We start from the raw sequence: 133,112 nt of genomic DNA, 5'->3' as shown, positions 1-133,112 counted from the left end.
TGTGAACACCCTCAAAAAACTACTTCACTCAACTGCCAACTGAGATGAAACTGGCACACAGGTTACACCATAAAAGATCTGATTAACTGCGCCCCCATTCAGCAGGAAGCAGTTTGGACAGAATAAACTGCGCCCATGTTCCCAAATATTGTTTATAAATGTTCTTTTACATTTAAAGGGGGATATGATATAGATATGAATAATTTGCATTGGTATGGATTTTAAGGTCAATTTTATATGTATATGTATTTCTGATCTTGATTAAGGTATTGTGATTTGTAGTTATTTTAAAAATGTAATGTATAATTAGGAAATATAGGTTGTTAATGGATAATCATCAATAATAGTAAAGCTTGTAGTCGTGTTATTTAGATTTTCTAGATATATAGAGATATATTTCATTAAATAGGCATTCTTCATATCTTTCAAAGACTACAGAATATGGTATTTTAAATGTTTTAATAACTTAAGGCTTTTCATGACAATGAGACACATCTGCTCCTGGCAGCACCAGCTACTTCAAGAGGAAGATAGGCATCGAAGAGGCTCCTTATGGAGTTGGATAGCCATTTGGGCAAGAAATTGCTCTTGTCTGGGCTGTTGCATAAACTGGACACAGAGAACCCTCAGAGAGAGGACTGCTGAACTTGACTAAAGGTGAGATGATCCTTCGCGGTCCCTGATTCATAAAAGAGTCTACAAGACATTTCGCAGGACACAGCAGATAGTGACCGAACTGCCTTTGAAATTTCCTCCTTCATGGAAATGTCTGCTGGAAACTATGGGCCTGTAGGCTGAAGATGGATGCCCCAACGGTACAAAAAAACTTTGGGTGACTGTCCAGGCCGTGAGATGTCTCTGTCATTTCTACAGTTTTGGATGTTGCTTACTTCTTGTTTACTTAGGTAATATTGTAGCCTTCTAGAGGCTTTGATGGAGTTGAAGAATGGAATAGATAGTTATAGTTCTCTATTGTTATTATAAAAGATAAAATAGAAATAGATATAAATATTGTAACTGTAATTCTTGCTTCATAACTGTTTTGCTATATGTAATTTTACTATGTTAAAATAAAAGCCTTCTTTTTTGTTTAAACAGAAAAAGGGGAAATGATGGAGGAGGGTCATATGTCTATGTGTGACTTTCATTGGTTGATAAAGAAACTGCCTTGGTCCTTTGATAGGACAGCAGCTTAGATAGGCAGAGTAGACAGAAGAGAATGCTGGGAGAAAAAAGCAGATTCAGGCAATCTCCATGATTCTCTGACTCGAGACAGATGTAGACTAGAATCCTTCACAATAAGCCACCACCTCGTGGAGCTACAGAGACTAAAAAAAATGGGTTAATCAATATGTGAGAATTGGCCAGTAAGAGGCTACAACTAATGGGCCAAGCAGTGTTTAAAAGAATACAATTTGTGTGTTGTTATTTCAAGTATAAAGCTAGCCATGTGGGAGCAGGGAGGGAACGCAGCTCCTACTACAGCTGGGAATGGAAAAGTTAGTTCCATTGCTGTATCAACGGAAGCCAAAGCACAGAGGGCCATGACTGGGGACAGCTCCCGTCCAGGCCCACCTGGACCTACACACGAGCATTCTGCAGTCCCCTCAGTCCCCTTAGTCACGCTGACTCTCAAGACCCGTGCCACCATTCTGGCCCACAATGCCTTGGCGATGGCTCTAGGGAGCTATGGTGGCATGAGGACAGAAGGAATAGATTTGTGGAGCTTTCTCTAGGCCATTGGCATCTCAAGTCTGATCAAGGGTACAGGGAGGGCAGGCAGCCTCTGAATGAGGCTCAGTCAGTGCATATCCAATGAGGACAGACATGAAAAGTTTCCAATTGGAAGCCAAAGAGCCTGAGAAGCAGGATGGCAGAGAAACACGAGCCTAGGATGACTGTGAGCCTATCTAGCTTCAGGTCGGGTCATCAGGGGAGACAATGCAGTGAAGCGGCTCAGTCTTCTGAAACTGGGAAAACTCCCTCAATTGTGGAAAGACATGGATCTCCAGATGCAAGCTGGCACCTGCAGCCTCGGGCTGGGTTGCCCACTGTGTGCCCATGGCATCAACATACCCCAAACAACGCAGAGAAGGAGATGAGAGCTGTGTGTTCGCTCCTGGCACCCAGCCAAATTCTCGAAAAGAGAAAAACTCAGCCAATATGAAAGGGAAAGATAGGGTGCTGTCAGTCCAGAGACATTCAGCCCTCTAGACTCAAGGTACATCAACAGGTGCCCAAGGCATGAGCTGTGCAGGGGTGTGCATGATATGCAAGCTGGTAGGAGGAGATGTCCCTGGATACAGGTCATGTGCCCCAGCTTCTCTGATGGGTGTCTTCGTGGGTCAGAACACCGAGCAGTCCAGTGTGGTGGCCCACACCTAGGATCTCCATAGAGCTGAGATTGATCAATTATCGATTGGAAGCATGTTGCAGGCCTCAGAATTTCATAAAAAGCATCATGTCAATAGTAAAGGCCTAAAGAAAGAATTTCCCATTACATGGCAACAAGCTAAGGACATTATAAAGAGATATCCTACTTGTTCTTTCTATAATCAAACACCGTTGCCTGCAGGGAGTAGCCCAAAGGGTACTAAGAGAAATGGAATCTGGCAGATGGATGTGTTCCACTTTATGGAATTTGGTAAATTAAAATATGTACACCACACCATAGACACATATTCAGGTTTTCAATGGGCTACTGCCCTGAGCTCGGAAAAGGCTGACTCAGTAATCACACATATATTGGAAGTTATGGCCATCATGGGTATACCAGCACAAATAAAGACAGATAATGGTCCAGCATATGTATCTAAGAAAATGAAAGTCTTTTTTGATTATTATAATATAAAACACATTACAGGTATACCAAATAATCCTACAGGTTTAGGCAGTTATAGAAAGATCAAATCGTACTATAAAGGATATGCTGAACAAACAGAAAAAGACTGAAAATACCCTCAGAAATAGATTACATAATGCTTTATTAACCTTGAATTTTCTTAACGCTAACGAGAAAGGAATGACAGCAGCAGAAAGACATTGGATAATGGAAAAGTCTGCTGAACTAAATCAACCGATTTATTTCAAAGATGTGCTGACCTCTCAATGGAAGCCAGGAGATGTGCTACATTGGAGAAGGGGTTTTGCTCTTGTTTCCACAGGAGAAGAAAAATTGTGGATACTATCAAAATTAATAAAGTTTCGATTTGAAGAGGAGAAACCTCTTGGAAAGGAGAAATAACAACTCGTCCACAATGATGATATTTATACAGGTGGTAAGAAAAGCATATAGAATGGGGGCAGGGTTCTCTTCTTATCTCTGCAGGAAAACACTCATCTTCAGAAAATTCAAGGGACTCTGGATGTTTGAATACTGACAGATGGAAACTATTTACAACTCAATAAGAATCAGCAAGAAAATCAAACAGGTCTCATAAGTAAAATTATTCTCCTCTTATCTTTAAATATGTATTAATGTGCATTTATTTACAAATATATACAGCTGGTTTTGAAGTTGGACTCTGGCTCAGTCCCTCTCCAATTCCAAGCCTGTTGGTAAGAGAAAAACCCAGAGTTTCTGGAGTTTCTGTCTCATATAAAGAGCCATGATATGGGACAGAAAGAAATATGAGTTTAGAAAACATCTTTGTTTTTCTTCATATCTATCATACTTTTCATTGAATATATCTATCATGCCTTTCATTGAATATATATGTATATATATATGTCTATATGATTAATGTTTAAGTTTTTCACAATGAACAATGAGTTTTTCCTGAAGTGACATTTGAATTTTCCAGGAAGAAGATGGGGCTCCATAACAACAACTCCACCTGGTTGATATGACGTTATGATACTGATAGCGCTACTACAAGACCCGTTTTGGGTACCAGCTGCACAAGACAATCCTGATTGGTGCACATCTTATACAACATTCTGGCCAGACCTGCACAAAATACTCAGAGACTATTTACAGTTTTAAAAGACATTGATCTTAAAATTTAACCATCATTTTACTTTCACAGAATCCCCCAGAAAGAATGTCGCCCCCATGACAGCTGGAAGTAATTCTAGAGGACAATGTCCCCTCTCCCAGTAAAGTTTGCCCTTGGGTTTAGGGACATCATTTAGGGGTTGATTATAATTAGTATACGTTTGAGGGTTGGGAGGTTGGGTGAGGAATTTTATAAGCTCAGGGATCTTTTGAAAAAAAAAAAGAAGAGGGATAATTGAATGATGGGATAATAGATTTATAATTATGAGTTACTCTTTTTAGACAAATATATTGGTATAAATTCTTGTATATTGATACAAAGTTAAATTATATTGACTATTGTATGCATGCATGTTTCTACCTCTGTTTAAAACATTTTTTATTTATTGACATATATTGTATTGCTATATATTGTATATATTTACCATATTGCAGTGTAAATTTCTACCTCTGATTAAGATACTTATATATTGTTTGTGTATTGATATATATTTACCATATAGTGATGTGGGAGTGATTTCTTTCTAATCTGTTGCTTTCATTGGTTAATTAATAAAGAAACTGCCTAGACTAATTTGATAGGCCAACCCTTATGTGGGTGGAGTAAACAGAACAGAATGCTGGGAGAAAGAAGCCCAGTCAGTGAGTCACCATGATTCTCCTACCCGACACAGCAGCAGGTTAAGATCTTCCCTGGTAAGCCACCTCATGGGCTACACAGATTATTAGAAATGGGCTACACAGATCAATATGTAAGCGCTAGCCAATAAGAGGCTGGGACTAATGGGCCAGGCAGTGTTTAAAAGAATACAGTTTCCGTGTAATTATTTCGGGTAAAGCTAGCTGTGCGGGCACCAGGTGCCAGGAATGTAGCCCTCCACTCCTATTACAACAATATTGCAATGTATATTTGTACACTGTTTATATTTGGAGGTCATTAACCTCATTTGTTACACAGTTGTTTATTGCCTTAGTCTTTAAGTTAGATAGATATTGAGAATTATATAGATCAATAGTCATCTAAGTTTGTCATTTATAATTAGACTAATCAGGTTCTTTAGATACATAGAGATTATACTCAGTATAGATAGATAATCTTCAACCTCTTAAAAGAGAAGTAGAAATTGGAGTCCAGGGCACAGGAGAAAGCTTTCATCCAGAACAGAGACACAGGAGCCACTACCAGAAAGACTAAAAGAAGAACAAAAGATAGAAGGGCTTGAAGCAAGCGAGGAAGCAAGCATAGAAACAGGCATGCATGCATGTCAGCAAGCAAGCATGGATGCAAGAAAGGAAAGAAACGAGCACAGGACCCTGCAAGCTAGTAGCTGATGGGATGTGCATGCGTAGGTCATCTGAGTTAAGAGTCCCCAGAGTGGGAGAGTCCTGTAGGTCTTTGGGTCCATCCTGTCAACAAACTCAAGCATAGAAGCAGGCATGCATGCATGTCAGCAAGCAAGCAAGCAAGCAAGCATGCAAGCAGTCTAGCAAGGAAGGAAACGGGCACAGGACCCTACAAGCTAGTAGCTGATGGGACGTGCATGCGTAGGTCATCTGAGTTAGAGTCCCCAGAGTTGGTGAATACTGTAGGACTCTGGGTCCATCGGGTCAACAACGTCCTCACCAGCAATGCCGAGTTCTATGGTGAGACTCAGTCTGTCGGGAAAATCCAAAAGACCTGTGTACTTACTATATGAATTAAATAAATGTCATGAGCTTCACTCAGAACTCTGGGGAAGGGAGAAGAATCGCTGTGGGCTGGTGTAAAGACCGCTCAGTGCTCAGTCCGTGGGAGAGAGAGCTTTCTCTCCTCAAGCATGGGGAGCAGGGCATAGAGGTCAGCAGCCTTATAGGATGTTAGCATGGTTCCATGCTTGCAAGCAACACAGGACTGTGGGAGGATGACTCTGAAGGACCAGAATGCCAAGTTGCTGTCCAGCATTGATTTTCTGTTTGCCAGTGTAGTAGAACTAGGCTCTAAGGGCCCTGCCGGAAAGTCACAGAGCCAGACACCCAACATCTTCTTGGTTCTCCTCCGGAACCGCAAGCAGCAGCCGCCCCCAGCACAACAGCCAATGAGGGGCGCCGCAAAACACACACAATACCCAACCGCACAAACACACACAACTGTACTCTCATAAAAGCAGGAAGCAACCTGGAGAATGGCTCAGACTGGCAAATCCAACACTCAGGAATCAGAAGCAGGAAGGTCCCTGGCTCCAGGCAAGGCAGGGCTATGCGGTGAGAGCCCTTCTGCATCCTCTCAAAGACACCCCAAAACGCTAAGTAGGATCTGTGGCTCCGCAGCTGCTTCTCAGTATTTGCAGCACTAACCATGGAGCAGCCTGACCTAAAATATCTCTAGGTGCTTGTTCCCTGGGAGAGGGTTTGTCTCCCTAGACGGCACTGGCCTAAAGGTCACCATCATAGAGCCCTGCCTCCCCTGAATATTAGATGCAGCCTAGCTGCCTGGGTGTCAGTCACGCTTAGATCCAAGAGGCTAGCCCCCATGATGAGCTGGTGAGCTGAAAGGCAGTTCTCTCTGGTTCAAATGTGGCTCTCGGCCTTGCGCATGCGCACTGGCGCCTGGGAAAAAATGGGTCCCTAGCACCTAGCTGAGAGAGTTGTAACTCCAGCCTGCTGCAACTGCTGGCTCAGGCTTCTCACCAAGGCGCTGCTGGGCTCCTGGTGACTCCAGAGGACCCCAGAGTGACTGTCTTTCCTGTCAACCGGCCGGGAAAAACCCTGGAGGGTCCCGCGAAGTTTCAGGAATACTTTGTTACCGTTCTTTTTACTCCAATCGGATGTGGTTGTCGTTAGTGACAAGGGGTCCCGCTCGAAAGTCAGGTCTGTCCTTTATCTCCTAGATCTGTCTCAGGCTGGCCTGGAACTGACACGGATCTATCCACAAGTCTCTGGGTCCCCGGTTTGAGGATATTCCATTGCATGATCAGAAGGCTCCACACAGCTCAGGATGCTCCTGGCATAGGCTAGGACACTTAAGAGCAGACACTGTCCACAATGTGCTCTTCCTACAGGCACAGCGAAAGAGCCTGAGAAGCACCATAGCGGCGAAACCTGAGCCTATAATGACTGTGAGCCCATCTAGCTTCTGATCAGGTAATCAGGAGAGACAATGCAGAGAAATGGCTCAGTCTTCTGGAATTGTGAAAACTTCGTGACCTATGGAAAGACGTGGCTCTCCAGACGCAAGCTGGCACCTGCAACCTCATGCTGGGGCTCCCAGTGTGTGCCCAAGACACCAACTAACCCCGAACACCGCAGACAAGGAGATGAGAGCTATGTGTCCCTCCCCAGCATCCAGCCGTCTTCTCGAATAGTGGAAAGCTCATCCATGTCATGAAAGGGAAAGACAGGGTACTGTGAGTCCACAGACATTCAGGTCTCTTTGAAGCAAGGTACATCAACAGGTGCCCAAGGCACGAGTTGTGTTAGAGGTGTGCAGGATATAGAAGCTGGCATGGGGAGATGTCCCTGGATACAAGTCGTGTGCCCCAGCATCTCTGATGAACAGCTGGCATGGGTGTCTTCATAGGTCAGAACACCGAGCAGTCCAGTGTGGTGGCCCACACCTAGAATCTCCATAGAGGTGTACTTGGAGTCCAGGGCACAGGAAAGAGCTTTCATCCAGAATGAAAGAGCTTAAGACCTACCAGAGCAACAGGAGACACCAGCCAGAAAGACTAAAAGAAGGTAGAAAGATAGAAGGACTTGAAGCAAGCAAGGAAGCAAGCATGCAAGCAGGCATGCAAGCAAGTGTGCAGTCTAGCAAGCAAGGATGCAAGCAAGGAAGCAAGCAAGAAAGGAAGCGAGCAAGCTGGTAGCTGATGGGACGTGCATGCCTAGGTCATTTGACCATGGGTCCTCAGAGTTGGCGAGTTTTGTAGGACTTTGGGCCCATTCGGGTCAACAAACTCCTCACCAGAAATGCCGAGTTCTATAATGAGACTAAGTCCATGGGGAAAGGCCAAAGGACCTGTGCACTCACTGTATGAATTAAATGTCGTGAGCTTCGCTCAGAACTCTGGGGAAGGGAGAAGAATTGGTGTGGGCTGGTGTAGAGACCACTCAGGACTCAGTCTGTGGGTGAGAGCTTTCTCTCCTCGAGCATGGGGAGCAGGGCATAGAGCTCAGCATCTGTGTAGGATGTTTGCATGGTTCCATGCTTACAAGAAACCCAGGACTGTGGGAGGTTGAGACTGAAGGACCAGACCGCCAAGCTGCTGTCCAGCATTGATTGCTCTTTTGCCAGTGTAGTAGAGCGAGGCTCTAAGGGCCCTATCTGAAAGTCATAGAGCAGGACACCCAACATCTTTTTGGGTCTCCTCTTGGTACGTGAGAGGCATCTGCCTCCAGCTCATCAGCCAACGGGAGGCACCGCAAAGACACACACACACACACACACACACACACACACGCATGCACACAGGCACACACAGAACTGTAAGCTCATTAAAGCAGGAAGCGCTAGGGAGAATGGCTCAGGCTTGCAAATCCAACACTCCGGAGTCAGAAGCAGGAATTCCCTGGCTCCAGGCTAGGCAAGGCTACAAGGTAAGAACCCTTCTGTGTCCTCTCAAAGACACCCCAAAGCGCTATGTAGGATCTGTAGCTCCCCATCGGCCTCTCAGTATTTCCAGCACTCACCATGGAGGGGCCTACCTGAGTTGCCTCTAGGTGCTTGTTCCGTTGGAGAGGGTCTGTTTCTCTAGGCGGGACCGGCCTAAAGATCACTCAGCACCACAGAGCCCTGCCTACCCTGAAACTTAGATGCAGCCTAGCTGCCCAGGTCTCTGTCCTGCTTTGAGCAAAGGCGCGAGGCCCCATGCTGTGCTGGAAGGCTGTTTTCTCTTATCCAAACGTGGCTTGGGCCGTGCGCATGCGCATGGCGCCTGGGAAAAATGGGTCCCTAGCACCTAGCTGAGAGGGGTGTAACTCCAGCCTGCTGCAACTGCTGGCTCAGGCTTCTCACTAAAGCGCTGCCGGCCTCCTGGTGACTCCAGAGGACCCTAAGGTTACGTTTTTTGGTGTCTACCGGCTGGGAAGGACCCGGGATGATCCCCCGGAGGTTCGGGAAAACTTTCTCACTGGTCTTTTTACTCCAATCGGATGTCGTTGTCGTTTGTGACAAGGGGTCCTGCTGTATAGCCAGGTCTGTTCTTGACCTCCTAGACCTGTCTCAGGCTGGCCTGGAACTCACAGGGATCCACGAGCCTCTGGGTCCCTAGGCCAGCGGACATTCCCTTGCACGATCAGAAGGCTAGGACATTCTAGAGCAGACACTGTCCACAAAGTGCCCTTCCTACAAGCACAGCACCCCTTTCTTCAGGCTGTACTCATTAGGAAAACAATTGTTCGGAATGACCCTACCACCAGACCCTTGCCAGGCGCTTGGAATGGATAAGATAGTTCCACTGATGTATCAGCGGAGGCCAAGAGCACAGAGTGCCATGATTGGGGACTGCTCCCTTCCAGGCAAGCCTGGACTGACAGGCGAGCATTCTACGGTCCTCTCGGTGCCCTCAGTCATGCTGGCTCTCGAGGTCCGTGCCACCATCCTGGCCCACAGAGCCTTGGCAATAGCTCTAGGGAGCTATGGTCGCACAAGGGAGGAAGGAATAGATTTGTGGAGCTCTCTCTAGGCCATTGGCATCTCGCATCTGATGGAGGATCCAGAGAGGGCAGGCAGCCTCTGAATGAGGCTCAGCCAGTGCATATTGCTCGAGGAGAGACATGAAAAGTTTTCAATTGGAAGCCAAAGAGCCTGAGAAGCACATTGGCGGAGAAACCTCAGCCTCGGATGACTGTGAGCCTATCAAGCTTCCGGTAGGTTCATCAGGGGAGACAATGCTGTGATGCAGTGGAATCTTCTGCAACTGGGAAAACTCCCTCATCTATGGAAAGACATGGATCTCCAGACGCAAGCTGGTACCTCTGGTATCGAGCTGGAGTGCCCAGTGTGTCCCAAAGTTACCAACCCACCTCAAACACCCCAGAGAAGGAGATTCGGTCGAGTGTTCACTCCCCGCCACCCAGAAGTCTTCTCGAAAAGAGGAAAGCTCAGCCATGAAATGAAGGGGAAAGACAGGGTGCTGTGAGTCCACAAACATTCAGCTCTCTTTGAAGCAAGGTACATCAACAGGCGCCAAAGGCATGAGCTGTGGTCACGGGTGCATGATATGCAAGCTGGCAGGAGATGTCCCTGATTACAAGTCGTGTGCCCCAGCTTCTTTGAAGGACGGCTGGCATTGTTGTCTTCATGTGTCAGAACACCGAGCAGTCAAGTGTGGTGGCCCACACCTAGAATCTCTATAGTGGCAGACTTGGAGTCCAGGGCACAAAATAAAGCTTTCATCGATAATGAAAGAAAAAGCTTAAGACCAGCCGGGGCAACAGAAGACACCGGTCAGAAAGACTAAAAGAAGACAGAACGGTGGAAGGACTTGAAGCAAGTAAGGAAGCAAGCATGCAAGCAGGCATGCATGCAAGCAAGCAAGCAAGCTGTCTAGCAAGCAAGGAAGAAAGCAAGGAAGGAAACGAGCAAAGGACCCAGCAAGCTGGTAGCTGATGGTACATGTGAGCCTAGGTCATTTGACCATTGGGTCCTCAATGTCGGCAAGTCCTGTAGGATTTTGGGCCCATACGGGTCAACAAACTCCTCACCGGCAAGCCATGGCGAAAAGCCAAAGGACCTGTGTGCTCTTACTATATGAATTAAATGTCATGAGCTTCGCTCAGAACTCTTGGTAAGGGAGAAGAATCGCTGTGGGCTGGTGTAGAGACCACTCAGTGCTCAGTCTGTGGGAGAGAGAGCTTTCTGTCCTTGAGCACGGGGAGCAGGGCAAAGAGCTCAGCATCTGTGTAGGATGTTAGCATGGTTCCATGCTTGCAAGTAACCCAGGACTGTGGGAGGATGAGACTGAAGGACCAGACCACCAAGCTGCTGTCCAGCATTGATTGCCTTTTTGCCAGTGTAGTAGAGCGAGGCACCAAGGGCCCTATCTGAATGTCATAGAGCAGGACACCCAACATCTTTTTGGGTCTCCTCTGGGTAGGCGAGTGGCATCCGTCCTCAGCACAACAGCCAATGGGAGGCACCGCAAAGACACATACACACACACACAACTGTAAGCTCATAAAAGCAGGAAGCACCAGGGAGAATGGCTCAGGCTTGCAAATCTAACACTCAGGAGTCAGAAGCAGGAAGGTCGCTGGCTCCAGGCTAGGCAGGGCTATAAGGTGCAAGGTGAGAACCCTTCTGAGTCCTCCCAAAAACACCCCAAAGCGCTATGTAGGATCTGTGGCTCCCCATCCGCCTCTCAGTATTTCTAGCATTGACCATGGAGCGGCCTGACTTGAAGTGCCTCTAGGTGCTGGTTCTCTGTCTCCCTAGGCGACACCGGCCTAAAGGTCACTCACCACCATAGAGCCCTGCCTCCCCTTAAACTTAGATGCAGCCTAGTTGCCCGGGTCTACTTCCTGCTTAGATCCAGGGCGCGAGGCCCCACGCTGATCTTGAAGGCGGTTCTCTCTGGTTCAAACATGGCTTTCGGCCATGCGCATGCGCACTGGCACCTGGGAAAAAATGGGTCCCTAGCACCTAGCTGAGAGAGTTGTAACTCCAGCCTGCTTTAACTGCTGGCTCAGGCTTCTCACCAAGGCGCTGCCGGCCTCCTGGTGACTCCAGAGGACTCCAGGTTAACTTTTTTTTTTTTTTTTTTTTTTTTTTTTTTTTTTTTTTTTTTTTTTTTTTTTTTTTTTTTTTGTGTGTGTGTGTGTCGACCCGCCGGGAAGAATCCGGGATGGTTCCCAGGAGGTTCGGGAAGACTTTGTCACTGGTCTTTTTACTCCAGTCGGATGTGGTTGTCGTTTGTGACAGGGGATCCCGCTCAAAAGCCAGGGCTGTCCTTGACCTCCTAGTTATGTCTCAGGCTGGCCTGGAACTGACACGGATCCACGAGCCTCTGGGTCACCAGGCCAGGGGACATCCCCTGGCACGATCAGAAGGCTCCACACAGCTCAGGATGCTCCTGGCACAGGTTAGGACATTCGAGAGCAGACACTGTCCACAATGTGCTCTTCCTACAGGCACAGCACCCGTGTCCTCAGGCTGGACTCCTTAGGAAAACAATTGTCCCGAATGACCCTACCACCAGACCGGGCCAGGCGCTGGAAATGAATAACTTAGTTCCATTGCTGTCTCAGTGGAGGCCAAAGCACAGAGGGCCATGACTGGGCACAGCTCCCGTCCAGGCCCTCCTGGACCTACAGGTGAGCATTCTGCGGTCTCCTAGCTCCTCAGTCATGCTGGCTGTTGAGACCCGAGTCACCATCTTGGCCCACAGTGCCTTTCCTATGGAGCTATGGTCAGTCGAGGGTGGAAGGAATAGTTTTGTGGAGCTTTCTCTAGGCCATTGGCATCTCAAGTCTGATCGAGGGTCCAGGGAGGGCAGGCAATTATGAATGAGGCTGAGACACCGCAAATCACAGGAGGATAGAAGTCAAACGTTTGCAATTGGAAGCCAAAGAGTTTGAGAAGCAGGATGGCGGCGAAATCTGAGCCTGGGATTTCTGTGAGCCCGTCTAGCTTCAGGTCCGGGTATCAGTAGAGACATGGTGGTGAAGGGTCGGAATCTTCTGTAACTGGGAGAACTCCCTCATCTATGGAAAGCCATGGGTGGTCAGATGCAAGCTTGGTCCTCAGGTCTCAGCCTGGATTGCCCATTGTGAGCCCAGGTTTCTGGCCTTCCTTGACCACCCCGAGAATAAACTGAGAGCCGTGTGTTCCCTGCTCAGTACCCAGATCTCTTCTGGAATGAAAGAGATCTCTTCTTGTCTGTTAAGGATATCCTTCATATGCAAAGGAAAGTACAGGGAGATGTGAACTCAGGGTCTTTTCTGTTCTCTTTGATACATGGTATTTCAGCCTTTTCTGATGACATATGTGAGTGTGCATGTTTTGCAAAGAGGTAATAATTGTTTTCTATACATATTTTCGTGTTCCACAATTTCTTTGCGGAATGACTTGGCGTGGTTTGTATATGGTCAGAACACTGAGCACCTCTTGTGGTGGCCTATACCTGTAACTTTCTCAGTCCAGGTACAGTTGCTGCTCGGGACATAGGGTAAACATTGATCCCGAATGACAGAGAGAGTTCCAGACTGACCTGTGCCTCTGGAGACACTGTTCTGAAACGCTAAAAGAGACAGAGGAGGAGAAGGATTTCAAACCAGCAAGCAAGCTAAAAAGCAAGCTAGGAAGGAAGGAAGCAATCAAAGCAAGCAAGCAAGCAGGCAGGCGAGCGAACAAGGGAGCACGGGAAGAACCCAGTTAGCTTGCAGCAGATAGTAGGTGCACGCTTATCTCATTTGACTCCTGGCCCCTCAGATGCGGCAAGACGTGTATGACTTTGGGTCCAGCCTGGTCAACAAACTCCTCACAGGCAATGGCGAGTTATATGGTGAGACTAAGTCCGTGGGAAAAAGCCAAAGGACCTATGTGTCTTTTGTGTGTATTCAAAGTCATGAACTTAGATCAGCAACCTGTTAAGGGAGAAGAACCAGTGTGAGCCGGCTCAGTCAGTAGGTGAGAGAGCTTTCTGTACACGCATGGATAGCAGAGGAGAGACCTCCTCATCCGTGTTTTATTTGTGTGATTACAAGCTTGTAAGTAACCCAGCAGTTTTGGAGGCTGAGAATGGAGGGCTAGAGGGGAAAGTGTCCCGCACTGCCCCTACAGCACTGAATGAGAATGAAGATCTAAGTGTCCGGGTAGAAAGTCCTATAGTGGGACTCCCAACACCTTTTTCTGCCCCCCAGATAAATGAGCAGCAGCGTCCCACAGCAAGGAACCCCTCCCGTATGCCCACACCAACACATACACTGCAGTCCCTATCATTTATGTTTGCTGGGCCATATTTTCCTTCCGTCAACAAGGGACAGTAGTTTCTTTATGTTTAATGTTAGCCATTTATCCTCGAAAGCTATCTAACGCCTTCAAAAAAAAATCCAAAAAAAAATCTTTTCAGAACCCATGTCTTCTTCCTCTTCATCTATGTTTTCTCAATACTCCATATGCATGAACCTAAATTTAAGATGCATTTTAATACCCTTTTTCTTTACTCAAATTAGAAGTTTTGTTGTATCCCTGTTATACTTAAAAATCTTCTTCCTTGTTCTAAGGAGACTTTATGCAACATGTAGTACACGTGGTAGTAATTACCTTTTTCCATGAAGTTTTCATAATTTTCAAATCAAATTTGCTAATTATTCAATTTGTGATTAACGTCGTAGAGGTCATTAGTTTTGTTTTGGGAGTAATTTGTTGCCATTGTGATCTCACTGTATTTCAAAGACAGCCATTTCTTCCAGAGAGACTCTAAGTCTTTAAAAAAATGTATTTATGTCATTTTGTTTGGGCCTTTTTAAAGGCTGCATGCTGCATGAGACTATGTCTCCTTGGCAACCAAAATAGGTGTCAGTTACCATGAAAATGAATGACAGCGGACTATGGGCATCCATGTGCATTCTGGTATTATAAAACAATTTTCCTCAGGACCAGTCAAACATTTTAACTGCTTTGCCATCTTGGCCTGTCCTGAAATTATGTTTTGCATTTACTTATGAATCTAGCTTTCAAACATGATATTATTGCTCACCCACAATCTCATGAATGCATGTGTGTGATGTGGGGTGTGTTGTTGTAGGTGTCTTCCGTTATTACCCCCGTCCCCAAGTGTGTATCAATTCTGTGTACTTCAACCCGGTCTTTCTGGCATGGAAAATACCCTGAGTTAGTGGGTAGTTCTTGACACAGCAGGTTATACCTTATTCCTACCATGGTTCCCAAATATCCCATGGAGGAGCATGAACCCAATGGGACATTTTGATGGAGGTGAGCCACGTTGCTAGAAGTGAATGTATTCGAGGGCACCTTGAAATACAAATACTCTCTGCTACCTATCATAAGATCTCCAAGATGCTCCTGATTGACAAGACTGAGACGTAACTGTTGTTACATAAACGTAACTGTTGTTACATAAAATCTTTGGATTTTCTGATTATGTGTGTCTATTGTTGATCAGTCTGCTAACTACTTCTTTCGTATCTGACCCAGACCTTGGCCCAATTTCACATTTAGCAAGTCTTCTTGAGTTCCAATGTGTGTTTGCATATTTGTACGTGTGTATATGTATATATGTATGTATGTATGTAAGTAACTACAGGTCTAGAGGATCTGGTGCCATCTTCTGGTTTCAACTTGTATTATATACATGTGGCACACATACATGCACCAAGTCACACACACATACATATAAAGACAAATATTGCAAGAGGAGAAAGAATTTTTTAAAGGTCCCAGTAAATTAATCAAAATAACGTAAAATGTTTCACATCTGTAACAGCTGTCAGCTGCTACAATAAACACGTTTGGGGGCTCGTAATAGTTTCAGTTAAAACAGCTAGGTATTTTAAAAGTTCATCACCATTCAGTGGCACTGGCTGGGTGGCCTAGGAAATGTGATCTTCCTGGAGGAAGTATGTCACTGGGGTGGACTTTGAGAGATAAGGGCTCCCCTCCAGTTCACTTTCTCCTTTCTGCTTGTGGTTTTAGATGTGGGCTCCCAGCGTGTTCTTCCTGCTCCCCACCAAGACAGACTCCTATCCCTCCTGAGCCGTAAGCCTAAACCTTTCCTTCTATAAGTTGCCTTGAGTATGGTGCTTGTTTTGTCTTGGGTAAGAAATACAAAGGTCAGCGCTGGCTCCAGGTATTCCTGCTACACAGGGTAGATTCCTCTTCAGCTCTGCCTCCAGTCCCCCAAGCCCCATTGGCTCAGTAGACATAAGGCATTCTTGAGCCTGACTCTGGCCATTTGAATGGAGGTCCCTATAAGGTGAGAGAAGTAGCTGTTAGGGCACAATGACACTATTTCAGAGAGTATTTCCTCAAAATCCTGCTGAACTTGGCTCAGCACGTCCTTATGCAAGGTCACGGAAGCCTTCCCATCGTCCCTAAAAGAGCCCAGGTGTCAGCTGATTTCCGTCCCTTCAAACCTCAGGTCTAACTGCTGCCTGGTGGCAGAGCAATGTCCTGAGCTTTCACAGCCGAGCATTGCACCCATGCAGTACATACACAGATGTAGGTTCCTTTTAAGGCCTCTCCAGAGGAGCATTAAGGTACTTTCTGTTCCTCAGATGTCAAGGATGGCTTGTATTGTTTGACTTCTGGATACACCTTAGTGGATAGATCCACTCTCCTGCGGGTGGAGGCTTTATTTTTTCTGAGGTTTTATTTTTATCCTGAATTTGGGGTATTTGTCTGTGAGTTTATGTGTGTGAGTGATGGTGCCTGCAGAAGCTACCGTCTTCGGAACCCCCTGGAGCTGGAGTTACAGGCGGTTGTGAGCAGTCTGATGTATGCTAGGAAGTCAAGTCAGACCTTCTGCCAGAGCAGCGTGTGCAAGTTCTTAACTGCAAAGCCCCCTCTCCAGATCCGGTGTGGGGTTTCTTGAGTGGCTTTTTTTTTGGGTACATTATTTCCCTTCCCCTCCCCAGCTGTCCTGCCTCCCCTCTTCTACCCCATCCTGGGCTGTGTCCTTTGTGGTCCCCAGTGTCGTTCCTTATTACCACCGTCATCCACTCTCCCTTTCCTGCTTCATGATGTCCCCATCTGTCCCCTTTAGTCCCCCTCCATTTCCCTGTGGCTCCAGGCAGTACTCCGGTGCAGCCCAGGTGGGGCTCAGACTTGAAGTTACAATCCTCCTTGCCTCTGCCTCAGGAGAACTAGGATTCCAGGCACAGCTTCAGACTTCTCTTAGTGTTTCCTTTCCCGCCCACCGAACCTCAGTCTCCTCACCTCCACTGCTTTTTCCCCTCAGCCCTGTCAGCCTTTCCCTCCTGCAGTGAGCAGCAGCTTGTTTCTCAATCAGTTCTGGGCCTGGGGAGATGGCTCTGTGGGTTAAGAACACCAGCTGTTCTTCCAGAGGTCTGAGTTCCCTTCTCAGCACTCATGTCAGGCAACTTAAAACTTATGTAACTCCAGCTCTGTGGGATCTGATGCCCTCTTCTGGCCTCCATGGGCACTGCTCAAATGAGGTGCACAGAAATCCACGCAGGCAAACACCCGTCACATATTTTTGAAAACATCAGTTATGATAACATCACAATTCTAGAAAGTCATTATTAAGGAAATTGTATCTGGCCATGGTGATGCATACTTTAATCCTAGCACTGGTGGATCTCTGTGTGTTTGAGGCCAACCTGGACTGCACTGTGTGTTTTAGGCCAGCCAGGGCTACGTAAAGGAACTCTTTACCTCATATGAATTCTTAGAAATTGCTATGGTTCAAATATGGTCTTTCCATGAGCATATGCAGGAGTTTAACACTCAAAGTTTTATGTAAAAGGAATTAAGAAGATAAAAAAGAAATCGCACTGTGGATGGAAATGCAGGCCTTTGGGAAGTGGTTAAGGTCATTGATGGGGCTTAATGACCAAATCCCGAAGACTTATCCAAGGCTAAGGAAAGACCAGACAGACAGACAGACAGACATGCATTACAAAGTGATGGAGCCTAGATGAGTCCTCAACAGAGCCTGCGCTATGTTGTTTCATACCGAACTTCCAGAACTCTAAGCCAGTATAAACCTCTGTTCCTTAAAATGGATCCTTCCACATGTATTTTGTCACAGTAGCAACCCCAAACTAACTCATAACCCTGCACATAGTTATGCAGGAGTCGGTGTTTGGGAAACTGGTAACTTTAGCAAGCTGGCCATCCAAAGAATTTGCCTGAAGTTCATCAGCCCATGGGGAGAACCCTGAAGAAATTGGAGGGTCTGCAGGATCTTATCTATAACTGACTCCTCTACATGGAGGGTTTTAATATTTAGTTATATCTAGTTTTTACTTAGGGCAAAAGCCTGGTCTCCCCTGGACTCTGTGCAAGTCACCCACCCCCAGTTCTTCCCAAATGGGCTGCGGCTGAGTCATCTCTGCACCACAACCCAGGGCTTTTGTAATTCCAAGATGGATCCATCTAGACAAGAGCAGAACTGAGAGAGCAGAGAGGAAGTGCAGCCAGAGTCGCACAGTGGACCCCATGCTTCTCAACATCTCTGTGCTTCTGCTTGCCGGGGAATGAACACAGAGGGAATCCAGTATGCTCTGAGATAGTGGAGGTGAGGCACAAAGCCTGGCTGTTGGCATATACTTGGCAGTGGTGGTGGCCGTGGGAGGTTTGCCCAGAAGTAAAAAAATGTTGGTGTCATCTATTATCTGTCTCTATCTTGGTTGAGATGGTCACTTGCTGGACCTGGCCCTTGCTAATTCAGCTAAATGAGGTGGCCACTGAGTGTCAAGGACCCCCAGTCTGTATCCCTAGCACTAGGATTGCAGAGGCATGCTGCCACATCTGGTCTTTTTTTTTTTTTTTTTTTTAAAAAAAAGATTGGTTTTCTTTTTACATGTGCATGAGCGTTTTGTCTGCATATTTGTATTTGCACTTTGTGTGCATCTGGTGCCCACAGATACCAGAAGAGGGCACTCGATACCCAGGAACTGGTATGAGCTGTCATGTGGGTGCTAGAAGCCAAGCCTGGATCCTCTCCAAGAGCAGCCAGGTTCTTAACTACTGAGCTATCTCTCCAGCCCCAACTTTACATTTTAGATTTATAGTGTGTGTGTGTGTGTGTTTGCCTTCATGGAGACATGTGTACAACATGTGTGCTTTGAGTTCCCTGGAACTAGAGTTAGAGATGCCTGTGAATCACTGCGTAGGAGGTAGGAATTGAACCTGGGTCCTCTGGATGATTAGTTAGTGCTCTTAACCACTAAGCTATCATTCCAGCCCCAATGTTTTATGTTTTTTTTTTGTTGTTGTTGTTTGAGACAGGGTTTCTTTTTAGCTTTGGAGCCTGTCCTGGAACTAGCTCTTGTAGACCAGACTGGCCTTGAACTCACAGAGATCTGCCTGCCTCTGCCTCCGAGTGCTGGGATTAAAGATGTGCGCCACCACCGCCTGGCTCTTTTGTTTTTAAGGTTCATGTGAAAGCCTCTTGCATAGAAGTCATCACATAAGTATGGGAAACCCTGAGCCCCATATCAAAGGCACCTTGTTTTTTAGGTGACAACTTGCATTTATTGATCCCTTCTTGTCCTTGCAAGACTCCAAGGTAAAGCTCTTTTCTCTGCACAGCCATATCTCTGCACCTGCTGTCTGTGCTGTTCACCTCATGAGTGAGGGCACTCGGCCACTTCAGAGAGACCCTTCTAAGTGTCCTTCCATCCCAAGGCACCTTGGGGAGGCGCTCACTCGCAGGCTTCTCTGAGCTTCTGGAAATGGAGCAGCAGCAGTAAAGTCCCCAAGATCCCCGGAGCCCGAGCATGAGGAGTATTCCAGGATGCAAGGCAAGGTGAGAGGGGAACAGTCTTGAAAATAGAAGTCATTTGGCAGGACATTTGCAAAACGAGCAGAAACCAGACAGAAGTCCTCCGTCAGGCTTTCATTTCCACTGTTCCCTCGGCCTGTGGGACTCAGAAAAGTAGGCACAGAGCAGTCATGTCATACTACTCTTCCAACTGTTCTGTTTAAAAGAAGCAAAAGTGTCTCGCTTGGACAGACCATGCAAACAGGGACACAAAAGACCAGCTTTTACAGGGGTTCCTACTTAAAACACACACTGAGGTTTAACATTACATTTTACAATATAAATCACAGCCAGACTGGTGCATAAATAAAACTGGATGCTCCTATGACTTCAAAAGATTCACTTAGCATGTGTGACTAGAAATCGTACGGTCTCAGATAGAAAGCACACTGTCCCTTCCGAGGGTCACCCTCTGTGGACACAGACGTGTCCCATTTTAGCTGCTTGGGAAACTGTCACCTCTTTGGGGGAACACCATGAGTACTTGACAGGATGCGTTTTTTTTTTTTTCCTTTTGGAGAAAACTGGTGACAAAGAGCTGGGGGCCACACAGCGTTCTCATCCTAAGGTTCTCACAGTGTCAACCCATTTCAAGAAGCCTGTTTCTCAGTTTATCACTCCGCAGGCAGGACCTGCTCATGTTTTCTGTCACATCTGGGGCTTTGCGTGAGAGCCCCCTAGTGGAGCTCCCAAGAAACAAGGCTCTCCTGCCTTTCTTTTGCTTTGCTTTTAAGATGCAATCATTCAAAAACCACTTCTCCCTCCTCCTGATTTTCGAGGGCAGTTTTTGACACTGTGTGTTGTTGTTGCTGTTTTTGCTACTGTTTTAAGAGCCAAAAGGAATCAGGAGTTGGGAACGACAGACTTGCAAGCTGTCTAATTTCCTAGCAACTCTGAGACACAGGTAAGGCAGGTTCCAGGGTGGGGCAGATAGCTCTGGAGAAAGCTACAGGAGAGGCTCAGAAGGACTGTGTTCTGAGAAGTGGTGTTGTCATGGAATAGCTGCCATGCCTCTCCAGGTGACTCCTGGGAGGGGACAGCATCTGTGTGTATGTCTCTGCAGTCACATAGCTCTTGCGTGGGAAGTCTCAGAGTCCAGGCTAACCTTCCAGAAGAACTCTAGCCACACATTCCTGCTTTGGTTACTAAGGAACTCAAGGTCAGAGAGCCAGACTTCCCATGAGCACCTGAGACTTCCACAGTTCCTGAGGATCAGGCATACTCTGCCAGGTTTCTTCTTTCAAATACTCTGCTTTCTACCCAAAGTACAATCTTTCTGCCAACCACCGCCATCTGCTCTTCTTCTGATGGTCCCTGGGAACACCTCCGTACTGCTCAGCCCAGGATCTCAGATTCTATTCCCCAACGCCCAGGGGCCTAGTGACGCCCATGCTTTCTTCCTCTGGTTCCTTCTTGGACATCAGACGCTGTCCATCCACTACGTGGCATCCTCTTGCTGAGCCCTTAGGGGCGAATGTGCAGAATTTTCTTGAATGTCTTCTTGAAGTTCTCGTTGCACAGGGGGTAGATGAGGGGGTTCAGCGTGGAGTTGATGTAGCCCAGCCAGATGGTGAACATGTGCACGGGTTCACTGCAGCAGCTTGTGCAAAAGGCAATGACCATGAAGAAGATGAAGTAGGGAATCCAGCAAAGGATGAAGGCCGCCATGATAAAACCCAACTGCTTGGCTGCCTTCCGTTCTCGGTTCAAGTGCAGCCCAGACACATACTGTCTGGAATGTGAGCGGAGTCTCTTCCAGGTGATCTTGATGTAATCTAGGCCGCTGTTAGATCCACTTCTCAGTTTGTCTCTGCCCGGCCCTGGCTCTGTGCTGGGGTCAGAGTCCGTGGTCCGTGAGAAGGACTGTCGATCCACCAAGGTCTGGTCCTCTGATGTCTCACTAATCCGCCGGCAAGCATTCAGGTTCTGCTCATCCATTTTGAGCTGGCTCAGGGCCTGGTCGTTGGTCTCTGAGCCCCTGCCACCCCCTTCAGCCATAGCCTGTGTGATGTCAAGATGAAAACAGTGGCGCGTGACTGCTTCTCTATCCTCCTCTTGACTGAAGACAGTCGCAGAGTTCATCTTCTTGGGGTCTTCGGATGTCGATTTCTGATCCAGGCCTCCACTAGGGTCTCTTGATGGCCTTTTCAGGACCCCCCAGGGAGACTCTTTCCCAGGTTTCTTGGTACCCTCCTTGATATCCTCTGACTTCGACTTGATCTCTAGGAAGGAAGGGAGGGAGCCATTGGTGAGCTGGCGGTGCTGGCAGTGTTGCCGCACGGCCTTGTAGATCCTTACGTAGAACCACAGCATGAGCAAAGTGGGGAGGTAGAAGTTGATGATGGCGGTCATGACCTTGAACCAAGTGACATTGTAGAAGTCTGTCTCACACTTGTCTTCCCGAAGCACTGAGGGTGAGGGTGTGAAGTGATGCCAGCCAAGAATGGGTATAACCCACAGGAAGGAGAGAAACCAGGCCCCCAGGATGGTGGCTGATGCGCGGGTCTTGGTGCGATACCTCAGGTACCGGAGGGGTTGCTGGACGGAGCGGTATCGATCAATACAAAGGATGAAGACACTGAAGATGGATGCTGTGCTGGCCACATAATCCATGGAGAGCCAAAAGAGGCAAAGGGGGCGGCCCAGGGACCACCTGGCCATGATGAGATAAAGGATGTTCATGGGCATGACGACTGCACCTACGATCAGGTCTGCTACCGACAGGCTGACAATGTACAGGTTGCCCACGGTGTGCAGCTTACGCTCACTGTGCACAGCATAGAGCACCAGCAGGTTGAGACCCACTGTGACCAGGGAGATGCTACTTAGAACCACCACCAGGGGCAGCAACTGAGGGCTGGCCATGGCGGTCCTGTTCCCCTCACACATCTTGTCTTCGAAGGTTGAGGTATTGAGAAGGCTCATTGGCGCAAGGGCAGCCTTCAACGATGGCGTCCACCCTAGGAGAAAAGATACGACATGAGATCAAGGTCAGCGGTCAGCCAAGAGCATCATGCTGGTCAGACTGAGAGCTGCTGGGGGTAGTGGGCATCCATCCCACCATGAGGACCCATGTGGTCACTCATGCATTCCTTCTGGCCTCATTCCATCAGTGGGTAGTTGTTGGATTCCTGGCATCATTCTGAATATCAGCGCATAAACTGGACAAGACCCTCTGATCTTGTGGATCATACATACCAGAGTTTAACCAGAACAGGGCAATCAGTACCTTGTGCAAGTCTTATTTTGACCTGAGCTTTGTCTTGTTCACCTGTGTCCTCTTTGCTGGTTGCTTGTCCTGAGACAAAACTGTGGCTAGAGCTGGGCAGTGGTAGCACACACCTTTAATGTCAGCACTTGGGAGGCAGAGGCAGTTGGACCTCTGTGAGTTCAAGACCAGCCTGGTCTACAGAGCTAGTTCCAGCATAGCTAGGGCTGTTACAAAGAGAAACCCTGTCTCATAAAAACAAAAACAAAAACAAAACAACAACAAAGCCCTGTGGCTAGAAAGAGGCAGTGGGGCTCACAAAGCATTCTCTTTCTGTGACAGATGCCAAACTATGAAAACCACCCTTTCCCTCTACCCTCTTCCCAGAAGGAAGTGAAGACGGGGTGTTTGGAGTAGTTCGGAGGTGGTCAGGAAAGTGTTAAGAAAACCTTGGAGGCTCAAGGCTTTTGGGTTCAGTTGTTATTCAGCTGCTGAAGGGACTCTGGAATCTTGGTGAACACTAAGTCCTAGTCACTAAATTCTTTCTTTTCTTAGGTCACTGACCAGGGAGAACTGACCTGGAGCTATGAGCTTTCCTGACTGGGACCCTGGGGGGATAAAGGAGGTACAGAGACATGGACTGAATATAGCATAGCCCCAAGAAGGAAGGTCCTTGCACTGTGGACATAGCTCAGGGATAGAGGGGTCATTAGCGACATCAAGGCTCTGGCTTCCGGTTCAGCACCACGAACAAGATGTTATTTATTGATTGATTGATTGATTGATTGATTGATGTCTGTTTGCATTTTGGAAGCCAGCTCTTGGTACAACATGAATGGCATGGAACTTACAGTGTAGACCAAGCTGGCCTTGAACTTGCAGTAATCCCCCTGCTTCTGCCTCCCCAAAGCTGAACTGCAGGTATGGGCCTCCATATCTGGCTTCAAAATATTAATTTGCTTGTTACTTTATAAATTACAATAAGCAAATTAATATAAATGTTCATTTGCTTACTACATACAGTTCGATGCAATTTTTTTTTTTTTTTAAAAAAAAACGGTCTTATGTAGCCTAGGCCGGCCTCAAGTCATTAGGTGGCTGAAGATGACACTGAACCCCTGACCCTTCTGCCTCCATCCCTTGAGGCTGAGATTACACACGTGTACCATGTCTGGCTGGTGCACGCTCTATTCCCCATCTCCCTTTCTCCTTCATATTTGTGGGATGTCTTTTGTGCAAAGAACAAAAGCTGCTTAACGTGCAGGGAAGCCTCACTTTCATCCTTAGCATCAAAACCAAGTAAAAACGAACCCCACAAACCAATAAATGAATATGATAGTATCAACTGTCAACTTGACAGACTCTAGACCAGTGGTTCTCAAACTGTGGGTCACGACCCCTTTGGGACGGAGCATCAGATGGCCTGCATATCAGATATTTACATTATGATTCATAACAGTAACAAAATTACAGTTATGAAATAGCAATGAAAATAACTTTATGGTTGGGGTCATGACAACATGAGGAACTTCATGAAAGGGTTGCAGCATTAGGAAGGTTGAGAACCACTGCTCTAGAAATACCTGAGAGACAGGCCTCCGAGCACACCTGAGAAAGACTATCTTCATTAGATTAATGGATGTAGGAAAGCCTAGCTCAGCAGGGGGTGGCACCTAGGGGACCCTGGGCTGTGTAAAATGGAGATAGCCATCTGAACACACATTCATTCATTGTTCTTGACTTCTTGGCTGCAGCTACAATGGGTTCAGCTGCTTCAAGCTCCCCCCCTGCTGTGATCCACGGGGGGGGGGGGCATGAGCTGAAAGCAAGAACTGTGAGCTAAAATAAACTCTGTCTTAAATTGCTCTTGTTGGGGTATTTACATCACAGAAACAGAAACAGAAACTAAAAAGACAAATAACTGTATGTTAGATGAATGAATGAATGAATGAATGAATGAGTGGCAGAAGGGTCTGACTCAGTGGCAGTACACCCACCTGGCATGCACAAGGCCCTGAGTTCCATTCCCCACACCACTGAAGCTAAGTAAGTAGGACTAGGGAGGTAGCTCAGTGGTTATGTGTGTCTGCTGCTCTTCCAGAGGACCTGAGTTCTGTTCCCAACAAGTACATTGGGTCACAACCACCTGGAACTCTAGCTCAAAGGGATCTACTCACGCCTCCCGGCCTCAGAGGACATCACACTCATGTGCACATACCACCCTCCATATATAATTTTAAAAGTAAAACCCTTAAAAGTTAATAAACAAAACGGATATGCAAGAGACAGCATGCTGTGAAGCATTTTAGCTCGGAGAGCTTTTTCATTCAGCCAGTACTTGCTGCTGCTGCCCATCCTTTACACCCTCCTGCTGATCCAACCCAAGAGGAGGAAGGCTGCTTTGCCCTGCAAAGGTGCAGGCCTGTGAATAGAAGCTGCGATTTTGGTGGGGAACCTATTGGAAGGAGGGAGCTGTTGGAGGAGGGCTCTTGGTGGGGCTGCTGGGGAGAGCTGCTGGGGAAGGCCTGCGGGGTGGAGCTGTGGGAACACATTTGCTTTTGTATCTGAATTTGCACAGAAACCCCAGTGCTCAGCTCACACAGGGAGGTCTGAGGAATGCCTGCAGTTCCCTGGAAGTAGAAAAGCCTTGGGGAACTCTGGGAGCAGGCTGGAAGCCCAGAAAAAACTGGCCACACAGGGAACACAGCAAACAGCACCGGTCTGAAAAGGCAATTCCAAAAAGGGAGGGGGAGCCTCGGGGACAGGCTTGATGGATGCTGGAGGCTTCTCAGGAAAAAGATGCCGCAGGGACCCACGGGTTCTGGGCCAGGGGCCTATGGTCACACAGAGAGGGCTGCAGAGGGCCCATAAGAGGAATTTTCTCCACTCCAAGTCCCGCTCAGGACCACCTACTTTATTGATAATCCTAATAAAATGAAAGAAAACAAAAAATAAAATGTTTTTCAATACCAGGGATCAAACATAAAGCTTCTCCCTCCCCAGGCAAGTGCCCTAGCACCAAGCCTCACAGCCCTAAATAAAAATGTCCAAATGACCAAGAATCTGATGACAAGGGATGCAGAACATCCTGACATCTGGGGATCATTCTGAGCACAGGCCTCTGGGCAGCTGCAGGGTCACAGGGTTACCATGGCTGGGAGGTATGTGTGCTTTATCCAGCCCTTACTAGCCTTGAAATAGCACATCAGTGTTCTTCTCCCTTCTTATGGATCTGCAGTTTGAACAGCAGATTCATAAGCAGCTTCTAAGAGAGGGCCAGATGCTTGTGGCCAGAAGGGAAGACATGCCAACAACAGATAGACCGCACCCAGCCTTCCAGCCCACAAAGATGACAGAGAAGGTGGGGGGCATGACCCTATCCAGCCTTTCATCTTACAAGGGACTGCCAAGAGGGTGGAGGACACACAGAGCAGAGACCCCCATCTGGCCTCATATCCACAGGGGACTAACAACGTGTAGGGGACATGGGCTTCCATCTGACCTCATGGACCACAGGGAACTAAAGAGAAAGTGGGACACACAGAGACAGGGGCCCAGGGCTCAGGGCTTATAGGGAACTGCAGAGAGGGGACATGGAGACCTTCAGCCTTATACACCGCCCTTCCCCAGCTCCCAGACTGAGCAGCCTAGAGCTCTGACAAGGCATCCTTATATCAAAAGCAGAAAAATGGCGACCCTCCTCCCCACCTCCCCTTCCTCCCTCCCTTCCTCTACTGCTAGGAGGTGGGGGAGGCACTGAGTCAGTGAGTTTGTCATGGGCTGTGCAGGATGAGGCACGGAGGGTTCAGTAAAAGGCAGCAGTGGGTCCTTCTTCCCCAATGGGCTCAGGGAGAGGGTGACATTCTTCTGGGTGACAGTGGTGGATACAGACCAAAGCCATCAGCAGGTGCATCCTCTGTAGTGATTGCAAGCACTACAATATAATCAAGTTTAAGTACCAGGAAGCAAGGCCAGGGTCAATGTTCCTTCCACATGCTGGACCACACATCAATTATATTGACCCGAGCGGCCCAAGCTCAAAGAGGCCAAGCAACTCATTTAAAGCCACAGAGCTAGAGTGTTTGCTGAGATTGCAAGTCTAAGTCTGCTCCCTTTGGGTCTCTCACCTGAGTACCACTGGCACTAGGGGGAGGGGTCACTCTATGGTGGGGGCTTCTCTGTGTCTGGTCTGTGCAAACAACCCCAGGTTCTGTGCAAGAAACACCAGTAGCAGACACCTCCCAATGTGACAATGACATGTCTGATGTCAGATGTTCCGTGGGGGACAAAGAAAATGTGACCAGAGCAGTGGCACATTTGTCTAGCCCAGGACACAACATGCATCTCGCAGTGAGACTTGCTTGTGGGTTTAAAAAGTATGTGTGTTTGTGTGTGTGTGTGCTCACGTGCAGGTGTGCGCGCAGGTACTCTCAGAAACTAGAGGACGCCCAATCTAAGAGCGCTCATGACAACACAGGAAACTCTTACGACAAAACGAAATCTTCACGATGTTGTATGCATAGGCTAGTGCCGATTCTACTCACGGAAAGGCTGGGGAGAGGGAGGACCTCTGTGCATGCACAGCTTTCTCTGGGCTGTGGAAAGCGTTATCTTTAACAGTTCCCAAGGTGTCAAGGATGAGATTTGTCTTAATAATGGGAAAAATAAAAACTCAGTAACAACATCTGTTGTTAAAAACACAATAAAATAAATTTCATTAAAAATTAATAAAGCAATGTTTTTACATGTTTTTCTCTACCAGAAATGAGAATTCAGGATTCCATTTCGGCACACTCTGAACAGCTCCCCATCCCAGCCTGCCCCCTTCATTTGCATGGGTGACACTTCTAATTGAGTAAGTCAAAGCATTAATTTCTCAGCTCCCATCCCAAGTGAAAAGCACTGCGAGCAAGGGTGAGCCAGACAGCAGAGTGTTGTCAAGTCTGGGAGGGCTTCATTTCCACAAAGCCCCAAGCTTGACGCTGCCACTTTCTGAGCACACAGAGCAGATGCCAGCAGCAGAAAACCACTTGGGCTCTGCTGCAGGACTTAGCCTCGGGGGAAGAAGTAGTTGGCTAGTGACCTTGAGTTTGGACAGAGACCCTCACAGATATCCTGAGGGTGCAGGTCTACATGCTGGTGTCTGGGCTTAGAGAAACGGCTCAGTGGCTAACAGTGTGTACAGCTCCCAAAGACCTTGGTTCAGTTTCTAGCACCCACAAGGCAGCTCAAACCATCTATAACTCCAGTTCCAGAGGATTCGACACCCTCTTCTGCCTCTGACAGCACTAGGCACACACATGGCGCACATGAAAGCTAAACAGTTATACACATAAAATTAAAATAAGTGGGGCTGGAGAGATGGCTTAAGGGTTAAGGGCACTGGCTGCTCTTCCAGAGGTCCTGAGTTCAAATCCCAGCAACCACATGGCGGCTCACAACATCTGTAATGAGATTTGGTGCCCTCTTCTGGTATGCAGGCACACATGCCGGCAGAATGCTGTATGCATATCAAATAAATCTTTTTCTTCTTCTTCTTTTTTTTTTTTTTAAAGAAGTCTTATCTTTAAAAAAGTTAAAATAAATAAATCTTAAAAGGAAACATAGCAATTCTTAGATATGGCACTAAAGGCTCAAGCCTGAAAGGAGAAATTGGTTCAGCAGACTTAAGAGTCCAGCAGAGAGCCCAGCACAGTGTGGAATGTAATCCAACACCCATAAGGCACCATGAGTTCGAGGTTAGTCCAAGCTACATAGTGAGAGCCAGGCGATCCCTGGAAACAGAAGGAGATCCTGTCTCAAACAGTCATGGGAAACTTTGTGTTCCAAAAGAAAGTGTAAGGCTGCAGAATGGGAGAGGATACTTTAGTCTGTATTTGCTCTGTATGAGATGTATCTGGAAAAGCCCACAATGCTGTGCCTGTGGTCATGTAGAAATGTATAAACGAGCAAGTGGTAGATCTGACCACTTTGGGAAAACATCCTCTACCACACTTACACGAGTGAAACAGCCTGACAAAATAAGCCTTTCTCAGACACAACAGCACCAGGAAGGAACACGTGATCACGAAGGGAACTCTTCCCGCACAACCATGAGAAGGCGAGAAATGACCTCATTTCAAAACCAGAAAAGGATCTGAACAGACATTTCACCAAAAAGACCTTAAAGATAAGAAGTGCCTTTTACAATCACACAAAAACGTTTGCAATATTGTGAGTCGCCGGGGGAAACGCAAAGCGAAACCACAGTGCCACACTACTTCATGTCTATAGTGCCGATTAGTAATTAAGAACAAGGTAAGCGCTGCACGTAGACAGGCTAGCCGCGAGGGCTGCACGCTGCACGGAGACACGCTAGCCGCGAGGGCTGCACGGAGACACGCTAGCCGCGAGGGCTGCCGGGAAAATAGGAAGAGGCAACTCAGGTTCCTGAGATGGCTAAATATGGTCGCCTTCAGAGCTGAAGTCACATGCCTAGACATTATTCCCACCCCAGAACCAAGACCATGTGCACAGGAAACAAGCAGGCAAGTGCTCACCATATTACCCCACAAGGGTCCAGAGAAATCCAAGACCACCAGCTGGTGACTGTATCCTAATGACACAGTCTATTGTTAAAAAGGTCACTGAATATCTATCAGTGAGAGAGAACAAAGCGGATAGGCCGAGCATGGTGGCGCGTGCCTTTAATCCCAACACTTGGATGGCAAAAGCAGACAGATCTGTTTGTGAGTTTAAGAACAGTCTGATCTACACAGAGTTCAAGAGATCTTGTCTCAAAAAAGAAACAAAAAACACAACAACAACAGCAAAAATCCCAGCACTCGGGAGGCAGAGGTAGGTGGATCTCTGTGAGTTCAAGGCCAGCCTGGTCTACAAGAGCTAGTTCTAGAACAGGCTCCAGAGCTACAGAGAAACTCTGTCTCGAAAAATCAAAATAAAACAAATGAACAACAACAAGAAGACACAGTGAAACCCAAAGGTGGTGATTATCCAGAACCAGTCAAACAGAGAGAAAGAAACAGACAAAGAGGCAACAGAGGATAGAAAGAGAGAGAGAGATCATGAGCACTCTGAGTGGTTCAGGAACAGGCGGGATCTTTGGGGAATGACGGGATGTGCTGTACCGACTGTTAATGAGGAACTGTACATTTAGTAATTACATTTTTATTTTTAGATTAATTTTAATTTTATGTGCACAACTGTTTTGCCTGCATGTATATATGTGCAGTGTGTATATGCCTGGTGCCTGGAAAGGTCAGAAGAGCACATCAGACCCCACAGAAGTGGATTTAAGGATGCCATGTGGGGGCTGGGTCTTCTGCAAGAGCAGCCAGCACTCACTCTTAACCACTGAGTCATCTATTCTCGTATTTAAATTGTACACCTCACTTTGTGAATGAGTGAATTTTAAGGTACATTTAATACACTATAAAATAAAGTTGAAAAAAATTTTTAAATTCCTCTGAAGTAGGAGGATTACAAGTTCAAGGACAACTAAGGCTATATAATAATGCCCTATCTTAAAAATTAAAACCAAACCCAGAGAAATATATTAACATGTCAGTGCTTAAGAAAAAGGGTGCAGGGCTAGGTGCAGGGGCATGCACCTGAAACCACAATCCTCAGGAGGCACAGGCTGCCTGGGCCTCTGGATCTGTGCATCTGTTAAAATCATCTTCTATCAGTGTGGGAAACAGGATGGATTCCAAGATTCTTAGGGCCATAAATTTATTTATCTACTCAAAAAAATTTAAATTTGCATCTCATGTGTGTGAGTGCCTATAAGTATATGTACCGTATGTGTGCCTGGCCTGGGAAGGTCAGAAGGGGCTATCAGATCCCCGGAGCTACAGATGGCTATGAGCCACCATATGGGTGGCTGGATCCTCTGGGTAAAAGGATGAACCCAAAACTGGGAGAATGAATGTCAGCTGGCATCCACACCCATGCTGGCTCCCACTTCTGCATGCTCTTGGTTCTGAGCCAAACCTGGTGGCGTTGAGGACCCCAAGTGTGGGTGACAACCTGTTGGGCCCATGTTATTTGACTAAGGGAGACAGACATGAAGGAATGAGGACCTGGATCCTCTGAAAGAGCAAGACAGTGCTCTTAACTGCTGCGCCATCTCTCCGTGTCATTTTAAACAACAGCAAGCTCGTTCATTAACAGAATGGCAGCTTCAGCCAGGACCAAGCCTTTTTCATGGGTAGTGGTTAGCTCACATGAGCACATGCCTGGCACATGTGAGGCTCTCAAACAGATTAAGCCCCTGTACATACACATACATGTGCATGCACAACCCCTCATTAATCTCAGCTTCCTGGTAAGGGGACACAAGGAGATGTCACAGCTAACCTCTGAGTTACTCATCAGAACTTCCCCAGTCTTCCCATGTCACAGTGGTACCCGGGTTTAGGAGATGGCAATTGTCTGACTGTCTGGCCCACCCCCACAGTGACAGCTGAAGGCAGGGAAGGGAGCTGAGGGATAGACGGCCCCCAAAAGGAATGCATGGAAAGCTTGATTCAGCTATTTCTTCCCTCTGGTTTTGGGGATCAGTAATGGAAAGGCATATCAATCCACCATATGCTGGGAAAGGTCCCATTCTCTCACCCTCATTCTGCTAACGGTTCTCTCCTAAGTCAAAGATGTAGAAACTGAGGCTGATAGAGCTTGACACCAACATGAAGAGACCCAAGGTGGGGAGACACTGAACTTGGGTGTGACGCAGTGACAGAGTGCTTGCCAAGTATCGGGGGCCTTGGGTTAAAGCCTTAGGCTTCATCAACCCAAAAGTCCAGCAGCCATGAGTAAGTGTCACTTGAAGGGCCACACCATAGCACATCCATCTTCTCAGACCTCTGGCAACCTCTGCTCCCCTCACTCCTAGACTTCCTTTTCAGGGGAAGAGAGAGAGAAGGAAATACGTGCTTTAAATAAAAACATCAGGGAACGGAAAATATGAGCATCTGTTGCTAAGGTTAGATAGGACCAGTGAATGCTACACCCGACCCAGCATGTGACTGTCATTTCAGGAAGCAAGGAATGAGTTTTTTTTTTTTCTCAAATCCCTAAAGATTCCGCTTTGAGAAAGATGCTTCCAAAAACTAAAGTCCACACAGGATGTTCTCTGCTTCGAAAGGAAAAATAAAACAAAACAAAAAACATACAAAATCCAGACTTATAAGCTGCAGTAAGCAAAAGAGAAAAAAGGTGTGAGGGGCTGGTGCTCATGGAAATGCCTGGAACTAGGCACTTCCCTATGGCTGTCTCCCTCAGCCAAGTAACCTCGAGCCCTCGGGCTGCCACCCTGCTCCCACACTTGGGGTCCTCAGAGCCACCAGGCTCAGAAGTGGGAACCAGCATGGCTGTGGATGCCAGCTGATGTTCATCCACACAGTTCTGTGTTCCTCCATCTGTCCATTCATTCTGCTCCACCCACTCATTCATTCACAACACCTGTGCTGAGGGACAACGGTTCTACCCTGTAAAGATTTGTTTCTTGTACTTGTTTAATAAAATGCTGATTGGCCAGTAGCCAGGCAGGAGTATAGGTGGGGTGACCAGGCAGGAAGTAGAAGCGGGGTATTGAGAACAGGAGAATCAGGAAGAGGAAAGATTCAGTCTGCAGTCATCACCCAGACACAGAAGAAGCAAGATGAGAATGCCTCACTGATAAAGGTACTGAGCCACGTGGCTAACATAGACAAGAATTATGGGCTAACTTAAGATGTAAGAAAGAGTTAAGAAGGAACCTGAGCTAACAGGCCATCTAGTTTATGATTAATGTAGACTTCTGTGTATTTCCTTGGGACTGAACAGCTGCGGGACTGGGCAGAAGAGAAACCAAAGTCAACAAACCTTTAGTGGAGCGAATTTTCCTCATGAGTAGGTAGAACAACATTTAAAAAGCAAACCCAGCTCCTGCAAGAGGCAGCTTTTACCAGTAGCTCTCTCCCCTGCCTTCCCGGACTGCATCTCAGTGCTCTGAACCTTCTACTTCATGATGATGGGTGGACATGGTTTTCCCCAGTCTTTACTAAGCATAACTGGAACCCTTTGGACACACGTGCAATGTTCATTTTAAAATGTACATTTTAGCTATAGTTCCAGTTACCTGGAGGGATGAGACAGGGGGATCATTTGAGTCTAGTAATGTGAGACCAGCTTGGTAACATCATGAGACTCCATTTCAAAAGTAAATGAGCAATCCCCGGAAACCACTCTAGATTTTAGTCATAATTCTATGTATGAATATGTAGGGTATGTGCACTGAACTGTAGCTGCTAGATGAGGCCTGAAGGGGCCACTAGATTCTCTGAAGCTGGAGTTACATGTGGCTTGTGAGTTGCCTGACATAGGTGCTGGGAACTGAACTTGGGTTCTTTGCAAGAACACTGTATCTCATCAGAAAACACCAGAGAAGAGAGTGGTGGGTAGTGGAGCTCAGAGGGTGACAGAAAGTAGTGACAGAGTGAAGGAAACCGGCATGTCCTCAGATAAAGAACTTCAGTAAGATTTTCATGCTGGAAACAACCACATCATGGTGAAAGCAAACAGACAAATGCAAGCTGCAAAGGGATGCAGACCCCCAGAGCCCACAGATCAGGAGGCTCAGGCTCAGTACAGCAAATAGTTACCCAGGGAGGTGTAGATTTACAGTTCACAGGAAGAAGCCTTACACATATGGATAAGAATGCTGTAGGGCTGGAGAAACGGCTCGGTGGCTAAGAGTGCACACTGCTTTTCCAGAGGTTGGGAATTTGGTCCCCAGCAACTAGGTCAGGCTGTTCACAATCGCCTGTGACTTCACCTCCAGGGGATCTGATGCCCTCCCTCTTCTGGCTTCAGCAGGCACTGCACTCATGCAAATATAACTGCATGTGCATGTGCGCGCGCACACACACATACAAGTACACATAATTACAAATAAAAATTAAGTAAAAGATTATATTAACATGTATGTGGAAATGCAAAAGAACTAGAATAATGAAAACATCTAAAAATTACACTATTTACTGTATATGGGGGGTATGAGCGTGTCACAGCATGTGTGTGGATGCAGATGGTCACTTTTCACATCAGTTGTCTTTACCCACTGAGCCATCTCACTGGCCCTGTTTGATTTCGAGACAGGGTCTCATGTACTCATGGAGCTTAAGCTGGCCTTGAACTCACTATGTAGCTGAGGCTGACCTTAAATTCTCCACCCTCCACCTGCCAAATCCTGGGATTATAGGAGTGTGTGCTACCACACCTAATTTGAATGAAACACTCTGAAAATAATGAAACAAGGGAAACTTGCTCACCCATTTCTGAGATGCCACACGGGCAGAACACCCACAACTCTGGCACAAGTGGGGGAGCCACGAACAACAGAGTAGAGCAGAGACCAGCAAGCAGTTCCCAGACATGAAGAGGAGTTGAGACACTTCAAGGAAGAGCAGCGAGGCTTCTAGCTAATGGTACTGAAGCATTCCTGAGCTCTCAGGCAGAAGAGCATTGACCTAAACCATGCCTCACACTGGTTTACACACAAAACTGTAAAATATGAAACTATAAATCTTTTACAACTCTCCAAGTTCCAGGGCTCTAGGCTGGGGTATCTCAGATTCAATGCCCAAACAGGGGGACTGAAGAAGAACAAAATGGCAAAGTGGATCTCATCAAAATGCTTAACTTTGGAAGAGACCTTGCTAAAAGGAAGAAAAGTCAAAATGAGCACTTCTGCATAGCTGCCAAGGACTAGCACTTGGTATATATACATAAAGAGCTCTTGCAAGGCTTATGCCTGGGGGCTCAGCACTGGGGAAGAAAAGACAGGAGGATCACGTCAGGGTCACTGTGAGCTTGAGATCAGTTTAGGTTACTTGAGATCCTGCCTCACAAACCAAGCCAAATCAAACCCCAAACCAAACAAACTCTCGAAACTCAACAGTAAAGACCAAATAGTCCAATCAGGAGACAGGGAAAAGGCTGTGAAAAGACATTTAACCAAGAGATGAACAGAGGACATCTCTCTCTTTCTCAACATACATACACACACACACACACACACACACACACACACGCACGCACGCACACACACACATGCACACACACTCAATACCCCTGGCCATGAGGGAAATGCAAATGGCAGCCACAATGAGACACCACTGCACACCTATCAAATGGAAGAGATAAAGAACAGCGGCACAAACGCCAAGTGTGCAGAGACTGTACCACGCTTGTCTCCTACTCCCAGTGGGAACAGGAAACTGCAGGCACATAGAAGAGAGTACAGCTGTGACTTAAGGGTCCTAAACACGCGGCTCCCTACAGCTCAGCGACGCACCCCTGAGTGCCTGTCCCAGGGAAAAGAAAGTGATGTTCACACAAAGACCCACTCATGGGTCACCTAGTGGCTATATTGCTAATCGCCTCCAAATTTAGCACACCACAGAATACCACTCAGCAATAAAACAGGAGCCAGGGGCTTCTGGTGTAGCCCAGTGGTAGGTTGCATGCTTAGCTTCCCAGATGCCCCGGGATGCATGCCCTCCGCGAGAAGACAGGTTGCCAAGAGACACAGGCATGTGAATGGGGCTCCAGCGCATCCTGAGGAGAGCAGCCAGTCTCCAAAGGCGCTCACCGCATGCTTCTGTTCATATGGCACCCTTGGAAGTATTAAAGATGCAGACGACAGAAGAGTGGCCTCCAGAGGCAAGGGATGGGTGAAGGGAGTCGAGAAGCAGAAGAGCAGCTGCAGGATCCTGGTACGCTGCTCTCTGATGCAGTGACATCAGGATGCTGGCTATGATACTGGGCAAGAGTTTCGCAGGCAGTTCCCATGAAAGGAATTGAGGAAAGAGACGTGAGATCATTCTGCATGCTCTCTTTGCTCTGTATGCATGAATTAACTTATTTAATGGATCCTGGGTCTCAGGTGGCCCAGGCTGACCTCAAATTCTTCCTGTAGCTGAGGATGACTTCTGAAGGTTTGAGCCTCTGTCTCCGCCTCCTAAGTGCTGCAATGACAGGTGTGCCCCAACAGCCTGGCTTAAGCTAGTGCTTTGTGTCTTCACGCAAACATTTTCTGAGGCTTAAATGTCTCCCTACGTCTGAGGCAGCATCTGGGGTGCTGCATCTGTGGCAGGATCCCCCACTAACACCCATGCTGCTGGCTCACCTTGCAGCCAGGGCTTCTGCACAATGCTTGTGTTTAGATTGAGACCATAAGAATCGCCAGGGGAAACATCGTGGTTGGAGAGATGAAAAGAGAAGAGGCTGTATACGCATAGTGGAATACTATTCAGCCATACGAACAATGTCCTATGGCTTTCTGTAACAGGGAGGGGACTGGAGGATAGCATGCAAGGGAAATAGCCCAGACACAAAAAGACCAGTGCCGCATGCTATCTGGCATGGGCTAAAAGCAGCAATCTGAATGGCTGGCAGGGTTTTCTCTGTGAAGAGTAGGAAAGAGGGGAGCAGGGAGGTTGCGCACTAGGTACGAGGCACAGCGCTCCCGGGCAGCTTAGAAGGTAGACTGGTTCACAATGATGGATACCTTAAGAGTCACTGCAGAGAGGAGCCTGAAGGTTCTAAACACAGTCACAAAAAAGAGATAGCGGGGATGACATGTACATGTGAAATGTCACAGTGTGTGTGGTGGTTTGAATGTAATTTGCCTTCAGAAGCTCGTAAGGAGTGGTATGATTAGGAGGTGTGGTTTTGTTGGAATGGGTGTAGCCTTGGTTGGAGGAAATGTGTCACTGTAGGGATGGGCTTTGAGGATTCATATATGCTCAAGTCATGCCCAGTGTCTCAGACCACTTTCTGTTGCGAACAGTCAAGATGTAAGAACTCTCGGCTCCTTCTCCAGTACCAGGTCTGCCTTCATGCCACCGTGTTCCACCATGATGATAATGAACTAAGTAAGCCTCTAATTGTAAGCCATTCAATTAAATGTTTTCCTTTATAAGAGCTGCCATGGTCATGGTGTCTCTTCACAACAGAAACCCTAACAGAGAAGTTGGTACCAGAGACATGGGTACTGGCTGTGATAGGCCTGACCGTTTTTGTTGAAGGAATATGAACCTTTGGACTGTGAATGAGAAAAGCTGGTAACACTTTAAGCACTGCGTAATGGGTACTAGTGGGAGCATGGAAGACAGTCATGCTGAGTGTGATTTGGACTGTGGGACCTGGATCAAAAGGTTTCAGAAGAGAAGGATGTTAGTATGTAGCCTAGAGATTGTTTTATGAATGTAGCTGCTTTTTGCTCCTGCCTGAAAAGTTTACATGAGGCTAAAGTGAAGGGTTTTAGATTAATTCCACTGGCAGAGTATAGACTCTGCCCTGTGGTTATTAGTGGCAACTCTAACAAAGGTCTAGAATGACAGGGAGCAAGCTGAGCAGGGTAAAAATTACAAAGTGTAAAACTGGAGAAAAAAGGAGAACCAGGAAGTGGAATGAAACTAAGTCCTGTATTCAGGAAGATAAATAGATTAAGAAATGTAATAAAGGAAGAGGCGCTCTCAAGGCAAGATCCCACCCAGCTAAGTTTCCAATTTGTGAAAAGGAATTTAAAAAAGTCTTAGAACCAGGTGTGGTGGCGCAAGCCTTTAATCCTAGTACTCTAAAGCAGAGGTTGACTGATCTCTGAGTTTGAGGCTAGCCTGATCCACAGATCCAGTTTCAGGACATCCACACTTAGGCAATAAAGAAAACCACCCGAAACAGAAATCTGGTGATGATTTAACTGAATGAGGGGGCCATGTTCCAGCCCCAGCAAGCAGCAGAACTTGGCAGCTTCAGCCACATGGTTCTGGAGTTAAGGAGAGAAAAAAGGGGTCATGGAATATTCCTCTGTAACTAAGGAAAGCTGCTGAGACATGCTGAGACATGTGTCAGGGGTGTCCCTGCATGGAGGCCCAGAGAGGCCACTGTGTGAAGCTGTGAGGTGAAGCCTGGATTGCCTTGGAGACCCCAATATTTTGGAGATGCTGGGGCCGGGGGATGCCTGCCAAGAAAAGCTGCTAACTGGGACTGGAACCAGCCCAAGAGGAAGAAGTGTGCTTTCAGTTGCCAAAGATGAAAGGAGTTGGAGATGTGAAGATGCTTTGACCTCAGACATGGAGACGCAGAGTTTGGAGTCTGCCCAGCTGGTTTTCGGTCATACATTGGTCCAGTATTTCTACATTATGCTCCCTTCCCTACATTTTTATGTAGTCATGTATATCCTGTGCCATTATATGTTAGAAGTATGTGATCTGCTTTTTATTTTGATTTTATAGGGAATTACAGTTAAGAGACTGCATGAATCTCAGAAGAGACTTCGAACTTTGAACTTTAAAATATTGTTGAGAGATGTTGGAGGTGATGTATGCTGTGAATATGTTTTATTGCCACTGGTTAATGAACAAAGAATCTACCTTGGCCTGTGAGGGCAGAACAGAGGCAGGCATGGAAAACTAAACTGAATGCTGGGAGAAAGAAGACAGAGTCAAAAAGGCGCCATGAAGCTGCCAGAGGGGAAAGACACGAGCTGCCGGCTGGAACCTTGCTGGTAGGCCACGAGCCTCATGGTAAAATATAAATTAATAGAAATGGGTTAAATTATGATGTAAGAGATAGCCAATAAGAAGCGAGAGCCAATAGGCCAAGCAGTGATTTAAATAATAAAGTTTCTGTGTAATTATTTTGGGTCTAAGCAGCTAGGAACAAATGAGCAGCCTCCTTACGACAGTTGAGACTGTGGTAGACTTTGGGGACTTTTGAAATTGAACTAAATGCATTTTGCATTATGATGTAAGTTATAAGTTTATGGGGGTCAAGGAGTGGAATGTGGTAAATTGAATGTAATTGGCTCCCAGAAGACTTGTACTAGTAAGAGTGGCAGCTTTGATGAAGTAGGTGTGGCATTGTTGGAAGAAATGTGTCACTGTCGGGCTTTGAGGTCTCATATATGCTCAAGTCATGCCCAGTGTCTCAGACCACTTCCTGTTGCCTATGGGTCAAGATGTAAATACATGCTGCCATGCTTCTCACCAGGATAATAATGAACTCTGAGCTGCATGCTACCCCAATGAAATTAAATCCTTTATAAGAGTTGCCATGGTTATGGTATCTCTTCCCAGCAATAGAAACCCTATCTAAGACACTATTCCATGTGTGTAGTTGCTACATGCTAATTGGAAAGGTTTAGAACTGGCAAAGGGGGACGGGCGTGCTCACTGCCCTGACTCAATCAAGACACTATATATATATATATATATATATATATATATATATATATATCCTTGTTACTCTCTGCCTCACAGGTATGTACAAGAAGGATGATAATAAATAAATAAATAAATAAATAAATAAATAAATAAATAAATAAATCTACCTTTAAGAAGATGATAATCAGCAGAGAAAAAGAATTTCCAGGGCAACTATAAAAACCACACCGCACCCAGTTCTGGAGAAGAATCCAGGATGTCTAGCCTGGGGTTTAGGAGTTAGTTTTGAATCTCTTGCTCCCTAGGAAATATGGTGCCAGAGGCGGGGCATGGCAGTCAGGTGTGTCTCTTGATCCCTGTTTCTTCCGGGAACAAGCTCCCCGTGGCCCCAGGGCAATAACTGAGCCCAAACTTTCTTGTCTTCATTCCCAGTTATTTCTTCATCTGAGCACCAGGGTGGGGCACTGAGTCCAGTGTCCTTGTCTGCTGGAGGGCCGGTCTGGGTCTCCTGCCAGTTTCATCTCCTGGAGATTTGCTCTAGGTCTCCTGGCAACGACAGAGTGCTGGCCACCGACCCATTTCCCCATTTCCTTTTCCTGCATGGAGGCCGCTGGGTCCAGACTCAGGTTGTCTTACCCAGGCCACTGCAAAAGTCTCCAGCACAATGGCCTCCTTCTCATCCCACATCTGCCAGTCCCACCTGTGTCGATCAAAAAGCAATTTCTGGGGGACCGGAGACAATGCTCAGTGATGAAAAGCACTGGCTACTTTTGGAGAGGAACTGAGTTCTATACCCAGCACCCACATGGCAGCTCAAAAACCATCTGTCACTACAGTTCCAGGGGATTGATGCCCTCTTCTGGTTTGTGTGAGCATTGCACGTACATGTTGTACATACAGGCAGGGGAAACACCCATACACATAAAAAGAAATTAGAAAAATAAATAAAAAGCAATTTCCAAAACAAATACGTATCTCTCTGTCCAACACTCCCTTTATCATTTTTACTGCATGTTTCCTAAGCCACCATTTACTTTATGTATTTTGCAAAGAGCCTACTTTTAAAAGCCCGCCTGCTTAGTTTACTGCCACACACGAAAGCTACAGAAATGCAAAAGCCTCTATGATGTCACGCCTGTGTGGCATCTGAAGACACCACCAACAGGGGCAGGGATGAGAGGGGAAGCTCCCAGAAGCCAGGAGAGGGCAGGAGCGGGAGGGGTTGGTCATCAGGCACAGCCTCACAGCAAGTAGAGATCTCTGTACACGGTGGGCAGCCATGCCTAACAAGGTTCTGCAGAATAGTCCCAAACAGCTGGATGGGAAGATTCGGAGTGCCGCAAACCTCATAAGGATGGGCGACAAAATGAAAAGATAGCAAACGTGCTACTTAGCATATCAAAACATCATCCTCTATCCTAAATATGCACAACTAGGAAAAAATATGTAAAGACCAGGCATGGTTTTGTCTCCTGGGGAAGCTTTCGATAGGACTGAACCTGGTGACAACAGGAGACCGAGTTGACAGCGTGACTGAGTTCTAATGAGTCCTAGCTAGCAACTGTGAAGGCAGCTCTGCCTTGAAGAAGGGAAGATAAGCCTGTGTAAGAAGGGTGTTTGAGGCCACACAGTGGTGACACACACATCCTCATCCCAGAACTTAGACGGCAGAGGCAGGGGATTTCTGAGTTCAAGGCCAGCCTGGTCTACAAAGTGAGTTTTAGCACAGCTAGGACTGTTTACACAGAGAAAACCTATCTCAAAGAAAAAAAAAAAAGAGGGGGTTAAAGACCCTCCAATCCCAGGGTTATATTTAGATGCTTCTGGAATAAATGGAGGGGCTTGGACACAAACAAGAAGCAGACTCAATATTAATCACCATCACATTTGTGTGCTCTGGTCAGTCTGGATGCCATTAACCGAGGGAACATTGGAATCTTATCATACTATTGCTTTGCCTCTACCTGAAGGAACCCTCCGACCACTACACGACAGTCTAAGTGACTCATTTGTAATTTCAGCACTCGGGAGGCTGAGGTAAGAGGACCTCAAGTTCAAAGCGGGTCTAAACAATGTGGTAAGGCAGACTCTCAATTTTTTTTAAAGACACATATTTTATTTTGTGTATGCATGTTGTGCCCATATGGATGTTTGGATACTGTGTGCATGCAATACCCACAAAGGCAAGAAGAGAGTGTCAGAGCCCATGGAATCAGAGTTATGGTCGGTGGTGAGCTGCCACATGGGTACTGGAAATTGAACCTGGGTCTTCTGAAAGAGCAGTCAGTGCTCTTAACCACCGAGTCATCTCTCCAGCTTTCAAAATAATATGTTTAAAATGGGTTGGGAATGCTTTGCCAATATGCACAAAGTCCTATCCCAGTACTGAGAAGAAAAGAAGGAAGGAAGAAAGGAAGGAGGGAGGGACGGTGAGAGGGAGGGAGGGATGGTGAGAGGGAGGGAGGTAACAGGGAAGGGGAGAAGAGAGGGGAAAGAAGAGAATGGGAAGGAATGGGAGGGAGGAGAGAGTAAAATAAAGACATGGCAACCCTTTATCAGGCTGGAGAGATGGTTCGGTGGGGGAGTGCTTGCTGCTGAAGCAGGAGGAACTGAGTTCAGATCCCAAACACCCACGTTGAAAAGCTAGGTGTGGCTGTGCAACCCCAGTACTGAGAGTGTGGGCAAGCTGCCACAGAAGGATTGCTGGAGCTTACTGACCAGCTAGCCTAGCAGAGGTGGAGGGTGTAAGTGAGCCCCAAGTTCAGTGAGAGAGTATCTCAAGGGGACAAGGTGGGGAGTTATGAGGATGACACCTGGTACCCTCCTGTGGTCTCAGCAAGCATGTACATGTGTGAACTCAGTATGAACACACACGTGCATCACTCACAGAACAGTAACAACAAAAGTATTATTTATAATAAAAGGTTCAAGAATAGTTCAATATGAGAATGCTGGCCAAGAATGTGCAAAACCCCATTCTCCAATGCTGGAGGGAAAACAAAGGGAGAGAGAAACAGGGAAGAAGATATTGATGGGATTCTATTTATCCTATAATGCCCTTCTTAAAAAACTTCCTCTATTCATTTATTTGATGTGTGTGTGTGTGTGTGTGTGTGTGTGTGTGTGTGTACATTACACAGTGTGGTCAGAGGACAATCTGTGTAAGCCATTCTTTCTTCTACCATGGGTTCCCAGGGATTAAATTCAAATCGTCAGGCCTGGCAGCAAATGTCTTTCCCTGCAGAGACACCTTGATGGCACACCCACAGAGCCCATCTTCAAAGCTTCCCTGTGTCCTTCAGCAGGCTCTGAAGTAGACTCAGAAGGTGACACATGTAAGCCATGGAAGAGAAGCATCCCATTCTGGTGTTCTCACGGGACTGTTTCCATAACTCAAGTGCTAGCCATTCTGCAATGGGATTCAGTGCTCCAATCAGGCTTCTAGCACTCTCCCTGCTGAATGAATGAAAACGAATGAACGAGAGTCTCGTGCACGTTTGTCCTCACATCAATGGGGGAAATGAGACATTTACGCGCATCTCCAGCACCTGGCTCCGTGGCTCTCAGCCTCGGCTGCTACTGATGCTATAAAGTGTGACGGTTTGAATAAAAATGGCCCCCATAGGCTCACAGGGCCTTAATAGAGACACTATTAAGAGGCGTGGCCTTGCTAGAGTAGATGCGCTTCTGTTGGAGGAAGTGTGTCGCTAGAGGGTAGGATTTGAGGTCTAAAAATTCTCAAGCCAGATCTAGCGTGACCTTCGCTTCTGCTATCTGCTGATCAAGATGTAAAACTCTCAGCTCCTTCCTTCTCCAGCACCATGTCTGCTTACTTTCCGCCATGCTCCCCACTATGATGATGGACTAAACCTCTGAACTGTAAGCCAGCTCCACTTAAATGTCTCCCTTTTTAATGGTCACAGTGTCTCTTCACAGCAATAAAACCCAAACTAAGACATCCAGCGAGCTCTAAAATGGACGGTGGCGCGAGTCCCACCGAGGACACAATTCTAACTTAATTGGCCTAGGGTATAGTCTAAGACTTAAAAACCCAAATGGCTCCAATGTAGGCCGAGACTGTGATCTGACGCCCTAACCCACCACGTAGTAGCCAGAGAAGCCCAACAAACAGAGACTTCCGCATCTGACTCAGCCAGCTCTTACCCAAGGACACCCGTTATAGGTTTCATGTTATGTTAATCATTAATATATTCAGGAACTATTAATTAAACAGTAACATGGTGGCGGGTGCTATGCTTGGCTGAGCTGTTGGAAATGGGGCCAGAAACAAGATGCCCATTTCTCTCCCTGGTCCCTTGAGCCTCTTAGGAAGCATGGGGGCTTTGTGCCACGCAGCTCTTGAAGAACTTTCTGTCTTGCTGGCTAATTGGCCAGGCTCACCAGCCATCATTTCCCTGGCTGCAGGCAGCCAACCTCACTCACTTTGGGCTGTTTGCTCTAGCAAGGGTTATGTGAGGACAGACGCTATCACTTCAGGAGACGGGAAGCTCCTGGATGCTGGACCAAGTATAGAGCAGCTTCACCTAGATGGCCCCACAGGCTCCAGCGCAACAGATGAGTCAGGTGCCCGCTACAACTCCATAGAGCCAACAAATACTTCTCTCTGGGTGTGGGTTTACATAAAGAAATGTAAAGGTCCAGAAAAAGACCCAAATCTTAATAATCCCACAGGTAGGAGGTCATTCCTGGCTTGAAGCTCAGCCTTACTTGAAAACCCCACATGTAAGTTCAGTGCACTGTGAACCCAGAATGCACCCATGATCCCAGAACCCACCGTGATGCCAGAACGCATCATGATCCCAGAACGCACTGTGATCCCAGAGCCAGGGGCATTCAAGTTCCAAACCACTCTGGGTTCCATAGGGAAGCTTTGCCTCAAAATCCCAAACCAGTCCGTACACAGCATGTCCAGGTGCCTGGAGAACAGAGAGGCAGATACCTGTCCCCCACCCCTGTCAGCAGAGAGTGAAGGCCTTCTCAAGTCCTCAGCTGCCTCCTCACTGGGCTGCTCCCTCCACCCATCCTCCACACTGAAGATGGATGCCGTCCTTAAAGTGTGACCCTAGTCTCCTGTGCTGGGCTCTTTGGGTTCCTCACTGTCAGGTTATAATGGAAACCCAGCTATATGGAAACGAAAGTGAGCCTGTAAAGTGAGTTGCTGGGCCTGCATCCATTTCCCACACAGGGCCTTACAGTCAACAGATACTGAAGTCCAGCGTCAGGTTATAAATATGCACAGAGACCCATATTTGTGCTTATACACGCACATCCTCGGAGTCACTAAAATCTCTACAGGAGGGGCTGGAGAGATGCTCAGCAGTTAGGAGTATTCACTGCTCTTGCAGACACTGTTCCGTTCCGTTCTCAGCACCTAAGTCTGGTGGCTTGTAACTGCCTGGAACTCCAGCTCCAGGGGATCTAATGTCATCTGCCCCTGGCGAGAACTCACACATGCAAATATTGCCCCCGCAGGCTTGCACGTATTCATAAAATTAAAATAAAAACGTAATTCTAAAGCCTGTTTTTAAGCCCTACTGAGGACTCTGAGAGAGGTGGGAGCCCCCTCCATGGTGCCACTTGCTGTCATCTGCCTGCCCTCAAACCCCCCCTTCCTTCTCTTAAAACCTTCGGCCCGCCTCAGTGTCGCCTTCTCTTCCCCTCCCTTGAGTTATTCTGATCCTTGGAAGGGCACCAAGTCATTTGTACGATGAATCAACTTGATTTTCCCCGAGAGTCTCTTTTCCTTTCTCTACGCCCATCCGCGACATCAAGCCCCCAAAACAAGCCTATGGACTCCACTCTAAGGAAGGGTCAAGGGCAAAGAGAGGGGCTGTCTCCCCACAAACATCTTAGGACACCTACGCTTCCATTTCCAGCCCCGTCCAGTACACCTCTCCACCTACCTGTATCTATGCTGTTCTCTCTGCCAGGAACACCACAGTCGTCCTTAGTTCCTAACTCCCAGCTCTGACGTCACTTCCTGCTGGGCATTCCTTGACCTCACAGGCTAGGTTCACCTACTTCCTTCTCTGGGGTTTTCTCAGTTCTGTATACTTGGGTTCTGAGCCTTGTCAAGCTGGGCTGTAATTGCTTAATTGCCAAGCAGACTTGCTCACAGAGTGTGGGTGTTGACTGGAAGGCTGAGTCATGTCTGGGTCCTCCATGCCAGGATCCCAGGAGGCTCTCCCCTGGTGCTCCCTGGTGATCGATCGCTTCAGAGGCAGCCTGTAACTCTGCAAGACTGTCCCTGTCCTCCCTTCCCAGCTCGCCCTCTGGAGAGGCCTGTTCTGACCCTGGTGCCCATATGCCTGCTTCTCAAGCGGTTCTATAGACGGCCATGTCAGGGAGAAAAGGCAGTTTCCAGGTAGGAAAGATGAAGTCGGGCCATCCTCTTGCCGTGCCTGATCCTGTCCATGATTCCAAGGATAGCCCTTTTTGGCTCTAATCAAATGACCTCTGGGGTCCTGGCCTCCTTCATGCAGTGCTGAGCACCAGCAGCCAAGCTGCTCTCCCACTCCATCCTCCCCTGATCTCCAAGGTCTAGAGTCCTTGCTGGCTTCCTTTGGTGCTGAAGATGGAACTCAGGACCTCCTGCCTCATAGGTGAGCGCCCTGTCTGAGCCACACCCCCAGCTCAGTTTTATCCTCAGCCCCAAACATTCTCCTACTTAACTCTCAGCCAAATATTCAGTGGGCCCCGCCCTTGCCTCTGCTCACAAAGTTACAGGTGGCGTCTCTGTGAACGGAAGCAAGAGCTGCAGACTAGATCGTTGCCTCTGACACATCCTTAATCTAAACTCTATACCAGAGAGGCACCGAGCCCGGGTGAGATGCCTCTTCTCTCCCTGACCCAAACTGCGGAATAGCAAGGGATCAAGCCCCGGCATGGGCAGTACCAGTTTGCACGACTTCAAGTACATGGTGCACTGGCCTTGCTCAACTAGAAGGGCGCAGTACTAAATAGCCTTACCCACCGCAGGGTCTCAGAAGAGGAAGCCAGATGGCAGAGGGCCATGACTACTTCCTTTTGTCTCCACTTATTTTGGGGTGAGGATGAAAGGGGGGCGGTACAAGGGCGCCATCACACAATTTTATCCCCTTCTTCCAACCTTTTTGTCGAACAAGGCACGAGATGGTTCCATTCTCCCTCCCCTTTGTCTTGGTACAGCTACTGCTGTTTCATGTCCATGTTTATCTAAAACTGATGAACAAGGACTGCCACGCTCAGAGGGTAGGGTTCGGAGCCCTGTGTTCTGGCTTGTTCCCACCTTCCCTTGTCCTCTGCCCCCCAGAGACCACTTGGAGCAGTTTAGTAACACTGAGAGAGGCTTCAACCGTCCTCAGCACAGAGGGCAGCTCCCCAAGGATGCCTGCAATTCCGAGGGCAGCCCTGGAAAGGGTGGTTCTTCCAGACCAAGCCCTGAAGAGCCTGAAGGGAGGCAGGCAAGGCAGCTCGCTGAGAAAGATGAGGCTGGGCCGGTCCAGGAGGGAGGGAGGATTTCCCCAGGGCCTTCTGATCACGCTGGGCAGGGCACCACTTGTCCCATCTTCTCCCTGAGTGGCATCTGGTCGCAGAGCACACTGCAGCCAGCAGCTTGAGCCACTGCACTTTCCTACCTGTGGCTTTTGGAACAGGCAACCCCACTTTTCTCCATTTTTTCTGCTGCTTTCCACAACTACTGCAAACCTCCAGCGGGTAAAAACGGTTTAAAGCACACAGTGAACTCCCCGAGAGAGGTCAGTAAGGGGATAGATGCATGATAGGCCAACAGCCCGTATTTGGATATTTTAAAACCCAACAGGACAGTGTGCCGTCCAACCAGAGTGACCATTCTGCCTCTTAGGGAAGCGGCTGCAGTGCTGGGAAGTAGAAAGTAATCATCCTTTTCACAAATGGCTCCCGGGAGAACCTCCCAGTGCAACGAGGTTACCGCTTATCCAGCCTGCTATGACCCCTTGTCCCAGCCCAGCCCTGTTGCTCTTACACAGGTCCTGCCTCCAGTTATCTTGGAACTTTCCAGTCTCCGAGTCAGGCGCAGGGCTTAGAGAAGCTGCCAGCAGACCACAGCACCTACTTGAGATGCTTGCCTGGACCATCAGGTTACATAAGGATAACAGGATGGTTTTCTGGGATGTGCAAGGAGCCCAGGGCATTGCAGATAGGGAAGGCTCTATGACACCGCTTTGAACTCTGACAGGGGAAAACCATGTATACTACAGCACCAGTCACGGCAGCCAGCCAAGGAAACAACCCACGAGTCCAGGATAAGCAAGAGCGCTCCTAGTGTGGTACCAACAAACAGGATAGGAAGGCCCATATTGACTGTCACCTCACAGGACCCAGAAACACCTAGGAAGCAAATGTCTGGGTACATCTGTCAGGGGGTTACTAGATTGGGTTATGAGATACAGTAAGGTCCACCCTAACTGTGTGTGTCCCCATCCTAAGGGCTGGAGCCCCAGGCTGGATAAAAAGGAGAGAGACGGTTGAGTACCAACATTCATCTCTCCAGTTCCTGCTGCTGCATCTCCACTGTCCTGATGCACCGTAACCCTAGAGCAAGTAAAAAATGAGGCAGGGAGGGGAGCAGAGAAAAATGTAGAGCTCAATAAAAATCAATTAAAAAAAACGAGGCCTCCCTTCCTTGAGCCGATTTTGCCTTGGGTCACAGGAAAAGTAACTCTTTCACAGTGGATTTGGTCTTACAAAGGAAAGCTATGCAGTCACAATGCCACGGCACGGAGGCCCTTGATCATACCATGCAGGGCCAGTTGCACAGAGAGCTCAGTGGCAGAGGACCTGCTTAGCACATGCAAGGCCCTCAGTTTTGTCCCCTGCACTGACAAAAAGAAAAAAAAAGGTATAAGAACTTTCATTTTTTTAATTTAAATTTTATGTGTGTGTCTATGTGAATGTATAACCCCTGTGTGCAGGTACACGCAGAAGCCAGAAGAAGGCGTCAGATCCCCTGGAACGGGAGTTACAGATGGTTGTGCTGGGGACAGAACTCAGGTTACTCTGTAAGAACAGCAAGTGCTCTTGACCACTGAGCCACCTCCCCAGACCAGAGTCCACTCTTTTGGATTAATGAGTTCTCAGAGAAAGAAGGGTGAAGGCAGAAAGCCTCAGATTTAATGTCCAGATTAGGAGGGGGGTGGGATAAAAAGGGAGTGAGTGTCAAAAGGACAGAGCTCAAATGTCAGAAGGCAAAAGCATCCAGAGATGACCCGGGCAGGTGGCTGTGTGTGAACATACTCGGTATCACCGAACCACACTGCTGAGGTCTAGAGATGACCCGGGCAGGCAGCTAGGTGTGAACACGCCAGTGTCACTGAACCACACTGCTGAAGTCTAGAGATGACCTGGGCAGGCAGCTGCCTGTGAACACACCGGGTATCACTGAACCACACTGCTAAAGTCCTTAGAACCATAAGTGTTGTGTTACTCACACTGAAACACAACTGCAGAGTCAGGAGAGGCCTGGCAGCATTGGAATGGGGCCTTGCACCTCACACGGATGAGTTTAGCAAGGTGAGGAAAACTTCCTAGAATCCGGGGTAGCTGAGTGCCAGGAATTCAAGTGGATACAGTGTACCCCAAAGGCAATCACTATGCATGAAGTCATCCTCCCTGTATGTCATAGACAATGCACCCACTCCAACCCTCCCTGACACACTCCTTCTCTCCTCTGCACTTAGGACTCAAGGACTGGAAAACTGTCTCCTTGGGAAAAGGAGCATTCTGAATGAAACGTCAGTGGAAAATGCAAATGTTTTTTGTTTCATTTTGTTTAATAACTGGTGCAGAGCCCTCTTGAAAAATATGGCACACAGGACTGGGGTATGGCTCCATGGCAAAGGACTTGCCTTGCACAGATGATGTCCCAGGTTCCATGCCCAAAGAGGACAGACAGCAAATGATGCACATAGACAGAAAACAAAAACACAGGGGAAACGGGACGGAAGCAGCAGGCAGCCATCCCCAAGTTGCTATAGTAACCCGAACTGTCTGTTCTGAGCTCACTATAGTGACCTTGAACTCCTCCGTTTCTTTGGAGTTTGGCTCAGGCTGTGGGAGGGTGGGCAGGGTTTGCAGTTTAAGATTAGGAGGGAAAAGTCAGCTTGACTTTGACACATAGGGTGACAGAAACCAATTTACTGTCTCAGCCGTGTGCTGGGCATGTATTTTCACCTGCGGGTGCCCACGGGAGGCTGCGCCATGTGGCACCTTGCTTGTCACTGCTTCCCAGGGTGACCAGGAGTCCACGGCTTTTTCCTATGTGTTCCTGTTGCTGCTAGCAGGTCAGACTCAAGCTCAGTATTTCTGTTCATGCTGGGGACTGGGGTCAGCAATACAGACAGAGGCCACTTCGCCAGGAGTGCACAGCAGGTCGCAGGTCAAGACTGGGGCTAAAGTGGCGTTGGTGACCCATTCCCAAGTCCTCTTCGTGCCAACTCATTAGCTGTGCTTGCTTGGGGTCAGACGTGGAGCCTGAAGATTCTCTGCATTCTTATTAAGTTCCCGCCACAATGCCAGGAGTTAATTACTGGCACAATTACTCTTCCAGACAGGAAGCAAGGCGTGGAGAGGTGAAGCAGCTTGCTGAAGGTCACGGAGCTGACAAGAGGCCAAATGAGGATTGGGACCCAAGTCCTTGTGGCGACTGTTTGTAGCCAACACCTCCTTACTCCAAAGGTTGTTCTTTTTTGTTGTTGTTGTTGTTGTTTTTAAAAGAATACATAAATAGCGCACAAATGTAACACATGAGCTCAGAGATTATTATGAGATGAACCTGGGATGAAATGTTTGGCATCTACTCCCTCCCACTTATGGCTCCCACAAGTGGCAGTTATCCTGACTTCAGGGACTCCTTATGTCTGCAAAAATGCACCCCACGTGACTGGAGAGACGGCTCAGTGTATAGAGTTTGTTGTGCAGACACAGGGTCTCCAGCCCCCCAGAAAAGCCAGCTGTGGCAGTGTGCACCTGTGAATCCAGTGCTGAGAAGGGGCAGGCAGGTGGATGTCAGGACTGTCTGGCTCGTCAGTCTAGATGACTGGTGAGCTCCAGACTCAGCGAGAGACCCTGCCTCAAAGAACAAGGTGGAGAGGAATAGAGGAAGACACCAGACCTCAGCCTCTGGCCTCTCTACACATGCCTGTGCACACACATGACCATGCACCCCACACAGGAAGGAGGGGAGGGAGAGAGGAAAAAGAGGGAGGAAGGGGACCCCAAGACTATATTCTTGCCTGTTTAAAAGCCTCGACATGGCTTTTTATTTTTTGAGGTGCCAAGACAGAACCCCCTCATGCTGATGAGGTAAGTCCTCTCCTGTTGAACTCCACCTCAGCCTCTGACTTCTAAGTCAGACTTAAAAAAACTTTATGTGTATGAGTGTTTCTGTGTGTATGTGTGTGCAGTACCCTTAGAGACCAGAAGAGGGCATCATAACCATGAAACTCAGTTACAGAGGATTCTGAGCTGCCATATGGTTGCTGGGAACTTAGGTTCTCCAGAAGAGCAGCAAGTATCCTTACACGTGGACCTTTCTCTCTAGCCCCCTTTCAGTCTGTTTTAACTTATGGGTTTCTCCTCCATACATTTTATTTCCTCATTCTTTCTGGTTGGAAATGAAGGCTGCACACCTGGCTCACTGTCACACACTGTCCCGTCCCCTGTGCTCTGTAGGTCAGCTCAGACGCAGGTCTGACACCTTGGGTAGGAGCTTGCCCTCTCTAGGAGACACGGGATGGCTAATTATATTATATTCCCACATTCTTAGAAGTGATTGGCACCTCACACAGTTGTCTTTTTCTTTAAACACTTTTTAAAAATTATTAAATTCTCGACATCAAATGTGCCCTCCTCACCCTACAATTGCTCAATTCAGTGATGTTACATACTCATATTTTGCAGCCAACTTCCAGAACCCTCTACCCTGAAGAATTGACATTCCATATTTATTAGACAGCTCCCCACCCCCACCCCCAGTTCCTGGCAATCCCACTCTTTTCCCCATCTCTATGAACCTGACACCTCATTTATGTGGAGCTGCACAATCTTTGTCCTCTTGTGACTCACTGGTTTTATATTATTATTAATTATTATTATTATTATTATTATTATTATTATTATTATTATTATTAAGACAGGGTTTCTCTGTGTAACACCCATGGCTATCCTGGAACTCACTCTGTAGACCAGACTGGCCTCAAACTCATCACAGAGAGCTACCTGCCTCTGCCTCCTGAATGCTGGGATTAAAATCATGAGCCACCGCCCAGATATTTTATTATTTTTTTGTATTTATTTGTGTGTGTGGTACCCCATGCCAGAGCATATATAAAAGATCATGGGACATAGGACATAGGTCAGTTTTCAGAGTCTGTTCTATCCTTCTACCATGTGAGTCTCAGGGACCGAACTCAGGTTGTGAGCCTTGGTCGCCAGCACCTTTACCTGCTGGTCCGTCTCACTGGCTGTGACAGGCTGATTTTACAGTCTACCCACTTTGCAGCGTGTGTCAGGGTTTCCTGCCACTTGTAGACCTAGGAGGGGCATTTTACTACATCTAATACAAGAAGCCTCAGGAGGCTGAGACAGGAGAATCTGGAGGTCAAGGCCAACCTGGGCTACCTAGCAAAGACCCTGAAAAAAAAAAAACACAACAAAAAGCCCCAAACAACAACGAAACCAATAACTATAAACCAAGAGAACCTGAAATGTGAGTCCAGAGGTCTTGAGAGACAGGCTGAATGTGCAATAAACAAGTGGAGGGGGACAGGGAGCCAACTGTAAAAGCCTGGGGAACAGCACTCCTCTGAAGGGACCCAGCTCATGAGTTCTCACTCCAGCCATTCTTATCACTCCCATTGTTCTGAGCTTCACAGCTCTCCACAACAGTTATTAGCCTCATCACACAATTGTGTGCCAATTGTGCAGAGTGAGGAGATTCTGCTCTGCTGTGTTCCCTGGCAGGGGGGACAGGCTGGTGCAGGCAGAGGCCAGCTCACTGCTGCAGGGGAGGGTGTGCCACTGTCTCCCTGTCCTGCTTCCTAATGACAAACCCAGCACCCGATTCTTTCTTTCCAGGTCGGCCCTGGGGGCCCAGAAACCTCCTCTCCATGGGAAACCAACTGGAGAGGGCACAAATCTGGAACCTACCAGAAGTGGCCTCTTCCAGGTCTCTTCCCGTTAAAGAATTTTCCCTTCCAAGCAGAAAAGGAAACACAGACACTGAGGCAAGAGTGTTGAGCCCGGGATGCCCGCCTGAACACACAGTTTTGGACACAGTAAGGAGCTCAGTGTTTGGTGAGTGAATGGCAAAGGCAAAACCTCTTCGTTCGTCTTGCTTCCCTCCCGGACTGGCCTCCCAGTCTACCGAGCCCGTGCCCCGTGGCCGGAAATACCAGCAGCGACAACTGGTTTCTTCTGGATATGAGACCTCATGCAGGGCTGCTTGCGGGTGATCCCGGTATTAGAATAACCAGCCTGCAGTGTTTTCTGGTACCCTCCAGACAGGCTGTGACAGTACTTGGGCGCCTGCTTTCCTGCTGTGCAGCCCTCTGCTCCAAGGCTCAGAGCCTCTCTGCCTCTCTGAGTTCTGTTGACTCTGCTTCCCAGAAGGCTCCAGGGGCCTCTCTTCTCCCACAGAGAAAAGCAGGCCTCCTTTCACTTTCTGCTCTCCCGGTTCTGGAAGTATTTCCGCCCAGCCCTTCTAAACCTCCTGAGGCCAGCCCCCATATCACCATTCTGCATGCTGGGTATGGGGTGGGGGGTCAGCAAAAATGTCACATCTGCCCAGAGAAGCCTTTCCACTTGAGCACATGACCAGACCTCTGCCCACACTCAACATGACAGTCCCTTGAGACTCTTTCATTTTCCTTAACATGTTCTGCCCTATGTGCCCTTTAGTGATGATCTAACGACAGCATTCTCTGAGCGCCATGCAGAGGGCCAGGATGTGTGTGCAGCTCTCGTCGGAATGTGTGTGTCCCTCAGGCAGCCCAGCTGGAACTTAAACCCCAAGGCAATGGCATTCCAAAATGGATCCAGGTTGGGCTATGACTCAGTGGCAGAGCACGAGCTTGGTGTGTCTGAGGCCTGGGCTTCGAATCCCAGCACCAGTAACAATAACGTTGGCAATGGTAAGAAGAAGACACATGGCACCATGCCAACACCTCCCTCGAGAACAGGATCGGCCTCTTTACAAAGCTCCAGAAAACCTCTTGACCCTTCCACCTCTTGTGCCATGTGAGGGCAGCCAGTGCCACTTCTAAGGAAGGAGTCCAGATAGGAACTTGCCAACACGTCAATCCTGGCCTTACCAGCGCTACCCTGCAAGAAATAAACTCCTGTTCATTATGAACGATCCTGTCAGGCTTTTAGAGAGAGCTGTACAGAAACACTAGAGATGGATACACTGTCTTGTCTAGCATGGAACCTCTTTAACCATGAGGCTCAACGATGCGAACGAGCTCATAGCCACACAGCTAGTAAAGAGCAGAGCTGGGCCGCCAGTCAGTCAGTCAGTCAGTCAGTCAGTCAGTCAGTCAGTCAGACAGTCAGTCAGTCAGTCAGTCAGTCAGTCAGTCAGTCAGTCAGATAGTCAGTCAGACAGTCACTCAGTCAGACAGTTAGTCAAGCAAGCAACCCTTATTATGGTTCTTTGTTTTGCTTTTTTTTTTTTTTTGTTTCGTTTTTCAAAACACGGTTGGTTCCTCTGTAGCTTTGGAGCCTGTCCTGGAACTAGCTCTTGTAGACCAGGCTAACCTCAAACGCAACGATCCACCTGTCTCTGCCTCCCAAGTACTAGGATTAAAGGTGTGCGCCACCACCACCCAGCTTATTGTGGTTTTACGATGCATTGGGAATATGGGAAAATATGAGAGGACCTATCTATAAATGCTATCATTCTAGTAGGGAGACACAGGCCACAAAGGAAAACATAGTAAATTAATATGTCAGGTGGTGAGGAATGCTTGGGCTATACTTGATGGATTAAAGTGATCAAGGTGAAATGGTGGCATTCAAACAGAGACCTAAAAATGAGGGAATTCATGATGCCGACTTCTTTGGGGATTAAAAACATCCCAGAAAGAAGACAGTTGGTGCAAAGGCCCTGGGATGGGCGTGCCCTGGCGTGTAAGGCGAACAGCAAGGAATTAGGTGTGGCTAGGGCTCGGAGTGAGTGGATTGAGCCAGAGCAAGAACTTTGGCTTCGACCTGAGTGAGATAAGGAGCTCTGGTAAACGATTCCCAGGACCCACACTCTTGATTGCTACATTCTGCTAGTAACTGACTGTAGGCATGAAGATCAGAAGGGACCTGGGGCCTCTTCTCACCAAAAACAGCAGGCTGGCATCCTAGCAGTCTGAAAACAACTCTGCAAAAGCCAGATCTAAGTAAGCAAGGACCCTCCCCTAAGCTGCAGGAGTCTCTGTGCCTTCCCTACGGGGCAGGGTGGGATTCTGCAATGGTAGCGGAGAATCAATTTCTCAGGACTGTCGCTGGGACGTGTTCTGTGAAATCTGCCTTATGCTGACGAGAGGCAGCGAGAAAAGGCAGCATCTGCGGTGACTCACCAGAAAGGGATGAGAACTGTGTCCAAGCTGGCAAAGAATCCATTTGAAAGTGACACATTTCCCTCAGAACAGACAGAAAGCTGGAGGAAGGCAGAGCCCTGCACACAATCGCCTAACAGCAGGGGGAAGCTGGCTTCCGAAATTCTTGCTGCAAATCTCTCTGAGGCAAAAATATAACTGTGGCTCGGTGACTGCCACCGGGCTCACAGTGAAGTGCCATTTGAAGGCAAGATGCAAGCACGCCCTGACACTCCGCAGGACAAACTCTACTTCACATGTTCTGATTGGCTGTCCACTCGACCCAGCCCTTCTCAAAAGGTACAAGAACCCACTGAGGCTGCCTGTGAGGGCTCAGAAGCTGCGTGGGTGGGCACGCACACTAACCAATCCCCCTCCATCTCACTTTTTGAGAGAGGGCCTCTCACAGAACGCGGAGGCTGTCAACCTGAAGGTCAGCAAGCCTGAGCTCCTTCTATCTTTACCTCTCCAGTGCTGGGCACACACTCCGCTCTCATGTGGGCGCTGGGGATTGAACTCTGGTCCTTCTGCTTGCACAGCAAATGCTTTACCAACAGGCTAGTCCCACAGCCTGCCACTTGTTACATTTTTTCCAGTGTTGCGGATGGAACCCAGGGCTCACACACGTTAGACAAGCTCCTACCAACTGAGCTAACTCAGCTCAGTAGTGCTTGTTACATTAGCAGCCTCAGGTCGTCTGAGGAACACTCCCAACAGCCCTAGGAGCGGGAGGTTACGGGCATTCTGTGTGCCACATGTTTCTGGTTTATGTTTCTTCGCTTCTGATGGACTGGACAAATGCACTACACAAGCACTTAGCTAATATTTACTGACTGCCTGAGTGAGTAAGTCACACGCTCTGAGAGCGCAGAGCCACACCTGTCTCCATGGTACCCTGCTCACCGGGTCCAGGGGTCTTTGCCCTCTCAATGGATGGGACAAGGACAACAGCAGGTGCTTTAACTCATTGCTTACTACGTACAAGCAATGTCATCTCCATTCGTCCTGAAGGCAGCTTGACAAGGTAGAGCGTAGCCCCATTTAAGACACAAGGGGAAGGGGGCTGGAGAGATGGCACAGCAGCTAAGAACACTTTCTGCTTGTGCAGAGGATCTAGGTTCATTTCCCAGCACCCACATCACAGCTCACAGCTATCTGTAACTCTAACACCAGGGGATCTGCTGTCCTCTTGTGGCCTCTTTGGGCACCAGGCACACAAGCATACAAACATACATGCAGGCAAATCACATACACTTAAAATAAGTCTTTAAGGAGGTAGGGATGGGGCAGGAGAGATGGCTCAGTGGTTAAGAACACTCGATGTTCTTCCAGAGGACCTGAGTTTGCTTCCCACAGCCCTCGTGAAGAGGCTCACACTCATCTCTAAGTCCAGCGACACGGGGTCAACAGTCTGGCTTCCACAGGCACCCACATTCACACGCCTATGTCCACCGGCAGACACACGCCTACACCTACACAGAATTAAAAATAATAAAAATAAATCAGAGAGTGAGCGAATGAGAGAGAGAATGAGAGAAAGAGAGAGGAAAAGAGCAAAGGTGAAGGCAGCCAGAAGAGGCGAGGCTAAGAGTCGAGCTTGCTCCCTTACGCTGAGGTCATCGTCCTGATGACAGGTTTGATGTGATTACCTCTGCTGACACTGGAGTGGGGATTCAGGGATCAAGCCAAGGTTCCAGTTCCCAGAAATTCACAGTCTTCCTGGGCAGGAGAACTGAGCTCCTTCCCCTCCAGCTAAGCCCATGCTCTCGTCTGTAAAATGGCGCTAATAAGGCTTGCAAACAGCGAGCAGGGGGCCTGGAAGGCTGCTGGGTGGGCTCACACGGAAGTGTGCTCACCACAGAACCTGACACATAGTAAGTGCTCAATAAAGAACAGGGCTCACTGGCTACCACTAGAGAGCCGAGATGCCCATCAAAGCAGTGAGCCAGCCCACTATCTCTCTGACCCGCCCTGTGGACTGGATGCCATGTTCCCTCTTTGGCAAACACACGTTGTGGCCAGACCCTCCGTGGGACAGCAGTGGGTGAGATCTTCAGGGAGTTGACAGGCTTAGAGGAGATTATTAGGTGGCCCCATGCCGAGACTGGGGTCCTTGTAAGAAAAGGAAGCATTCATGAGTTTCTTCCACAGCCCTGTAAGGATGCAGCAGGAAGAAGGTCACTGAAGAGGCCAAGATCGCCACGGTGATGGCACCTGACCATGAACTTCCAGCCTCCAGAAGTGTGACAAGGTCTGCAAAGTCACCCCAATGATGGCACTTTGTTACATCAGACCAACAGACCAAGGTGTCAGAAAGTCTGGGAGCTGTGGGGTCGTCGCCGGAAGCGAGGAAGCACAGACACACTCAATTCTATCCTGCAATGCAGTTTCATTGTCAAGCACACAAAGAAAAGAGCTAAGATTCTCTGGGCAATTAAAAATGCCATCCTAACCGATTACTTCCAAACCCTCTGCTAATAAATATTTCTAAACTGGGTATTTTAAATTTTAGCATTTGGATGGGTAACACAAGGCAGGGAATGGGAGGGGGTCAGGCTCCCACTACTCATACAGGATGGCAGTTGGAGACTTTTATTTCAGAATGTAAAATGTGCCTGCCCTGTGGCCCAGCAAGTCACCTCTGAGAGCCCCTCATACCACACAGCACTAAAAGATAGTCAGGCCAAGAATCTGACCGGAAGCTCTGGATTTTAGACATTTTTGGATTTGGACTATTTACATAATGAGATTATCTTAGGAATGGGGACCCAGGTCTAAATCTGAGGTTAACATATGTCTCCCATACACTTTATGCCGACAGGCAGAGACTGATGTATGTCTCCTATGCATGATGTCTGGGGGCAGAGACTGTTATATGCCTGTAGGTACAGACTTTTGTATGTCATATGTCTGTATGTCTCTCATGCACTATGCCTGTAGGCAGAGACTGTTGTGTCATATGTCCATATGTCTCCCATGCACTGTGCCTGTAGGCAGAAAATAGTTTTTATTCAGTACTCAAATGGGCCAACACTGTTACTGCAAGCTAAGAATAGGGTTCTAGCTTTTGAGAAAAGCTTCATGTGTTGGAGAGCTTACAGACCCCTGGAAACAGTATCAGCAGCAGCCATCCTGGGGCTGGATGAAGAACAGAATGGGAACAGCACACACTGTGAGGGTGTGTGTGGCTTCTCTGGTGACACAGGAAGGTGTTCCTGACAGGAGCCACCTAGGAGACAAGCCTATGAGGGATTAGATTAGGTTCAGTTAGGAGGACTCAGCCTGAATGTAGGTGGGGCCAGCCTATAGACCAAGGTCTCAGTCTGAATAAAACTGTGAAAGTGAGCCAACCACCAGCATTCATTTCTTATGCCCCTGGCCGTGACTGTAATGTGACCAAGCAGGCTTCCCTGACATAGCGTCCCCATGATGGACAGCTGGAACTGTAGTCAAGTGAACCTCTCCAACTGCTCGCCAGGCATTCTGTCACAACAGGCAAACAACACGCATATTTCTGTGTACTTGCACGGGTGTGCCCGCTTGCAGAAAGCCTACAAAATGTCCCCTAAAATATTAACAGTGGCTTTGTTTCGGTAGAAATATTTCAAATGCTTCCCCCCCCCCAAACTTTCTACAGTATGTTAGAGGGGGAAAAAATCTAAGAGAGAAAATGGAGCAAGTTAACTTAAAATTGGCTTAACAATTTAAAATTGATTTAAGGGAACAGGTTAAGGACATGGCAGAAGAGACAGGAAGAGACTTGTGAAAGTCAGGACAAGCTTGTCAGACACGCTGTCAGCACTTCTTCCTGCTCCTGCAAATAGTCCACAGTGGTGAGAAGGCTTCTCCTTTGCTGTGGCCAGGCTCTGGCTGAGATGGCATCCGCCTTTCCCATAGCTGTCAGGACCTGAACCAGACGGACTGTGGGGATGACCATGCTTCTTTCTTTGCATCTTTTAAAAGAGATTTTATTTTTTAAGTGTGTGTGTGTGTGTGTGCGCGCTTAAACATGCAACCATGCACCAGAGTGCAGTGTCTGCAGATGTCCAAAGAAGAAATCAGATGTCCTAGAGCTGAGGTGGCTGTATGCTGCCCGATATGGGTTCTAGGAACCAAACTCACATCCTCTGCACACAGATGGGCGAGCAGAGCCAATGTCTTTTTCTCCAGCATGATGTAAAGGCGCGCTGGATTAGAGACTTTTGTTCTGTAAGTGGCCTTCAGTTGCTCTTGTCAGAAAAAGATGAAACTCTGAAATGATGAATATATCCATCTGTCACTATGGTAACCACGCTGCTGTCTACACACATCCTGTAAAGTTATGTTGTAAACCCAGATGCACACAAGAAAGTCCATGTAAAAGTTAAAGGGATCCAAGGCAGGAGGATCAGGGGCTTGAAGCCAGCCTGGACTACAAAGTGAGTCTGAGGCTGCCGAGCTTATCTCAGGAATAAAGACGGGAGCTAGAGCGCTGGCTCATCAACTCAGAGTGTGCTCTGCTCTTGCAGAGGATGAGAGAGATCCACCTGCCCCTGCCTCCCCAGGGCTGGGACTAAAGGTGTGCGCCACCACGCTTTTCCATATTTTTATAAGAGGTGGGGTATCTCTCTTTTGCCCAGGATGGCCTTGAACTCGTGGGTTCGAGTGAGCCTCCAGTACCCGGGACTTCAGATGGGTGCCATCCTGCTTGGCTTTACTGCACCCATCTTCCATAATGGCTGTGCCTATTCACTTCTCAAACCTTCTACATTGCTCCCAACATTTGTGGAACTGCTGTTTCTTGACTTTTGGGTAACTGCCATATTTACTGATAGTTGGCAACATCTTGTCATGGACTTTTAATTTGTGTTCTCAATTGATGAGTGGTGTTGAATGTTTTTTGTTTTTTTTCCACAAGCCTGTCAGCTGCAACACATCTCCTTTGAAGAAATGTATGCCCAGGTTCTTTGTCCATTCCCTCCTCCCTTTTTTTGAGCTAGGTCTATGTACCCCTAGCTGACCTGGACCTTGCTGGCCTCAAACTCACAGAGATCTGCCTTCTCTGCTTCCCTGGTCGGTGTTGGTACTAAAGGTGTGCTCCACACCATGCCTGGCTCTGCTATTGTGCTGTGAGCGTCTTTGTGCATTTTGGGTATCACCCTTCACCAGATGAGGGCTGCTCTTACTATTCTGCATCTCCCGTGTTTCCCTTCTGCCTTGTCGACTGCTTCCCATGCTACACACAGCTTTAGTTGGATGTGAGCCTGGGAGCTGACCCACTGACCAACTGACTGTAGCCTGAGCCATGGCCAAGGCCCACATTAAGGGACTTCCCCTACTCTCTTTTTGGGGAGATTGCAGTGGTTTCCTTGTGTGAGTGAGTTGAGGGCCAAGGACAAAGGTCATTCAGCACTCCCACAAAACCCTCTGCCCCCAGGCTCCCCTCTGTGGCACTTCAACCCCTTCTGCCCCCACCTGCATATTTGCAGGCTTCTGCTTTGCCACGCTCCTGGACACAGGACCTCCAAAGATAGGGTTTCCAGAAAGCTGCTGTTGAGCAATAGGCTCCCAGGAATCCAGAAAACATGTTGAATAGAAGGCTTGAAAATGGGTCTGGGACTCAAACAAGCACGGTGCAAGTTTCAGCTGGGCATCTCCCCAGCTGTGTGGCTCTGGGCAAGTCACTCTACCCCTCTGAGCCTTAGTGACTCCAAACCATGAGGATGAAGTGAGGTCACAGGTAAAGTACTGGGTGCAGGGAATACGCCACCGACACTGGCTACGATAACAACAATGCCAGCTCAGTGACTGACTTAGAAACAAAAATGGCCACTGTGGCAGGAACAAGAGGTAAGTCAGGCCCTGGAAGTGGTTCCAGCCAGAGGGCCAGCTTGGTAGTCAAAACTGTGAGAAACCACTATCCAAAAGTGGCGATACAAAGTCACCTCCTAGACACTCCTAGAGACACAGGCACACCACAGGGACAGGGCTACCATGACAAACTCCAAATGACAAACCTCAGGGGAGACCTATTAGCCTGGGGCTGGAAGATAGCACCAATCTCAGGGAATGCAGGGGCCTGGCAGAGCTGGGCAATGATCCCTAAGCACAATGACCCCTAATGACAATGATCCCTAAGCACAACGATCCATAAAGACAATGATCCCTAAGCACAATGATCCCTAATGGCAATGATCCCTAAGCACAATGATCCCTAATGGCAATGATCCCTAAGCACATGATCCCTAATGGCAATGATCCCTAAGCACAATGATCCCTAAGCACAATGATCCCCGAGCACAATGATCCCTAAGCACACACCAGATCGCTGCTAAGTGTTTTCCATGCACAATCACAATTCACCTCCACTGCTGTCCTCTGGGGATGTACTATCTCATTTCACAGAGAAGGAAACCAAGGCCCAGGGAGATTCACAACCTTGCCTGACGAAGTACAGATAGAATGTGGTGTGGCTGGGACTCGAGTCCAGGACATCTGATTCCAAAGCAGCCAACCACCTCACCCCACGCTGGGGGTCTGGAGCAGGCAGACCCTGCAGGTATGAGGAGGCCAGGGCCGGGTGAGTGTGAACCGGCCATTGCTGCACACTGTGTCCTCTGATGTGAAGCGCTCCTCCCTAGGAATAGCCCAGATGTGGTCTGTGGTGGCGCTACACTCATCTCCCAACCTCCCCACAGAGAAGGGAAGCTGATGAGAGACTCGGCCTGGCCAAATTGCCTCCAAATTGCTTCCTTCATTCACTAGACAAGTCTGCATCTTAATTAGGCGTAATGGAATCCAATTACCAGACCCCACACTTCCCTCCAGGGTCCTAAGCAAGGAGGCCACCGAGATGGGCCAGAGGCCAAAAGAGTGAACTTGAGGGAGCCAGGCGGGGCTGGCCCTGAAGGCCACCTCACACCTGGGAAGGGAGGGGTGAGGGCAGCGGCAGGGGCTGCAGCTGGTGCTGTCGGTGCTGAGCCAGGGTTTCACCAGGTACAGGAGCGAAGCCTGGTTCTGTTATTGACCAGCGCCTCTGAGCCTCGGTCTTCTTGTGTGTTGGATGGTGACCAGGATGTTGTCACCACCCGTGGCAATGGGGACCGCTGAGATCACAGGCACCAGCGTCCCACGAAGCATCTAGCATGTACTCTGTTCACTTTCCCCATGGCTTCCTTTGTGTCTTCAATCCCACAAGGCCATGCAGAGAGCCAAGTCTACATCCTCCCTCAAAGACGCAATGACTTCATCTTGTCCATCTTCCCTCCCATGCTCTGGACACATACTCCCCCAACTTCCCAACTCTCTGGGAAGTTCTGAGCTCCTACCGGTCCCAAGGGTTCTGCTTGGGGTCCTGGGACCCTTCTCCACCTAGTCCCTATCAACCCACCTACAGTTCAACAGTGCCACCTACAGGCAGATTCCCAGGCCCCAGTCCAAATGGCCCACATCCTCCAAGGCCATTCGTGGCTCTCTGCCTCCTACACAGTAAGCTCCAAGAGGGTGAGGAACAGTGGCACCGGTCACCTGTGTAGCTCTAACTCCTGGCTGGAGACGAAATTCACCTCAGGATCCCGTGAATACCTGACGGGAATACAGAAGGATTGCCTGATTTGGGGCCCATAGCGGACCATAACCTCCCCACTCCCCCTTTCCTCTTGCATAAGGAGAGCTGTAAGGAGGAGCATGGCTGCCTTGAAAGGCAACTCCAGTCCTAACCAACGTAGCTCCACATTCGCGGAGAAGCCACAGCTGTCTTAGAATACCAGTTCTTCCCAATACATCGACAGACGAAAGCCCAGTCGAAATTACAGCAAGCTGCTGTGTGAAATTTATACAAACGGACTCTAAGTCTTCTATGAGGCGGGAAATCCCCAGAAGAGTCAACACAGCATTGAAGAAGGGCAGAAGCCCTGCCCACAGTGTCCCTCTTCGGGGAATTTCTGCTTATTGTACGCTAAAATCTGCTCAAACTAAGAGACAAAGCAAATCCTGTCCCCCTTAAGTAATTTCTGTGGGGCGTTTTTGCTACGACACAAAAGTGACCAGTCCAGAAAACTGCTATCAGGGGTGGGGTTGTTGCTACGACTAAGCTTCACTGTGCAGTTCTCAGGGCTCTGGATTAACAGGCTGCAGGAGAAATGGGAAGAGTCTGGTGTGGCCTAGCGAGGCCCCAGAATGATGGCAGCTCGGGGTGACATTTGTGAGGTTTCAGAGTGCAAACAGGAAAGCTGGATGCTCAAAAGGTTCCAGATGGGAACAAAGACTCTACTGGAAACTTGGCTACAGGGCTCATGTACTGCCAAGTGGCAGGACTGGAGGGGTAGGCTGCCCATCACAATACTGTGCACCCCACGAGACTTCGTGTTTGCTGGACTTCAGTTTTGCATGGATCCAACCTTTCCTGTCTTTTGGAATGGGAATGGGAATGGCTGCTTGATGCCGTTTTTATCTTACTGGGTTTCACGGCTAAGACCGTAAGTCTCAGAACAGATTTTGAAAATTTTGGATATTTTTAAAGATTTATTTTTATGTAGACAGTGTTTTGCCTATAGGCATGTATGTGAACCATGTGCAATCACTCACAGAGACTGAAAGAAGTCACTGGATCCCTTGGAACTGGACTTGCAGATGGTTGTGAACTGCCATGTGGGTGCTGGGACTCAGACCTGGATCCTTAGCAAGAGAAGCAGGGCTATCACTGAGCAACCTCTCCAGGCTCCTGAATTTCAAATTTTTGAACAGTGTTGAGATTGGGGGGACTCGAAGTTGAACTGAATGCATTCTGCGCCGTGTGCTGGCCAAGGGCCTCTGGGTGGCCAGAGTGGAAGGGGGCAATCTGAATCTGAGGCGACACCACAGGCTCGGGGCTCGAAGGCTTTCTTCCCACTATAATTCGGGGAGGGCTGTGGAACCTGAGGGGGAAGGGCTTAGGTGGAAGAAATAGGCCAACAAGGATGGATCTTAGAAGGTTACAGCTGATCCCCTGGTTCCTCAGACCTCTCTGCTTCCTGGTCTGCCATGACATGAGGAAATCGCCACAAGCTCCTGCCGCCATGAACTCTGCCATGGCCTCCTCCTGCCCCACCCACAATGGAGCCACTCTGCCATACTTCCCTGCTATGACAGACAAAAATGTCCTCAGACGGGAGGGTGGGGACATCTTTCCCCTCTCCGGTTGTTTTGTCAGGTATTTGGTCACAGTAACACACAATTCAGAGTGTATGCTGAGGTACCAGGCCTGACCAGCCGCCATGTTTCAGCCCCTTGCCCTCCTCTTCAGGCCTGGGGCTGCCGGAGCTAAGTTAAGACTGCCCCTCCTTTCAGTCTGCAGCTTGTCCTCGGATGGGGCCCCCTTGCTCCTTGCACCAGCCTCTCTGCTCAGTGAGCCCCACTTCCCGGCACTAGTGTCAAAGTGTCAAGGGCACCATGAACACAAGTGGGGCAAGAGAGTGCAGACACGTTTGAGGATGGACTATGGCTGTGACCTGGGTCCTGCAGAAATGGCTCGCAGCCAGCTCAGCAGAAGAGGTCATGATGAGACCAGGTGAAGAGAAATGAACAGGAAGACACGCTCCCTCCCAGGGCACAGAGCTCAGTACTCCTTGGCAGAGAAGCAGCCATCATCCATCCATTTGGGACTGCTGAGATGGAGGTCTCAGTGCCTGGGCCTCCACCAATCCCAGATGCCACTCTCTCTATCGTGATGGCCACTGTCACGAAGCAGCCACCCTGGCCTGCAGGGAGACAGCACACTGCAGGGCTGGAGACTCAGTGGGCCGTAGACCTGGAGCTCAGGGGCGTTAAAGCCTAAGGAAGAACACTCACCCAGCTTTGGTGGGCCAATTCTCAGGCACAGCCCTTGCTTCCTCAGGGGACAGCAGCATACCACGGCCCAGCTAGCCAGTCAATGACATCAGCCCCTTGGGAACCCAATGACTTCCTGAGTCTCTAACTCCCACTGCTCTCAGACGATATGCCCCAGTTTTTGACCTTGTGACAAAGTGGTCAACAGCTTTCGAGGCTTCAGTTCCAAAGGAAACTAAAACACTCTCTAGCAAGTTCACAGCCACAGCCCAGGGAAGAGGCTGCAGCCCCCAGGCCTCCCTGCTCTTCTTCCCCCTGCAGCCTGGTCATTTCCACACAGTACAAAGGTAAGACATCCCTCTTTCCCACAAGCAGAAGCCTTCAGGTTTTACTACCCACTCCCTTCAGTAGCCCCCTCCATGGGGATGGGGACATGGCTGTTTAGGCACATGGATACATGTGTCCCTCAATGGTGCAGGAGCTAATGCTGGAGTCTTTTGTGGAATTGCCTTTCAGAGCCTTTCAAATCCATACAAGACACCAGGACTGCTGCCCTTGTGGTGGTGGATGCTGGCTCCACTTAGATTTGGCATCCAGCTTTCTAGAAACAACAGCTAGGGTGTGTGCATGCATGCGCACACATGCATGCATGCACATGTTCTGAGCATGATCCACAAACCAGCATCACCTTGGCTGGTTAGGAACAGAGACTCTAAAGTCTGACTACACCTACTTCTTCTGAGCTCTGCCCAAGAGGTGTGTAGATGTTAGCCTTTGTCAGACTGCAGACCAGGACCCCCTTCCGGAAGCTTCTGTACCACTGCTGTGCTTCCTCTTTATCGTGAAGCACCTCTCCTTTCTTCTAGGCTGCAAGCTTCCCAAAGGCTGGGGGGCTAGGATGTGTTCCCCAACCCTGAAACTCCAACACCTGCTATGTAAAGGCAAAGATTTATCTTTCTCTAAAATTATCCCCAGGGAAAGGGTGAGCCCTGTCTTTTATAATACATAAAAGCCCACAAAACAGGAAGTTATGCTCCTGAAAGCATCATTTAGTCATACGTAAGGGGAACAGCATGGAAAGCTGGCCCTGCAGCTTGCTGAAAGTTGGAAGCATGCTGAAGACATAGCTAGCGGGTAAATCCTCTAGAGGCTTCTTCAGACATGTTTGGGAAGGGGGGTGGAGCATGGGAGACCCAAAAGGGTGACACTGAGACCAGGAGATTGGATGCTGATTTCAGTGTGGCACTGTCACACGTGGCCCCTGACGCCTGGAACCCACGCCCGCCCCATGGGATCCCCTTCTATTAGTGTGAGCCAGACACATGTCTGAAAATCAAGACATGACAAAGGCGGCAGGATGTCACCTGTGCACTTACATCACGTGTGCATCTCCTCCTTGCTGGCTTTGACGATGGCAGCTGTGGCAGAGAGAGCGCCACATGACCAGGACCCCAGGGCCAGCCCTGCTAGTCCCCAGAGAAGAACGGAGGCCCTTCAACAATCCACCAGGAACAACGTCCACCACCTTATTGGCCATGCCTCCCCACCCCCCCCCACTCGGGACCTGGCCCTAGTCACCACCTTGACTCCAGCTCTATGAGCGGCTAAGGAACAGTGCCTTCTCTAAAAGCCATGCCCGGGACTCTGCACCACAGAGACCCACACTGCAAACAGGCATGAGCCAAGTCACCACAAAAACAACCTTTAAAGGCTCAGTAGTAGAGTATTTGTCCAGCATGTGTGAGGCCCTGGCTCAGTCTCGAGCTCCAGAAGAAACAAACACAGGAATCTGGTAATGACCTCAGCGCTGGTTTGGACGTTTACCATGGTCACATAATTGACCCAATAAAAATAAATAAATAGATGCAGTCCAATTGAGAAGCGTGTCTGGAAATATGACTTAACAGCTCTTGGCTGGATGTCACTGAAGACCACCTGTGAGAACACTATAGTACATGCTTGTACTGGGATTACAAAACACATCGCGGAATCCACTTATAAAGAAGGGAGACAGCTCGTCACAGGCTTGCCTGCCTGTGTGCCTTCATGTCACCACAGCAATCACCCTGGAGCTCTGTGACTGGAAGTGTTGTGGGATATTATTTTAAGGTGTGTTACATTTGTTTATGCTGGGGAGCATTTATTTAAAGATGCAAAGATGAGCGGCATTCTGTTATGCTGCATTTGTTTAACTCTGTGAAGCTGTGTGACTTTGCCTGCCCAAAGCACCTGCTGGCCTAATAAAGCGCTGAACAGCCAATAGCGAGGCAGGAGAAAGGACAGGCAGGGCTGGCAGGCAGAGAGAATAAAGAGCAGAAATCTGGAAGCAAGAGGAAAGAAAGATAGAAAAAGAATGGGCCAGCCACCCAGTCAGCTGCAGAGTAAAAGAAAGACTGCAGAAGAAAGGGAAAAAGCCCGGAGGCAAAAGGTAGATGGGTTCATTTAAGTTAAGAAAAGCTGGCTAGAAAGAAGCCAAGCTAAGGCCGGGCATTCCTAAGAAATAATAAGGCTCCATCTCATGATTTAGGAGCTGAGTGGTAGGTCCCCTAAAAGAGTAACGAGTGAAAAACAGCCAACAACATTTTGGTGGTTCAATGTGGGGCCAGAGTAAAAGAAAATCCAACAACAGGGAAGTCCCTAGTCTATTAGTGGTATTAGGCCAAACATCTAGGGAAATGCAGGTACCGTTGGGACAGACTCCCAGCGGGGGCTGTTGGCCCACCCTGAGTCTCGTAGTGGCTCACAATTGGCCATGTGCCTCCCAGGTCTGTTCTTTTCTCACCTGGAAATAAGGGCTCAGCCCTCTGACTCTGCTGGCCCCTGGATATCACTTCTACCACCACCTTGCTGAAGTGTCCAGTGACCTGTGGTCCTGCCTGACCCTCGGCCATTCTCACCCCACCTTGTAGTGGAGAGACATAGAGTCCTCACGTCAAGGCTTCGGCAGAGCCCCAAGACAGTGACAGACATTTGCAGCCAGGCCGCTCACAGCCTCCACACTGCCTGCACACGCACACCTTCACCGCATGCCTACAGATTGCCCACTGCTCGCGTGTGCTTCCCTCCCCCACTACAGCCCGGCCAGCTGCCAGTTCCAGCCCACTTGCCCATGCTCCACAGTTTTTCCCGTTTCTTTCCAACTGCCATCTCCCCAAGGCTCCACTGCCAGGATTTTCTTTACTGGAGGAACAAAAGGAAAGGAACATGGGAATGGCCAAGAGACCCATCTCTCATTGTTCAAATAATTACTGCTATTTATGAGCAACTGTTTCGGGCTTGGACTGGACTTGGATGTGGGTGGCGGGGCTGTTCTCTGAGACAGGATAGGACAGTGAGATCTTTGAGGAACAATGGCTGACATGTCCACAGCTAGGGACATGAGCTGTGGCTCAGTGAATGAGCACCTGCCTAGCATCCATGAGGCTCTTGGGTTCCATCTCTAGCTTTGTATTAAGTAAAGAGGGAGCAGGTTTATGCAGGAGATGCCCCAGCCCTGAACTCATTCTAACATCTGGGGACCCAAGGCAATACAGAACATGAATGGAGTGTGGCTTGGGTTGTGGGTTTGGGGCAGCCTGGGACTGAGGTTGTGGAATGCAGTAGAAGGGTTCAGTGGGAGAGCTGGATGATCGGATGGACTGGCATCCTGGGCATCCCTTCAACAAAACATAAAGCATCGGTGGGCTGAGACCAGAGACGGGTGAGGCAGATGCGTTGGGGAGGAATCCTAGTGTTCCCGTAGGAACACTTAAGCCACAACTACAGTAGAGAAAAGCACAGAAGGTCGGGATGTGCATTAGTCAGGGTTCTCTAGAGTCATAGAATTCGTGGAATCTTTCTATACATATTTAAAAGGGGAATTTGCTGGACTGACTTAACAGGCTGCCGTCCAACTAATCCAACAAAGGCCAGCTGTTAATGCAAAGTTCAAGAATCTCTGCTGTATCTGCTGGAATTCTAAAGAAGCAGGCTCCAATGCCAGTGAAGGAATGGCTGCGCTAGCAAGGCCAGAGCAAGAGGCAAAGAGCAAGAGTTTCCTTCTTCCACGTCCTTAGAGAAGCTTCCAGCAGAGGGTGTGGCCCAGATTAGAGGTGTGTCTCCTCGCCTCAAGATCTGGATTAAAGGCACATGTCTTCCCACCTCGAGATCCGGATCAAAGGTCTGAACTAGAAGGAGGGGCACCCACTTCAAACCAAGCAGAAGATCTCTCACAGATGTGCCCTCCATTTCTGAAGTGTAGTTCATTCCAGATGTGGTCAAGTTGACAACCAAGAAGAACCATCACGGGATGGATATGGGAGAGATTTCCAAGACAAAGGCAGGACGGTGACTACAGAGAACACTTGAACACTACCCCGTGGACAGCTGTTAGGAGGTAGTGGGACACTGGCGGACATCGGCTATGGAAAGTCACTGCATGACCAAAGCAGGAACATAAAGCCTGGGCTCACTGCCTAGCTAAGAGACGACAGCAGTTTGAACTAGAAACGGTAGCAGAAAGATCTAGAAACACAGATGAGATGGAGAAATCAGTTCTTTGAAAGGTCTGCTCTTGGTTTCCGGGAAGAGGCGGCACCGTTTGGGGAAAGATAGGGCCTGGCCTGGCTTCTCTGCCAGAGTCTTGAGCAAGGATGCAGGTGTGAGCCATTCAGCTGGGAGGCAGCCATAGATAGCACACAGTGAGCCAGGGACTGGGGGAAGAGAGGTCGGGCTGAACCATGGAACTCCCTCTATAGACCAGGCTAGCCTCAACGTCACAGAGATCCTTTGCTCCTGCTTCCTGAGTGCTGGGATTAAAGGCAGTGCCACCACACCTGGCGGAACAGTACCGTATTGTTCAGGGTCCGATTCACAGTGGGGGGGAAACAATGTGGTTTTAACAAGGGCAGTGGCCTGACGTTTTATAGTAGAGATGACGCAGGGGGGCCCCAACATTAGTTCTACCCCCAACTAAGGAGCACCTACTATGTGCCCGGCGACTAAGCAGACATGACGCAGTCCCTGTAGAGGGAACAGCTGAAGGGAGTGGACAGTAAAATCCAAAGACTCCTAGAGACACTGGCAAAGCATATCTGCGACAAATACTGTGTGTGACTGGGAATGGCAGACCATGAGTGAGGGGAGGAGGAGGGCCTAAGACTCTGGGAAGAGGCCACAGCATCACAGCAGGGGCCCAAGCTGCTGAAGGAAGCTACAGAGGTCCTAGGCAGGGCCAGTGGCAACTCAGGCTTCAAAGTCGGGCAGCATGCAGGTCAGGCAGGGTCTGGGGAGACCTGTGTTCATGCAGAGAGAGCCTGTGCACTGCAGATTGCTGGGGCGGAAGCTCCCCCATACCTGAGGACTGTGCAGAGATGGCCAGGCTACAGAGCAAAGAAGGGGAGGGAGGACTAGTGTGGGCTTGTGGGTGTGGGCTTGCTAGAGAGCATTTTGGTCTCCTGGGGGCAGAAGACTTGAAAGTTGTTGACCAGTTTGTGACACCAGGTCAGTGGATTCGGGGGCATATGGCCTGAGAGCAGAGAGGAAATTAGACAGGCAGGAAGTCACTGGGGCTGGGAGTGCAGCCAGTTAGAGCCCAGAGGGCTTGCTTAACAGACACAAGGCCCTGGGTTAATCAACCTCGGAGAGCTGTCTCTGGTTCCAGCCTGGCCTGAGGCTGTCCACTGCTGCGTTGATTCCCTTGTGAAGCATCTCCATCCACAAGGAGCCCTTTGGATGAGGTGGTTTCTTACAGCTCAGAGAGCCCTGGAGAACTGCTGCTTTCACAATGCAAAAGTTCTAGAAAGACAGGCTCTAAGAACAAGGTCAGAACCTCTAGACGCCCTGAGATGTGCTCCAACCATTGTACAGTAGTCACTGGGTTCTGACAAGACACAGCCAGAGCGTGTGAGGTGGGTGGGATGGGATAGAATTTCTAGCCTAAGCAGGGTGGGAGAGTGGGCATGAGTGGCAACTCAGAGTGCCCGGGAGAGCACATGACAGGCATGTCTCCCTCTGTCCTTCCTTCACACGGCTGTTGATACACAAGTCTCATGCAAGGGCGGGCCTTGGATTTGATCTATGAGCAGTTCAGGCAAATGAGACTTTCCAGAAAGAAAACCCAGGCCAGAAATACGGCACTGGGGGTGAAGTCACTTGCCTTCAAGCCCAACCGTACGGTGGAAGGAGAGAAATGATTCCCATAAGCTGGCCTCTGACCTCCACACCCATGCTGTGGCACACATGCAAACACACACTAAACACAGAAAACATAATTCCAAAAAGAAGCAGAAATCACCCCCGCAGAAGCCGCTTGTTCCCAGGAAGAACTCACAATGTTTTCCTTATTTTTTTTGGCTACAGGCCCCACGAGGATTCAGAAAAAGAAAGACTTCTCTTCAAAGGAAATTGTCTCGGAGAATGTCAAAGTGACCTCGCTGAGGTTCCGGCTAGATGTGCAGTGTTGGCAGGAAAACCCACTGCTAAGGCTTGGGGGGTGCAGGGCCCCCCTGCACAGGGCTGCCGATCAGGGCGTGAGCGTGGAGGTGACACCAGGAACCGTTTCTCTAACACAGAAGCTGCTGCTTTAAGAGTAATACAGTAATTCAGGAATTATTAGAGAGAGAGGGAGAGAGAGCAAGCGAGAAAACACATGACTGTGAACCCTTGTCTTATAAAAAGCCAAAATAAGCATATCAAACTAGCAATTCAGTAGCTCTTAGTGCTCAGCATGAGGCCTAAATAAAGGGGGAGATGGTTCAGGAGGTTATTAAAGAAGTCACAGTGTGGCCAGAGTTAACAAAACACTGTGAAACTTGTTAAGTCCGAAGGTTTGGACTTGGGGTGTCCCAGGAAGCCTCCTGTGCTAGGCTCTGAGTCCCCTGCCTGGCACTGTCAGGGGTGGGGAGGCGGGGATATGGGACCCCCGTCTCTTTTCTCATTCATTTGCTTCCTTACCAAGGTGAGCAGCTTGGCTCTCACACTCCCACCACAGTGCGCTGCCAACACCACGGCTGAGCAAACTGATGGACCCCGAACAGAAAGCTCTGAAACTGAGAGCCCAGATAATTCTGTTCTTCTCGTGAAGTGGTTAGCTCAGGTGTTCAGCAGATGATGGAAAACTGCCTCATACAGAAGGCACCTGGCAGAGCCTAGGACAGCCAGCGCCCAGTGTGGTGGCCATTGTTTAATGCATGCCTCATTATCTTTAACTATTCTAGTAAGCTGGGAAGGAGATACCTTTGTTGTATTAAAGCTAAAAAACAAAACAACAACACAAAAACCAACCAAGCAAACAACCAAACAGGCATGGGACTGGGGAGATGGCTCTGGGTAACGGGACCTCTGGGTAAGCATGAAGCCCTGGTTTAGAGTCCTCAGCAGCCATGTAAGGCAGGCACTGCTGTGTGTGCCTGTAACCAGAATGCTGGGGACTGGATACGGGTGGACTCTGGGCTTGCCAGCCAGCCTAGTCTCAACAGTGTCAGTGAGAGACCCTGTCTCAAAGCAGTAAGGCTGAGACTAACACGTGTCTATATAAACGCACAGACTAAACACGCATGGGGGTGGAGAGAGAGATGAAGGGGAAGGGAGACAGAGGACTGAGAAAAAACTTGCTTAAGCGCACAGAATCAGAAGGGTTAAATTAAAATTTGAAGCTAGGTCTGTTTCCCTTTGGCCTTCTGATTTTCCAACTGTACCATGCTCTCCCCGACACAAACCATTCCTCCTCCCCTAGAAAAATGTCCTTCACATGGACATCTGAGGACACCTCCTCATCCCCCAGTCTGGGCACATTTTATCCCTGTGTGTATTGTGTATGGAAATGTATTTGCATGTGTACATGGACAGTCAGGCTTCAAACTAAGAAAGTTCAAGACCAGAAGTGTTTGTGCTTCCTCACAAAGTAACGAGAAAGACTATGCCCCCCCCCACACACCGCTAAGCAGAAAGCCTACCACTGTGGCTGTCAGAGCTGATACGCCAACAGACTTCCTGAGCCTCTCCTTGCCCCCACCCTGATGCTATGACCTGAATATGTAGGAGATGCTATGCGTCTCCTACAGTCCTATGTTGAAATCCCCCTGTAACAGTATTTGGAGACAGGCTCTTTGGTGGAAAAGGATGAAGCACTCAGAACAGGATTAGTGCCTCAACAGTGGATGGTGATGTGGAAGGGTAAGCCAAATTAACCCTCTCCATTCCAAGTTGTCTTGGCCATGGTGTTTTCATCACAGCCATAGAAAACAAACTATGACAATATCTAATGTTGATTTCTAGTTTCTATATGTATGTGCATACATGTGTGCCCCCTTCTCATACATGTGCACACAAGAACACATAGACATGCATATACTACATACCAATTTTTTGAAGTTCTTTGGAGTTTTTGAACTCCACCGACCTCATTAGCTACTAGGGCTGGGGCGGAGCATGGGGACCATTCGTGAACCCTGCTCTTCACGTCATGTTTGCCCACGTTAGCTACTGTGAAGCCCCAATGCATTCTGGACAGCACCATCCCATGTGTATTAGAGAATGAAGACATAAGAAAGCTCCTCCAGTGGAGATGGTCAGATGTTCCAGTCAATTTCCCTGCTCCCCCACCCCGCTTTTCCTGTTTGTTTATAACTTTAAGCAACTGTTTGCTTTATCACTTGGAAATTTATAACCACAATAAATATTTCAGACCATTGTGAGTCCATCTTTGTTTCAAGAAAGTCGGCGGCATGCCCCAGGACATCCCAGGTCATGTCTAGGCCACACTTGTGAAAGGTCTGCCAAGCACAAGATGATAAGATGCTTGCGTATTTGCATACTTTGTCTCTGCTCCTCCCCCTAGGAGATATATGTCACTTGGGGGTAGGTGGGTGGCCCATGGCTGTGGCAGCTTAAGGACCCCAAACCAATCAAGAGCACATCAGCATCCTTAGTACACTTCCTCCTGCTCGGACTGTGGCTATCCTCCCAAACTTTTTCTTCTTTGCCCGTTTAAAGAAAATTGCCTGGAAGGTACCATGTATCTTGTACATCTGCCCCAGAGAAGTCCCGATGAGCCCTTGAGCCCTGAGCGCAGAAGGCAAAGGTCCAGCCACATGCTCCCAAGAGCTTACAGACGTGTTCTGCCCTGACTTTTGCCACTGTGACACATCTCAGTACCTCCCATGGACTTTACTCCCCCTCTGGTTGCTCACCAAGTATCTAGTGTTGGGCTACATGTGCAGCGGTGCAGCCCTGAACCTGGCTTTGAGGGGCAGGGTAGGGCAGGGATCTCAGATTCACCTTGAGGGATTTGATGCTTCAGTTTTTAAGTTCTCTCTAGATTAGGGGATTTTTGTAGCTCCAGAAGCATCCTCGGGAATGGAGCCCAAGCCTATACACGAAGCTCAATTATAATTCCCATGCAGTGTTTACACACAGGCCAAAGGCAATTCATCTGTCTCTTGCTCTTGGTGCATCTGCAATGGGGCTAGAACCTGTGACTCAAGGTCAGGCATGGAGCTTTGCACCATGGCATCAGGAGGATCATGATGCTCTGGATTTGGGGTCTGGCATCTCCAGATTCTCACTCTGCACTCTATGCCAGCTAGTTGCATGCAGACAATGGGGACAGTGGGATGGCCAACTGCGGGACCATGGCAACCAGTGGGGCAGCTTCCTCTCAGCACTGCTAAGTGTGCCAAAGGGATGCACACCCATTGTTGGCAATCACTGCTGTGTGCATGCATTTTCAAGAAAGCAAGAAACAAACTCCCCTGTGAAATTTGAGCAGCGAGCCAAGTTTATCTATCCAACTTCTTTAGGTCATGCATTGCACATCTATAGCTCCTGGTGAGAGTTCATGGTTAAGGCATCACCAGATGATAAAACTATACAGTAGTATTTGATCTGACAATCTGGTTTGAAAAATGTGACCAGGCTTGTAAAAACATGTATTACGTTACTCAAATAAGTATGGTTATGGAAAAGAGAAAAATGGCATAAGAAAATTAAAATAGCCTTGAATTAGTGTAATTATTTTCAGAAGCAAACATTTGAATACACTTTGGTGTATTTCCTCTATGTTCATTTATAAAAACATAGAAGCTCTGTGTGTAGCTATCTAAACCACAGCTGTCACCATTGCTTTCATAGTCTTGATATTACATCCTCTGCTTTCCAACAAAGGCAGTGTGAGCTTTCCCCCTACCTCAGGGCTTATTCTACAAAATCTATTTTCATAGTTCTAGCAAATGTCATCATTTTGATATTTGATATGGTAGATTTACCATAATTTACACAAACATCACCTCACTATTGAGCATTTAAAGGTATCATCATCATCATCATCATCATCATCATCATCATCATCATCGAAAGAGGGTCTCTATGTAGCCCACATTAGCCTGGAACTCAAGGGCTTCCCACCTCTGCCTCCCAAGCGCCGGGAACGCACTCAGGACAGGTGTTCAGGGAAACTGTAGCCAGGAAATTAAATGTCCTCCACGTTTCTGCAATCAAAAGCAGCAGTCGTGGGTGAAGGCTGTAAATACGGGAGATGCTTTTTCTGCTTCACTTTTATCTCCCCAGAATGTTTTTTCAATTCTACTCTACAGCCTTTATTGCTAAAGGATAGTCAAAGGGCATGTTTTTCAGTGGATTTTCCAAGTGAGCCATCCCAGCTTCTCAGGAACCTCCCAAACCTTTACAAAAACATCCAGGAAAATGGAAGACTCTTTTTTTTTTCCCCAAGCAATTCTGTCCAGCAGAGGAAAAGAAGCCTAGGTCATTAGTGGGAAGTAGAGACCCAAGATTGGATTATTTCAGGCCTTGGGGTGCTCTTCCATCCCAAGTTTTGAGAAACAAACAGGACTGGAGTTAGACAAACCTGACAGATCTGTAGTCTTGCGGGGCTCCCAGAGGACTGGGGAGGGTTGGAAAGTCCCTGAGAGGACAATCAGGGTCAGGAACCATCCAACACTAGATCCAGATGTCCCACTCTACAGATGACAAATTGAGGCTCAAACAGAGGGCAATTTTGTCATCAGGACAAGAAGCTGGGTCTATAAGACATCTCCTGGAAACATGGAGATATCTCATACTGGGTAAGCAAATATTGCCGAAGCTAGAGAATTCTAAAATCCAAAACACCTCTCTCAATATTTGGGGTAAAGGATCCTTGCCACTGGGAGACATCAGACCCTGTTGGCACATGACGATTGCCCTTGATCTTCATGAGGGCAGGTTCAAGATTCAGCATGCAAAAGGACAAACTACGGCTTAGCAAAGGGAGGGGGAACTGACACAGTAAACATGTCCCATGTGCCTGCCTTGTTCTCTTATCCACCCACTCGAGCCACAGCATCAGAGGAAAAAGAACCCCCAGCTGGGGTGGGGGTGGAGGTCTGATTCCCAGATGCATCTGCGACCACAGCCCAGTGTCTCCACAGGGCATCACTACCCATACCCAAGTGCGTGAACACAGATAAGCTCTTGCTTCTAACCCCTTTTCTCCATCTCTTTTGTTTCTTCTTTCTTTGTTCCTGATCTGTTTTTCTCTCCCTTTCCTCCTCCTTCCTTTCCTTATGCATCTGCTCATACTCGTTGACCTCATCCTCTTCCGCAGCTGCACAGTGAGGCTCTGAGGATAAAAAAGCCTTTGCTTAAGAAGAACCTGCAGTGTGTGCTTACGGTGTCTCCCGTGCACCATCCATCCTTCACACACACACACACACACACACACACACACACACACACACACACACACAGGGTTATCTGTAAGACAGACCTGCACGGGTAGGGAACTTATGGGGCACGCATGGGTCCTGTATTTTTAAGGCTGTGTGAGTCCCTGCGCCCTCTCTGAACAAACCTGTACTACTTCTGTGGCGCTGGCATTTACAACAGTGTCGACTGCTGCACAACCTCCAAACCAGAATGTCTCATTTAACCTTGCACTCTTTGGCGGTCCCTGGAGGCTTAGAATCATGTCTCACTGTCCTCTAGTTTCTGTTCCTCATAAGAGGTGGGACAACCTTCCATGAGAGACATCCTTCACTTTCTTTTCTGTCCCAGTTCTTTCATCATTTTTCCTATGGGAATGGGGAAGATCCTTTGTTGACTGGCAGGGACTCTTACACATTGAGAGATTTAGTTCAAGGGTGTGATTTGCATTCATGACTATTTTCTCCAAGAGACTCATCTGTCTTTCAACTTTGCCGATAGTATGTGATGAAAAGGCACTTGAATGTTAAGTGTTGAAGTTTCAAAAAAAAATGTTTGTGTTTTGGATTGTATGTCATACCTGAGGCGGGCCAGCACAGGCGACAGTTTAGCCTGGGATTCTATTTGGCTCTGGGCTTTGCTCTTCCCTGGCAATGGTGTAACTGGAAGCTTACCCTTCACCTATAGGTACGGTGCTCACACAGCTTTCATCCAAGAAATGCACCTGGCTGTACCAGGCTTTTTCCTTTTGGGTGACCAACCAGCTCTCAAATTATGACACAGAGACTTATTATTAGTTATGAATGCTCAGCCTGGCTAGATCTTTTAACTTAAATTAATCTTTTATCTGTTTTTGCCTCAACAGCTTTTGTTTTTGTTTTTTGTTTTGTTTTTGTTTTTGTTTTTTGGAGGTTGAAACTTGCTCTGTAGACCAGTTTGGCCTCAAAATCACTGAGATCCACCTGTCTCTGTCTCCCAAATGCTATGATCAAAGGTGTGCCCACCACCACCCGGCTTCTTTCTTTCTTTCTTTCTTTCTTTCTTTCTTTCTTTCTTTCTTCCTTCCTTCCTTCCTTCCTTCCTTCCTTCCTTTCTTTCTTTCTTTCTTTCNCTTTCTTTCTTCCTTCCTTCCTTCCTTCCTTCCTTCCTTCCTTTCTTTCTTTCTTTCTTTCTTTCTTTCTTTCTTTCTTTCTGTCTTTCTTTCTTTCTTCATATCTTACTTTCCTGTTGACTTTATGTCTGGGTGGTGGCAGCTGCCTGGCTTCTGGCCCTGGGCATATCTCTCTCTTTCTCTCCTCCTACTTCTTTTCTTGTTCCTCCTGTTCTTCTCCGGAGCCTAGATTTCTCCTATTTATTCTCTCTGTTCACCAGCCCCACCTATCCTTTTCCTGCCTAGCTATTGGCTGTTCAGCTCTTTATTAGACCAATCAGCCACCTTAGGCAGGCAAAGTGAGCCAAATAGAACACATCTTTACATAATTAAAAAACACATCCTTATATTGCTAAACAAATGTAGTATAAGCAGATGTAGCACACCCTTACAGAGTTAAATATTCTGCAGCATAAACAAATGTAATACATCTTTGCCTAGTTAAAATGATATTCCACAACACCTCGTATCTTCATAAACCCTGACCCTCCCCTAAAACTACATCAAGCCACACATACTTCCATCTAGGAACAAAAGTATAAACATCCCCATTTCTAGTAACAGTTAGATTTAGACAGTTTCTCTTCAAGTGTATTCCCAGGAATAAACAATAGAAGTGCCAATCCAGTCTGAATTAGATGCCTGTGCAATAAAGCAAAATTCTGTCCTCAAGTAACCTTTTAAGGAGAACCTTCTATTTACCACCTGATGCCGGTGTGCACATAATCACACTCAGAGGCATCATAGGAAGGGACATGCACAGCAAGAAAAAGAAATGCCTAGCCCCATCTATCATGAGGAGATAGAACCACCACCACCACGCCCCCCTCCTCCTCTTGCATCCAATCAAAGGAAGCCCTAAACAATAGCCAGGGCCTGTGAGTCCCCTCACTCACAGGCCCCTGCCAATTATGACAGTTTATCTCTAATCTGTATTAGAGATAATTAATCTGTATTGCTTGGCTCTGAATAATGTCATCTCTCCTTTTTTTGTAAATCTACACGAGCCCTTATTTTCATTGGCTAAGAGGCCAAGAACCTGGAAACAGCCTGCCCAGGTAACATCTGAACCTGTGACCATGGTAACATCCTCACAACGCTTCCTCTTCTCGGGTTACTGTGGGAATTCACGCCTTAGCAGACCTATGGATTTACTGTCCTGTTTAAACTCTAGTTCACTGAAGAGCTTCCGGTGTCAGGCAGCCCAGACATAGCTCCTGTTCACTTGCTGCGCACCTCTTCTATGTGTGTATTTGTTTCCAGAGTCCACCTGCCTCCCTGTCTACACAATGGCCTGTGACACCAGGGATACCAGATCCTTGTAAATGTGGCCTTGGGCTCCTAATTCCAGACAAGAGATGGAGTGTTGTCTTCCTGCTCCCCCAGGTCAGGGAGAACCACCACTTGCAAGCAGTAAAACCCAAGCCCTTCCTCCTTCCCTCAGAGTCAGGGAACAGCACAGCCCACCCTGTACTGGACCCAGCCTTCTGCAGACTAACTGCTCGGCTAACTCGGCTTGTCTCTCAGTGCCTCAGTTTCTCCAACTATGAAACAGTAATGGCAGCGATACTGTCACGTTCCAAACATTTAGTCAGGAGATGCTGGGCAGGAGCCATGAGAAGTGACCAATGTCTAAGGGTGCTGGTGGCCCCGCCACCTTCCCTCATACTGAGGCACATGATGTCTACCCCTTCAGCTACACTTGGCAGAAAATGAGCTATTCAGCTCCTTGACAGCCCTAAGAAATCTAAAGTTGTAGTGGCCACACCCCAAGTGCACAGATCTCCCATGGCAGGAGAAGGAAAGGGTGGGACTCTCCCAAGCCCTGCTAGACCTCAGAGCCCTGGGGTTAAAAAAAAAAAAAGCCTTAAAATCAGGCTAGGTCTTTCTTGGGAGGGGCCAGGACCCAGGCTCTGCTGTCCTGAAAGCTGCAGGGAAGCTGGGTAGAGAAGGAAACCCCAGAGGGCAGCAGGACTAGGGCAGAGGTTCAGCCTGCCACATGGTACTAAACACATCCGACCCTAGACTAGCAGGTCCACTGCATGGGGGGGGGCAGAGCTAAGTGTCCATCCAGTGAACACTCCTGGGGTACCAGTCTCACAGCCAGCGGGCTCACAGCAGGTGCCAGGAAGGACAGAGAAGCAGATGAGATTGTTACTGCTCCAAAGGTCCCAGTACACAAACTGTCTGCAGTGCCCAGTGTGGCGGTGGGCAGAGAAGAACCCATCAACTCCTCTGAAGAACCAGAGAAAGCTTCCTGGAGAAGGGCTATTGTTCTGGGAACCATGTGTACCCATCTGGGGAAAGCTGGCCTCAGACACAGGCAAGGCAGGAGGCAGCACTTCCCCTGCCTGTTTAAGAAAAGGGGGTGGCATTCAGCAAAACTCAACAGCTTGTGTTCAGGATGAACTGGGGCTCCTTCTGAGCTGTGTGGCTTGGAAGAAGCTAGGCAATCTCTCTGTGCCTCAATTTCTTCATGCGTACAATGGGGACAGTAACTGTATCTGTCTTGTAGGCTGTGTGAAGACTGGGATTCATGCATGCAATACAGCACTTGCAGCAATGCTGGTCAAAAGCACGCTGAGTGAAACTGCTACTGTTATATTAGTGATTATCTTGTGAGTTATGGTGGATTCTGGTGGGAGACTGGCTGCGGTCAGGACTATTGGGTTTTATCTTGATTAACCAGTTAATTTACTTACCATCTTTATGCAGGGGTGGGGTACAGGCCTGGCTGCTAGGCAACTGCTGTCACTGAGCTGCATCCCAGTTTTCTGTGTTCTAATCTCTGTACTCCAGCACTCTGGATCCCAATCTACTGGAAGTTAAGTGTCTGTTCGTCAGCACCCAGGCAGGAGCATGGCTGTGTCCTGTGAGGCCCTGGAGAGTAGGCAGCATTTATGCCCTAGCTCTGGGAAATGCAAGCTCCATTGATGTCTCTCGGCCTCTCTGAGCTACAGGGGTGGGTGCATCTCCTTGGTTTCATCGGAAGAGCTTTGAAATATCTATCGCTGGACACAGAAGGGGGAGCAGAGTCCCCAGACTTGCAAGTCAGGTGAGGGAGTATTGTGCACGTGTGTATGAACACACGTGTACACACACACCTTTGGGTTGGTCTAGTCTCAATCCCTCCCCCTGTGCATCTGGAACTCTGGGGCCAGGTAAGTCTCCCAGGGAAGGCACTGGGCAGAGCAGAAGATCAGAAGCCCCCGGTCTGAGTTCACTAGTGGTCAGAAGCACCTTCCCATGCACGCTGGGGCAGCCCCCACCCCTGCTACCTCTAGACACTACCCAGTATCCTACTCCTGCCTGAAGATTGCTTTGGATCAGGCCAGCCCTCCCCAGCCTCATCATATAAGTGCAGACACATTGACCTCCATAACGTCTCCCACAGACCCAGGGACCCTCAGACTCAGGACTCAGTTAACTCAGCCTCCCTGCCCCTGTCACTTTGCAAAGGTGCTTTATGATGGGTGGGCACAGTGTCTCAAGATGGGGGCAGACCTTCCCTCTTCCTCAGGTTTCCTCTGCAGGTACTAGAATTCCAAACCGAAGATCAAGGATGAGCACTGGAAGGGAGTGAGAGAGGAAAGGGCTCGGGATGTTCTCAAGCCTGGGTGTGTCCTGGGACACCGGGAGTGGCGGTGGAGCAGACAGATGGCAGGCACTGGGACTGGAAGTCTCTCAGATCAAAGACGTGAGCTCGGGAAGGAACTTCAGCTGGCATGCCGGTTTCTATATCTGAACAAAGCGCAGAGAAGAGCACCTAGCTGGGGGCGGGGCTGAGCAGGAAGTGGAAAGGTGGCACTTCACCTACGTCTGCAGCAGAGTGGCTCCATCAGGTTGGTCATGTGATGAACGCCCAACTTAACATGATACAGATGAGGTACAAAGAGGGAGGCCTCTATCCAAGGCAAACAGCCAGTTTACTCCAGATCTCTTCGAACCATTTCTGAACACTGGGAGTCACTAACTTTCCCTCCCCAACCTAAACTGCTTCATCTAGGAAATGGGCAGGTAGCAGAGGACCAAACTAGGTGCCATGAGACAGCTGATCCAACCTGAAAAGTCTGAGAACTAAAGAATGTCCCATCAGTGACGACAGCTGCCTGTTGAGTCAGGCCCCTCCCACACTCTGTCTTCACTCTAAGGGACACAGAAAGGTACAGGCAAGGGAACGGGGGTGTCACAACATAGAAACTGGAAGACACATTTATATGTCAACCATTAAAGGATACACTACCCAGAAAGGAATGAGCAGAAGATCTGAGTGGACACTTCTCCAGTGAAGATACGTACATCACCCTTAGCCCATGAAACGATGCCCTGTATCACGAGCCACCATTGCAAACCAGCGCCCCACACAGAGTGGCCAACGGCAGCAAGCGGGGAGCACGTGGAGATATGGAACCTTCACAAGGTGCAAACAGAACTGCAAAATGGCACAGCCACTTTGGAACACTTGCCGGCCCATGAAAACATCAGCTATGTTAAGCATAAATGCCCCAGAAATTCCATAGAAAAACACAGGCTTGTACCAAAACTCATTCATAGCAGCACGGTCCATGACGACCAAGTAGGGATGATCCAAATGTCCATCAGTGGATGGATGGATGAATGGTCCAAAACTGGCATAGCCAGGTGATAAACTATTATTCCATCATATAAAGGAATGTTGTTCTGGTGGCTGCTGTAATGGATGGGCCTCAAGAAAATTGGTGCTAAGACCTATAAAAAACTAAATCCATCAACAGCTCAGATGGTTGGGTCTGCGTTCATGAAGGCCTCGCAATCCCTCAGAACTGACCAGCAGCTAATGGGGTGCTGGGGGGGGGCATGCTATAGTCCTGGTGGTTTAGCCACAGGTAGGTTGCCTTTGCTTAAGTAAATGGTCCCCCTCCCCCAGGTTCATGCAGACAACTATAACTAAAAGCCCTGGAACCAGGCATAGCTCCTGAGATGGAAAGAATAGGCAGAAGGGCATCTATAAGCCAGGAGCTCCCTAGACTCCATATTGTTTCCTGAATCATCCACAACTATTGGGCCTTGGAAAGCCCTGGGTCAATCCTCGGGCTTTGGGCTTGTGGGGTTGCCTCTCAGGATTCTGCACTGACCTGAGAGCCCATTGGATGGGCCAGGGTCCTGTCCACAAGGCCCAACCCAGTCCTCAACACAGGAGACCATGTCATCCCTGGGTCTGAACTTCCATGGAACTCCACCTGGCTCAGACAAGCCTCCAGACTTGGGGCTCACGGGACGCGGGCTTTGGGGAGATGGAAATGGCTTTTCTTCTCATCTTGGTGTCTCTGCTCATTGTCGCACAGTTGATGTTCTCCATCCTACACAAGCCTAGGCTGAGGGCAGCTCCAGTGGGGCTTACCTCCTGCCACGGGTGACACACTCCAAGGTCGTGCTCCATTCCTCGGGGTCACAAGAGCAGAGGATAGCTCCTCAAGGCCCAGGGTATTCTGAGCTTGACCCTCACCCTGACCTCCAGTTAAGACATGAGCAGTCCCTGGAGGGCAACAAAATCTGTTCTCCATCAAGAGCTGGCTGAGATCCTTAGGATAACACCATCCATCTGCCCTGCGGAGTTCATGGTCCAGTCAGGATGGTGGTCATGTGGCTGGTTCAATGTAGCGCTGTCAAGACTGTGCCAGAGGCCCTGAGAAGGAAGGCCAACCAATTCTGCCTAGGTAAGACGTGAAACTGCAAATAAGAGTTAGCACCGGGCTAGGATATTGAAGGATTTGTAGAAGTTTCCTCAGGACTGGACTAGAACTCAGAATCTCCCCTTCAACCCCCCAGAGCTAATAATTCTGGCAATAGTTACATCATGACGTTTTTCTCGAATGACAGTCTCTATAAAAGGGGACATAGAAAAGGGATCAAGGATGAAACACGACACCCATTTGGGATGAATCCGGACCCAAAGACAATGGCCTCCCCAGACTGTTTCAAAGCTTTATTGTCTCCCCAAATGAGTATCAGAGCGTGAATTCCCAGGACCGCCCCCCATATTATACAGCAGGAAACAATCAAAAGAGATTTCAGAAAAACATGGTCAAGTAAAGCAAAACAGTTTTATGATAGCACTTCTCAGAACCTTTAGAGATAAAACATAATTTATGTATTCTAAATGAATTTTTAAAATAAAAAAATGCCATAGCAAGTATTTAACAAACAGCGACCTGACAGCTGTCCTTGAACATTTCCTGCTGTGTACGGTCTCATAAATTCTCATAACTTTATGTCAATAGTACTGCCATTATTCCCATTTTACAGACAAGAAGACAGAGTCAGTCGAAGTTTCACTACCATGTATCAATCCAATGACACCTGGTAGAGCTGAGATTCAAAGCCAAGCTCTGTCCAGCTAGGTTGCACTCTCAGTGAGATCAGGGGACTCTGAGAGGAATATTTCCAGGCTGTTTTATTCAACAGGGAACCCCTTTCCACTCATTAGCCTCAGAATGGCTGCGGGAAACACTGCTCCAGGTCACTTCTAGAAGACTCTCTGGAAGCCACAAAAGGCATCTCAGGACCCTGCTTCTCCCTCTTCTTCCCAACTCATTCCTGTAATCCATCACCCACCAACACAGAGGAAGGGGAATCTGGGCTCATAGCTTTGAAGTTCCAATCGGAAGCAGCTGGCACGGATGCTTTGGGCCTAAGATGATGCTGAAGGCTGGGACACATGGCAGTATAGACACATTCACCCTTGCCCAGGAAGCAAAGCAGAAAGGATGGAGCGTTGCCATGGTCCCTCAATCCCCTCCCAGGGATAGCTTCCAAATGGCCTACACATCTCCCTAGGCTCTATGTCTTAGATTCTGACACTTCCTAAAGACATCATAGTTTACAGAACAAGCCTTCAAGACACAGGCCTTGTGAAGGGATCCTTAACCAATGCATAAAACCGGGTGGCTCCCAAACTCACTGCAATGGAGAGATTGTAGGTTAGACCAGGAGAGAAGATGGCACAGCCTTAATTCTGAGTTCAGCAGTGGCAGGTCCCAGCTCGTCCCTCTAGGTTTGCTCTCCTGCACTCTCTGTCCGCAACCTTGATTCCAGCACAGCCTCATTTCTTCTGATGTCTTAGACATACCCCGCTACTGCCAGCCACTGTGTTCCTCTCACCTTCTGGGACACCCCAAGTCCCCCAGGGAGTGTGCTCAGGTTCCTCAGGCTGAGCTACAAGCCCCAGACTCTGTAGCCCTGCGTTCCTCTGGACCATAACACAAAGCTTGACATGAGGAGACTATGGAGATGGTGCATGTTAGATTTGTCTGTCCCATCAAGCAGCAAGCCCAGAACTGCACTTGTTCCCTTTGTCCCCCTAGTGCCTAGAAAGGACCTAGAATATGGCTGGCACCATCTCCCCAAAGGAAGGGGGGATTAGATTTGGAAGATTCGTTCCACCTCACTGAGAAAAGATCAACTCATAAACAAAGCCTGTGGTGGAGCCCCCTCCCCTGCCTCTGTTGTGGAGTTTTGAAAGGTTAGTGTGATGGTGATCTTGGCTGTTAAACTGAATGGATGTGGAGTTGCCTAGGAGACATTCCTCTGAGAGTGTCTATGAATGTTTCCAGAGAGGTCTGGCAGAGGAGGAAATGTGTGTGGCACCATCCCATGGACTGAGATTGGGTCTGAACAAAAAGGGAAAGAGGGAGGACCAGTAAAACTTTTTCCTGGAGAGACATGCTTTTGTCTCTCTGCTTCCTGATTGTCTTGTTTTTTTTTTTTTTTTTTAACTCCCTGTTGCCATGATAAAACATCCTGACAAAGTAACTTAAGGAAGAAAAGGGTTTATTTCAGTCCCCAATCCAAGAACCAAAGTTCCTCCATTTTGTCCTCCGCCTCCACCTTGTATCTTGTGTAAGCTATTTCCCATAAAACATTCTAGTCCTCAGAAATGATTAGGGGCAAAAGTAACAGGGTAGCTATCTAGAAAGTACAGGTAACTGCAGAATGTCAGCTGATAAGAAAACTTGACAAGCAACAGGCAAGGTTGGATAATAAAATTTCTGAAAAGTCCCTAGACGTGTGCGGATCAGGATTGAACCCGTCACCCTACACCACGCTGATGTAACTTTTCTGGGTTTTGCCTTTAAACAGTGCTCTCTAGAAGGGTGGGGTACCTCCTCTAGCTGCCGTGCTGATGAGGTCCCTGCCAGCTTGTAACACACACACACAATAAACCTTGCTTTTGTGTTCGGTGAGTCTCCCTGGTGGTCTTTTGAGGTCCTCAGGGACTGGGTATAACAGTGCAGACCACCATGGCAGGGAGTCAAGGCTTCAGGGGCTTGCAGCAGCAGCCACATTGGATCACAGTCGGAAGCAGAGAGCATCAAAAGCTGGTGCCCAGGCCCCTTTCACCTCTTCATCCGGTCCAGGACCTAGCCCTGAAATAGTAATAGTGCCACTCACCTCTCAGGTGAGTCAATTAAATGCAGTTAAGACACTCCCTCAGGGTTAATGAGACATTCGGAGCAGAGGTACTTCCAGTCAAGCCTGAGGACCATGGAAGAGGAGAACTAACTCCTCCCACAGCTTGTCAAAGCCCAAGGCAGGAACTGGAAGCAGAAACCATGGGGGTGGGGGGGGGTGCTTGCTGGCTCACTCAGGCTCATGCTGAGTAAGCTTTCCTTACACAGGACTAATTGTCTAGGGATGTTTCTACCCACAGTGGGCGGGGTCCTCCTGCATTGTTCAATAATCAAGACCTTCCCCCACAAACTTACCACGGTCCAATCTGATCTATACAATCACTTAATCGAAGCTTTCCTCTCAGACAACTCTAGGATGTGTAAAGGTGAGAATTAAGGCTAACTAGGACAGACAGACAGACAGACACATGTGTATGCACATGTAACACACACTAAATAAATAAATACTTTTTTTAATCTTAAAAAAGAAAAATCCCTCAAGCATACCCAAAGGCCAACTTAATCTAGACAAGCCCTGAACACGACACTGACTGAAGACAGGATGTGACCAGCCACCCCATACTCCTGCTGCGGCACTTTCCCACAATGGTGGACCGTACCCTCCGAACCATGAGCCAAAACATACCTGCCTTCCTTAAATGGCTTTCGTCAGGAGTTTTTGTCTCATTAATGAGGAAAATAACAACATACAGTGGGTGGCAGTAACACAGGGCTGGTCTAGGCAAACCTACCCAGTCCTACCAGGGCTGCTGCAAGAACCAACCCCTTGAACACATCAGAAAACAGAAGCTCAGAGAAGTCATTCTGCCCACACAGCTCAAGGTTCCAACATGGCCCTGGGGGCCTGAAAGCCCAGGTGTTCTTCTGCTGAGTTTTGGGGATACAAAGCTCAAAGCTGACTTCCTAAGTAAACAACTGACACACAGGAAGGAGCGGCATAGCTGGGCAGTGAGTAGGCCTAGAGAAGGGAAGACACTGGTTGTCAGCAGAAGGTGCCAGAAAAGAACGAGGTACAGAGGACGCTTGGCTGAGGGGACCAGGCCACAGCACAGCACAGCTCCTGTCCGCACACCGTGACGAGGGCACTGGATGATCAGAAACTTCGATTCGATGACATGTTGAAGGTGTTCAAGGGAAGTGGCTCTTACTGAGCACAGGAGCGATGGCCGATGTGCCAGGGTCACCAGATGAGTCACATCCTGGCCCCAGTCTGCCTGAGTCCTGGAAAGTCAACGGCAAAGCTATGCCTGACCTCATGGGAGGCTGCCCCGGCCCTTACTCTCCCAGTTCAGTCAGCAGCCTTTGTCTTCTCCCTAACTCCATCTGCCCGCCCCAACTTGGTTCCTCGAGCTGTCACCTGATACAATGAGCTGGGGAGAGTGGGCCACAGGGTGACCAAGGAGATGACGTCTCTCCCATCCCCATCCCTCCTCTGGACCTCTCCTGTTTCCCCATCCCTTCGTTTCCATGACAGCATCTGGCAACGAGATGTCTTCTTCAGAATGCTGGCAGGGATAGCACACAGGAATAGAGGCACAGGCTGCAGGGGGGAGGGTGGTCTAACCTGCAGGGCACCCTCTGTATGGGTGCCCTACCCTACTCCTTGCTCCAACCAGGAGAGGGCAGGTGTCTCAGAGAGGCGGCCATGCTGGCCTGTTCTGCCTATAAAAATGTCAGAAGCCCACCACTTCTCACGGCCTCTGGTCACATGATAGTCTCTGACCTGACTACCTGGCCGTCAACACTAGTGTCACTCTGCCACTCTATGCCTCCTTTCTTCACGGCTCCAGACGAATGGAGAGAGAGTGATGCTTTTCACACCACCTTTGGTCCTGATGCTGGTGGCCCAGAGTCCCCCAGCGGCTCTCAGCGTCATCTGAACTAAAGTCAACACATCACGACAGCCAGGCACGTCCTCCACAGCAGGCCTGCTCTCTCCCAGTCACTGTTACTTACTCACTTAGGCCTTCTTACTCTCTCTAGAACATTCCAAACTACCTCCACCCTAGGGTCTTTCTAAGGCCTCTTTCCAGAATATTCTCCTTCAGGAGTGCTCCTCCAGGCTACACTCAATCCAAACGCCCACCTCTCACTCTCTGGGTAAAGGGACCTCACATCAGCCATTCTGACAACAATCTCCATATTTCTGGCCCCAGGGAGATGACTCTGCTCTTCAAGCAGCCCAGGACCCTAGAGAGGCAGGTAGAGCTGGACTTGAAGGATGAGGAAGGGGCTTCCCAAGCTTGCTCGGACTGCTTTTAGAGGACCTTTGACCCTTTATTATCTCCCAGGGTCCTTGGTGGCACCTGCTGACCTCTTGCAAGGTTAAGTGGGACATAGGAACTTACCTTTCTTAATGACTCCCTAGAGGATACTCAGCCTGCTGCTTTTGAACATTTTCTAGAGAAATGCTCTTTGGGTAGGAGCTGGGGAGAGGCTCCTCTGATACTCTCTGCAAGAGTTCTAAGCACAGGGACCCAAGTCCTTGCTGTCATGTACTTCACAGCCCCAGTGCACACATCTATTCACATCAGGGACCCTCCTGCATTCATACTGCTCACTCCTGAGTACTACACTGTACACTAACTGCGGGCTCCTTCTCTATGCCTAAACCCTTCAGGCACATGCACACTGCCAGGAACAAAGCCCTAGGCAGGCAGAACCTCTCTAATCTGTTCTGTATTTCATCACTCAGAAAGGTCTCCAACACCAAGTGGAGAGGGGTGTTGAAATAGTCTCTACTGCTGAAGTCTAAAGAATCAGTGAGGCCTGTTGGTCACAAGGCTCTTCTGGAAGACAGCCTAGTACATAGCTCTGTCACCCTAGTCACTGGGGACAGTGCCAGTCACAGTCAGTCATCCACTGGTTCTATATGGTGTGGCCGGGATAAACTGTGTGCCCAAGTTGTCCTTGGCAAGCAGGAGGGAAAACCAGATCAGAGATGCAAAGCTGTGGGACTGCAGAGCCCAGGGCCACAGACCATGACCAAGAGACATCACAGTCAGCAGGCATCCAAAATAAAAAATCTCATGGGACAACAGAAGAGGGGATAAAGATATCAAGGACCAACAAGGTTTAGAACTAAAGAAGTTCTAAGCCTAGAAGCTAGGGGACAACAGGAACTGTGGGGCAAGAGAAGTCACAGAGCAGCAATGACAGCCAGTTAGCATCTGGCCTGGATGCAGGAGCCTTTCCATCTCCTGCAGGGAGCCCAGGGGCCGGAGCAGGAGTAGATGGACAGAGCAGGGACTCAGCAAGCAGGTGCAGAGGGATGGAAAGGCTGACAGGAGCAGAGAGCTGAACAGTCAATGATCTTCTTGCTGTCGCTTCCCTGGCACTGGAGAGGGAAGCCCTTACTGCGGGGGTGTGTGTGTGTGGGGAAACTATCAGGATGACAGGTCTTGAAGGGCTGCCTGCCTGTAAATGGATCCTTAGTTCCCCACAGGGTCTGCCACATGTGATAAAATTGTGTTTGATCTTATTCAGGTCCCCACATCTGGGCAACCAGCACTTGCCCAAGCCTAATGCATACTTGTGGCTCTTCCCAACCCCAGCCAAGTAGAATCTGCCTGTCTTGCAGGGCCATGGCAGGGGACACCTGGCAGGAGCCTTCATCTGTGCTTTTAGTTGGTTTTAAGCAGTTTGGGTGAGATTTAAATCATACACCCATAACATTTATCGTTTTTTAGCTGGGAGTGGTTATATTATTATTATTATTATTCTACTGCAGGGTGTCCTCAAACTCATGATCCTCCTGTCGTAGCCTCCTGGGTGCTGCAAGTGCAGCTGTGATCCATTTGACAACATTCACCCACTTTATATCAATTTCATCACAATAAAAATACTTTTAATATCACTGTTTAAGTATGCAGTGAAATGGGACCATGGGCTATAAGTGGGCAGAAAGGTGAGAAGCCATGCAGGCAACGGAAGCATGGAGCTAAGGATGGAGACCAGCCCCAGCAGGAGAGAGCTGGCTATGGTCCAGGCAAGCAAGTAAACGGTACCCAGGATAGCCTCACACAGCCTATGTTTTGAACTCCAAACTTTACTTGGCACACCTGGGAGAAAAAGTGCAAGAGTGGCCTTAGAAGTCAGGAGACCTGGGCTACAGGGTTAGCATTGCCACCAAAAGAGGATATGCCCTGGAGAACTTACTCTCTGTGTCAGTTAGCTTTCCGTGACCATGGCAAAACAGCAGGGACAATCAACTTAAAGTGAACAAGGGATATTTTGGCTCACAGAGGCTTTAGTCCATGGTCATTTGGCCCTGCCGCTTTGGACCTGTGTTGACACTGTACATCATGACAGGAACACAAACTGTCACTTCAAAGTCACTGTCTGTTCACCTCATAGCAGCCAGGAAGCAGCAGATAGAGAGGAAGGGCTTGGGGTGCTACTGTCTCTCTCTTCAAGAGCACATCCACTGTCTCTTCATGTCCCCTGATGGCCTAACATCCTCTCATCAGGTTCCAACTCCCAAAGGTTCTGCGACTCCCAAAGCAGCAAGGGCAGGGACCAAGACTTAACACGCAAACCTTTGATGTGACACGTCCTGACGCTGCAACTCTTCCAGCTCATCCCACAGATGTGATAACAGCAATCCCAACCTCACAGAGTTGCTCAGAGCACAGACACTCAAATGCCTAGCATCATGCCCAACTCCCAGGAGATGCTTAGCACACGCCATTATCACCCAGCCTTGGGTCAGGTGATGCTGGCGAGACTGATGAGGGCAATTACCCCAGGAAGCATGGATGTGGAGATGCTCAACTTGAAAACAAGTGTTCTCAGAGTGGCATTCAGAGCCCGACGCACAGCTCTGTTATCTGAGATAAAAAGGACAGCGCGCATTCAGCAAAAGTGCTCTCTTCTGCGGGACTTTCTCCCCAAACCAGTCACAGAAAAGCATGGGACTGGCCACTGTGGTCACCCTTAGCTCTTGACACCAACAGAACAAGCCAGCCCAGTGTCAGTCCAAAGCCTGTGTCTTTCTGCGTCTGCCACTCACTCCAAGGCTGCACTTCTACCCAATGCTCAGTATTTGCTTTTACTTGGTCTGTGCAGCCTTTTTTTCTCCTACCTGCCTCTAACGAAAGTATCAGGAAACAAGCAACATCAGGCTCCCCCAGAATCAAGTATCCAGGCTGGAGCTCAAGGGATGGGAGATGCACACGCAGCTCCTGCAAGCACCCACTTTTCATCATTAGGAAAGAGTTAGATGGATAGAAGAGGCCTGACTTCCCACCTGTAAGGACTGGGCTAAACGTGGCCATTCCCACGCTCCACCAGGCATGTGGCATCAGAGGGCCAGGAGATCCCAGTTCAAACTCTAGCCTGGCTCCTCGTTAGCTGTGCACTGCAGAGTGAGTCACTCAGTCTCTGAGTCTCCGCTCGCACTGTCCCCTCCCTGTGTCCTCGTTACTCGTCTACTTTATCACCTATCAGGACCACAGGCCATGGCTGTTCAGGGTCCTCAGTGTGCAGAATTCGTGATACCGATAAACAACCTCCAACCCTTGTCCAAGCTCTGTGAGCCTCAGCTGCTGGCCCACGCACTGTCTTTCCTATTGCTTTCAGACAAGCAGGATTCAGAGGGAAGTCTCCCATCAAAAGGCCTGTATTGGCATCTGACTACTCCAGCCAAGGCCTCCACAGAGGAAGCAAGTTGGGGGAAAGTTCACCTGAGGAGGACGCTATATAATTTTCACCCCTGCAGAACTGAGGGACAGTCGCTGGGACACCGCATCAGCATGCACGGTACACGCTACGCCTGCAGCCTACATCCTATGCCTGCAACCCTCCGTGGTGAGGAAGTTAAAAGGGAGACATGGACAGTGCATCTCTGTGCACACAAAGATTTTTTTTCTTTTTGGCAAAAATCAACCACACAACTGGACCTCCGGCTTTCACTTCTGAAACACTACAGCCTGGCCCTAGAAGGAGTCAGTTACTCCTGTCAACTCATAAACAATCCATGATGTGACAGAGGCGTTCAGCAGATCCATGGGGTCAGACAGACGTGGAGGACTCCTCCTCAGCCCCTCCTTCCCTCCACTATGCCCACCCCATCACGGCCACACTCCTTTCACTACACAAAGCGCCCCAGCCTGTCCCATCTTGTTTCCCTTCATTACTTCCTGCTAAGTTCCCAAGTCACCCTCTGAGGGGCACCTTAACATACACTCTTGATGGGGTGCACCCTTCCAACCCCTCAACCCTAGTGCTCTGCCCCGTCCACCTGGAATGGCCCATCTCCTCGGACTACTCAAGGAAGTCTCATGTTTCAAAGTCCTGTTCACCTTCTCCCATTCACTCATTCATCCACTTCTTAAACAACCTCCTAACTATTACTATCTTCCCTGCACTGTGATGGATGCCAAACATATAACAAGGGGCCGGTCACAGCCCTGCATCCTCAGGTGGCTCATACCCTAGGGAGACACATGGCGACAGTAAGAAATAATGTGTGTGGCAGATACAGGTTCAGGGCTGCTGTGAGGCCAGAGAAGACCCTGACCCAGGTTGGGAGTGATCAGGGTGGGCTTCCTGGAAGAGGACACACACACACACATACCCTGAGTCCTACAGCTAAAAAGCAGGAGAAAGCAGCTGTGTCTAGGTGTCACGTGGCTGGATCAGAGCCAACACAAGTGCTCCTTGTCCCCAGCCCATGCTGGCAGTGTAGACAGCAGAGTGCCTACCACCCATCCAGCGCCATGAGGTGTAGACTCTTTCTTGTTCCACAGGTGAGGGCACTGAGTAGATGGGTTAAGCACTTTCTCCTGTGCGCAACTATCAAACGGCCTGGTCAGAGTGGGCCCAAGCCACGCTGTGACCAGGGTACTCTGTTGTCTATGATTTCTGTTTTTATTAAGTTTCTATTTCTGTGATAAAACACTGCCACCATAAGCTACTTAGGGAGGAGAGAGCTTATTTCAGTTTACAGCTTATAATCCATCACTGAGGGAACCAGGGCGTGAACTCAGGATGGGAACCTGGACACAGGAACTGGAACAGACGCCACGAAGGAATGCTGTTTGCTGGCTCGCTTCCCGAGGCTTGTTCAGCCTGCTTTCTCAAACACCCAGGACCACCCAGCCAGGATGGCACCACCCACATTGGGCTGGGCTCTCCCATATCAATCAATTAAGAAAATGCCTCCACAGGCTTGCTTACAGCAAACTCATGTACATTGGCAGTCCCCCTTCCTGGATGACCCTAGCGTATGTCAGACTGACAAAACTAACCGGGACACTGTGCATGATGCCCATGTGATTCTGACATTGACTCTCATCACCTGCCAGCGCATCCATCACAGATGCCTCTCTTGGTTCAGTCAAGGGCTCATTCCTTATAATGGCCTTAGACGTCAATCCTGGGTTTGGAACAGGAGGTGACATGGCCAGACTCTACCCTGGAATATTCAGGTAATAACAGTGGGCTTTGGGAGGCAGTGGGGCAGGTATCAGGGGTCCTGTGAAGAGACAAGGAGGTCTATGCTAAAGATGGGGCAGGGAGGGTGGAGGGAACAGGCTTGGCAATCAGAGGGATGCTGCCACCCGTCACCTATGGGGATGGAAGTGCAGGAAGGATGTCTCTGGATAGCTACCATACCTCAGGGGCCCAAGTCCATTTGTCCAACCCATGGAAGCCCTGCAGACTGCACTCACTAAGCACACTCCCGCATATGCTCCAGCAGAGAGAGAGAGAGAGAGAGAGAGAGAGAGAGAGAGAGAGAGAGAGAGAGAGAGAGAGAGAGAGAGAGAACCACTCCTAGCTCCCCCAAGTGGGCAAACAGCACTGTGCCTGCAGAACTCGGAATTCCCCGCAGAGGCTCCACCCATGAGGAGAGTGTCTCTTCTACCCCAGGTGCAAAATCAAAACCCCAGGACTGAGTCTGCACAGGGAGCTAGTCTGAGCTAGTCGCGAACACAGCTTCAGCGCCGCCTCCAACAATGACAGCAGGCGACAACCATGCCACCTGCCCAGCGCTCTCGCACTGCTTCCTAAGAGCTGCCTGGCTTCCCTCTCTCCACACCAGTCTCCCCTTGCCTGGCCCTCCACAACAGTTTTCCAGAGTCTGCTGGTTGCTCAGGTATGTCAGCCAGGGCCTTCAGCCTCAATGCTCCCTTCCCAGAGTGGATGGGCAAACAGGATGACCTCAGGAAGGGAAGGCCCTACTGTTCAGAGCCCAGAGCTTGGCTCCTTGCCTGTCAATGGGGTGGGAGCCCCAAAAGGCCAGTGATCCTGTCTCTTTGCTCCTCCTCTGCTTACACAGATAATAAGCCAGTACCTGACACCTCAACTGCCATGCCTCCCTGCCCTAGCTAATCTTAACTGTCTTTTCTACCTCTTTCCACAGAACTGGACATATGCACAAACACACACACACACACACACACACACACACACACACAGTTCTAAAAGGAATTGTGCAAACAGATCCAGCCAGAGCTAGCCTGGTGGGCAGCCTCCAGGCTGCTAGACTCTCCCCGAGGAAAGAGGGACCGCCTGGCTATACTCAGCACCACTGCACCTGGGCAGGAGCCCAGCCAGCTCTGCCTTCAAGCCACACTCACTCTCGAGCCATGCTGATTGGCAATCACAGTGACATTTTGTTCTCCAGCTGCCTGGCCTTTTTATCTTCATTCAGTTGGACAGAGCTGTGGCTGGGCAAAGCCTACTATTCACCCAGCCCCCTACAGGAGAAACCACGGGAGGAAACACCATCTATCTCTATCTCGTGTTCCTGACTTGCTAATGGAGGGCCACAGTCAAGCCCGGTGCCAGGCGCTGTGAGAATCAATCGATAAATTACCAACAAATATTTATTGAGCTCCCGAAGCAAGAGTGAAGACAGCTTGGCTCTGTCCAGGGTTTCCTACTACTGGCCATTCAGCTCCACAGTCTGAGTGGCCTAGTGCCAGCCCGACATTAAGCAGAGACACTGTGGTGGGCTGTGCAGCCACCTGTTACCTTTCAGCTTGCATTAGGTAGGTTTTGTGCACCTACTAGGTGCCGGATGCTAATAAGGTCACTACAGATGAAGGGATGTCAGAAGATATGTTCCCATCCTATAGGTTGCTGGGGGTTGTTCAGACAATCAAAAAGAGAATGGTCAGATCGTGGGGGCAGGGGCAGGGAGGCAGAGCAAGCCTCCCTGGGGACAGCTGGGGACTTGGGGATGGGAAAGTGCAGGCCTTTGTAGGACCTGGGACACTAAGCACTCAATAATACTGTCAGATGAGTACCACTGTTGTGCCCCTTTTCCAGATGAGGAAACTGGGGCCAAGGAGATTAAAATGCTTCCTTGCAAGCTAAAGATTGGAGGGAGCCTAGAGAGGTGTCTCAGTGGTTAAAAGCACTTACTGCCCTTCCAGAGGCTTCCCAGCACCCATACAGGCCCACAACCATCCATTTCCAGGGGATTTGACGCTTTCTGTTTGGTCTCAGTGGGCACCACCATGCACAGGCATACATGCAGTCAAAACATGTCCAGGATAAGACTCAGAAACCCCACCGATGACCACAAACCCACACTCCCTTAGGCTCCAGCATGACTCCCTAGAACCTTCTTCTAGGGAAGTCTCAGCAGCAGTTACCAGGATTCTCCCCAGCAGCTCACGGTCTCTGAGCTGCTTCCCCACAGATAACACTAATGCCGTTTTTTTCTGACATTCGGGGACAGGACCATGCCTCTACAAATTAAAAGCCCAACACAATGAGGGCTGACTTCCTGTGGGAGGGGAGGGGGTGTCCCATGCAGCTGTTTATTAATCGGCTTATTGAATATACTTATGCCCCTGTTGTAGATGCTTTTCAAACATCAATTCTCTCGAGCTCCATGACTCATTTGATACTCATAAACGATCCTGGCAGTAAATTGCTGGGCGTCACTGAGCGACAGGGATGTGACAGAATTCTTCATGAGACACTCGTGGGAAGGCGGTTCCATTGCTGCACGAGTACACCAGAGTGGCAGAGGCTGCAGCAACCCAGGCTGTATGGCACGAACTGTTGCCCCTGGCGACAAATCAGCACAGCCCGGAGTGTTCCAAATACCACCGGTGACAGGGACACAACTCTAAGTATTCACATCTGGACATGTCTAAGCTGATGTGGCTGGTGGCTGCGCATCTGGAACCCTAGCACTTGGAGAGCTAAGGCAGGGCGGGAGGAGCCTGAGCTACAGAGCAAGTTCCAGATCATCCTGGGCTATGGAGTGAGCTCTAGCTTTAAAAAAAATCATAAAGAGGAACTGGAAAGATGGCTCAGCAGTGAAAAGCATTGGTTGCTCTTGCAGGGCACCTGGGTTCAATTCTCAACACCCACATGGCGGCTGACAACCTTCAGCAACTCCAGTCCCAAGGGATTCGATGACCTCTTCTGGCCTCCTCTAGTACTGCACACATGGACAGACAGACACGTAAAATTGCAAAACTCAAAAAACTTTTTTTTAAGGAGAAAAATGCATCATAAATGAATGAATGAATGAATCAAAAAGTATCCAGATATAGAAAAGGAGCAGTCAAAATATGTGAAACAGGATAAAAAGACGTCCCCTATTCCTGCTCTTACAGTGGGAGGATCCTATAGGGCAGTGGCTACTTTGTGTCATCAGCTGTAAAGTCTATCTAGGGAAAGGCCTCGTCACTGACACAGACTCCAAGAAAACTATACAGGAAGTCTCTAAGACTGGTTATAATGTTTAACATATTTATTTGATGTGTAGGGTTGTGTACCATGTATGTGTGTACCCTGGAGGTCAGAAAAGGGCATCAGGTCCTGTGGAACTGGAATTACAGGTGGTAGTGAGCCACCATGTGGGTGCTAGGGACTGAACCCAGGTCTTCTGCAAGAGCAGCTAATGCTCTTAACCCCTGAGCCATTTCTCTAGCCATGTGTGTGTGTTTGTGTGTGTGTGTGTGTGTGTGTGTGTGTGTGTGTTTAACTGGTGGTGGAGGTGGTTGGGTTTTGTCTGTTTGTTTTTGAGGCAGGGCCTCTTGTCTCCCAGGCTAGCCTCACACTCACTATGTAGCCAGTGATGACCACGAACTCCTGACTCTACCACCTTCAGTTCCTAGTGCCGGTGCAGCAGGCGTGAGCTATGGTACCTGGGCCCCCTTATCATCATCATTATTATTTTACTTTGTAAACTCTTTGCTAAAGCTTAAGGCATAAGCACATGAACCGAGGCCTTGCAGTCTATCGTCGTCACGTCTATCCCGCTGGAAAGTCTGACAGCAGTAACACACACAACCGTCACCTCCTGTGGTGACACTGTAATCTATGAGACACTGCCGTCTATCTTTGCCCAAAGTATCATATGGCCTGAGACTGTACTGTCACACAGCCCGTTATACAGGGAGGGCACAAGACACAGACAAGCCAGGGCATTTTACCAGAACACCATCAGGAAGGTGATGGGACCAACACAGAGCCCTATGTCCCCAGCCCTGACCCTTGGCTGGATTGGCAAGTAGCACTGTACAGCTGAGTCTGTGTATACGACAGTCTCTTTGGCCCTTTCTGCCTCAAATGTTCTTGTTTTCAGGGAGAGATGGGAATGGCCTGATTTAAATGCAGGATCATCCTTCCCCCAGATTCATACAGAGAGCCTTGGGAAACACTAGAAAGAGCAGGGCTGTCTGCAGCCCTCCAGGGAGGCTGGAGCCTAGTTACCCAGAGAAAGGTCCCTGGGACCACAAAAACCACAGTGAGTGAGACCCCTGGGGACAGGTCCCATTCAAAGCCTTGGAGCCAGGGCATGGCTCTGTTCTTCACATGAGCTCAGGGCAAAGGACAACAGTGTGCATTTACCTAACGAGGACCAGAGAGCCTCTTCAAGAACAGAGCAAAGCCGGTGACAAATGCAAGAAGCCCAGCTGAATGAAATTGCCTAGAAAGGCAGGCATCTGGCAGCTTAAAATACATTTGATAGCTATAAAATACATCTGGGTAGACATTTGGTAGCTATAAAATACATTTGGTAGCTATAAAATACACATTACACAAATAGCCCTCAAATGTGCAGCTCGGTCCCCACTCCTCCATATCTCCTCTCTGCCTGCATGGACCTCAGAAGACGAACTTGCTGTCTGCTCGTCCACCTGTCTGCCTCTTCCCAGCCAACAGTAGCCACTGGCTGCAGAGACTATAATAGGTGTTTCTTGCCTGACTCCTTCCCTACCTTGCCTCTAAGGGAGGCTGAGTGTGACTGCATGCTCAGGCTCTGTGCTATGTGTGCTTGCTCCTCGATAAACAACACCCTTATCACCCCTGTTTTCAGGTAGGACAAAAAAAAATGCTCTTTTCTCTCCCTGATCCCTGAGGCAACCATTTTTTGGTCAAGCTCCCCTTGGTCAAGCTCTTTGCAGACACCTTGTTTCCTGCCTCTGCTGACTCCTCAAGCCAGCGGGACAAACATACAACACCACAGCCCAGACAGAAGCCTCCAGCCAGTGTCCAGTGTGGCCGATGCTAGCGTGGCCTCTGGAGCTGTGCAGCTTCTATTTGCGGCCCTGTCTCCACAAAGGGATCCAGTTCTGACACATGAAGCAACAGAGAGAAGCAATAAGGAAGGAAGGTGGATTCAGTAAACGGAAAGGGGAGCCTAAAGAAAACTTGCTTAAATAGGTAAAAAGCAAATCGTTTTACTGTGAAAAACGAAACCTTTGGAGATAATCAACTAGAAGTCTTGCTTTTCCTCATCTGGGAGAAGTAGGAAGTACCACCCATAGTGTTGTTACAGTGACTAAGAAAGAGGATCCAAATTAGTACAGGACCTGGCACATCCAGCAAAGAAGACCAAGAGAAGATTCCAGCTGAGAATCTCAGCCCTATGTGGCTACCCAGAGGAGTGGAGGAGGGTGTGGGAGGGAGGTCAGGAGCAGACACAGTACTGGGTCACGGGGGGGGGGGGGTCCTGTAAAACATGCTGGAGAGAGTCCCTGCCACCCCCTAGAAGAGGATGGGTGCGGGAGGAAGTCAAGTTCCTCAGTCTCTGGCCGCGGGGGAATGATGAATCACCAGCACACAGCCTGAAGCTGCGGTAGGCTCGGGAGGAGACTCAACTGCAGCCTACACGCATTGGGCTTCACTTGGGGCTGAATCTCCCCCTTCTGGGGTCCTGGGTTGGCAGACCTCTCATGCCATGTGCATGGCTGGCTCTCCCCATGTCGCTCGGGATTGATAGCTGGCAGTCTCGGGCATTTCTGTCCTCCACGGCCGGAGTCTCCCAGTGCTGGAAAGTTCCTGGCAGCCTTGGCTGAGCTAGCTTTCTTCCCCACCCTCCACTTGTGTGTCTCACCCGTGACCTCCAGCTTGGCTTTCTTCCCCACTGGTGAGCTCCAGCAAGCACCCCATGAAGAACAGCATCCTGCTTCAGCAACTGCTTCCAGCCCAGAAAAAGGTTAAACCACCCAAAGTCTGATAAATACTTGCTTGAATAAGTAAGCCACCAGGAATTTCCCTGGAAACTCACATCACAATCCTATGTTAAAAGATCATCAGCAGAGATGCTGCAGGGTGACGCAGAGTGGGCTTCTGCCAAAGAGGCAAAAATCAAGGTTGTTTATCAGGCCAAGAGAGGGGGGCAAAGATCATGTGATCATTCAGAGTGATGCAGGAAAAGCATCTGTAAAATGCCTACTTCCATCTATAACTAAAGATGACTAAAAACTAGACACTGGGAATGCAAGGGAGTTCTTCAACCTGACACAGTGATTTACCACAAGCCTAGAGTCAATCTATATTTAATCTTCAAATTAGAATAGCTCCTACACAGCCCCAGCAAGAGGCACAATGCCCATAGAATACTTTCATTTACCATACTGAAGTCTTAGGAGGATAGAGAGAATTAGAAAGAAAGAGATGAAATTGCTCATTGTATCTCCTATCATTGTATATGCCATGCTTTCTAAAGAATCAACTAGGGCAGTTTTTAATTAGTAAGAAGTTTGGAAAATATTTCTGGGTGCAAAATCAATTTGCAAAATGTAATTGTATTTCCCTAACAAGAAACAAACAGAACATTAATTTAAAATATATAAATGTTGGGCTGGAGAGATGGCTCAGTGGTTAAGAGCATTGCCTGCTCTTCCAAAGGTCCTGAGTTTAATTCCCAGCAACCACATGGTGGCTCACAACCATCTGTTATAAGGTCTGGTGCCCTCTTTTGGCCTGCAGACATACATACAGATAGACTATTGTATACATAATAAATAGCTAAATATTTAAAAAAAATATATAAATGTCCAACAGATGCAACAGCCTCAAACTATCAAGGAGTATAGCTAACAAAAGATGTACTGAGTCATCAAGAGAAAGTTAAGAATTCACACTATGGGCTGTTAAAAGTAGTCATAAAAACCCTGCATTGAAAAGAGATACAATGTTCATGGAAGTCTCAACACTACCCCTTCCACCCTCTAGAGGGCAATAGAGAGTAACACTCTTCCACCAGGGGCAATGCTCTGAGGGGAGCTGGGAGCTTGGGATGGAAGGTCCAGCAAGCCCTGAGTCACAGCAGAATATCAACACGGGATGAGCCGGAACTCCTGTAAGAAGTAACTCAATGTTAGCAACCCACCCAAAGAGAGCCACTGGGGGCAGAAGCAGGGGTGCTGTGAGCTCTGTTGCCTAGCACCCTCTATTGTTTATCTCCAGCCACAGCACAGAAGGACCAGCGGTTCCTTTTCATACTGCTTCTCAGCTCGGGCTTTGGTGTGTATTGATCTTGTCTGTAGAAAGAGCTACAAGCATTTGCACTATTCCATCAACCTCGGTTTCCTCACCTGTAAAGCAAGGACAGGGATTCCTGCCTCTGGGTCAGGAGCAAATGAATGTGAAAACACTCTTGTAGTGCTGACTAAATACAGGACCCTCTTCTGGCTCGTACTATTGCTTTTTTGTAGCCTTGGGGTAAGAGACTAATAGTCTGTCTCCTAACCTGGACAATACTTCCTCCCTTCTGTCCATCCATTTGTCATCAAAGGCATCACAGAGTCCTTACTCCGGTAATAACATTTCTTCAATTAGTTCTCATAGCAAATCCTAGGGAAGGTGTTGTCCTATCTGGCTCCATTCTACAGATGAGAAAGGCAAGGTTCAATTCTCCACTAGGCAGCCATCGTACCCCTCATGTAATGGGGGTACTTCACAAGACCAAGTCCCTGCTCTACAAGAGTCGTTCTCTAGTTGGGAACCCACCCAGAGCTCACTAACAAACTGGCAGAACCCACATCCAAACTCAGCTCCACCGGACGCCAGCGGCTACGTTTTCAACTCATCCCCGGAACTGCTTTCATCTCCCCCTTCCACTCCCTCCTTTTTAATGGCACCATGGTTGCTAACACACATCCATCTAACAGCAACAAGGTGCAATGGCCCCTCACCATGTGAGCAAGCCACCAGGCCAAGTGAGAGCTGTCAGCTTTAGTCCCTGTGATCCTCCTGCAGGATCAGCAGAGAATTACCATGGGGTTGATGAGTGCATAAAAGAGGTGAGGCATCCTCCCACCCCCTCCCTGGGCAGCATCAGCAGCATTGTTCCCTGATAGAGTGTAGCTGAGTCTTCTGCTACCATTAATGGCAGAAGTGAGTCACTTATAAGATGCAGACACTTTGTTATAATTACATCCCGAGATTCAGCAATGCTCCGCGTCACTGTGAAAGGAGAGGGCAGCGGGTGACTGAGGCTTGAATGATCCTCTGCCAGGTACAGCTTTCAGATAAAGCGTCTTGGATCAGGAGCAATTACAGCTAACGCCCAGTCTGAATGCTAATGAGAATTATTTACAATTGCATGTAATTCTTTGCCATTTATACACTCAGCTGGCTCTTCTTTCCTTTCCTTTCTTTTCTTTTGCCTGTCTATCTCAGAGTTAATCCCAGACACAGGGAAGATTCATGGCCATTTCACAGATGAGGATACTCGAGTCCATGGCCATTCAGTTCTAAGGAATGGAAATGGGCTTCAACCTCACGTGTGCTTCCCCGGGAGGGAGGCTGCAGACCTCTGAAGGCACGCAGCATCGCCACGGCCAGCTGCACATGCTCAGAGGCAATGGTTGGTGTCCTCTGTTGGGACAGCTGCGGAAAGATCTTGTGAAACAGACCTCACGCATGCCCTCTAACCCTGAAATCGTCAAGAGACTCTTGCCTCTCCATGGGGAACCCAGGCAATGACCACAGGGTTCAAATCCAGGCTGAGAGACAGGAAACACCTTCTTCTGTCCTCCAGCTCCACAGTCCCTCCCAGCCTGGCTACTTCCTTTTAGAAAACATCTGCTTGAAAACTGCTCCGGATCCACACACACAAAAGCATAAAGTTCAGGCTGCAAGGTGAAGGAGTCAGGCCAGGGTAGCCGTGACAATAGTGGCAGTGCCTGGGGCTTCCCTAGGACCTGATGCAGAGCTGGCTGAGTGAGGAGTCTTCCACCTGGTAAGATGGGGGGCTGCAGGAAGACTTTTGAATCTGCCCCACTTTACAGGTGAGAAAGTGGGGTGGGGGCGGTCCTTGGGTCTGGAGATGTAGCTCAGTGATCGAATGTTCGCGTAACATGAACAAGGCTCTGGGCTAGATTCCCAGCATCACAAAATAAAACCAAAGCAGCACATGTCTGGCAGCGGCCAGGAGTGCACAGGTTTGCTGTGCTGAGGCTGTCCCGGTGGCAGTGACAACAGCTGCACTTACATGGTACTCTGGTGAATTACAAGGTACCTTTGCAGCGCCCTGTCAATGTGAACACAGTCGAATGCTCTCACCAGCCCAGGGACGAAGGAACCACGAACACTTCCATTCGAAACATGGGGAGACAGAAACAGGTGGAGCAGCTTGTGACGGCGCATAAGAGACAGCAGGTGATTGGGCCCAGAAATGCACCTACAACCTCTCTGCCATGCCTTGCTACTGAGGAAGAGCCCCTGGGCTTCTACCAGGCACTCCTTGGCTTTAGAAGGGAAAGTGTGCAAGGGGAGAAATCCACATATAAACACCGTCTACCACACTCAAATCAAGGCCGGGGACCCCCTTCAAGCCTTGATTGTCTAGATTGTGTTCTGGGAGGTTGGGGGGTGATGGGGACCTCGGCAGGCAGCTCTGGCCTCTGTACAAGCTCTGATATTATAGATGGGTGGTACCTAGCTACCTGCTGGTTTTTCAGGTCTTTGTCATATTTGAAAACGGCATCAGACAAACCCTGTCCTCCACCAGGCACAACGTTCTGCGGGTAGCGAGGTGGCCATGGACTGAAGGTCCATCTAGCCCCGGGTCACAGCAGGATATCAACGCGGGGTGAGCAGGGATTCCTGTAAGAAGGAACTCAGTGGCAGCAACCCACCCAAAGAGACCTACAGGAGGCAGAAGCAGGGGTGCTGTGGACCCTGTTGCCTAGCACCCTCTATTGTTTATCTCCACTGCCGTCAGCCACAGCACAGAAGGACCTGAGTGAGGTTCCATCTGCCACCTGAGCTTCACTGATAGTCCAAGATACAGGCAAGCCTGGTACCCAATCAATCCCCACTCCACCACCGACCAGTTGGCCAACTCTAGGCAATCTATTCAACCTCTCTGAGTCTCCACCTCTTGCTCAGTACTGGTGCCTTGCAAGGCTGCTGGATAAACTATGTTAATCCATAACCATCTCCAGTGGGCTCTTCCTCTGTTTCCAAGGGCTGGGCTGCTGGTGGGTCCCAGGAACAAAGCCAAGAGGGGGGCATTCAAGTCCTCCCTTCAGAGCCCCACCTGCCCTCTTCGTGATCCAGTGACACACTTCACCTACGCTCAGGTTCCGGCCCTCCCTCTCCCCGCCCCCCCACCCCAACATTCCCCCAAGAACGGAATGTGCTCTCCAAGTACCCCAGCCCCGGGTATCTTCTAGCCGGATACTGCCGGTTCTCTCAGTTCCACTTGGTCTGCGGTGGGAGCCCCCTGTCGGAGGACAATGACCCTGCCTGGAGCATCCCCGGGCTAGCAAGCGCCTCAAAAGGTGGCTTCTGTAGAGAACCGCTGTGCTCTGCTTCCAGAACAACGCGGCGTAAATCCCAGAATTTGGTATCCCCCAACCCTTCCCCGAAAGAGGAGCCCCCCCCCCCACGGACCTCTGCCACCATAATCCACATCCTGGCCACAGCATCCACCCTTTTCTCCCCAAAGGATCCCTTCTGGTACAGCCAGAAGATGGTACAGCCAGCTGGGAAAGAAGGGAGTGCAGGTTCTGATGCTTCTCATACCCAGACACCTGGTTTGGGTTCCACCTACCTAAGTAGCTTGGATTCATCCAATTTAGGCTCAAGGCTCTTCTCTGCGGCACAACTTTCCCTCCCCTAGCCTCAGTTTCCTCCTCTGTAGAGTGGGTATATTAGTACCTGGGTCCTGGGAATTCAGGAGGATTTGAAAGATAGTGGATACCCGGAGCTTGGCACGGAGATCGCACCTCCACCCTGAGGCTGGGTTCACCGTTTGCATCAAAGTCAGACCCCCCCCAGGAAGCTCGAGGAGCCCCAGAGGCAGCCCTCCGGCCCAGGAGTCGCGAAGCCCACGAGGACCGGCGCGCCTGGACCAAGCCGTTGGAAGCCACAGGTGTTTGTGCGTCCGGGCGCAGTAGCCACAGCTCTGCAATCCTACCCAGGTCGCCCCCGTCGCCAAGGTACCGGCGCGCCCACCTCGTGCGGCTACCTGCGGGGTATCCCCGCCGCCCTGCGGGGGCGAGGAGCTCAGAGCCTGGTCTGAGCGCATCCTCGCCCGCCACCCGGTTCCCGCCCCTGCCCGCGCCGCCGCTCCGACTCACCCGCGCCGGCTCCGGGGAAAGTTTGGCGGCGGCTGCCAGGCGGCTTGGTGCGGTGGCGGAGGCCGCGGGGGTGGCGGGAGCACGCGGAGGCGGGCGCGGGGGAGGAGCCGCTGAGGGGCCCGCCCAACACCAGCCCCAGGGCACCCTACCCCCGCCCAGCTTCCACCACCGCGCCCCGAGTCTATGGCAGAGCGCTGCGCCTGCCTGGCCACAGGCCAGGGACGAGTCGGAAACCTGGCGAAAGCCCTCTGCCACTGCCACCGCACATGTACCCGGGGGCACGCAGAGCCACAGACCACACTCAGATACGAAGGAGCAGACAGGATGCTTCGCAAATTCAACCACAGGTGGAAGGAGGAAGATAGGAGAGGGATCAAAGTGTAGTTGGACGGTGGTGGCTCACACCTTTAATCCCAGCACTCAGGAGGCAGAGGCAGTCAGATCTTCCGTGAGTTCGAGGTCTACAGAGAAAGTTCCAGGACCTTGTACTGAGCTATTCAAGAGAGTTCAACTTTCACTGTACCCTTTCACTTAGGAAGACGGGAGTGTGAGTATGCGAGTGTGTGTGTCCACAGATCTCCAGGATGGAACTTGAGGAACTTGCTCATTTTCTGAGCTGGAAGAGGGCGTTTTTCCTTTCTCTTTCCGTTCCAGGAAAGTCCTTTTAATGTAGAATTATGGCTTCAACACTCAGCGAGAGGAAGGCAACCGAGGGAGGGAAGTGGTTCCTCCTTGGCACGACAGCCTGTCCCCTAGAAGGGACTCATCCTCCTCTCCTAGTTCATAGGAATGCAGGCCCAGCCCCATGGGGCTCATATCCACAGACCTGCATGGTGGCCTTTCTGTCCCATGGGTCCAACTCTGTTCCCAGCACTACAGGAGTGCCCTTCCTTAAACCTCACACTACATGAGAGGAAAGAACAGTCATCAGCCCCATTTACAGGTGAGGAAACCGAGGCCTAGAGAGGTGGTGTAGCTTCTAGAGGGTCCCAGAGAGGATTGTACCTCCATCCCACCTCACCTGAGCCCAAGGGCCAAGGCCAAGCCAGTCTTCATCTTAGTGGGGCCCTTGGCAAGTCCAATGATGTCATCTACACACAAGGCTTACTCGGTACAAGGCCCCACAGTAACCCTAGACCCTGAGCCTGTGTATGCCTGTTGCAAAGGTAGGGCTCCAAAATTGTTGGAAATGCCATTAGGAACCCCAGAGACACACAGCTGGATTCAGGACAGCTGTCAGACCTGGGTACCAACCCTGCCTGACTGGTGTGACTCAGATAAAAGGCTCCCCTCATCCCCCCCCCCCCAACCTGTACCTCAGGAGATCCAGGAGCACAGGAATCCATGGCAAGTTCCTTCCACTTCTGGTTGCTACTTTCTGGCCTTCGTATTTACATTTTGTGGGACTAATGCACCCTTTGGAACTGAGTGACCCACCAGGGTTGCACTTGCTATAAACTGTAAGGCAAGATATTTCCTCTCCACAGCTGTGGAGCGTGCCGAAGTGGGGGGAGCCTCGGAAATGGTGGGGTCCCTTCGTCTCTGTTTCCTGAAAGTCAGCAAAGGCCTGATAACTTGGAATTTCACTTAGAAGAGGTTTCACTTCCTAAGGCCAACTTAGGTCTGCTCAACCCCAGGGGAGGTTTTAGGAAAATCCGCATTTTAGAAACAATGTGTCCGAGATTATTTGAAGCCTCTGGCGATTTCTGGATAATTTTTGCTATGGCTTCTGTGACTGACAGACCATATTGTAACCTGGGCCATGGCTGTCTGGGATCAACCAACTAGCAAAAGGCAGGCAGCAGGTGAAAAACTAAGGCTACTTCCCTTTCCGCCGTCCTGTGGAGACTCTGCCCTGAGAGCTTCACCTGAGGTAATGTGCCTACTTTCTCACTGCAGCTCTGGGGGAGGCTCTGTCTTCGTCCGGTTTGCAGATGAGAGCTCAGAATGAGGCACACGCCTGTAATCACAGCACTTGGGAAGTAGAGGCAGGAGGGGTTTGAGTTGGCTTCTGTACTTTGTGGAAGAAAAGTGAGAGGCGGGGAACTGAGTCCCAGAGCAGTCGCTGGAGGGAGAGGAGGAAATGGTCATTAAGCCCCCTCTGCATTTACTCTGCATCTTGGAGCCTCAGTGTCCCTACCTGTAGGTAAAATGAGAACAATGCCCAGGTCATAGCCAGAATTTGGGTGCTGGTTCTTTCTGCTGCGGGCAACAGTAACCAGTAATAATAGCCAGTTTGGGCCAGAAAGGGTGCTTGAACCTTAAAGCTTACCGGATGAGTCTGGACTCAGAACAGCCTATCCCAGAAGCTCATCCCTCACTGTGAGCCTGCCCCAAGTCTGCACTGTTCTGTGTCTGCTTCACTACTAACTGAGTCTTCCCATAGGGAAGCAGGAATACCAATTGGCAAAGAAATCATCTCACCACTCCCGCAAAAATGCCAGGACTAATTGCAATTGGCCTGGCCTGAGCCACACACCCGGCTCTGTAATCACAAGAGTTGCTCTGGTTGGCCAAGCCTGAGTCACATGGTAATGGCTGGTCTGGTGGTAAAGCCAGTCACTCTTCATCCACCAGGGTCTAGAAGAGGGCAAGGGCTGGATCCCCAGACTCGGGTGTGATGAGTGGAATGTGACTTTGGATCTGGAAGTTGCAGGTGTCCCCTCCCTCCACAAGTGTTCCTGGGATCGGGTCAATGTGTGTATTGTGTGGAAGTCGGGGCACCACTTGACTCTGGTGGGTGCTCAGTAACTGAGTCTCCTCCCTTCCTTCCTCTTCTGGAAAACAGGAACTGTGGCTCACCATAGCCAGGCTGACTTCTTCCCGTTCACACGGGGAAACTGAGGAAAATCCATAGAAGAGAAGGGACTTGTCTAAGGGGCCTCGGTTTGTCAGCCACAGAACCATGCCTGAGTGGGGAACAAATACCACTGGAATCAGCTGACAGCTTGTAGTCCCCTACTGATGAGGAGGGAGTTGTCTGTCCTGCATAGACCGGACTGGGAACTCACAAAACCTTCCCAACCCAAAGGAAGTGAGTGTCACTTATGCTGGGCTCTTAAGTCATGCAAGCTCTAGACAAGAGAGGGAGGTCTGGGCAGAGCGCCCATTCAGCTCCCCACCAGTCATAGCTGAAGTTAGCCAGTTCCTCAAGGACAGCACACTCTGGATGCTGAGAGACCCCCAAGGTTATTGTTATGAAACTGCCAAAATTAGACAAGATGGTTCATTGCTTGAGTTCTTTCCTGCTGGGGTCGAGAGAGCAAATGGGACCAGAATGGAGAGAGGGCAGGTGGCTCTTTAGTCATTGAAGTCAGCCTTTTAGTTGGTTCTCACTCAGATCCAAGTTCCTGGTCTTGGACAGTATTAGAGTGTGGATCTGGAATGTCCCTCGAGAACTCACATGTTCAAGCCTTGGTCCCCAGCTACCGAGGGAGGGGTTAGAGGGTGGGGTCCAGTGGAAGGGCACAGGCCACTGGGCGTGTGATCAGATAGTTGTTTTTAGACCCTGCTCCTTCTTTGTCACTTTCTGTCCCTTGGCTTTCTGGTTACCACAATAGACTCAGCCTCTCCCTCCTCCACAAACTTCTGTTGCCATGAACTTGTGCCTCAGTTTAGGGTCCAAATAATGGAGCAGACCTCGGAAGCTGTGAGTTAAAACAGTCTTCTCGTCGCAAAAGCTGATTTATTCCCAGGCTCTCTGTCACAGGGATGGAAAGCTAACTAATACTGGAAGTCTGCTTCTTCCACTACGAAGTTAGCTAGATACATGGTGTGATTATAAGTCTGTCTATATATGTAATATTATTATATATAATCTGAAGGTACCGGGGATGAGCCCAGGTCCTTAGGCACGAATGGCAGATACTATGCTGGGATGACCAGGCCTCTCCCCTCTCTCCTCTCTTAAGTGCTCAGTTTTGTGTGAACTCTGTGACAGGAGATAAGGGAGGGGGTTTCATGCATAGGGGGTTACCAGGAAGCAGGGCACAGGCCTGGGAAAAGAAACTTGAGCAGTGGTGGTGAGCTGCTTGCACCCAAATGCTAGCAGGAGCCTGGGAAAAGCACTGGACCACTGTGCGTATAAGCCTCTCCATCCCCAGATGAAGATGGTGGCATTGGGCTCGCTGCAAGTAGAAAGGGCTATGCAAGTCGATTCCACAGCATGAAATGGCTTTGCACAAGGTGAAGGCTCTGTAAACACAGGCTGTCATGTACTTACCCAGATGGTGGAACACATAGGCATGGTCAGTGTCCTAGGGGGGTCATTGTGCACCCTACAACACAGGACTTTACACGTGTGGGTGCTCACCTGTGTCTCTCTGGCCTTCACAGTTGGTATAGAATTCCCAGTCCCAACTCTTGCTAGACCCTAGGTCAGGAGTTGCTGACTCCAGGGAGATTCAGACTATACTCACATCTGACCCATAATCCAAAGGCTTGGGTGGGCAAAAGTGGCAGCTTAGTTTTGGGGAAGCAGTCCCAGGCCTGCTGTGACCCCATCACTCCCCGGGAGACTGATCTCAGACGGCTAATTCTGGGAGTCTCATGGGGAGCCCCTGAGCCTGGAAAGTACAACAATGGTATCTGTGGAGACATCCTTGTTCCCATCCTCACAGGTCACTGGAAGCAGTCCCTTGTTCTCTCTCCAGCGGTCTCAAGGACACATTTCAAGGTCCCCCGGGGAAGCTGTTCAGCTCTGTAGCAACTGGAGCACAAAGGGCTCCGTAAGAGACAGGAGGCTCCTCTGTGTAGCCACATCCTGCTGCCTGAGGAAAGCGGTACTGTTCTCTACATCCTGCTTTACTGAGACTTGTCTAAGATGCTGGAGTCTCTCCCCAAATTCAGGTTCATGCCTGAGAGGCCCAACAGCAAGGGGGGCCAGCAGATGGAAGCGGAAATGCCATGTAGTAGAGCCACCCCAGCCTCAGTAGGCTCTCAAGAGTGCTGATCAGTTTGCAACCTGGAAAAGATGACCCTGGGGTTGGTAAGGAGATGGAGCTGGGGGTGGGGATGCAGAGGCAGGCGAGGAACAGTTGGAGACTAGTATGAGAAGAGAGGAGAGTCAAAAACACTTTGGGAGCCGGCCCTGTAAAGCAGCAGGGGAAGAGACAGTTAAGGAGATTCCTGCCAACACAAGTCATTTACTAAGAAAAGACGAGGGGGAGGGGCATTTGCAAGAGTCAGCGTGGTGAGCAGTCTGGTCCGAGCATTCCTGTTCCTGTTCCCCTATCCTTGATAAGAACCCAGTCTGTTCTGTAGAGATCCTCTCTGCTCTTTGCTCAGGTTATACAGCCATTGGGCTGTAGGACATAGAACTAACTCTGTTCTGGCCCAATCATCATGTTCCAGTTCTCTGAGCCCAAGGACTGGTTCAGGGACTGGCACACAACCAACACTGAGCCAAAAGGAATCTATCCTGGGAAGCACCGGTGCTCTTGGTGGTAAAGTCTGTCTTCTATGAGGGTTTTCTGAGTAGGGGATGAAAACCTGGAGCTTCCGATGGCCACCAAGGCAGGATGAGCCAACGCTTGAACTAACAGAAATCAAAGGCTGGAAGAGCGTGTGCGGGGTGTTCCTGCTTGGCACCTAGATCCAGCCATGCCTGGAACCAACCAAGACTTTTTGTGAAATGATACATTATGTCTTAGAACAGGCCTGTTTAGACTGGAGTTTCTCTCTTAACTGAGGGTGTGCTAATGAGTACAGACCCCATTAAAAAGCTTTTATGTGATCACCAAGCCTCTGCACGGGAGAATAGGAACATTCTGGAAGTGGGCAGCAGGTGATGGCTGAGCAACACTGGGCTGGGCTTATGCTGTAAAGCAGATGCTTAAATGGTTAAAATGCTAAGTTCTTACTTTCCCACAATTCAAAACATATTCTTTAAAAGCTTTTATGATGGATGTAAGAGAAACAAGTTTAAGGAGCCATGAAATGGCTTTGTAGAGACATAATTCTATGGCGTTTGAAAGATACCAGGCAAAACCTGGCTGGGCATGGGAAAGCTAGATTTCAGGTAAAGGGACGCCATGTAGGCAGGAAAAGAAAGGGAGATACTGAGGGAATGTTGAGGGGCCAGGCCAACTTTACCAGGCAAAGGAAGTAGGGGAAAGAGTGTAGAAGGGAGAGCAGACTACCTTTTGGCAACAGAGTTATCTGAGGTCCCTACAGAACTGGATGGATGTGAGCTCAGAGACTGGCAGATGGTTCCACCATCATCCTTGATGATGTTCCTCCCTCTGCTTCCCTAAGTCATACAGCCTCCTCACACTGGGACATCTGGCAGTCTGGATCAAAAATAAACTTTCAGCACCATAACCTTGCCCTCTGTAACCCACTCCCCATACAGCAGAACAAAGACCCTGCAGCTACACAGCAGACAGCACCCAGAGGTAAACCCAGGCAGTTCCAAGGACCGTGGGGTCCCACGTCATCTGATCCTGTGCCCACTCTGCCCTTGTCTCAACCTTGTCTATTCTGTCTGCCAGGGAAACGCAGACCTCAGCCATGCCCACAAACCTCGTCATCATTCATCTTTCCTTACCTGGCACCTGGTGGGTGTGGAGAGCCTCCTGTATGTCTCTTTGCCTTCCAGGTTCTCCTGGCTGGCTCTAGTCCAGCTGAGTATTTTACTCCATTTGAGCGTGGGTGACTCTTGGGCAGGTCTTTATCCATAGCAGGTGCCTAACAAATAGCACTGGAAGGAACAGTTGGCACATACAAAGCCTTTAGAGACACCTGGGAAGTTAGACATGGAAAATGGAAGGGACTTACCAAGGGTACCCTGAAGTCATTACCAGAGTTTAGCCCGGGCTCTAAAGCCAGTTAGTATTTTATAATTCTTCCCACATTTTCCTGTGAAAGGATTTGCCAGGCTCTCTCATGGTAGTTTTTATCTCTAGGGTGGAAAGAGCTGATGTAGGTGTGTCTTCTATCTATCTGTTGTTTCATTGGTTAATTAATAAAGAAAACTGCTTGGCCTGATAGGTCAGAACATAGGTAGGCGGAGTAGACAGAACAGAATGCTGGGAAGAAGGGAAGTGAGGCAGACGCTATAGCTCTCCTCTCCAAGATGAAGGCAGGTTAAGATCCTTCCTGGTAAACCACCACCTCGTGGTGCTACACAGATTACTAAATATGGGTTAAAGCAAGACATAAGAATTAGCCAATAAGAGGCTGGAACTAATGAGCCAAGCAGTCTTTGAATGAATACAATTTGTGTGTTGTTTTTTTGGGTATAAAGCTAGCTGTGCTGGAGCTGGGCAGGAATGCAGCCTGCCCCTCCTTCTACAAAGAGCCAAGAACTGGTAGCCAGGGGAGATGGGAGCTAGCTGGAGCTCTGTCACCATGTGCCTTCTAGAGGCTAGCTCCCTCATATTGGTGCTCAGCAAATAAATACGCAATTGCTTGAATGAAGATGGTGGGTACCGCATAGGTAATAATTTTGAGTTCAGAGTCTGGACCAGGTAACCTGACTTCAAATCCTGCCATGCTCATGGTCAGTGGCTCTCCATCTGGCCTCAGCCTTGCCTGAGGAGGCTCATCTCCAAGATGGTGCAATATCCTTCACCTCCCTCCTACTTCTTATGTGTGTGTGTGGAGCCCATGGCAAATAGGATTGACATGTGTAGCAAAAGAACACTTCAGAGCGACAACATGTGATGTCTACATTCTAAATCCTAACAGAAGACTCTTAGGAACTTCGTGGAAAAAGCCACTATGAAATGAACCAAGGCCTCCTGCCAGCATTTAGCACCAACCCAAGGCCAGATGAGTGAGCCATTGCAACAGGTTCCTTCAGTCAACTTAGGCCTTCAAAAGCCAGAAGACAAAAGCAGGGGAGACTGTGCTAAAAAACGCTCAGCATGGCTGCTTCTGAAAAATCAACTACCCACACTATGAGAGGTCAGACCTTACCTTACTGTGAGTCACTATGGCCTGCGGTGATTCACCGAGCAACCAAGCTAACAGGCATTCTCTTCTCCCTCATGGACGCTTACCGTGAGCTTTCTACGTAGCTTCTCAGCAAACCTCTAAAAAGGACTTGCAAACCCCATTTCACAAGCAAGGGCTGCTGGGGTTTGGAGCAGCATAGTATCCCCCTGAAGAGACCCTGGCTTGAGGCTTTCGTAGTTGCTCTCGGATACCTATGGCTGAGATTCTGGCCGACCTGGGCATGGTGAACAGAGCTCTGGCAGGCCTTTCCCTTCTCTCCCATTCCCTCTGCCTTTCTAAAACCCTTAGATTGCAATCTTAAAGCTAACCACCAAAGTCTGTTCCCTTATTTGGCCTCTTCCTTCTCCTGAGGCTGACTACCAAGGTCCAGCTTTGGCTTAGCTAATTAACATGCCCAATTAAAATTAAATACATCATCCAAGACTGTCTTCTCCATATCCAGAAGCAGTCCTTTGTCTCTTCCCCTTCCCCCCTGCCCTAGAACAAATACCCCTTCTCCCTCCCTTGTTCCCTTCCCCTTCTTCTTTATCATCTCTCTCCTGTCTCTGTCTCCTATTCCCTGCTCTCTGTCCCTCTGGGACAAATAAATCTCCTTTGGGCTGAAAACTTAGTCTTGGAGGGGAGGGGTCCTGAACCAATCCTTTTCCTTTCAATGGCCCAAGGTAATAGCACTCTAGGAGTCAAAGAGGGAGAGAGGAATTTTGGAGCCTGGCTTCCAATAACTGGTGTCCTAGCCTGGAATGATAGAGAATGTCTTAGAGGCAGCAAACATCTCCCTTTCCTCAGAGCTCCTGACGGTTCTGGGAGCTCTTGCTTTGGATTATGCACGCTTTTCTGCAGAGAAACAGACTAGCCTGCCCAGTGGTAGAAACTTCCATCAGAACATGGCAGGCACTTCGCCCTTAGTAAGTCCCACACAAGAAGTATGGCACCCAGCAGGCTTCATGCAGCAGTGATCCTCTGAGGTTAAACCTTCCATCTTGGAGGGAAACTTCAAAAGGCAGGGAGGTGAAGCTGGAGGATGGTCTAAGGCGGTAGTTCTCAACCCTGACTTGTGACCATCAGAAAACACAGTTCTGATGGTTTTACGAACTGAGACACTGCTCCGTAGCAAAATTACGGCTATGAAGTAACAATGGATATCATGTCATATTTGGGAGTCACCACAACACAAGGAACTGTATTAAAGGGACACAGCATTAGAAAGACTGAGAACCACTGTTATAAGGGGAGGTAAAATGAAGGGAAGCTTCTTAAGGAAGGAAGTAAACAATTCAAAGTAGCAAGAAGTAGTCCCTGAAGCTGATTCCCTGGGCCCCTCCCTCCCCGAGAGTGTATAAATAGTAAAGACCACTGAGAGTCTCAAAGAAGCCCAGCTGCTTGGAAGAAGCAGAGTCCAGTCCAACTGCCCAGAGAATACAATGACCAGCAGATCTGCCTGGAAGAGACCCAGGCTGACAGAGGCTCCTGGGAGGCTCCTGGGAAGGACGCTCCCCACCCTATTAAGCTGTCTGCGCAACTGGCTCCAGGTTCCCAACTCTTGTGAGCTGTCACCAGTGCTGGGGCCGGCTTTGGTGAAGCCGCTATCTTTGAGTCGTTTCTGCTCCTGTAAGTAACCTCAATAAAACTCATTGGTTTACCAAGTTGGACTTTGATGCAGTTGTTACTTTGGCCTGTTGTGGGGCTCCCCATTTGGGGGTGAGTAGACATGTGTAGGTTACATCTCCCCAGGAAAAATCTATCACACAACAAGAAGTTTCCTGTGTGATGGGGCAGCTGAGGCTGGAAAAGCTGTGTGACTCTGGCATAGCCAGATAAGGGCATCACCCAGTAAAAGTCACACTTTCTTATTTTACAAATCACTCAGGACAGGGGGGTGGGGAGGCAGATGGGGTTCCTCCAAGTCGGGCGAGGGGGCCGGAAGAGGTGAGTGAGCAGCGGAGTTCTGAAATGAGATCTTGGAGAACGTGGTCATGAAAGGGTCTGAGAGGGACAGAGGGAGTTGCCGGGGCTCCCAGGGCGTGCTGGAGCACAGAGGGTGGAAGTTCCTGGCACAGAAAGAATGAACAAACTGGGCATGTGGCAGAGGTGTGGCTACAGTCTGAGGGTTCGTTGAAACTGCAGCTGCAGGGTGTGTGCGCGAGAGAACTTTGAGCCTGGGCCCAAAGTCAACTCTGCACAGAGCAGGAAGGCAGGGCTTATTTTCCTTGTTGAGTAGAAACCGTCCCTGTCTGTTATTCTCTCTGCTAGGGGACAGGTGGGGTTTCACTAGCTTCAGCAAACGCATTTGGGATGCCATTCCTCATCCGTCAGATGGGCTAGCAGAAGTCCAGATGCGGGTGGAAACCTTGATGACCCACCTCTGGCTACCATCAACACCTGAGCTGTACCCTGCACACAGGCACCAGTCCCAAGGGGCTAAACCCCAACCTGCCATTTGTTTCCTGGCCATCTGTCTGCAAGACTGTGCCTCCCAGAGGGACTGCTGCTTTTTTTTCTTTTATTACTTAGAAAAATCAAGTTTTATGAGCTAAAATTCACAGTGCTTAAGTCCTCCAATTGAAAATACTTTCAAGCATAAAATTCAATGGCTTTGGTGTAGTCACATTGCTGAGCTACTGTCTCCACTCTCAATCTGTAGAACAACTTCTTCACCCCCGAAAACAATTCTGTAACTCTTATGCCCCCTTCCCTGGGTCTTGACACCCAAGGATCTGCCTGACGAGGGCAGATCTCCTCTTTCTACACTTACATATGGGTAGCAAACTCTGGTTGTGGTGTTTCATGTCTGCTTCTTTCATCTAACATGGTGCTTTCAAGGATTCTTTGTTTTTTTTCCCCCACATAATATCATGAATCCGCACCTCATTCCGCTGTACAGATATTCTACGTTTTGTGAATAGGTCCGCTGGCCGACAGCCTTCTGGGCTATGTCTACCATTGCTACCAATAAAAGGATGTTATAGACAAATGGGCAGGCTTTTGTGTAAACTTGTATTCTCTCCGTTTGGGTGTAGAGCTGGGGATGGAGAGGGCTTAGATTGTCTTATAATCCTGGTCAACTTTATGAATCTCCAAATTCTGTTCCAAATGAACTGCTTTACCCATCATACATTTCACACAAGCGGTGCGTAAGGTACCCATTTCTCTACACCTTGTCAGTATCTGTTCTTGTCCTTGTGGTGGTTTAAAAAAAGATGGCTCCCATAGGCTCCTGTGTTTGAGGGTTTAGTTATCAGACTGTGGAACTATTTAAGAAGGGTTAGAATGGTTAGGAGGTGTGCCCTTGTTGGAGTAGATGTGCCCTTGTTGGAGGAAGTGTGTGACTGGGGATGGGTTTTGAGGTGTCAAAAGCCCATACCAGGACCATCTCCTCTCTCGTGGCCTATGTGGTCCCAATGTAGCCCTCAGCTATGTCTCCAACACTACACCTGCTTGTTGCTATGCTCTATGCCTGATGATAATGGACTAAGCCTCTGAGATTGTAAGCAAGGCCCCAATGAAATGCTTTCTTTAAAGAGTCCTTGGGTCACAGTGTCTCTTCACAGCAATCGAACAGTGACTAAGACATCCATCTTCCTCACTTAGCCTTCCAGTGGGTGTGGAATGAGCCACTCCATTGTGGTTTTGATTTGCACTTTCCTAATAGCTAATCATCTTGGGCATTTCCATGTGCTTACCAACCACTATGGAGCTTCTTCTTCTTTTTTTTTTTTTTTTAAATACACCTATTTATACCCTTGCCCATGTTTGAGCTGTCTTTTGAGCCCTGAATTGTGTGGGCTCTTTAGAAGTGCTGGCTGCTAGATCTGCAGGTAGCTCCTCACACTCGGTGTGGACTGCTGTTCTCTACTTCACCCCAGGGAAGTGGAGACAGTCTGCACAGCAACTTGGGGAGGTGGGGACCTTAATGCAGTATTCCAGACCTTCTCCTGCCATGGAAGCAGAACAGCTCTCAGAGGCCTCACCTAAGAGGTCAGTTTAGTCCCCTGGTTCCTGTACAGATAGTCCACTGTTGCCAGGCCTGGAGTCAGACTCAGAAGATAATGGGGCCCCACTGGTCCTCCTGAAGGATACAGGCTATCATTTAGACAGGTGCAGAATCCAGAATCACCACAGTAATACTTGAATTCCTCCCTTATCATGGCCCCATCTGGTCTCCTCTGTCAGCCACCACCCGTTCTTCCCTCCCCTTTCCACCCACCTTCTACTGGGGTCAGGTCATTGACTTTGTGGCGATCACCAGGCTGCCTCCCACGATCTCCTCCTCCCTCTGCACAGGAACATGACTTTTCTGAAATGAATGTCCCTTCATGGAGAGACTGACAACTTCACAGTCATGTCAAGAACAAAAACTCACAGGGATGCTGTGTTAACCTGACACAAGCTAGAGTCGTCTGGGAAGAGGGGACCTCAACTGAGAAGATGCCTCCACCAGATTGGCCTGCAGGAAAGTCTTTGGGGTGTCTTCTTGATTGATGGCTGATGAGAGAGGGCCCAACCCATTGTGGACATGACATCCCTGGGCTGGAGATCATGGGTGTTACAAGAAAGCAGGCTTAACAAGCCATGTGGAGCAAGCCAGTCAGCAGCACCCCCCAGTGGCCTCTGCTTTAGTTTCTGCCCCATGGTTCCTGTCTTGAGTTTCCTGTCCTGGCTTTTCTTCATGAGGGATTACAACTGGAAACTGAAACAAACCCTTTCCTTCCTGAGTTGTTGTTGGTCGTGGTCTTTATCACACGAACAGAAAGCCAACTAAAACAGATACCAGCTGCTCCACGCCACAGTGCAGAGGTCTCTCCTCCTTCTGGGTCTGACACCCCTGTCTGGCTGAACTTTCTCTTGCTTTCCTCACCACCCCTACCTTCAAGCTGACCAGGCATCTTGGACTCTGAGGGTAAAGATATGGCTCTCTGTACCACAAGCCAGTGGCAGGCTTGGCATCAAGTCGACAGGCAGGTGCTTGAGATCTGTGGCAGGGGACAGAACCATGGGGGTGACAGACGAGGGAGCCTGGATTACAATTGTGCAGTTACAGGCCTGGATGTGCACCCAAGTCATCTCAGAAGGTGTGTCGTGACAGGCTCCCAGAGCGGTTCTCTGGTGCAGGAGAATTGTCTATAATCTGTCAATCGTGTTTTAAATAAACGCTGATTGGCCAGGCAGGAAGTATAGGTGGGAAAACCAGAAAGGAAGTAGAAATGATGTAATGAGAACAGGAGAATTCTGGGAAGGAGGAAGTTGATTCCTCCCACTTCTGCCCAGACTGCCAAAGCAACAGGATGTGATCTGCCCCACTGAAAAAAGGTACTGAGCCACATGGCTAACATAGATCAGAAAAATGGGTTAATCAAGACGTGAGAGTTAGCCAGTGAGAGGCTAGAGCTAATGGGCCAATGAGCTTATAATTTATGGAGACCTATGTGTGATTTTCTTTGGGGCTAAACAGTTGTGGGGTACCAGACGGGACAAAAACCCCAACAACAAACAGGACCCTCCATGTTACAGTTCTCAACCTGTGGGCTGTGACCCCCTGGGATAACCAACCCTTTCATGGGGGGGGTCATATAACCAACATCCTGCATATCAGATATTTACATCACAACACAACAGCAACAAAATTACAGTTATGAAGTAGCAACAAAATAATTTTATGGTTGGGGGCAACTGTATTGAGGAACTGTATTAAAAGGGTGTAGTATTAGGAAAGGTGAGAACCACTAACCTAACAGCTTAGAAGCAAATTCAGCTGACCTGCTGGATCCTCAAATTCAAATGCTGGGAATGATTTTTAGGTATGGAAGTGCATGGCTGTAATCCTAGCAGTTGGGTAGTAGAGGCAGGAAGGGGTGAAGGGTTAAATGTCATCTTTGTGTACAAAGATTTTTCATGGTTAGCCCGGGTTAAGTAAGATTGTCTCAAAAAGGAGAGAGAGAGAGAGAGAGAGAGAGATAGAGAGAGAGAGAGAGAGAGAGAGAGAGAGAGAGAGAGATATAGAGAGAGAGAGAGAGAGAGGAACAGTAAAGAACAGTAATAATAATCAGGGGTGTTGACTTCAGCCTCCACCTCCCCCTTGACACTGTTGGGAGCAGGGTTGGGAAGTGGGCTCTCAGCCACCCCTCAGGTTACAGGGTCACTGCAGTGCTGGCTTTGTGTGGCCACTATCCAGGTTTTCCCTGTCTGGAAGCCAAAACCTGGCTTTCTTGTTGCAAGTGCTAGGAATGAGCCCTTCTGACCACTGTGGTTTGGACTTGGCTACTGAGAAGGTTCTAGAAAGAAGGAACTCATGCCCTGGAGCTTAAATGAGGGGGCAGCTTGCTGACCTCCATGAGAAGGGAAGTTCAGGGGAGCAAGGAGGATACAGGGAGAGGCAGGCAGAAATAAGATCAACTTAGAACATGAGCTAGGTCACTGGTGAGGTGGGTGGTCCAGGTGTCACCTATGTCTCCTGCTGCCCGGGCCACCACGCTAGCTGAAGCATCTCCATGCTGAAGGGCTGTCACAGAACAACACTTGTTTAAAACATGGCTGTTTCCTTCATCTTCCTTTTCCTCTCTCTCCCCTTTTGTCATGGTCTGCGCTGTAGTTTCACCCCCCGCCACTCTCATCTTAAGCTTTTAATCAAGGTTACATTCTTCTTGGGTATCTATCTATTGCTTCACAGCTCACTTCTGCTTTCCTGCTTGCTTGGTAAAACCATATCTCTGGTCACATCTCTCTTTCATAACTGTCCCTGCCCCCCTCTCCAGCCTCGTGCTTGCCTATAGCTGAAAATAAGCCATGATTTTGTTTTTGTTTTGTTTTACTCTCCTTTCCCCCCATTAACTGTCTCAAAACCACCTGGGTTTGCTTAAGATTCATAACCTCGAATGTTTCAAGAATCCTCCACGCCCCCGGCTACTTCTCCAACTCTGGTGTGAGAACACACATACACACACACACACACACACACACCTGAATGGTGCCTCTCTAGGTCTTACCCGCCACTTTCTACTTCCAGGAAATGGAAGCAGATGTCCCTGGATTCCAAGGTATGCCTGGCACTCTGCCTTCAATGTGTCCTCCCAAATTCCCTGCTTTAGAGTTAAGGAAACATAGTTCTCGAAGCGGGCATTCAAGGAATTAGGAAATAGAGCCTTTGAGAGGTACTACGATGAGGTCACGAGGGTAAGGCCCCTGGGATGGCATCAGTGAGGTCATCAGTGATGGCGCCTGTGACTTTCTTAGAAAGACTTGAGTTAGTTTCACCAGGTTCCTCAATGGAGAAAGGACTGTCTCCCACGCTGGCACTTTGGTATTGGACTTCCCAATCTCCAAAACCATGACCATGTTCCCCAAAAGCTTCTATTCTTTATGAACTGCATAGCATCCGCTGTTCAGTTATAGCAAAAACAGGAAACAGATGAAGACCCCTCCCTCTTATACTCTGCCTGCCTCATACCCATTGTGAAGGGTAAACTGACCATGTATTTGTATCCGTACCTGGGCCTTACACTTACACCCACCCCATCCTCATCTCTCCAATGATATTCTCTCTCTCTCTCTCTCTCTCTCTCTCTCTCTCTCTCTCTCTCTCTCTCTCTCTCTCTATCTCCACTGCTTTGTTTGTTGTTTTTCATTTTCAAATGAAATCTGGATCATTCTTAGCAAGCTCACAACCACACTGACATTGCTCCAAGCTTTGGGGCATCACACCAATGAAAATCCTTTTGACGAAAGGACCTTCCCAAGTCCTCCTCCATATCTCTGTTTGGGTCATTACTGCTGAAACTGTAACAAAGGCTTTAAAGCAGCTCTCACTTTATTCTGCCTCCAGTGTGGTGGACTGGCAGAGCTCAGGGTGTCAGTGGGGTGTGGTCTTCTGGGGCTCTACTGGGCCAGGCTGGTGCTGGTTGGTAGCTGGAGGCTGGAGTTTGACTGGGATTGTTGACCTAAGGCTTTCTATGGCCCCCTTCAGGGGGCATGTTAGAGTATGGTGCCCCTGTTCACGACCGCAGATGCTGCTGGGTCTTCTTAAGCTTCAGCCCTGGACCAGCACTGTTGCCTTTTGCCGCATTCTTCTGGTGAAAACCAATTGTAGGTACAGCCCTGATGTGACAGCAGGGACTACACAGGTCCTAGGCCACCGGGAAGTGAGATTTGTCAAGGCTGCCAAGTGTCACGCCAAGTGCCCTCTGCAGCAGAAGAACTTCTCCAGAAAACCACCATCCTATCTTTTCCACCCCCTCCCAGTCTTCTCAAACTCATTGCTGATTGCGTGATCACTTCCCCTTTGAACAATAATGTTCTTTGTTGAGGTTTCCAGAAGCTACCAGATGGCAGGATCCACAGTCAGTCCTTTCTCGGCACCATTAACCTCTTCCCTCTTTGCTGGTTTCAAGACCCCCAGTATCTGTCTCCTTCTTTTCCTCCTGTTTCAACAGTCCATCTTTCCCAGGGATTTTTCTTGTTCCTTCCTCTCCCCAACTTCTCAATGTTGGGGTGCCCCAGTGCTCAACTCTTGGTGCTTTTCTCTCGGCCAATGCCACCTCTTTAAATTCCATTCTCAGCTATATACCACATCACAATATTCGGTCAATGTCTTCGTTTACTTAGTTTACTTTCTATTGCTATGATAAACACTGTGACCGAAAGTAACTTGAGAAGACAGGGTTCAGTTGGCCTGTACATTCCAAGTCACAGTCTGTCAGCGAGGGAAGTCTGGGTAGGAGCTCCAGGCAGAAACCTGGAGGTAGGAATGAACAGCTGCCAAGGAGGAACACTGTTCACTGCCTTGCTTCCTATGGTTTGCTCAGCCTGCTTTCTTCTACATCCCAAGACCTAGTTCAATCATCAGTTGATAAGATGCTCTAAGCTTGCCTTCAGGCCAATCTCAGTTGAGGTTCTCTCTTCTCAGATAACCCTCCCTCAAGTGGTGCCAGAAGACTGTCAGAGAGCTAAGGATCTCCTGTCATCTGGTGTCACTGTGGCCAAGTCAATGTCATAACACAGTGAATTCTTTATTTTTTTGTAGTGGCACTGGTATAAACCGACTTAATGCATGGCTGCTTAGTGGAGCTTGACACTTGGAATTAATAATCAACAGTTAAGTCAGAGAGTTACGCGAAGACTGTGCCACGTACAGCAACGTGAGTCTCTTAGACTGCAGTCCCTTGCTTATAGCAAAGTTGACTGTACAGCTGAAGCCAGGTGATGGTAGCAGCAGCCTTGAGCTTTCTGTGTAATGTCCCTCTTGATTGCTTCAGGAGGCCACACCCAGGCCATCTAGATCTGAGGAAGTATGCTCTAAGATGTTTACAAGTGATGAAATCAGCTCCACAGTCCAGATGTCATTATTGTCACATTCACATCTGTAACCTGGAGCCTCCCTTGAGTTCCAGCACCCCCCCCCACTGTCTTCCTGACTGTGCTGGTCAGATTTCTGCTTGTTGTCAGCTTGGTACTAGCTAGAATCATCTAGGACTAGGGACTGTCAATTGAGGAATTGCTCCCATCAAACTGGCCTGCAGGCATTTTCTTGGTTAATAACTGATGAGGGAGGACCCCGCCCTCTGTGGGTGGTACCACCCTGGGTGGATGATCCTGGGGTATATAAGGAAGCAGACTGAGAAAACCACAGAGAGCAATCCAGCCAGCAGCCGTTTTCCACGGTCCCCTGCTTCAGTTCCTGCCTTGAACTCCTGCCTCGACTTCCCTTAGTGATTGAGTGGGACCTGGGAGTTGTAAGATGAAATAAACCCTTTCCTCCCCGCATTGCTTCTGGCCATTGTTGCTATCACAGAAACAGAAACCCTAAGACAGAAACTGGTGTCAGAGAAGAGGCTGCTGCGGTGACAGACTTGACCACATTGTTTCGCCTCGCCTTTGAAGGGTCCAGCCGAACCTCCAAGGGTGTGGCATGGCACTGCTGTTTCTAATCAGATTCTAGGGATTCTAGTGTGCGGCTGGGCTAGAGACGTTTCATCGCTGCCCTTTATCGGGTGCATCGATCACGAACATTGCAGCTGCTGAAGAGTAGATTTAATTAGAGGAGGCGGAACGTTTGGGGTGAGGGGATGGCAGCGTCTGGACACGTCCAAGGGTTTCACAAGTCCCGTCTCTCCCGTTGTCTTGGCCCCGCTTGCTTTCCGTTTAGCTGATGTCACTGATACAAATCGTGTCCATAAGGCTGAGCTTCAGAGGAGAAAGCAAAATCTGGGAGGGCAAAAAGGAGCTAAGAGGCAGATTAAAAACTCTCAAAGGTTGAGAGCCACAGGGAGGAACTGAGGGCTGACGGGTGGGCAAAAGATCAAGTCATGTCTTCCTGAATGCACTGGGCAAGAGATGATAGAAAACAATGGCCAAGAATGAGATTCAAGGAAACTGGAGAACTCAAAAAAGGTGGTATTGTGTTGCTCTGAGCCAGAGAGGAATAGCTGGGCAGGGGCAACTTCTTAACAGAGGGGACAAGAGAACTAGACTCTCGTCTCCTCCTCCAAGACCAGGTATGGATGGCTGCAGTGCTACAACAACAGGAATTATTAGCCCAGCCCCTGTGGGCAGTGAAAGTCGGAGTCAACACCCAATGGGAACCTCTGACTCCGTGTGAATGAAAGTTGCCACCTGCACAAAAGGGGCCGAGGAGGGGCTTGTGAACATAGCGGACAATGAGGACTACTGAGAACCCAAGAACAATGGCACTGGGTTTTGATCCTACTGCATGTACTGGCTTTGTGGGAGCCTAGGCGGTTTGGATGCTCACTTTACTAGACCTGGATGGAGGTGGGTGGTCCTTGGACTTCCCACAGGGCAGGGAACCCTGATTGCTCTTTGAGCTGATGAGGGAGGGGGACTTGATTGGGCGAGGGGGAGGGAAATGGGAGGCGGTGGCGGGGAAGAGACAGAAATCTTTAATAAATAAATAAATTAATTAAAAAAAAAAAGAACAGCCCAAAACTGCTGTGTATGCTAAATCCAAACCACACTGGAGGAAGCCCCATAGCACAGGCTGGGTGCTGCAGGGCCAAACAGGGAATGAGAGGCCTGGTTCTCTACTGCCAGAATAATGCAGAGTGTAGACCAATGACTGAGTTCCCACTGCACAGAAAGCGCCAAGCTACACTCTATGACCCAACAGAGAATGAGGCAGGCATGCCTCGGGCTTCCAGGAACAGGGGAGGCATGCCACATCATGTGTGCCTCAGTGACAGCTATGAGCTTTCAGATTCTCTCTAGGAAGTGAGTTTTAATATGACTTAACATCCAAACCAGGACCCTTGGGAGTGAAAGTGGACATTACTTACAGCATTACCTGAACAACTAATTAACACTCACGGGGGGCTTCCCTGGGCCAATGGGGCACACTGGAACTCTGGCATAGGGAGGCAGACTTCTGCTGAGAAGGGACATTTGCGCTATGGCTTAACAGATATGTTGGAGTTGACTAACTGCCTAGAACGATTTTGTACATTGTCAGCCTGTGAACCAACCCCGCCTGCATGACTGTCATCATGGTATTGGTGGGTGATTGGATGGCTGATTTTCAATGTCACAATAAGTCCCTCATGGGGAATGTCACCTTGTTTGACAGCTCTGTCTGGGAGGCACGGGTCAGCTGGCACATCTGTCTCTTGTCTTGTTGCTCAGAGGAGACGCTGAGGGCCCTGGTGGCTTCCCCACCCTAACCCATTGTCCTATCTTTTCCTGAGGTTTGATGCATCTGTTTTGCTCTAATATTTTATTTTGATAAACATACATAATATAAAATTAACCACTTTTAGGCACAGAGTTCCATGGCGTTAAGTGCTGCGGCCAACACCACCATCAGTCTCGGAAGGTTTCATCTTCCCAAACAGAAACCCCCTCTCATCCTCCTCTGGACCCTGGCACCCACCATGTTCTCTTTGAATCTGGTTTGCTAAGGACCGTATACAAATGGAATCATGAACTGTTTATTTTCTTGTAACTGCGTTGTTGACAAAGCAGAACATCCTTATCCACGCTGTAGCGTATGTGTGTGTCAAACTCTCTTCCCTTCTCAAGAATGAATAGTGAACATTCCACTGTGTGACTACAGGATATTTTATCCATCTGGCCATCAACCTGAGTTGCTTCCGTCTCTAGCTGTTGTGGACACGTCTGCTTTGTTTGCTTTCCCATGGCTATAACCAAATCCCTGAGAAAGTCAGCTGGAAGGAAGAAAGGCTTGCTGTGGCTCCCAGCCGCAGAGGTTTTAGTCCATGGGCAGCAGACCCCATTGTTTCTGGACCTGGGGTGGAAAGGTTCAGGACATCATAGTGTAATGGCCCAGTGACTGGCTTCATGGAGTCCAAGTAGTGAATAGAGATGGAGATGTGGGGCAAGTATAGACCACTGACCTTTCTCCAGCTGAGCTCTGCTCACTAACAAGCCATGTCAACGGATGAACCCTTCGTGAGGTTAGCACCCTCATGATGCAACCTTCTCTCAGTAGAAGCACCAAGTCTTCTGTCAGTGAGCCTTGGGGGGGGACACTTCATATCCAAACCTCAGCACCTGCTTTCAGGCCATGTGGGTTTAAACTCACATTGTGACTGTCAAATCACGGAACAGGTCCACCAAGCTATTCCCAAGAAGGGCTGTGCTGTTTCTCACGGTAGTGGCACCAGTTGACAATCCCACCTACCACATGCAGGAGCCCTGTCTCCTTCACACCTCTGTTAGCAACTGCTGAGTTCTTTCCCCTTTTGTAGGGACCTGTATTGGTCAAGATTCTCTAGAGTGATGAATGTGTGTGTGTGTGTGTGTCTGTGTGTGTGTGTGTGTACTTTTCAGTTTTATCACATTCATAGATTCATGTGATGACCACATCAGCTAATATTCCCAAAAGAAAATTTTTAAACAATTGTGCATGTGGGGAAAAATTTAATAACACGAAGCTAAAGCTCACAGCATAATAAACACCTGTGCTCTGCCCTCCAGAGTCAGTTCCCAGCATCAGTTTCCTCTTGGCCTCCTCTCACGTCCTTGACTTTTCAGTAGCTGGAAGGCTTTCCATCTGTAGCCATTGCAGAAAGACTGCAGGAGCCTGGGCAGGATGGTCACAGCACCCTTAAGAGCGTTCCCCTACTCAAAGACAACAATAACCCCTAGATTGTCCTACCTAGACACCCACCCATCAACAGTGGCAACCCTGCTGCTTCCTAGGAGAGCGGAGCACAGACTGGAGGTATTTACATGGGTTGGTATACAAAAGCCACAGTTTCATACCCTACAGACAACCCATCAAAAGTCCTGTTGGGGCTGGAAAGATGGCACTTGCTGCTCTTGCACTGGACCCAGGTTTGGTTCCCAGCACCCACATGGTGGCTCATAACCATCTTAACTCCAGTTTCTGGGGATGACCTATTCTGATTTCTGAGGCCATCAGGCACACATGTAGTGTATTATGTATATGCGGGCAAATTCTTGAAATGCATTAAATAAATACTAAATGAGTACAAAGTCCTGTTCCTTTGCCTTCAGAACAGAGTCCCCTGGAGATAGGCCTGTGAGTGTGGAGACAGTGGGGGTGGAGCTGGGTGCTGGGGCCTCTCCTAAATTCTAAAGAGTCTCCTGGAGACCGCCTATGCCAATACAAGGAAAATCATCCTCAAATACACCTTTCACTGCAGCTCAAGGGAAGCAGGCTTGCTCAGGGCACATGGGGTTTTAATTTTCGGAACAGTTTCTGTCTGAGGTTGGCTGGACCTGGGAATGTGGAAACAGGGACATGGGACCTACCACATCTTATACCTCCCCCTGCATCCACTTGGTACCTCGCTCTATGTCACTGGAACTGATGGACACAAGGCACAAAACTGACAAAACAAAAGTTTCCAGGAGCTGGACCCATGAGGCCACCCTGCGGGACTGATGGAGAGGGAGTGAGGCCAGAGTCCTGCTCATCCTCCCTCTGGCCACAGTCACATTTCAATACTACACACTCGACCTCAGTAACCACTCTCTTGCTGGGAGCCTGAGCCCTGTGCTAGCCTTGTTTCTCAGCCCTCCCTGGCCACTCTGTGCTCTCCTCTGTGCCTGTGTTCTCTCTATATTCTCTACCTCTTCTTCTTGTCATTTGTCACCTTCTGGGGTACGTGTTACACCTTCCAGTGTTTCCTGTCATATGTGTCCCCTGCCTGGGCAGTCCTGCCCTGTTGCACAAGCTGTGTATCTTATGACCCCAGAGATCTTAGTGTACAGACTGTGACAAGACATGACAAAGGCGACTCTTGGTGTTATACAACAGTGGCCCTGTCACTCGAAGGAAGTGAAAGTCATTTGTTTTCCTGCTGTCTCCCAAATGCTTAGAAACATGCTTGGCTCACTCTGATTCTCACAAAATTTTCTTCAAGAGCTGTCAGTCTCTTGGATCCTCACCTAGAGTATCTAGAACTCTTCGTAAATTCCTTCAGGGCGCAGTGCTGGCGAGTTTTGCCAGGTTCACATAAACTGCTCTTATCTGAAAGGAGGGAACCTCACTTGAGAAAACGCTCTCCATAAGATGGAGCTGTAGGCAGCAAGCCTGTAGAGCATTTTCTCGTTTAGTAATGAATAGGGAGGTCCCAGTCGGTTGTGGCTGGTGCCATTCCTGGGCTGGTGGTCCGGGGTTCTATAAGAGAACAGGCTGAGTAAGCCATGATGAGCAAGCCGAGATGAGAGAGCCAATAAGCAGCACCCTTCATGTCTTCTGCATTAGCTCCTGCCTCCAGGTTCCTGCCATGTTTGAGTTCCTGTCTTGACTTTCTTTGATGATGGACAGTGATTTGGAAATGTAAGCCAAATAAACCCTTTTCCCATCATTTTGCTTTGGGTTGTGGTGTTTCCTTACAGCAATAGTAACCGTAACTAAGATAGGTAGCAGCTGTATCGGATTGGTTACCCAGTGTTGTGGTTGCTGTCTATATGCCTCTCTAAGCTAAGTCCTGACCTATCCCCACACAGGAATATCTGCCATGAGGAACCCTGCCTGGCAGGCTAGATAGGATCAACTCAGTGAAGCCATCTTGGGCCCAGGCTCAGAAGTCATGTGTACACTTGGCTCCCATCCATAGGCAGGACTCAACTGTGAGCCTGGAAAGGTGTCGAGTGACCAGATAGGTCCAAATGAATTGCCTTTCCACTTTCATGGCCCTTCACACCACAAAACCCAGGACAAGATGGCTTTGATCCTGAGCTGAGTTCCCCAAAGGGGAGGTGGGTTGATCCCATTCATCAAGTTGACTCCGAGGACTCAGAAGAAGCCAGCACCAGACGTTGGCCTTCGGGATGCAGCAGGCAAACACAGGAGGCTCCTTCATGCCCTGAATTCCCTGAATTTTCTGGGCAGCCTTGCAAACTGGCACAGCAGCTCCCTCGCCCTGCCCTGCGTGGCTCCTTTGTTCTCATCCGATGTTCAGTCCAGACCGGCCAGCTCACTTGCTATCTCTTGGTGGGGTGGCTTTCTGTGCCATGCCCTCCTCCCTCTGGGGACCATGGAACAGAAGCACCGTGGATGCTCTTTGCTTGATTGAAAGTGCTGTTGGAGGCAGGCGGGACTCCAGAAAGGACGGTGATGAGAGAAGCCATTAGGTATTAAGGCCACCCGCCATCGCTGCACAGCCTGGCTGGCTTCTCTTGGGCCAGCTGGGTTGGGGTTAATTAGCTTCTGGACTTCTTAGCTGTGGGGTGTCTCCTTAATTATCTGTCACCTGCCCTGCTATTGAAAAGCGGGAATGAAGTGCCAGTAGCAGGAACTGACCTAGGGCCAGTGGGACAAGGACAAGTCTCTCAGACCTAAAGTTACATACTTCAATGACCCCACTGCCCACCTACCTGCTCCTCTGGGGGAAACTGAGGCCCACAGAGGTGGTTACTGATCTAGGGTCTCTTGGTGGGTGGCAGAGCCGTGTTATAGCCTGATTTTCTTGCATTTGGGTCTAAGACTGCCTATCTCAAAATGCCTTTATCCATACTCTAAACTGCTCCCCATTGCACAGGGGTTAAGAGGCTGAGGTTTCATGGATGACTAAGCTAGAATGAGTCCTTCCTCCCAGGGGCTCACTCTGAAGTGAGGGGGACACCCCACTGAAAAGGCCAGCAAGCAAATAAGTCGGTGTTGGCAGAGTGTGGAAGGATCACAAGGGTGACAAACTGGATGCTGACTGTGACCCTGGACCGCCTGACCCGGGGAGTGTGGTTTGGATGCATTTTGCTTCATGCTGAGAACTGATTGTCAATGCAAGGGCATTAATGAGCTCACAGGGCAGCACCTTCATGAACAGACGAGTGTCTTTCTCTGAGACAAGGGGCTAGTCATCACGGGTTTAGGTTATTCTCACAAGATCTGATCCTTGCAGAGGGAGCCTGGCACCTCCCCTTGGTCTCTGTCCCACATACTGCCCGCTGGTTCTTCAGTTTTCCTACCATGCAGGGAACTACACAAGTTCACACCAGAAACAGGATCTGTGACCGCCTGGTCCTGGTCTTCCAGCCTCCAGAACCACGAACATCTTCCCACTATCATTTACTCAGCTGCAGGGTTTTGGTTGCAGGAGCACAGCATGAACCTGGGATGCAGGGGCACCAGGGAAGCCCTTTCTGAGAGATGACTCATTTCCCTAAGAGAGCAAGCGTTTCTTCATCAATTCTGGGCTAGTAAACAAGGATGGCAGAACAGGAGAATATTACAGTTTCACAGCCCCGGGGGCAGTGGAGATACAGGTTTGGGGAGTTGAGGATTGCAAACACCTCAGAGGGGACAGCAAGCTCCTGGGTGCTTTCCAGGGAAAGAACAAGCACAGTACCAAAGAGTTTAGAAAAATCAAAGGTAAATCTGGGGCTAGGGAGATGGCTCAGTAGGTAACACCCATGTAAATGAGAACCTGAAAGTGATCTCCAGAGCCCACACTGAAAAAGCACACACACACAAAAGCCAAGAACAGTGATGTGTGTTTGACCGTTGTACTGGTGGGGAACAGGCAGGAGGGTGGTCATTGGAGGCAGGGGGCTCTCTGGCCAGTCTGGTCCTTGTGCAAAAGTGATGGCTCCTGAAGAACAACATTCAAAGTTGCCCTCTGATCTCCCCACATGCATACACATGTGCATCTGTGCTCGCGCACGCGCACACACACACACACACACACATGCACACACACGCACACACACGCGCACTGCTCCAGCTCTAGCCCAACTACCAACAGAAGCTCACAGATGCAGGTCACATGAGTCACGTGCATAATTTGACATTTTCTAGAAATAACCTTCGAGAGTATTAAAAAACAAATGAAATCAATTTTAATATCTTTTATTAAACCCAGCATGTCCAAACTATTGCCTTCTGAGTATGTTATTGAGATAAAAATGCGTGAAATCATTTCCAGCTTTTATGAAGTCTTTTGAAATTTGGTCCATGTTTGGTATGTGAAGCACAGCGCAGTCATGACTAGGCACACGCATGTGCCAGGGAAACTGCTGACCAACACTCTGGACAGCATGCCTGTGCATCAGCTCTTAGGGACTCAGGTGACTCAGAGGATGGAAAGACACACTCAACCACACTTCACAGGGGACCAACCAGCAAAATCCAGACTGTGAGAAGCGCTACGTGAAAGATGACCAGCAATTTTCCCTTAAGGAAATATAATACAATATAAGGGCTGGCGAGATGGCTCAGTGGTTACAGAGGACCTAGCACCCACATATCAGCTCACAGCTCTCTGTAACTGCAGCCCAAGGAGATCCAGAGCTCTTTTCTGGCTTCCATAGGTGCTGCATGAACATGGTGCAAAGACAGACAGAAAAAATACCTAAAAATAGAAATAAAACAAAATATATTATAGGGCCAGTGAGATGGTTCATCGGGTAAAAGGTACCTGCTACCAAGCTTTATAACCTGAGTTGGATCCCTAGGACTCTCTTGGTGGAAGGCAAGAACCAGTTTCTAGTAGTTTCCACTCCAAGTGCCACATGCACGCAACGGCATACAAACATGCCCCTCCAAACAAACAAATAAAAATAAACAAATATTAGTTTTAAAAAATGAAGTACTTTGTGAAGAGGAAGAACTGACGGAGAATACACCTAAAACTACTGGAGTCTTCAGACACCTGCCAAGTAGCCAAACTTTGGTTCCCAGAGATAGTTCGTGATTTTTATAAAAGAAGTAGAAACCTGAACACTGAACATTTGATGGTGCCCAGGAATGCCCGGTATTTAATGTGATAATGGCATCTGTGGCTGTTTTAAAAAGTCATTATCTTCTAGAAAGGCATGCTAAAACATTTATGAAGGCCTGCCAAAATAATATGAAATCTGGAATTTGCTTCCAAATAACTTTTGAGGGGAAGGGCCTGTGGGGATAAGACCAATGGTGATATATGTCAAACGTCCTGTTTATTTTTGTACTTACTGGAAGTGTCTGAACCAAAAACAAGTGAAGAGAATTAGGGTGCTTCTGAGAGAGACTGTGGACAGTGGAGGCCACAAAGCAGCTCCAGGAGGGCACAGACTCTGTCTGCTTTGATCAACAGCAGGCATTTGCTGTGGCTAATGTGGAGAGAGGCCTCCTAGAGGTTGAGAAAATGAGATATTTATGCACCCAGACTAGAAAGAAAGAAAACCATCTCTGTTTATAAGAGAGCACACAACCTGGCAGATGGAAAATCTGAACTAATGCATGAAAGAAAGAGCAAAGGCAGTGCATGAATCCAGGCAGGTCATGAAGTCAATGTATAGAAACCAATGCTACTGATATACAGTAGCAATGAAAATCCCACAAATAAGATGGCAACACTATTTCTTTTATAGCAAAAGGATTTTAAAAAGAAATATATAGCAAAGAAGCAAATCCCATGTCCACTATGGGCTGGTGAGATGGCTCAGCAGGTTGAATGAACATGAAGACATGACCACTCCAAGGTTGAGGAAGAAGGTTTTTACTATAGCTATGAGGGGGAATGTTGCATTAGGAGTGGCGAGGCTGCGTCCCCGGCACCCGGCTGCCCACATGGCTAGGTTATGCCCCGAAATAATTACACGGAAACTGTATTCTTTCAAACACTGCCTGGCCCGTTATCTGTAGCCTCTTATTGGCTAGCTCTTACATATTGTTCTAACCCATTTCTAATATTCTGTGTAGCCCACGAGCTGGCTTACCAGGGAGGATCTTAACCTGCGTCTGTCTGGAGCGGGAGAATCATAGCGACTCCTCAACTCAGCTTCTTTCTCCCAGAATTCTGTTCTGTTTTCTCCACCCACCTAAGGGTTGGCCTATCAAATGCAAATGGGCCTAGGCAGTTTCTTTATTAATAAGAAATCACTCCCACATCAGGGGAATTCAGCCAGAGGCATCTGGAATGGTCCAGAGCAGAGAGAGAAAGCAGTGGGCTGAACATGACCATCAGAAGGAGGAGAGGAGGGGCACGGGAGTGGGGGCAAGAGAGGAAGAGAAGAAAGAGGGGCAAGAGAGGAGCCCAGAGAACATGGCCAAAATGGGTGGATATGTAGGAATCACAAACTGGGGGGGAAGGGAAGCAAAGCCTCTGGGCTAGAGAGGTTTTTGGTGGGGGTGAGAACAGAGGAGCCACAGGTACTGAATGAGTCTGAGCCAGTGTACACTTCGGTATGATAAATAGGCAGGACCCATAGTTAGCCATTTATCCTGAGTTTCTGTGGGTCCTGACACAGGCAAAGGGGCTTATGGACAAATCTGGCAACCTGAGTTCAATCACCAGGACCTGAATGGTAGCAGATGAGAACCAACTTCCTCAAGCTGTCTTCTGACATCCACACATGCACCACTGTGTGTACTATACCCAATAATTTAAATGTTTTTACGAGACTCACATGTTAGAAACTGTGAAGCATCCTTGAACTCAATCAAAGAAGATCTACATAAAGGAACGATGCCTGCACTCGGAGCCTGGAGGACTTGCTTTTGTTGGGATGTCTGTGCTGCCAACATCAACGCCCTTCCTACCAGAGTGAGAGTTAGAGTTGCCTGTGTAGTGATGAGGGAGTGGCCTGCTTTTCATCCTGCCCGGCTCCCGCATGGCTAGCTTTACACCCGAAATAACAACACACAAACTGTATTCCTTTAAACACTGCTTGGCCCATTAGTTTCAGCCTCTTATTGGCTAATTCTCACATCTTGATTAACCCATTTCTAATAATCTGTGTAGCACCATGAGGTGATGGCTTACCGGGAAAGATTCAGCATGTCTGATCTGGCAGCTGGCTCCATGGCATCTGACCTGAGGCATCTGCCTCATTGCCTTCTTTCCAGCATTCTGTTCTGTTTACTCCACCTATCTAAATCCTTCCCTATCAAAAAGCCAAGGCAGTTTCTTTATTAACCAATGAAAGTAACAAATAGACAGATGACCCTCCTCCATCATGCCTGTTTTTTTATTTGTTTGTTTGAAAGAATTGACAAACTGGTTATAAAATTCATGTGGAAATGCAAAAAAAAAAAAAAAAAAAAAAACCTAAAAAGGAAGAACTAAGTGGGAGGAGTCACATTTCTGTTCTGAAGACCAGGAGAGATGCACAAACACAGTTATATAATTCAAGAAAATGGAATTGAGAGCTCCTCCATTGTCATGGACTGACCCCTTCATTGCCACCAACTGATCTTCGACAGGTGCCAAGACTTTCAAATAGAAAGGGAGTCTTTCCCCCCAAAGGTGCTGGGAAGACAGGATCCATATGCTAACCATCCATTCTGCCTCATGCATAGCCAAAACATCAAGTCAAAATGGATCACAGACGATTTACAAATTATATCACAAACTATTTGTTATGATGCCAAGAACATAACTGACAA

General features: G+C 48.8%; 1 protein-coding gene across 1 annotated transcript; it reads right to left on the bottom strand.

The window, feature by feature from the left end:
• Nucleotides 1–18,749: 18,749 nt before the first annotated feature.
• Nucleotides 18,750–104,438, bottom strand: Hrh1 (histamine receptor H1). Its single transcript, XM_050148693.1, has 2 exons — nt 104,351–104,438; nt 18,750–22,406 (listed from the first exon to the last, which is right to left on the bottom strand). Exon 2 carries the CDS (start codon nt 22,369–22,371, stop codon nt 20,911–20,913), a length of 1,461 nt encoding a protein of 486 aa, XP_050004650.1. The 5' UTR covers nt 22,372–22,406; nt 104,351–104,438; the 3' UTR covers nt 18,750–20,910.
• Nucleotides 104,439–133,112: the final 28,674 nt, after the last annotated feature.

The sequence above is a fragment of the Alexandromys fortis genome, unplaced genomic scaffold (genome assembly GCF_014885135.2).
Source record: "Alexandromys fortis isolate MF-2015 unplaced genomic scaffold, M_Fortis_MF-2015_v1.1 scaffold_59, whole genome shotgun sequence".
Taxonomy (NCBI): domain Eukaryota; kingdom Metazoa; phylum Chordata; class Mammalia; order Rodentia; family Cricetidae; genus Alexandromys; species Alexandromys fortis.
Note: the sequence above shows the minus strand (reverse complement) of the source record. Positions and strands in the feature narration are given on the sequence as shown.

What these genes read in the sequence shown, in the direction of transcription:
- Hrh1 (XM_050148693.1), bottom strand. Translation starts at nt 22,371, where the DNA reads ATGAGCCTTCTCAATACCTCAACCTTCGAAGACAAGATGTGTGAGGGG.